The 144,179-nt window shown below is 36.7% G+C and overlaps 4 protein-coding genes and 2 pseudogenes across 12 annotated transcripts; all 6 read right to left on the reverse strand.

Annotated features, from left to right (window-relative positions):
- Window positions 1-5,835: 5,835 nt before the first annotated feature.
- LOC128108782 (UDP-glucuronosyltransferase 2B37-like) lies at window positions 5,836-9,118 on the reverse strand (annotated as a pseudogene).
- Window positions 9,119-13,753: 4,635 nt separating this feature from the next.
- On the reverse strand, window positions 13,754-28,298 carry LOC128108929 (UDP-glucuronosyltransferase 2B17-like). 3 transcript variants are annotated; one of them, XM_052735940.1, is made up of 6 exons: window positions 27,823-28,298; window positions 25,972-26,116; window positions 24,487-24,618; window positions 15,310-15,397; window positions 14,620-14,839; window positions 13,754-14,049 (listed from the first exon to the last, which is right to left on the reverse strand). In XM_052735940.1, the coding sequence occupies exons 1-6, from the start codon at window positions 28,296-28,298 to the stop codon at window positions 13,770-13,772; spliced, it is 1,341 nt and encodes a 446-aa protein (XP_052591900.1). In that variant the 3' UTR covers window positions 13,754-13,769. The 3 variants fall into 3 exon arrangements, with proteins under 3 accessions (XP_052591900.1, XP_052591897.1, XP_052591898.1); XM_052735937.1 differs by having other exon boundaries at window positions 25,972-26,120; window positions 27,575-28,298; XM_052735938.1 differs by having other exon boundaries at window positions 27,571-28,298.
- Window positions 28,299-44,756: 16,458 nt separating this feature from the next.
- LOC128108930 (UDP-glucuronosyltransferase 2B17-like) lies at window positions 44,757-56,021 on the reverse strand. 3 transcript variants are annotated; one of them, XM_052735943.1, is made up of 6 exons: window positions 55,546-56,021; window positions 53,702-53,846; window positions 52,190-52,321; window positions 46,302-46,389; window positions 45,609-45,828; window positions 44,757-45,036 (listed from the first exon to the last, which is right to left on the reverse strand). In XM_052735943.1, exons 1-6 carry the CDS (start codon window positions 56,019-56,021, stop codon window positions 44,757-44,759), a joined length of 1,341 nt encoding a protein of 446 aa, XP_052591903.1. The 3 variants fall into 3 exon arrangements, with proteins under 3 accessions (XP_052591903.1, XP_052591901.1, XP_052591902.1); XM_052735941.1 differs by having other exon boundaries at window positions 53,702-53,850; window positions 55,298-56,021; XM_052735942.1 differs by having other exon boundaries at window positions 55,294-56,021.
- Window positions 56,022-65,751: 9,730 nt separating this feature from the next.
- Window positions 65,752-70,285, reverse strand: LOC128108783 (UDP-glucuronosyltransferase 2B37-like; annotated as a pseudogene).
- A 9,121-nt stretch (window positions 70,286-79,406) lies between these two features.
- Window positions 79,407-96,913, reverse strand: LOC128108931 (UDP-glucuronosyltransferase 2B17-like). Of its 3 annotated transcripts, none has more exons than XM_052735946.1 (6): window positions 96,438-96,913; window positions 94,582-94,726; window positions 93,392-93,523; window positions 80,967-81,054; window positions 80,281-80,500; window positions 79,407-79,686 (listed from the first exon to the last, which is right to left on the reverse strand). In XM_052735946.1, exons 1-6 carry the CDS (start codon window positions 96,911-96,913, stop codon window positions 79,407-79,409), a joined length of 1,341 nt encoding a protein of 446 aa, XP_052591906.1. The 3 variants fall into 3 exon arrangements, with proteins under 3 accessions (XP_052591906.1, XP_052591904.1, XP_052591905.1); XM_052735944.1 differs by having other exon boundaries at window positions 94,582-94,730; window positions 96,190-96,913; XM_052735945.1 differs by having other exon boundaries at window positions 96,186-96,913.
- Window positions 96,914-108,441: 11,528 nt separating this feature from the next.
- Window positions 108,442-120,126, reverse strand: LOC128108932 (UDP-glucuronosyltransferase 2B17-like). Of its 3 annotated transcripts, none has more exons than XM_052735949.1 (6): window positions 119,400-120,126; window positions 117,984-118,132; window positions 114,537-114,668; window positions 113,684-113,771; window positions 112,517-112,736; window positions 108,442-108,718 (listed from the first exon to the last, which is right to left on the reverse strand). In XM_052735949.1, exons 1-6 carry the CDS (start codon window positions 120,121-120,123, stop codon window positions 108,442-108,444), a joined length of 1,590 nt encoding a protein of 529 aa, XP_052591909.1. In that variant the 5' UTR covers window positions 120,124-120,126. The 3 variants fall into 3 exon arrangements, with proteins under 3 accessions (XP_052591909.1, XP_052591908.1, XP_052591907.1); XM_052735948.1 differs by having other exon boundaries at window positions 119,652-120,123; XM_052735947.1 differs by having other exon boundaries at window positions 117,984-118,128; window positions 119,396-120,123.
- Window positions 120,127-144,179: the final 24,053 nt, after the last annotated feature.

The following is a 144,179-nucleotide window of genomic DNA, read 5'->3' on the forward strand; positions in this document are numbered from 1 at the left end:
CAGATAGTTACAGAAAATTTCAGTCAACAGGTACAGGATACACATTCCTCTCAACAGCACATGGCACACCGCCTTGGAAATATCATGAATAGGACCACAGAAACAATTCTCAATAAACTGATACAAATTAAAGCACAGTATATGACCATAGCATACTAAAACAATAATTCAACATTAGCAACATTGCAAGGTGTAAAAACAGAGAATTTGAAAACATTATTTTATATTTCCAGTAATCCAAGGAAGAAATTTAAAAGGAAGTAAAACAGTTTCTTGAAATCAATGAAGGATGGAAGTACAGTCCACCAAATCCTATGAGGTAGGGCAGAAGATGAAAGGGGAAATTTTATAGTGCACATGCCTACATAAAACCAGATAATATTTAAATGAACTCAAATTGTTTAATTCAGGTCCCTAGACAAGCGAAAGTAATTAAAACAGAAGAAATTAGAATAAGATTCATTCATGAAAGTCCCTGAGGAAATTGCACCCAAGGGCTGTATTAACACGTGTAGCTGACAGTAAAAGTGTTAGAATAAGCATAATGTAAATGCCCAGTGATGAATGAGTTGTTAATTGAAGATCAGCATATTACGAAGAGAGAAGGATGGATATAAAGCAAAGAACTAATAAATTCTGGAAATAATAAGAACATTCCTTTTTGTATAAGTAATATAATTAAAATGTAATATTTGTGAATGAGTAAATAATAAAATGGCTACAATCAGCATGGATCACATTGGTATGTTTTCTGATTTCTTGAATGAAACTGATTTGTAATGTTACCAATAGGTCATTCCTGACTCTTCTAGAAGTCATCAGTAAACCAAATAGTTGTAAATTTATCTTAATATTCTGCAGTGTTGCTTTCTCCCTAAATTGTGTGTTAACATTCTCTTCAGTTTAGCTGATTTATTAAACTTAACTAGTTTGTGAATTCATTCAATGTTGTTTCAATTTATCTCTTTCCTAACTTACACAATAGTTTTACTCATTACAATAGATAATTTTTTTTAAATGTCTCTAATCAAACTCATAAATCTTTATTAGTCATCTAGACTACTAGTCCTCTCACATTGGTCGACCTCATTTCTTCTTTAATAATGCTGAGTCACTTTCAACTCGACATATCAGTTTATCTTAAATAACTCAGCAAAATGAACATTACTCTCTGTACCTAAGAGGAGAAGTATATAAATGTAAAAATTTCAAAAGATATAGTTATTTACTATACATGCTCTTTATATATAAAATAAATATATTAAGAAATAAAACCCTGTCTCGAAAAAAAAAGAAAGAAAACTTGAATATAGCATATCTTTGGAAAAATGTTCAGTTATATTATAAGACATATGCTATTTCCATTAATATTTTTTCTTACACATTGATTTAATAAGGACAAATATCTATCTACCATAATTATAGAGGCAAAACAACCACTTCTTCTGTTTCCTGCTTGACAGTTGTGCATAAGGAATGATGATATTTAAGGGAAACCAGTGGGCCCAAGAATATTAAGTCTTGTATCTACCTAACTCCACTGATCTAACTACTGTAAAAGAAAATTCAATTTACTTTCATTCTCATTTTACACTTGATGTCAGGTGAATGACCACTGTTGTGGCCACAGAACAACATCAAGCTCCAAATTCACCTTTATCAGAATTCCTGGATGTTCTCTTGCTCAAATATTTCATTTCCAATAGAACTCCAAACTGCTTACTTATGGTTATCTCAACATGAGGCAATACATAGCTAGCAATATGCTACTAGATTGTTAATATTTGCAATGCAAACAAATAAAAATTTTTAAATCATATTAATTGCTAAATCAATTTCTAATTTTCTCTCACTTTCTAAATTTTCTTTGCTAAATATCAAATGAAAATCTTGACATATTATTCTTTTCCCAAATAGCTTAACATGGATCTTTATGAACCTGAGTCCTTGTGTGTATAATTTAAAATATTATACATTTTACATAAATAATGTATGAAGAAACATAATAGTATGTCTGCAAGACTTATCCTTTAATACCTAAAGATTTCTGCATGTTTCAGTTCAGAATACTATTAGTCATACAATGTGTTCCTGAAGTAGTTGACTCAATTTCATGTGTTTTCAAAATTAAACTCATGCTTCTCTAAGTTTTTCTCCAATCTCCATGGTGGTTGGTATTTTTACCTTTAAGAATTATATTCAAATTAAACACATATGCCTGGTTTATTAAAGATGTATAATTTTATAAATGAAACAAATCATAAGTAAATTCAATGTTTATTTGTCATGTGATTAAATATTTTAAATACTATGGAAGTGGATGAGTTTTTAAAAAATAATAAATACAAACAGCATGGGAAAGAATTAGTGAACTTCCTGTTTTCTTAGTGGATCTTGACTGATTGTCCTTGAAATGGGTGTTTCCTAAGTATTCTAGAAGGTACCCACGAATTGCATAACAGTTAGGAGTTTTCTTAATACTTTACACAAGGGGCCTCTTCATTTTTAAACTGATCTCAATTTCTCTTTCTTTCGTAATTCACATCATATCTACTCATTGAGATGGGTTGGTTGTTTCTAAATGTCATCGTATTAAACAAACAGCTATTGGTTAATTTATACCAGGATACCACACAATAACTGACCTCATTTCTTCTCCAGTGATGTTGATTCACTGAAATCATGACTCATGATTTAGTTTACATGTTTGAGTAATATAAAAATTACCCTATTTGTACCTACAAGAAAAGTATGCAAATAGAAAACTTCTGAATGAAGACAAATGCAATTTAAAACAATTTTATATTTTCTTATATCTTGAATTAGTAGAGATAAGTATCCACCACACCTAATTCTTTAAAGGACTTCCTATTTTGGTTCCTGTTTGACAGAATCGTGATATTAGATGGAAACAAATAGCCCTCCAACATTGACTCCTCTATCCAACATTGACATAATTATTTCAATAATTAACAACTATGCTTATATGTCAATTGAAAATATAGTTCTGGATAGCTCATAAATAACTATCAGTGTTGTTTTAATATGATGTCCAACTCTATATTTATCTTTCTGTGAATGTCTGCATATTATATTCCTTTTTAAGCACTTCATTTCTAAAAGAACTCCATGCTCCCTTTTTTATGGTATATTGCCATGATCTGTACCTAAGTAGTAATGGTGCTAGAGAACTAGGGTAAATGTATAATATATTTTTACAAAAATGTCTATTGACTTCAAATAGAATGACTCATAATGATACCCTGCTATATCCCTAGATCAGTGTCTCATTCAGCCATCATTAGAGAAGCTTCCTCTTGCAGTACAGGGGAGCTAATACACAGATGCACAACTGGACAATGTATACAGAATGACAGATTTTGAAAACTCAGCCCTAAATGGGATGTCTTCATCAAACCACTACTCTCAGGGCTCAGGGAACATGTTGGAAGAGGATGCAGAAGTAGGAGTCAGAAGGGATGAATGGCATCAAGCAGTTTCTTCAAGACACAATGGGACCAACACATGCATGAATTCACAGAGACTGTGGTCGCATGTACAGGACTTGAACATGTTCAAGCCAATGGGGTCAAGGTACTAAGAGGGGAACACCATTTCTCATATCTAAACAAGAAAGTATGTCCTATTAACAACTGCTGCAAAGGAAAATTTTATTTTTTTATTCCAAATGGAATTTTATGGGATATATGAACCACATTTAAGTATAAGCCTCATGTCTAGCTGTAGACTGTTGACACAATACAAACCCAATGGTATTTTTGTAGATTTATGTCTCATATTGCTTTGTTTGGGCACTTTTTGTCTTATTGGTCTTTTGCTTATACGTTAGGGTTTCTGATTTTGTGTTTTTAAGGATTCTAGGTGTATATTTCTTATACTATTTGTTGATAACTTTTGTAAATTAGGACGGCATGGAATTGGTTGTGTGGGGAAATAGGGATGATCTTGCAATAGATGAGAGACGGAAATGATGGTCAGAATATATTGCATGAACTATCAATAAAAAAAGAAAAAAAGTACCTTGAGATTATTTAGAACTATGTACTCAATCTGCTGTCCTACTGTGTGCTTAGCCTGCCTAAGTTTAATCTGCGATTAAGAAAGCAATGACACCAACCTCATCATACCTTCCAGTCACAACCTTTCACACCTAAGATAAGTGTGTAGCTTTAAGCTATGTGTTACGCCATGCTTGTGACCCAGAGTATTATATGTGTGCATATGTATGTGGTGGTAATAATTTTCTGCAAACAGAATCCATACTGATATGACCTTTAAGAGACAAAAATATAAATTTCGAAGGCAGCACTTGTACATAAGTTATTAACCCTGTGTGTGGCTTTGGGTGTTGTTTTAAGTCATTTGGTGTCAGTAAAGTAACTTCTTCCTTTGTGAAACCCCAGTAAAGTTATATGGAGAAGTATCTCTGCTCCTTTCCCATACCATGTTTTCTATTTTGTTCAGTAAATATAGAGAACAACCTTTGTAAGAGACAAATAGGAAATAGGAAATATGGACAGGCAACAGAGGCAGATATAGATCAGACATACAATAAACAAGCTACAAAGCACAAACTATAGACACACTGAAAACATGGGAGAGATGTGGAAAATTCAAATTTGGGCTCACTCTTCTTCTCAACTAATAGAAGAGGAGTTATTTCTCTCTATATTTCTATTTCATGTGATATCACCACAGCTATTGTCTAGGGTACTAGACTTACAACATTTGGGATGCTAACAAATGCAGTTTTAAGTAATATTATATGGCTTACCAATTTCTATTTTCTTTCAGCTCCAAAATTTTGTTTTTCTAAATATTGTATCCTACAAATGCTTCTACTTTCTCAGATGGCTTAATGTTAATCTTCATTAACAAGAAGCAGTGGAGTACATATTTTAAAATATTAAATAATTTATTTAAAAATTTAGGACAATACCTTCTATTGGTATCTGAATATTTATTTTAAGGCCTTTTTATTGGTGGCCAGACCAAAAGCATGCTTTATCCACCAAAAATTATCCTCATCCCAACTTCAGAGATCCAGACTTTTAACAGGCAAATCCCACAAAGATACATCAACATTAGATGAGGGTCAGAGTAACCTTGAAATCTTTACTCCTGGCAGAGCATGGTAGTTATTTTAGACCTAATTTGTCAATTATTTTAGTTAATATCTGGACGATGGTCAAGGGCATGGAAATCTCAAACGTGTGGCCTGGGCTGCCGTGACAGTTGGGAGAGGAAGGGATAGGATGGAGAACTGTCTAACCAAATACAAAATGGAGTCAGAACAGCTGTCTTTTTCTTATAGAGTTGGGTAAGTGTATCCTGCATTCTCTTCCCTCTGCTTTGCTGGTTTAAAGAAAATCTGCTTTGTCACTTTTTAAACAGATCATGCTTTTCTTTTCTTTTACAGATACTGAGTGTCCATTTCCTTCCATTTTACTTAAAAAAAAATGATATATCTGAAAATTCTCAATAAAATGTCAGACCTTCTATCTTTTCCTCTGGTAACAGGTTGATGTTTCTGTGACTGTCATTATCCTCAGGACTATTATATCGATGAATTAGTGTGAAATATAATTATGTGATAATATAAAGATTTGGAATTGCTAATCTTTTAAGTTTTAAGCTGTAAATATATAGATAAATTAAGTCACCCAATATCTTCTAAATCAAGAAGGATAATCTTGCTGTACTGAATACACAGTGTTAGAACTGAATGGATATTCTTCCCCATCATGGCTGTAGATATTAGTCATGCTATTGAAGAGCCCTATTTTCTTTTTTCTTTCTCATCTTTACAAAGAGTCAGTAAACAGTCAAGCAGCACTTTACAGCAAGGAAAGCCACGGCTGCTACACAGGCGAGTAGGAATCCAACCACATCCGAGAGTGGTACTGGTACCAGGTGAGGTTAAACGTAAGTGGCTTCAGGTGCTGGGCTCCTTTGTGGTGCATGACAAACTCAATCCAGAAGACAGCTGTGTCCAGGGGATTCACAGGCTGGTCGTGGTGATTGGCTGACAACCACATAGCTTTCTCTTTATAGCTAAAGGAAAATACCATGCAAATAAACTTAGAGAACAAATTAAAAACGTACATGTTTGTTTTTCCACAGGTAGTAAAAATGATTACAATAAATGTAGAACAAAATAAATTATTTTTTCACTCATCATTAAAGAGATCTTAATATTCAGGCAAAAAATGCCCACAAAAAATTGAACACAGATGAAAAGAAGACAAGGAAAAATATTTGTAAGCAACAGACTGGACCTCTAAAGCCCTAAATACAAACAAAAATAAATAGAACTGAATTATCATTTGTGTTTATGAAACTTGAGTTATCTAGTAGGTAATCATTAGTTTCACAGGTGTACAAAGTTCATGCCAGTACCACAGCTTAGAGACAGGGACAAATCTCTGTCAAGTTATCGTTGTGGTGCCTATGTAGGCAAAGCTGAGAGGGAACTGGAATTGTTTTGGACTTTGTATTGACCATTTATCAGCAATTGATTATAACTATCATTGTGGGTCGTTTCTTTTACTTAATGACCCTGATTGTTCCTTTCTGCTCTTTATATACCTCTCTATGAATTTGAGCCTTTTGATAAATTATTAAAGTTCTGTAGAAAACTTTTTCCTTTTTCGGTTGAGGACATGGCTAATCCAGCCTGAATTCTGATGTGTGCTATACCATAACACAGTAGATTGGCAGCGAAGGTAACATCCTTCCCTGCTATTATAAATATCATAGTGAGAAGACTGTTTCTCATGAGGGAGTGCTTATCTTAATGAGTTTTGTAACATAACACATTATTTTTCAAATAAAAGGAAACAAACCATGTTCCAGAAAGTGTTGGTTTAAATAACCTATATCTCCTAAAATCCTAGAAATGCTGTGTATAAATGTGTGGGGTTTTTTTTATCACCTCTGTACAAACAAAAGTGTTTTCTTGTTATTTAAAGTCAGTAAAGAAAAGGAAAAATACAGAGAATATTTCTGATGAGAAGACAGATGATATAATACAATTAATATTGATATATATACTGAAGATTTGAAAGGTGAATTTTTGTACTTTGCAAAGCTTAGGTTTGAAATAAATATTTTCCAAGTTATAATTTTGAGAAGAAACTTTTATTATTATTATCCAAAATAAGACAAACACAGCCCTGACTCCTAAGGATCTGCACAGATGTAAAAAGCAGCCTCATCTCTCTCCACTGGTGTTAAATGGGTCAAATCTAAAGCCCTAGTTCTTTGCCATTTGTCAGCAATGGATCAACATATTTGCTCAAAACCCTGGAGGAGAATTAATTGCTATTCAAAGGAATAGCTTGACTATGTCCGGTTGGTTAACAACGTAAGTCATTATAGAAGAATTTTTAAAGAGCAAAGAATTATATGCAAAAAGAAGTATTCTTATCATTTATTTCACTAAATTTTTTTTTTTGGTTTTTCAACATAAAATTGTCCTAACGAAAAGGTTCTGTATTTAATATCCACAATTCATTTATTTTTTTAAGATTTATTTTATTTATGTTTCTGAATATTTTGCATGCATTAATATTTGTTCACTATGTGAATGCCTGTTGTGCCTGGAGACAGAAAGAGGGAATCCAATCTTCTGTAAGTGGGATTATGTAAGCCTGTGAAGAACCATGTGGGTGCTGGAGACTGAGGCAAGGTCTTCAGCCATAACAGCAAGGTTTTTAATCACTGAGCCATATCAAGTTGTGAATTTTTACATTAAACTCCCTTACTGAAGTCTAATGCTAAAAATCATAGTTCTGATAAGTGATTCAGATTTCCATTTGACATTAATGTTTCTCATCATCAGTTTTTTCCCCAATTCTTCCTTGTAAAATAACCTTTGCCAGTTTAAGTCATTATTTGCAAGACTTTTTAAAAATATTGTACTTACTGTTCTTCTAATTCTGGCAATGATTTTTCACTGAAAGAAGGAAAAGGGAAATTGTTCAGGGTGGTAGTACATGCCTATAGTCCTAGTACTCTGAAGATGAAACAAGAAACATTGAAATTTTAAGAACATATCTCATCTCTATATGTAGTCAGACCCACCTTGTCAAAAACCCAGAAAACAGCAAAAGTAATTCCACTGTGACAATCATACTGATTTATCTTTGCCGTATTTATTTTTGTCTTTAATCTTATAACTGCACCTTTGTTATTCAACAAATAGCTATGAAACAAATACTATATAATGAATGTATGAATTAATAGATAACTAAATAAAAACAGATGAAGACAGAGCTCACTGTTAAAGCACATGTCCATCTTGTGCAAAATCATGTTCAAAGGCAGGACAAATAAAGCAATAGATACATAAGTAAATATGGAAGAGGTTATACTCACACAGGATTGTTAATGACTGCCTTCAGTGAATTGCACAAATCTGAACTGGACATCGTGCTGAATTCCAACCCAACAGCGGCTCCTTTGGCTTTCATATGAGCAATGTTATCATGTTGTTCCCCTAATAAAGGGATGCGGATATCTCCAGAACAACATAGTGTCTCACGTCTAAACTACTTAATGTAATTTAGAGTATAATGTTTTTTGTCTCTCACATACTAAATTCTTGATTTGTCTTCCATATGTATTTGGTACCTCAACCTCAAGAGAAAACAGCAAGTGACTGGGCAGAATTGGTTGTCTTTCTGTACTCGTGTAAACAATACCATCAGAATCCCAGAATTCCTCACTGTGTCCATTAACCACTCTTCTCTGTATTCATGTTATCTTTTTTTACCAATGCCACCGTCAATCAAAAACTCATTCTGTATTATTGGATCATTTACCTTGTAAAACTTATAGTTTGAAACAGGTTAACTTAGAGGTATCATCATTTTAATACATCACATACTAAATATCTGTAGTTAGACTTTCTCAGATTTTAACAGACTGGATATATAGTGGGTTCCATGGGAGCCCTTTACCTCCACCTTTTGGGGAATCTGTGCAAAGGCTGATACAATTTCCTTGGCCTTTTCTTCTGTCAAATTTCTGTCATTGACCCCAGAGAAAACACCTTCAAACCATACTCTCCAGAGCTCTGGATGAAGTTTTCCATTTCTTCTAAAGCATTTGTTTAATCAGAAAACAACAACAATAAATACAACAAATAATAACAGATTATTATGAAGATTTTGTATTAAAAATAAAAGGTTACAAATTATTAGAGGAGTATAACAGGTAGAAGGCCCAGAAGACAAAATATTCCATTTCATAAACTTCAAATTTTATAGATATCCATACTAAGTATATTCACATTGTTGTGAAACAAATATTCCTGATATTTTCATATGCAACAATATAGACTTTATAGTCAGTAAGAATTATTAAAGGTGTTCCTAAAATTATTATCCTCACTTAAATTTATTTTGTATCTTATAAAAGTATGATTTTATTTTAGTTTTCTTTGTTGATCTGTTCCCTGGTAAACTTCTTATAAGAGTTGCTTGGTAAAACAAGTCTAATGTTGTGTCATATACATGTATATGATAGCTCATCTAAATTCTAGTGTTGTGTTATATACACACATAAGTTATTAATCTAAATGTCCTCTCATGGCTCATTCAGATTTATCAAATGTATTTGATACTATAACTCTAAAGGGTAATGTGCACCCATTTTAGTCTTATAATCATTCTTCAATAATGTGTAGAAGTAAGGTACTTCCAATGTTGACTGTATATACAACTGATGCATAAAGAGACTGTGAACACGCTAACTGCTTCTCTTTGTTTTTCAAACAGATATCCTGTACAGTGGTAGGGTAGATGAATTCATGACACACATTAAGAAAATTTCTTTTTTTCTTTATTATTATTATTATTAAAGAAATTTTCTAGTCACTTTACATACCAACCACAGATGCCCCTCCCCTCCCTTCTCCTGTTCCTCAGCATTCCCCCCCAACCCACCCTCTCATTCCCACCTCCTTCAAGACCAGGCCTTTTTGCTTTTACTCTTTCTCTTAAATCTTCCAACTTCAAATAAAGGTAGAGCTATCCTTCCCTATGTGGGTTGATTTTATTTTTGGTGCCTCTTAAAGACATTTGGCTGCCTAGGTACCTGACTCAGAGTTGGTGTATCTCATCCACATTTCTCTCTGATAGCTCTTTAAGAAGCATATGGATATGACTATTCCAGTATACAAGCAATAAAAATATTGTCAGATTATGTATCAAATACATACTGCATCATACATATCAGAGTTTCATGTATTTTGTCATACTCATCCACTTAAACACCCTGACATCCTCTGACAGCATCTGTAGTGTGTGACACACTGCCTTTAGGTATTTTGCTAGCAAAAGAGCAAGCTAGAAGGATATGCCTATCTGCAATATGGAGCTAGAGTTTTCCTGCCTGGCGCACAGTCAGGACAAATCTTTGTCACCCGAAAGTCCCACAGCTGCTCAGACCCAACCAAGTAAACACAGAGCCTTATATTGCTTACAAACTGTATAGCTGTGGCAGGCTTCTTGCTAACTGTTCTTATATCTTAAATTAATCCATTTCCATAAATCTATACCTTCTCACGTGGCTTGTGGCTTACCGGCATCTTCATATGTTCCTTGTCCTGGTGGTGGCTGGCAGTGTCTCTCTGACTCAGCCTTCTACTTCCCAGCTTTATTCTCCTCCTTGTCCCGCCTATACTTCCTGCCTGGCCACTGGCCAATCAGTGATTTATTTATTGACCAATCAGCAACACACTTGACATACAGACCAGCCATTTGTAGCTAGAGTTTTCCTGCCTGGCCCACAGTCAGGACAAATCTCTGATACCCGTCAGTCCCACAGCGGCAATACTATTGTAATGTTTAAATTTACATTGTATTTGTTAATATGTTCCTTTTTAATAATGTTAATATCAGGCTGAAAAAATGGCTCAGCAGGTAAGATTACTGGCTTCTCTTCCAAAAGACCCAGATCAATTTCCAGGAACCACATGGTGTCTCACAACCATCTGTAATTCCAGTCCCAGGAGAGATGCCATTAAGCAGCCCAGATAGAACCAAGCTAAAAATAGGCCTTAATGTGCTAATGAACTAACCACAAGGTAGCACTGATATGTGAGTGAATCAGATGTAAGCTGTGACCCTTAATAGCACAAAGCTAAGGCAAAATGAAAAGACAAGCCTTGGAACTTTGGAAGTGTCCCCTTGGATCACATGCTGTGCTCCTTCTGAGAAACAGTTTACTGAGCCTTTGTGTTGATACTCATCTGCAAGAGGACTTTGAAACTGGCCTCTGTGTGTGACCCTAGCTTTGGTTACCATTGCACTTCCATCATTGATGATAAGCACACACATGTCCATCTGTGTTTGCAGGGACCTTCTGGACCCTCACATGTGCTGGCCTGACACAGATGAAGGACTTCACCATGGCATGGGTCAAGACTATAGCTTCCTAAGCATCCTCATGGGAGGAGATTTCCCAATGGAAACCTGCAGCAGCATTTTCTGCTGGCTACTGATCTCTGCTTGGTGAGGTTTCTGTTTGAGTTTTATTAACATGAAATTATAAGAAATGTTTGTTGTGAATAAACTGATTATATTCAAAAGACAAATCTTGTGTGGGCATGCCTGTTGCTGAGGTCCCCACTGCCCACTGGCCATGCCCTCTGCATCCTCACTCTTACTTGGTTGCCTAATTCAAACAGTACAGCTGATGAGCAAAGTGCAATTTTGAGAGCAACATTTAACCTTAACCATGAACTTTCATCTTTGAAAAAATGTTAACTGTGGAAGGATGTTTGTCAGATAGTGTATTTCTGAATTTATTAAATATAGAACTTTATTTCTCTCATTCAGCATTCTGATACAAGAGAGTACATTTTATTTGCATTTCCACCTCTTTTCCAATACAATTTCATTCTTTTCTTTAACTCCACTTAACATTGTCTGCCTTTTCTGTTCTGAGACAATCATCAGTAGGATATCATGATAAGATACATGAATTTTTCAGTTATTGTTTTTAAATTAATCTTTGAACCAACTACCTCATATACATGTAATTACCCAACATCCAGCTGTAATCATGACTCCTATGAATATGAGCAGAGAGGTCAGGATGAGATCATTACTCATTTCAGTTTCTTTCACACTATTACTTTTAGAATAAGGGTTATTTCTTTTTTTTTTTTTGAAATTTTCTGATAATTTTTTTTGCTGATTCTTTAGAAATTTCACATCATGCACTCCAATCCCAATCATTTCCTAGTCCTTCCATATCTGCCTTCCACCAGATAAACTCCTCCACAGAAGAAAATAGAAAATAAAAAACCACAAAAATTCTCATGGGAGAAGCTGCAGTGTGCCATGGTGTCTCACACCTTATACTCTTTTGTACAAACAGCTTTTCCTGAAAATGTTCATTGCAATGTGTCAATGGTCTGATTCGAGGCCTCTGGCTTCTGCTACACTATTGGAGCTGGATCCTACTGAGATTCCTGTAAGATATCTTGCTGTTGTCCTGTGTCATGGAGCTCCTGCTACTTTGGTTCTGCAAGACCAGCCCCTTCATTAATTCCAGCAGCTCCTAGATGGGGTAGGTGTTGGGGTGAGTCAGCTCAAAGCTACAGATCTTGGCCGGGGTGGTGGCTGAGTTGGTCAGCCCAGCAGCTCTCCCTTGCTCAGGTCACCAGGGCCAGCTCTCCCATAATGTACAGGCAAGGGGTGAGGCTGCCTCTCCTGTGCCCACATCATCAGACCACATCTTCTACATCCATGCCAACAGAGCCAGTTCTCCTGCACTGCCAAGATGAAGGACAGAATAGCTATCCCCCACTAAATCCTGAGGTCAGCTCTTCTACATCGGCATAGGGAGGCAGCTTTCCCATACTAAGTCATGAGGTCAGCTCTTCTACACCGGCATAGGAGGCCAGCTCTCCCCCACTAAGTCATGAGGTCAGCTCTTCTACACCGGCATAGGGGGCCAGCTCTCCCACAGTGCAAAGGCAAGTGTTCATGTCACCTCTGATGCTACAGTGTGGTGGCTGGTGAGTGGTTGGACCAGCTCAGCACAGTACTCAGATATTAACATGGCCTCAAATGGCAGCCCAGACCAAGTAGGTCCACGTCACCATGGACATGGACACAGATCCCTGAGACAGAATGGCCACGGACTCAGATATGGCCCTCTGTGGCATCACAGGTATCACCGTGGCCTCAGATGGCAGTGCAGGCCTCTGACATCGGGTTGTTCCCTGCTGCCTTCACGTCTGCAGTTCTGCCTCTCTTCGAAGAGCACAAACTGCTTCCACTTCTCTTTCTCTCCTGTCTCTCCACCATGTATTTATTCATCACAGTGGTGGCTGCCCCTGCCCAGGCCCAGGCCTCTCCTTTGTTTGAAATTTTTTTAAATATTCGTTTTTATTTGAGAAAGGGGAAGGCTTATTTCATCTCATAGCTCCCTGTCCATTACTGAGGAAAAGTAGGTCAGAGGTTAAAGACACGAATCAGAAGGCAGAACTGAAGCAGATGTAATGGAGGGACTCTGCTTACTAGATTGTACCTTATAGCTTGCTCAGCATTTTCATTTTTATTATGTCTTTTATTTTTTAAGAATATAATGTAATTACATTATTTTCCCATTCCCTTTCATCTGTCAAAAGAAGATATGACTTGATAAATTAATCAGTGAATATTTGGAAAGCAGTTCATAAATTACAGTGATGCTGAAATTTAGTTCATGTAGTACATTCTCAGTGAGATCTACTCATTCTTAATTTTCTTTCCCATCTTTGCAAACTTTTGATAAATGAATAAGCAGAATTTTATGGGAAGAAAAGCTATGGCTGCCACACAAGCAAGTAGGAATCCAATCACATCCAGAGAGTGGTACTGGTACCAGGTGAGGTTATAGGCAAGTGGCCTCAGATGCTTGGCCCCTTTGTTGCGCATGACAAACTCAATCCAGAAGATGGCTCTGTCCAGGGGCTTTATGGGCTGTTCATGGTGAATGGTTGATAACCACATAGCATTCTCTTTATACCTGAAAGAAGTAAAATTCACATCAACTTACATAATGAATAAAAAATGCACGTGTGTAATTTTTGTGTAAATAGTAACGATAATTACACAAAAGTAGAAGAAAAATGAATTATGTTTTCTGTCCATGACGAGGAAGATCTTCAGGGGCATGTCTGAGCTCCTTGAGCATGTAAGATTAATCATAGCAAAGGAAAAATGGGAAAAGATCAAATATTCCTAAAGTAGAGTTTGGGGACAGCTATGTCTTAAATACCAAATATATCAAAATGAGATTTTATTTGATTATATAAACTTCAGTTATCAATAAGCAATTATTAATAACTTGGTGTAAAAGTGCATACTAGTGTCAAGAAGTATCAGTAGAAGACAAATCCCTTTCAAATCTGCATGGTGGTGAGAATTTGTGTAAAGCAAAAAGAGAAACACCAATGCACTGACTCATGCCCTAATTTGTCACTGTACCTACCACTATTTTTGCCTTCAGGAAAATTCTTGCTCCTTTGGTCTTCAGTTTGAAGCACAATGAAAAATAAACAAATAACAAATACACATATTAAAATGTTATACTCACGAAGGGTTGTCTATGACTGCCTTCAGTGCGTTGAGCAAATCTGACCCTGACATGGTTCTAATATTTAATTCAACAGCTGCTCCTTTGGCCACCATGTAGGCAATATTATCATATTGTTCTCCAAACAAAGGAATGCCAATCATAGGGATTCCAAAATGGATCGCCTCATAGAGGCCATTAGCTCCACCATGAGTTACAAAGGCTTTGGTTTTTGGATGACCTAGAATAAGATGAATTCTGGTTAGCATTAATTAGCAGACTTAGACATGAAATAAGAAATATATATTATGAGGAACTAAAAGGAGATTTTTCTATAAGAATATTCTTTTTTATTAATTAAATTTGTTCATTTAGTTTATATCATTTATTTAGTTTACTCTATCCTATCACAAGAAAACCTACATGAAGATTCTTATACTCATAACCTGAGTGAAATGTTTTCCTGTTTAGAGCAAGAAGATACTAAATTTACAGAGAGATGTTTGCAGATTGGTTTATGACTTGAGACTTGAACTATGAAATACTGATTTCCAGTTGAACACATGGAGCACATGGTATATAAGAGGACATGAGTGTTAAAAAAGACCATGTGCACACCAGAACTTGTTATCTTAAATAATCAATACATTCACTAAGTGTAGTATAAGAGATTTTGAAGTCAACTAGGATAGGTTTGTTTTCCAGGCTTACCTAGAAGGTCATTCTGGGGGAGCCATTTGTAAACTCTGGTGTTGGGTCCTAAGGTGTCTGGTGTTTTACCATGAAATCTCCAAAGAACCTGTTAAGAGTTAGATAATCTTTATTGCTGGAGAAAAATTTAAAATTATACAGACTGAGCATGTTATATTTAGGAATATAAGTGGGTATATATATATATATATATATATATATATATATATATATAACCAAAATGATGAAAAAATATTTATGAATCTGAAAGAGAGCAAGGAACATGGATATGAGAGGGTTTGGAGGGAGGAGTGGAAAGGGAAAATGATGTAATTATATTATAATTCAAAAATAAAATAATCTAAATAGAACCCTTTAAGTTTAGATATAACATTGCTGAATACCCCCCATAGGAGGGATGGAGAAATCAGAGGAGGTGAGAAATGAGAACTATTGGGACACTGAGACGAAGAATGTGTCAGCAGTCTCTGTGATTATTTTTCCATTCAGACAGATTGAATATCATCATCATTTTCCAAGCAGAGATATTTAGACAAATGAGATGGTTGATGATGCATGAAAATATTTAATACACTGTCATGCTGATATAATTCAATTTCAGAAAAGAATAGCACATTACTAATAATTTATATTTTATATAAATATATTTTGATACTTTGAATAATCTGGTTTTAATATAATTATATTGTCAATGATTTAGAATTTACTTTTATTCACTTTTTCCATGTTTTTTAAATGAATTTCAAGTCTTTGTCCTTGATTATTTATTCATGACAAATATTTGTGTTCTACAATACTCTATGGTCTAGAGTTTTTTGAAACAATGCCATCATGTTGGCCAATAGGAATATGGAGTCATCTGACCCATCCTGAAGTAACCTTGCATAGTGTAGAATTGGAATATTGTCCAGGAATGGAGTCACATGAGGAGAATTCTGAGTGCTTGAGAGAACACTCTAAGAAAACAGAACAAGAGTCTTGTGACCTCAATTTCTTCAAAACACATGATTGTTCTTGGCATGTGTTCTTACCCTCCTCCCAGGTGTAGCAGATAGGAGTGGGTCTACTTCAGGTTAACCACTGCTGCTTGCTACTGTTATCCAGAGAATGTTTAAACTGTCCTTTTTGTGACTCTGTGGTGGTTTGCAAGAAAACGGCCACCTAAGCAGGTGGCACTATTAGGAGGTGTGGCTGTGTTGGAGGAAGTGTGTCACTGAGGGGGTGGGCTTTGAAATCTCTTTTGCTCAAGCTTCCCTCAGTGTGACTTTCAGGGGAGTTCCTGTTGCCTGCAAGATGTAACACTTTGAGCTCCAGTGCCATGTCTGCCTGCATGCTGCCATGCTCCCCTTTATGATGATAATGGTCTGATTCTCTGAAACTGTCATTGAGCCCTCACAATTAAATGTTTTCTTTATAAGTGTTGCCATGGTCATGATGTCTCTTCACAGCAATAAAAACCCATCTAAGATAGCCTCTATGGAAAAACATGTTGTTTGTTTGTGTAACACATGGCTTGTCCTTTTGATTATATACAGCTTCAACTCATGTGATCTTTGCTCAAGTGACCTTTCTTAACCCTCAGTGTATGCATTATCTGATTCTCTGAATAAAATTGGCTATGACATGAGACTTTAGTCTGCCTCATTTATCAGCTCCATTCTCCCAAGACCCACTGTCTCTGGAGCTGTGACAAGGGGCTTCTGAACAGGGAGCTGAAATTGGCTATGTGATAGGAGATGGGGGGTCCTCATAGAAGGAGGTGAATGAGAAAAATGGGTCAGAAACCGGGGAAGACTTTGCCTCATGTTGAGGCTTGTGCATCTCCATTTTTTAAAGAAAGGAGGAGCACAGGTATCAAAATCACAGCTATTAGTCTGTACAAATTTCTTATGACTATAATCCCTAGATTCCAGAAGAAGGCTCTTCAGTTGAAGAAGTGTGGGACAGAGTCTGGATGAATATAAAAGGCATATAAATAAGGAGAAAAGATTCCCATTCAATTTTGGGTCACTTGGGCATTGATTTGGACTATTATTAAAATACTTAAGGAAGATGGCTTTATTAACATGAGGAAGAGATGGCTAGTTCCTGGCATGAATATAAACTGGATGATCACACCTTAAAACTGGTAATGGAGGTAAGGGAAAAAACAAGAGAATATTTTCCCAGTGTAGATAAATCAAAAGTAAAAACAGCACCACTGATAACTGTGCAGGTGATGGCTCCCTCAGCTCCCTTACTGGAGTCTCCTCTAAAGATGTTTCCTGTTTTGCCTAAAGAATATCCTGCATCATCGGGTGAGTAATCTGATAATAAATCTAATCTTGAGTTCTCTCCATTGTTTTGATGAGGATTTGGGAGAGCCTATGAGAAAGCTAACTTTACAATACAGACAAACTAGGGTATGGCATCGAAAAGGAATTTATTTAGCAATTCTTCTCTGGCATCACAAGCTGAGCTTGGTACTTCCAGTGAAATTTCAATAAATCAAAATATTTATCAGCGACTAGAATGGATACAATGAAAGATTCTAAGAAGGCTTGTGCTTCCTATATACCTACTGCTCCATGTACTTATGAATATCTTTTTGGTTGGAACAATAATGCACAATGGTTGCCATATGATTTTCATATAATTGTTAAAATGGTGCTTGGCCTTTTCAAGCTTCTTCAGTGGCAAGTGTGGCCTGCAGATAAAGCCCATAAAAAGTTCTCCAGCTAGGACTGAGGGGTAATCCTAGAAATGTCGCATGTGAAATAATGACAGGGACTGGTAGGTGGGTTTCAACAGATTATCAGGTACGTAATATGACTCCTGCAGCTCTCCCACAATTTATGGTCATAGCCATGGCTGCCTGGAGACTGATATGGAATCTGACATTGGGTCTAGTTATAAAAAAAATATATATACATCGTCCCTATGAACCTTATGCTAACTTCATAGGGAGACTCAAAGTTGCTATTCAAAAATCAGTAAAGACAGAACAAATTCAAGAGTTATTAAAACAATTTGCTTCTGATAAGTGCCAATGAGGATTGCCAAGGATTAATCAAGCCTCAAGGAGAGATAGAAAATATTACGGACTTTCTAAATTTATGCAGAAATGTATGGATCTATAAACATAGAGCAAAATTAGCAGCTATAGTAATCTATGCTATACAAAAACAGATGTTAGCAGAGTGTCCACTTAAAGAAGCAATGTAAATTGCCCCTACAGAAATTGAATGTTCAGAATCAATGAGATCCTGGCATTCCTTAATGCAAGAAAAGAAAACATTGGGTTAAGAAATGCTGATCTGAATATGATAAGGATGGCAATACATTGCCTGATAACAATAACAGTACCAGTCAACAATAGAGAAGCATGTTGAGCGTCCTATCCTGCTTCAAACAGTTAGACTTTTACCGAGTTGTAATAGTTTATCCATGAAAGGAATCATAGTTCATACAAGAGTCATTGATGAAGATTATACAGGTGAAATTGCCATCCTGATCACAGTGCCTACTAATTGGTCATTTAAAGCAGGAGAAAAATTGCAGTTATTTTTGTTGTCTATATAGTCCCTACATTAAAAAAAAACTATATGTGTGAATGAGGATTCAGTAGTACAGATAGGACTGTAGCATTAAGCACCTTTTTAAAAGAAAACGATAGACCATTATTGAATTTAAAAATAAGAGGAAAAGTGTTTACAGGAATAATTGGTCATGGAAATGATGTTTCTATTATAACCATGAAATAATGGCATCATGAATGGCCTGTTATAGGGGAGTAAATTCAATCCTGATAAGGTTGAGAAATATGAACTCTAGCAAGATTAAACAAAGTGCTACAAAATTACAATGTATGGCCCCAGAAGGCATAATGGAAGTTTTCTAGGCTTATGTTCCTCAAATTCTGATTGAGAGACTTTCTATAACAAACTCATGCAGAAATCTATATGCCCAACTTTAATGCTGCCCATTCTTCACAATTGCAATTGCTAATGAAAAGATTGGGTTATCAAAAATGAAAAGGACTATGAAAAGAATTACAAGGGATTAGTGAACCTATGTTCCCACATGGATAAGATCATAAGCATGGCTTGGGTTTTTCTTTTTTTTTTTATGCTCAGAGTCTTTTTATTTTTTCATTAACTAGGTTTTATAGATCTATTTTCTTTTCTTTTTTTATTTTATAGTTTAATTTAATTTTATATATCAGCCACGGATTCTCCTGTCCTCTCCCCCCTTTCCCCCAGCCCACCCCCCATTCTCGTCTCCTCCAGGGCAAAGACTCCCCTGGGGATTCAGTTCAACCTGGTAGATTCAGTCCAGGAAGGTCCAATCCCCTCCTCCCAGGCTGAGCAAAGCGTCCCTGAATAAGCCTCATGTTCCAAACCGCCAGCTCATGCACTAAGGACAGGTCCCGGTCCCACTACCTGGGTGCCTCCCAAACAGTTCAAGCTAATCAACTGTCTCACTTATCCAGAGGACCTGATCCAGTTGGGGGCTCCTTAGGTATTGGTTCATAGTTCATGTGTTTCCATTAGTTTGGCTCTTGTTCTTGTGCTTTTTCCAATCTTGGTCTCAACAATTCTTATTCATACAATCCCTCCTCTTTCTTGCCAATTGAACTCCTGGAGCTCCACCTGGGGCCTGGCCATAGATCTTTGCATCTGCTTCCCTCAGTCATTGGATGAGACTTCTAGCATGACAGTTAGGGTGTTTGGCCATCCTTTCACCAGAGAAGGCCAGTTCGGGCTTTCTCTCAACCATTGCCAGTAGTCTATTGTGGAGGTTTCTTTGTGGATTTCTGGGGTTTTTCATAGGAGCCGAAAATTACATAAAAATCTAGTGACTCTGTCTTGACACGTAATAGCCTGTTTCTAAGAGAAAAGTTATGGGGTCTTCACAAGTCAGACAGAGAACAGTGGAGAATGGACAGAGAGAGCCCTCTTTTTCTCCCTGGAATCCTCCTGTTTTTGTAAGACATAATCTGGTAAATGGAATTGGTTTATTGACTTCTGAAATGTTAATGCCACCATGTGGCCAATGGAAGCTTTACGCCTAATTTACCTACAGACAACTATTGTTAAAGATTGGCCTTTAAGAGTTTTGCTTTTAAAAAGATTGCTTTTATATTATACATATTCATTCTGATAATAAGTACATTTGGCATTTTCTGTTCCTCATTCAATCATAAAGAACCTCAGCTCTGATATCAATGGAGTGTATTACCTCAAGGCATGACAAATCCTCTATTATGTGTCAATACTATGTAGGAAAGCTTTTAGAGCCTGTGAGGGAGGCCCTCCCTCAGCCCTATATTTGTTAGGTTTCACACCTGGAACAAATGGCTGAGGTGCCTATTTCACATTTCAGGCTGACCTGGCCTCCTGGTTTTCCCCCACAGTCCCTCAGTCCCTACCTGTCACAGGGCCCTCCTGCTGGTATACTCTGCCCCCTTTCCTGAATTCTCCAGCTGAGAGGTCTATGCTATTCTTCCCTATATAATCCAACCATTATTGTTACCTGCTCTGTTTTGTACCTTTGGCTATCAGGTCCCCTCTCTACCCTTTCCCTTCACCTCCTCCCTCTCCTCACATGGCACAGCTCAGTCTGTTCATGTCCACTCTGGTCTCTCCCAGGTGTCCCTGTCCCTGCTTCTGGCTATGCTTTCTCATATATCTATAATAAACCTTCTCCACCACCATACCTAGGGACAGTCATGTACTTCCCCTTCCTTTTTATTTTTTTCATTCCATATTATTCATTACATGGATGATATCCTGTTAGTCACCAAAAAAAGAAAGAGTTGTAATCCATATATGACTTGATTCAACATGTGCTACATAAAAATGGGCTTATTATTACATCTCAAAAAGTACAACGATCATTGACTGTGTAATACTCAGGGTAACTAGTTACTAGAACAAGTGCTAAGAACCACCACCCCTGCCCCCTACAAATGTCCATTAGACTCGACAATTTAATAATACTCAAGAATGATATTCAACTATTATTAGGAAATATTAATTGTCTACATACTAGTTTAGGAATACTTTATTATGTGCTAACCAATCTATTAAATCTCTGAAAGGAGAGATGGCACTGGACAGTCCTTATTTTATCTAGAGAGGCAAAGGAAGAATTACAGCTTTTGAACTGAAACTGAAGGAGGCATTTGTGTATCATGTGGATCCTTTGCTGCCTTAAAGCTACTTATTTTCACCACTAAATTGTCTCCTACAGGTAATATAGCTCAAGAGAATGAGCCATTGGGATGGGTTTATTTACACCATAAGGGCCATAAAATACTGTTTGCGTTACTCTTCTCACTCAACTAGTAAACGAGGGGAGGACCCAATGTCAACACTTATATGGATTTGAGTCTTGCTGTAATATATTACCCCTAAATAACAATAAGTTTTAAAGAGTTTCTGAGCTCTATGCATTTTCAAATTTCATTTATTCATTACTATGGAAGGATAGGAAACTGTTTTAATTTCATCTTCTATCCTATTATTTCCTGGAATGTGTTTTTGCTGTCCTCCCAGGCGTAGCAGACAGGAGTGGGTGTACTTCAGGTTAGCCACGACTGCTTGCCATTGTCATCCAGAGAATGTTTAAAGTGTCCTTTAGGTGCCTCTGTGGAAAACATGTTTTTGCCACACATGTGATCTTAATGCTCAGAGTACATGTTGTGGGATTCTCTGAATAAAGTTGGCTATTGCATGAGACTTTAGTCTGCTTCATTTATAGAGTCCATTCTCCTAAGTGCAACTAACTCTGGATGGTGATAGTATAGGTTTTAAAACAAGACATTAAACCTTCTGTATCATTTTCACCCAAAACGACATATGTTCTTTGTAGAGCAATTTCTGTGGACAAACAGGCTCACAACATGCCTGCATTGTCTGCACTTTGGAACTCCATCTGCTGTCCAAATGATGACTGTGACCACACTAAGTGAGACTGACATTTCATTTCATTCATGTAATGTGCTTTTATCATATTCACTTCCCCACCCCAATCTCCTAAACCACACCCATCCCTATCCTCTCCACTTAGTATCCTTAAAAAAAGAATCTTTCAACACAATTGGTCAATTGTGCACTTTAAATTTTCTTGGATGTGTGGTCTTCCAGGAGAGATGGACTTATCAGGAGTTGCTCTCTTCCTCTCTCACATGCTAATCATTGTCAATAGTTCCATGGCTTTGGGTGGGATTGTATACCCACTCCCCTCTCCATAATCAGATTTGGTCTGTTTTTAGTTGCACAAGTTATGTTCACATTTTTGATTCACATCAATTCAAATCTAAGTAATCATTGTTTTTTCATGAGAAATCAACTTTGCTTTAGGATTCTAGGAATCTTAATGTCAATATACAAATGTCTAGTCACTAATGGCAGGAAAAATTGCATATAGAATTTTGAAGGTGAATCCACATTATTGGATTGTCACTGAGATTGGAAATATCTCCCCCCATCTCTACCCCATTCTCTCTTTCCCTCCCTGCGTGTTCTGTGTGTTTTGGAGTATATGCAAGCCAATTTGTGTGTATGAATGCTGTTTAAGAGTTCCAAGGCGACTGTGTGGAATGGAGAAGACTACTTTCTTCAGGTATTCATTCTGAAGTCTCTCCTGTTGGAGACAGAATCTCTTATTAGTTTGTGTGATTTTTTTTTCTGCTGCTGGCCCACAGGAATTCTCCTATTTCTGCCTTCTGTTTCTGATAGGAATGTTGGTATTACAGAAACATTCAGTATCATTCCTGACTTGATACGGGTTTTGGGATTTAAACTGAGCTGATCACACTGTACTGAAAACATTTAACACACTGAGCCATTTCTCTAGCTCAGAAGTTCGTTACATGCAGCAAGTAGATGTTAAACATGTAGTAAATGCTCCATTTTATGAGATTCATCAGGGAGTTCTTAAATTATTACCTTATTTGGGGCCTGGATTGGAACTGATTTGGGTATTGAGGAGCATATTAATCTCTGCAAGGATTCTTTGCAGTCTACTGTAAATAATTTGCTATTCACATGTGATGTTATTGAAAAATATCCCCAAAACTAATGACACTACTTTATGTCCCACTGATTGTTATGTAGGCCTTATGATGAACTGCAGATTTTCCTACAGAGTTCAAAATGTTCTGTGACAGGAAAACCAGTTCCAAACTAAAGCCTATGATAGCAGCTAATGTTAGAATTCTCAGACAATCTCATAAAATGGACATAATCTACATGGCTAACATGAATTTGCTATGTGACTAAATTATGTAAAGGATCGAAAAATTAATGTAAGTGATGAAAGAGAGGCTGTTCCACTACAAAAGGCAAAAATGTTCATAAATATATAAATTTAATTCATAGGAAATTGCTTTGTGGCATCCTTTATGAAGTGAGTCTTCTGAGACTTATTTTAACTCTAGGTTCCTCTGGACTCTTTCTTATTTTCATATTTCTTTCTTGAATAGTAAGAGCTTCACTCTGTCTGGTGACAAGCAGGGTCCTGTCTTCCATCTTTTATGATGAACAGAGATCACTGTGAGGGAAGCTCCCATCTCAACCTTTCCTTTATCTGCTTCTCCTACACATATTGGCAGGCCAGTCCAGACTAGAATGAAAGATTTTTTTTTAATTCTCTTTCTCTCAATTACCCAAAAATGTACTCTGATTGAGAGTTGGTGAGCCTGGGACTCCCTTCTTTTAAATGGCCCTCTCAACCTGCACACTGAAGAGGCCTACTCCAAAGATAGAATGTATAGTCGTGCTACATTCCCAACTTTTCAATACCTGCTTACTGTTATTCTGGTAGAAATAATAAATAAAAAATCCCCTCCTGCAAGATCTAATGTATGCAGTGACTTTAAATATTCAACAATAGAGCAAGCGACTCTGAAGAATTTGGCTGTCTAAGTACTCTGGATAGCAAGTCATCATCAAGTCAGCCTTTCAGAATGTGCCCACAGTGGTCACAGTGTTTTATCCAAGTCACTCTCAGTCAAAAACACCTTCTGTAGCATTGTACATCTGTTGTGAATATCTGTTTCTAAATGTGGCTAAGGTAGATTAGAGCTTTCTCAAAACTTTACCTTTCATACAGTCATTTCTATAATCAGACCTTCAAGGACTTTTCACAGACTTAGTATACAGTTGCCTCCCATGGAGCACTTTGCCTCACCTTTTGTGGAATCTGGGCAAGGGCCCACGCAATTGCATTGGCCTTTTCTTCTGTCATGTTTCTGACCATTGACCCCAGAGAAAACACCACAACACCATGCTCTCCAGAGCTCTGGACAAAGTCTTCCATTTCCTGTGATGAGAATTTGCTTCATGACAAAATAACAATTGTAGAAAAGTTACTTATGAAACCTCTATGAAAAACTAGGAGAATAAAAATTGAAATGTTCCTAAGAATTTTTAGAATAGTGGTGTCAAAAAATACAGAAGATAAAAATGGCAATGCAAAAGACTTTGGACTTCACAGGAATCAGTAGAGTGTACTCACATATTATTCTGCAGAAATTCTAGATATTTTCCTCTGGCAAAGTTAAAACTCAGGAGCGCAAGCATCATATATGAAGTAATCATAAAACTATATCTTCATTTACATGTTTTCGTCCTACAAAAGGGTGACATTTTCCCCTTGCTATTTTATTTTTCTCCTCTAATAGCTTATTTAATATTAATAACTAGTATTTGATCAAATAATATCTACATTGTAATATGTACATATGTGGCAGCTAACACAAACTCCCTATTATGATTAATAAAATGTTTTGGTTCTTTGTGAAATAATCATACATTCATGGTAAACACATACTACATAATTTCCTGATATTGTGCATAAATAAGGTATTCTCAGAGATGACTTCCACAATTTACTGGTTGGATAAAAACTATGTCCATTTTGTTTCTCTAGATATCAAACAATTACCTCGGACTTATGTTCATCATAGCTTTTGATGATTGACAGTGATGTGATGCGTTTAACTAATTTAATTTCTGTATCTTTTGTGAATGGGTTTATATGTGCATTTGTGGATTTTGCACGTTTGTGTTTGTGTATGTATATGTGCTTATGTGTTAAACACATCTGCGCATGTGTGTGTGTGTGTGTGTGTGTGTGTGTGTGTGTGTGTGTGTGTGTGTGTGTGTTAATGCTGGATTACTTCCCTGTCTTTGTTTTAGCACATAGATGCCAAATGTTAAAATCTGATGTTTTCTTCTATCAATATTTAACATAGTTTTTGAGACTGTCTCACATTGAACACAAATCTCACCATTTTTAACAGAATAGTGGACAGTAAGCTCCCAGTATCAACCTGTTTCTGCAACCTCAGTACTAATTCATAGTAATGTGTGGGGACACCCAGCTTTTTACATGGGAGTTGGGATTGAAACTTACATCCTCATAGTTGCTTGCTAAGGATTACCCAATGGCTAACCACCAAGCACCCTATCTGACTTAATTTAACTTACTGATATAAATATTTTCCAGGTCTATCACATTCTTTCCTGAGTTTGTTGAACTCCTAGTAAGCAGGATGTTTAATTCCACTTCCTATATCTCTCTATCACTGGGAGAAAAATATAAGGAGAAGTGTTGAATCACTTTCACCAGAAATTAAATCAAATGAAAAAGAGATAACATAAGCTTATTTACCTTAGGCAAGGGTTTTGCAGGTTTGCAGTGGAGTCCTCCAACATAGTCAACATTCGGTAAGGTTGGGTGAGGAAACTCCAGATCCCAATAGGATCTAATGAGCCACATTTCTGCTTTGCCTACTGTCTCAGCGAAGGTAGTGGGCCTTCCTAGATGGAGAAAATTAGCAGATGAGGAAGGGAATATTTGAAAGGATTGTCATCTGAATGTAAAATACATTTTCTTAAAAATGAAAAGAAGTTATGTTTGATGTAGAACATGTGCATTTAAGAACCAGTGTTTATTGATATGTAACATAATTTGCATGTGTAATTCATTTGTGACGTACATAATATACATAAATGTCACTGTGGGTTTATTTTTAAAGCAAACTCTAAGAATTACCTCATGTTTCCCCAGTAATTTGAAATAATAAATAGTCATTGAAATAACCCACTAAGCCACTATATGAACGAGCACACACTTTACTCCTCTCTAAATCTTCAAAAGGAACAGTGCAAATATAAGGTCCAAAAGTCACACCACATTGTGTACCCTGGCCAGACTTCCCCAGGGTCACTGTGGTTTGTAGTTAGTCCTTCTTCCTTGTTTTACAAAAGAAGTTGTAAAGTTGATGAATGTCTGAATTTCTGGTTAGTGTCTCTACTTCTGTTTCATTTTAAGAAATTTAACAGTACTTATCCTATAAAAACAGTATCAATATTTTCAGAAATTATGAGAATAGAAATTTTTGGCCAGTCTTAACTATGGCATATTTTTTTAAGAGAAAAAAAAAAACATGACTTCAAAAAGTAAAGACCGAGTGCATGTGTGTCCCTGCTTCTGTAGTGTTTAAACAGTGGATGTTAGGAAAGTACACAATAAAGGATGTGGCATTGGCACGAACCTCAGTTCCATTTTTAAGCCTGTGAGCTGACATAGTATCTTTCAAAACTAAGGGAATTCTCTAGAAAATACAGAGAAAATATTTTATGATTTATATTTTTATTTATGTGTCTGTGTGAATAGGTGCTAAGTTTATTCAGGTGCCTGCAGATGCCATAAAAGTGCAGCAGCTCCCTGAAGCCGAAGTTACAGGCAATTTTGAGCCACTGGATCTGTGTGGGTGCTAGTAACAGAAACTAGGTACTCAAAACGAGCAGAAAACACTCAACTTTTGTCATGATTTCAGATCCCACATTTTCATTTTAAATAAAGACTTTGGCCTATGTAAAAGACAGTGATTTCTTGAATGTCATATACATATTGAAACTGTAAAATATGTCATCCTCTAATCTACAGAAATCAAGATTTGGTTAACTAGCTAGTGACTTATTAAACAGATGAAAAATAACAGTCAAGTGAGTAAAAACTCACTTAGGGAAGTCTGCTTTCATCTTTCTGCAACTGTCTAGCTCACCAGAATGTCCTGTGTCAGGACTGCTGACTGCTTCTATTTGATCAATATCGTGAGCTTTTACAGGGTTTGTGAGTTTGGTAGCTAATTTCGTATTAAATTGGATCACCTATAAAAGACAGCTTCACTTTGTATTTCAGTGACATAATACATTTAAATGCTTGTGAAATTTAGGCTAATAAGCTACTGATAAGAAACATAACTTACCCAAAGTTTCACTATAAAACTGATCCCATTTCTTCTCATTAAATATCTGAAACCAAAAGTCAAAATAAAGCATACATATCATGTTTTTTACCCTCTCCATGAATGTCATTTGACCACCTAATCCAGACAGAATCATAGGTACATAAGACGGCGGGAGTATTAATCCTCCACTGTACTTTTCCATTGTATAACCAGGAGAGAATCGAAGACTGTACAGAAAAGGGATCTGGAGAAGTTCAGCTATCAGCTCCCCACAGGGGCCAATGGCATCCGAGAAAACGACATCAAACTTGGAATTCTGTAGTTTTGTCATAAGTTGTTTGTTTGTAACTGTGTCTTTACAAATACTTAGAAATTTATCAGAATATTCATCCATCATGTTTTGTAGCAAAGGAGAGTATGATAAACATGAATCTCTTGGTACTTCGTAAGTCGATACATCCACAAACTTGTTGAAATACTTTTCCAGATCATCTTTACTGACAGATGTGTGATAAGATTCAAACTTCAGGCTAGGTGATTTTTGGGGATCAACAAAGATAGAAGATGCAGGTCTCAGAACTGTCACTTCATGACCCCTCTGTGCAAGTTCATCCAGTATTATCTTCAGATTCAGCCAATGACTGAATTCCATAGGCCATACCAACACCTTCCCACAATTTCCAGATCTGAAGTAGCAACTCATCTGCAGGAGCAGCAGAACAGACATCCACTTCACAAACATCCTGGGAAATCAAATCTTCTGTTCACAGTGTGTTCCCTTTTGTCATTGCTCATCCTTGTATCTAAGAAGAAAAAGCCATGAGTTAAAATATAACCCAAGTTGGTTAAAGCAAATATAGTAAATGACCGCATTGAACTTGGGAACTGACTGGAGATAGTAAAAGCAAATATTATTTCATATTTGCATATGAGTGTTTAATGTCATGTTTTACAATAAAGCAAATTTAGGAGTCAGTTAACTGTTTGCATAACTTTTCTGTTTGTAAGAGATTTGAGTAGTAGCAAGAACACTGGTTTAGTGCAAGGTTAGTCTGAACATTCTTCTCAACACAGAACCCAAGTTGTAGTAATTACATAGTTTGTAAGTATTTTCTTGGTATTATTTTTCAAGAGTTTTTGTAAGAATGTCGATTAATGTATTCACTTATATATAATTTCTAAAATAGCTTGACAGTGCACCTAACTAACTTGACTGACCGAAGCCCTGGGAAGCAGATAGGCAAGAGCCTCCTACTACACATGTCCCTAGGGAAACAATTGAACAGACTTGCCTGAGTGGTATTCTCTCATAAGACATCCAGTTGCTTCGACTTATATGTCCTGTGGCTTTTTACAAGCCCAAGAAGAAGCTGAATAGCTTCTTATCAGAATCTTAGTCCACAAAGGCCTTGAAAAATAGATGGAGACATGTATATATATTATTAATATTATATTATTATAATATATTATTAATAAATATTAATTTATACGTATTATATTCCCTGCTCTCAAGGAAACACCATGACCACCCTTCTTGAGATCAGCAATCTCTGTAAGGTTGCCCACGCAGGTCTTGGATCCTGACATGTGAGCTGCCTGTGTCTTCTTGTGTGCCTTAGTATTCTGCTGAAGCTCGAAATTTTCAAATAACTCTAGAAGGCATCATCTAGAGAACTTCTTTCATTATAAAAGTTACCTGTAGTAGTCAATGTCTCACCACATTGATGGAGTCTTTCACCACATCCAAATTTTGATATTATAGATGTATTTTGTCCCGTGATTTGAAGGGGTCATATCCATCCGTGCAAGCAAGGTCTATCGGAGTGAATGTGAGGGGAACATGTGAGAGGGACACCCCACATCATGGAAAACTGATAAGTTAATTCTTTCTGGAAATTCCCTCACAGATATACCCAAATATTTCTTTCAATAATGCTTTCACCAGTCAACTTGGCAATGAGAAAACCCTGAACTCACAAAAATAAACAGTAAGAGTGAAGGCAGGCCTGATAGATATGCAAACAAGAAATATAATTAATGTTAACATGTCAAATTCCTTAATTAAATCAAACAGACTATCTAATTCAAACAAGCGTCTAGTCATGAGACTATATAAGAAAATTACTTCATAGGTAAGAAATACTTGCACTGAATATTGGAAAAATAAATATACAAAAGCATACTACAAGTACTGGATACACTTATAAGTATCAAAAATAGAATTAACTTATAGCATGTAAAATATGACCTCTAAGATCACTACATATTTATAAAAATGTCAGTTTGACAAATGGAAATCACTATAATACATACACATCCAAATATATTTCACAAACCTTGAATATGAATAAGAGACTCTACCACAGTAAGAATTGGATTTCTGAACACCTCACTTCAAATCAATGGGGAGATCACTCAGGCAAAAATTCAGCATAAGAATTTAATATATAGGTCCTTCACTTGCTTAGTTAGAGTTACATCATGGACTTTAATATCATTTGTGGCTATTGTAAAGGGTGATATATCTCTGATTTCCTTCTCAGCCTATTTGTCAATTGTGTATAGGAGGGCTACTGATTTTTTTTGAGTTGATCTTGTATCCTGCTGTGTTGCTGAAGGTGTTTATAAGCTGCATCAGTTCCTTGGTTGAATTTTTGGGGTCACTCATGGATACTATCATGTCATCTGCAAATAGGGAAAGCTTGGCTTCTTCCTTTTCAATTTGTATCCCCTTGATCTCCTTATGTTGTCTTATTGCTCTGGCTAGAACTTCAAGTATTATATTGAATAAGTATGGGGAGAGCGGACAGCCTTGCCTCATTCCTGATTTTAGTGGAATTGCTTTGAGTTTCTCTCCATTTAATTTGATTGTGGCTGTTGGCTTACTGTAAATTGCCTTTATTATGTTTAGGTATGTTCCCTGTATTCCTGATCGCTCCAAGACCTTTATCATGAAGGGGTGTTGGATTTTGTCAAAGGCCTTTTCAGCATCTAGTGAGATGATCATGTGGTTTTTTTTCTTTGAGTTTGTTTATATGGTATATTACATTGACAGAATTTCATATGTTGAACCACCCTTGCATCCCTGGGATGAAACCTACTTAATCATGGTGAATAATTGTTTTGGTGTGTTCTTGGAGTCTGTGCAGAGATTCACGGCCAGGCCCCAGGTGGAACTCCAGGAATCCAATCGGCGAGAAAGAGGAGGGATTGTATGAGCGAGAATTGTTGAGACCAAGATTGGAAAAAGCACAGGGACACATAGCCAAACTAGTGGAAACACATGAACTATAACCAATAGCTGAGGAGCCTCCAACTGGATCAGGCCCTCTGGATAAGTGAGACAGTTGATTAACTTGAACTGTTTGGGAGGCACCCAGGCAGTGGGACTGGGACCTGTCCTTAGTGCATGAGCTGGCTGTTTGGAAACTCGGTCTTATGCAGGGACACTTTGCTCAGCCTGGGAGGAGGGGATTGGACCTGCCTGGACTGAATCTACCAGGTTGAGCTGAATTTCCAGGGGAGTCCTTGCCCTGGATGACAGGGGAATCCATCGCTAATATGTAAAATTAAATCAAATTATAAAATTAAAAAAAGAATTTAATATAAACTCAACTGGCTAAACAGATAGTTACAGAAAATTTCATTCAACAGGTATAGGATACACATTCCCCTCAACAGCACATGGCACACTGCCTTGGAAATACCGTAAATAGGACCATAGAAACAATTCCCAATAAACTGATACAAATTAAAAGCACAGTTTATGATCACAGTATAATAAAACAGTAATTCAACATTAGAAACATTGTAAGTTGTAAAAACACAGAATTTGAAAACTTTATTTTATATTTCCAGTAATCCAAGGAAGAAATTAAAAAGGAAGTAAAACACTTTCTTGAAGTCAATGAAGAATGGAAGTACAGTCCACCAAATTCTATGAGGTAGGGCAGAAGATGAAAGGGGACATTTTATAGCACACATGCCTACATAAAACCAGACAATGTTTAAATAAACTCAAATTGTTTAATTCAGGTCCCCAGACAAGTGAAAGTAATTAAAAGAGAAGAAATTAGAATAAGATTCATTCATGAAAGTCCCTGAGGATATTGCACCCAAGGGCTGTATTAACACGTGGAGCTGACAATGAAAGTGTTAGAATAAGCATAATGCAAATGCCCAGAGATGAATGAGTTGTTAACTGAAGACCAGCATATTATGAAGAGAGAAGGATGGATATAAAGCCAAGAACTAATAAATTCTGGAAATAATAACATTCTTTTTGTATAAGTAATATAATTAAAATGTAATATTTGTGAATGAGTAAATAATAAAATGTCTACAATAGGCATGGATCAGAATTGGTAGGTTTTCTGATTTCTTGAATGAAATTGACTTGTAATGTTACCAATAGGTCATTCCTGACTGTTCCAAAAGTCTTCAGTAAAGCAAATAGATGTACTTTTATCTTAATACTCTACAGTGTTTCTTTGTCTCTAAATTGTACATTTACATTCTCTTCAGTTTAGCTGATTTATTAAACTTAACTATTTTGTGAATTCATTCAATGTTGTCTCAATTTATCTCTTTCCTAACTTGCACCTTAGCTTTACTCATTACAATAGATCAACTTTTTAAAAAATGTTATCTAATCAGACCAGTAATTCTTTATTATTACTAGTTCATCTCACATTGTTTTACCTCATTTCTTCTACAATAATGCTGAGTCACTTTCAACATCACTCATCAGTTTAGCTTAAATCACTCAGCAAAATGAACATTACACTTTCCTGACCTAAGAGGAGAAATATATAAAAATAAAAAATTCAAAAGATATAGATATATATTATACATGTTCTTTATATATAATATAAATATATTAAGAAATAAAACTTGAATATAGCATATCTTTGGAAAAGTGTTCACTTCTATTATTAGACGTATATTGGTGAAATTATTAAGGCCACTCCACATAGTTAAAAGGGAGGTTTATTTAGTGGCGTAACTTACAGATGAAGGGATAGGTAGGTTGCAGGGTCTGGGAAAGACATAGAGCAGTCCGGTGGTGTTCTCTGGAGAACTCTGCTCGGTCCACCTCCAGCGTCCAGGGTCCAGGAACCAAGAGAGTGGGCGCATCGGATCTCGGGTCTTTGGGGTCCTCTCTTGGCCCCGCCTTGTAGGTGTGACAGTTACCAAAGCCTCAATGGGGGTTGGAACTTCCAGATCAAGGTTGGATATGTTATTTGAATGAATATTCTTTCTTACACACTGATTTAATAAGGACAAATATCTATCTATCATAATTATAGCACAAAATAACCACTTTTTCTGTTTCCTGCTTGACAGTTGGGCATAAGGAATGATGATATTTAAGGGAAACTAGTGGGCCCAAGAATATTAAGTCCTCTATCTACCTGACTCCACTGATCTAACTACTGTAGAAAGAGAATTCAACTTACTTTCATTCTCATTTCACATTTGGATGTCAGGTGAATGACCACTGTTGTGACCACAGAATAACACCCAGCTCTAAACTCACCTTTGTTAGAATTCCTAGATTTTCTCTTGCTCAAATATTTCATTTCCAATAGAACTCAAAACTGCTTACTTATGGTTATCTCAACATGATGCAATACATAGCTAGCAATATGCTACTAGACTGCTAAAATTTGAAATGCAAAAAATGAAAAATTTGAAATCATATAAATTGCTGTATCAATTTCTAACTTTTGCTCAGTCTCTAAATTTTATTTGCTAAATATCAAATGAAAACCTTGACACATTATTTATTTCCCAAATAGGTGATTATTGATCTTTATGAACCTGGGACCTTATGTGTATAATTTAAAATATTATACATTTTACATAAATAATGTAAGAAGAAACCTAATAGTATGTCTGCAAGACTTATCCCTTAATACCTAAAGATTTCGGCATGTTTCAGTTCAGAAAACTATTAGTCATACAATGTGTTCCTGAAGTAGTTGACTCAATTTCATGTGTTTTCAAAATTAAATTCATGGTTCTCTAAGTTTTTCTCCGATCTCAATGGTGGTTGGTATTTCTACCTTTAAGAATTATATTTAAATTAAACACATATGCCTGGGTTATTAAATATGTAGAATTTTATAAATGAAGCAAATCATAAGTAAATTCATTGTTTATTTGTGATGTGATTAAATATTTCAAATACTATAGAAGTGGATGAGTTTTTAAAAAATAATAGATACAAACAGCATGGGAAAGAATTGGTGAACTTGCTGTTTTCTTATTGGATCTTGACTGATTGCCCTTAAAATGGGTGTTTCCTAAGTATTCAAGAAGGTACCCACAAATTGCATAACAGTTATGAGTTTTTTAATACTTTACACAAGGGGCCTCTTCATTTTTAAACTGATCTCAATTTCTCTTTCTTTCATAATTCACATCGTATCAATTCATTGAGATGGGTTGGTTGTTTCTAAAGGTCATCATATTAAACAAACAGCTATTGGTTAATTTATGCCAGGACACCACACAATGACTGACCTCATTTCTTCTCCAGTAATGTTGCTTCACTGTCACCATGACTCATGATTTAGTTTACATGTTTGAGTAATATAAAAATTACCCTATTTGTACCTACAAGAAAAGTATGCAAATAGAAAACTTCTGAATGAAGACAAATGCAATTTAAAACAATTTTATATTTTCTTACATCTTGAATTAGTAGAGATAAGTTTCCACCACACCTGATTCTTTAAAGGACTTCCTATTTTGGTTCCTGTTTGACAGAATTGTGATATTAGATGGAAACCAATGGCCCTCCAACATTGACTCCTCTATCCAACATTGACATAATTATTTCAGTAATTAAACAATAGCTATACTTATATGTTAATTGTAAATATATATCTAGATAGCTCATAAATATCAGTGTTGTTTCAATATGATGTCCAACTCTATATTTATCTTTCTCAGAATGTCTGCGTATTATATTCCTTTTTAAGCACTTCATTTCTAAAAGAATTCCATGCCTCTTTCTTATGGCATATTGCCATGAATTGTACCTAAGCAGTAATGGTGCTAGAGAAGTAGGGTAAATTTATAATATATTTTCCCAAAAATGTCTCTTGACTTCAAATAGAATGACTCATAATGATACCCTGTTATATCCCTAGATCAGTGTCTCATTCAGCCATCATTAGAGAAGCTTCCTCTTGCAGTACAGGGGAGCTAATACACAGATGCACAACTGGACAATGTATACAGAATGACAGATTTTGAAAACTCAGTCCTAAATGGGATGTCTTCATCAAACCACTACCCTCAGGGCTCAGGGAACATGTTGGAAGAGGATGCAGAAATATTGTAGGAGTCAGAAGGGATGAATGGCATCAAACAGTTTCTTCAAGACACAATGGGACCAACACATGCATAAATTCACAGAGACTGTAGTCGCATGTACAGGACTTGAACATGTTCAAGCCAATGGGGTCAAAGTACGAAGAGGGGGCACCAGTTCTCATATCTAAACAAGAAGGTATGTCCTATTAAAAACTGCTGCAAAGGAAAATTTTATTTTTTTATTCTGAATGGAGTCTTGTGGGATATATAAACCACATTTAAGTATAAGCTTCATGTCTAGCTCTAGACTGTTGACACAATACAAACCCAATGGTATTTTTGTAGATTTATGTCTCATATTGCTTTGTTTGGGCACTTTTTGTCTTACTGGTCTTTTGCTTGTACATTAGGGTTTCTGATTTTGTGTTTTTAAGGATTCTAGGTGTATATTTCTTATACTATTTGTTGATAACTTTTGTAAATTAGGACGGCATGGAATTGGTTGTGTGGGGAAATAGGGATGATCTTGGAATAGATGAGAGAGGGAAATGATGGTCAGAATATATTGTATAAACTATCAATAAAAAAAATAAAAAATGTACCTTGAGATTATTTAGAACTATGTACTCAATCTGCTGTCCTACTGTGTGCTTAGCCTGCTTAAGTTTAATCTGCGATTAAGAAAGCAATGACACCAACCTCATCATGCCTTCCAATCACAACCTTTCACAACCTAAGATAAGTGTGTAGCTTTAAGCTATGTGTTATGCCATGCTTGTAACCTGGTGTATTATATGTGTGCATATGTATGTGGTGGTAATAATTTTCTGCAAACAGAATCCATACTGATATGACCTTTAAGAGACAAAAATATAAATTTCAAAGGCAGCAGTTGGACATAAGTTGATAACCCTGGTGTGTGGCTTTGGGTGTTGTTTCAGGCCATTTGGTGTCAGTAAAGTTACTTCTTCCCTTGTGAAACCCCAGTAAAGATATATGTAAAAGTATCTCTGCTCCTTTCCTACAACATGTTTTCTATTTTGTTCAGTAAATATAGAACAAAGACCTTTGCAAGAGACAAACAGGTAATATGGACAGGCAACAGAGGCGTATAGATTAGACATACAATAACAGGCTACAAAGCACAAATTATCTACACTGAAAACATGGGAGAGATGTGGAAAATTCAAATTAGGGCTCAGTCTTCTCAACTACTAAAAGAGGAATTATTTCTCTCTATATTTCTATTTCATGTGATATCACCACAGCTATTGTCTAGGGTACTAGACTTCCAACATTTGGGATGCTAACAAATGCAGTTTTAAGTAATATTATATGGCTTACCAATTTCAGTTTTCTTTCAGCTCCAAAATTTTGTTTTTCTAAATATTGTATCCTACAAATGCTTCTACTTTCACAGATGCCTTAATGTTAATCTTCATTAACAAGGAGCAGTGCAGTACATATTTTAAAATATTAAATAATTTATTTAAAAATTTAGGACAATACTTCCTATTGGTGTCTGAATTATTTATTTAAGTCCCTTTTATTGATGGCCAGATCAAAAGCATGCTTTATCCACCAAAAATTATCTTCATGACCAGCTTCAGAGATCCAGACTTTTAACAGGCAAATCCCACAAAGATACATCAACATTAGATGAGGGTCAGAGTGATCTTGAAATCTTTACTCCTGGCAGAGCATGGTAGTTATTTTAGACTTAATTTGTCAATTATTTTAATTAATACATCTAGACGATGGTCAAGGCCATGAAAACCTCAAACATGTGGCCTGGGCTGCCATTGCTGTTGGGAGAGGAAGGGATAGGATGGAGAACTGTCTAACCAAATACAAAATGGAGTCAGAACAGCTGTCTTTTTCTTATAGAGTTGGCTTCAGTGTATCCTGAATTCTCTTCCCTCTACTTTGCTGGTTTATAAAAACCTGTTTTGTCACTTTTTAAACAGATCATGCTTTTTGTTTTCTTTGACACACACTGAATGTCCATTTCCTTCCATTTTACTTAAAAAAGATTATGTATCTGCAAATTCACAGTTATACGTCAGGCCCTCTTTTTTTCTCCAGTAAACAGGTTGATGTTTCTGTGACTGTCATTATTCTCAGGATTATTACATCAATAAATTAGTGTGAAATATAATTATGTGATAAAATATAGATTTGGAATTGTTAATCTTTTAAGTTTTAAACTGTAAAATACATAGATAAACTATGTAGCCAAATATCTTCTAAATTAAGGAGGATAATCTTGTTGCACTGAATACACAGTGTTAGAACTGAATGGTATAGTCTTCCCCATTATGGCTGTAGATATTATCCATGTGATTGAAGAGCCCTATTTTCTTTTTTATTTCCCATCTTTACAAATAGTCAGTAAACAGTCAAGCAGCATTTTATAGCAAGGAAAGCCACGGCTGCCACACAGGCGAGTAGGAATCCAACCACATCCTAGAGTGGTTCTGGTACCAGGTGAGGTTAAACGTAAGTGGCTTCAGGTGCTTGCCCCATTTGTGGCACATGACAAACTCAATCCAGAAGACAGCTGTGTCCAGGGACTTCATAGTCAAGTCATGGTGATTGGCTGACAACCACATAGCTTTCTCTTTATAGCTAAAGGAAAATACCATGCAAATAAACTTAGAGAACAAATTGAAAACATATGTATTTGTTTTTCCACAGGTAGTAAAAATGATTACAATAAATGTAGAAGAAAAATAAATTATTTTTTTCCCTCATCATTGAAGAGATCTTAGTATTCAGATAAAAAAAAATGACCACAAAATATTGAACACATATGAAAAAGAAGACAAGGACAATATTTGTAAGCAACAGACTCTACTTCTAACACCCTAAATACAAACAGAAAAATAAATAGAACTGAATTATCATTTGTGTGTATGAGACTTGAGTTATCTAGTAAGTAATTATTAGTTTTGCAGGTGTGTAAAGTTCATGCCAGTACCACAGTTTAGAGACAGGGACAAATCTCTATCAAGTTATTGTTTTGGTGCCTATGTAGGCAAAGCTGAGAGGGAACTGGAGTTGTCTTGGACTTTGTATTGACCATTTATCAGCAATTGATTATAACTATCATTGTGGGGAGTTTCTTTTACTTAATGACCCTGATTGTTCCTTTCTGCTCTTTATATACCTCTCTGTGAATTTAAACCTTTTGATAAATTATTAATGTCCCGTAGAAAATTTTTCCCTTTTGCAGTTGAGGACATGGCTAATCCAGCCTGAATTCTGATGTGTGCTATACCATAACACAGTAGAATGGCAGCAGAGGTAACATCCTTTCCTGCTATTATAAATATCCTAGAGAGAGGACTATTTCTCATGTGGGAGTGCTTATCTTAATGAGTTTTATAACATAATACATTATTTTTCAAATAAAAGTAAACAAACCATGTTCCAGAAAGTGTTGGTTTAAATAACCTATATCTCCTAAAATCCTCGAAATGTTGTGTATAAATGTGTGTTTTATCATCTCTGTACAAATAAAAGTGTTCTATTTTTATTAAAGTCAGTAAAGAAAAGGAAAAATACAGAGAATATTTCTGATGAGAAGACAGATGATATAATACAATTAATATTGATAAATATATTGAAGATTTGAAAGATGAATTTTTTGTACTTTGCATAGCTTAGGTTTTAAACAAATGTTTTCCAAGTTATAATTTTGAAAAGAAACTTTTATCATTATTATTATTATCCAAAATAAGACAAACACAGCCCTGACTTCTAAGGATATGCACAGATTTAAAAAGCAGCCTCATCTCTCTCCACTGGTGTTAAATGGATCAAATCTAAAGCCCCAGTTCTTTGCCATTTGTCAGCAATGGATCAACATATTTGCTCAAAACCCTGGAGGATAATTAATTACTATTCAAAGGAATAGCTTGACTATGTCCGGTTGGTTAACAATGTAAGTCATTATAGAAGAATTTTAAAAAGCAAAGAATTATATACAAAAAGTATTCTTATCAATTGTTTCACTAAATAATGTTTTTAAAACATAAAATTGTCCTAAAGAAAAGGTTCTGTAGTTTAATATCCACAATTCATTTATTTATTTTTAAGGTTTATTTTATTAATGTTTCTGAATATTTTGCATGCATTAATATTTGTTCACTATGTGAATGCCTGTTGTGCCTGGAGATAGGAAGAGGGAATCCAATCTTCTGTAAATGGGATTATGTAAGCCTGTGAAGAACCATGTGGGTGCTGGAGACTGAGGCAAGGTCTTCAGTCCCAACAGCAGGTTTTTTAACCTCTGAGTCATATATCAAGTTGTGAATTTTTACATTAACCCCCCTACTGAAGTCTAATGCTAAAAATCATAGTTCTGATAAGTGATTCAGATTTCCATTTGACATTAATGTTTCTCATCATCAGTTTTTCCCCCAATTCTTCCTTGTAAAATAACCCTTGCCAGTTTAAGTAGTTATTTGCAAGACTTTTTAAAAATATTGTACTTACTGTTCTTCCAATTCTGGCAATGATTTTTCACTGAAAGAAGGAAAAGGGAAATTGTTCAGGGTGGTAGTACATGCCTATAGTCTTATCACTCTGAAGATGAAACAAGAAATAATGAATTTAAGAATATATCTCATCTCTATATGTAGTCAGACCCACTTTGTCCAAAAAGTAATTGCACTTTGACAATCATACTGATTTATCTTTGCCATATTTATTTTTGTCTTTACCCTTATAACTGCACCTTTGTTATTCAACAAATAGCTATGAAATAAATACTATATAATGAATGTATAAATGAATAGGTAACTAAATAAGAAACAGATGAAGACAGAGCTCACTGTTAAAGCACATGCCCATCTTGTGTAAAATCCTGTTCAAAGGCAGGACAAATAAATCAGTAGATACATAAGTAAATATGGAAGAGGTTACACTCACACAGGATTGTTAATGACTGCCTTCAGTGCATTACGCAAATCTGAACTGGACATCTCACATACTAAATACTTGATTTGTCTTCCATATATATTTGGTACCTCAACCTCAAGAGAAGACAGCAAGTTACTGGGCAGAATTGGTTGTTTTTCTGTATTTTGCTAGCAATAACATCAGAATCCCAGAATTCCTCACTGTGTCCATTAAACACTGTTCTCTGTATTTATGTTATTTTTTTTATCATTGCCACAGTCAATCAAAAACATCTTCTGTATTATTGGATCATTTACCATGTAAAACTTTTACTTTGAAACAGGTTAACTTAGAGCTATCATAATTTTAATACATTACATACTAAATATCTGTAGTTAGACTTTCTGAGATTTTAACAGACTGGATATATAGTGGGTTCCATGGGAGCCCTTTACCTCCACCTTTTGGGGAATCTGTGCAAAGGCTGATACAATTTCCTTGGCCTTTTCTTCTGTCAAATTTCTATCATTGACCCCAGAGAAAACACCTTCAAACCATACTCTCCAGAGCTCTGGATGAAGTTTTCCATTTCTTCTAAGGAATTTTTTTTCATCAGAAAATAACAACAATAAATACAACTGAACAGATTATTATGAAGTATTTGTATTAAAAATAAAAGGTTACAAATTATTAGAGGAGTATAACAGGTAGAAACCACAGAAGACAAAATATTCCATTTTACAAACTTCAAATTTTATAGATATCCGTGCTAAGTATATTCTCATTGTTGTGAAACAAATATTCCTGATATTTTCATTTACAACAATGTAGACTTTATAGTCAGTAAGAATTATTAAAGATGTTCTTAAAATTATTATCCTCACTAAATTTATTTTTTATCTCATAAAAGTATGATTTTATTCTAGTTTTCTTTTTTGATCTGTTCCCTGGTAAACTTCTTATAATAGTTGTTTGGTAAAACAAGTCTCATACACATACATAAGTTAGTTCATCTAAATTCTAGTGTTGTGCTATATACACACATAACTTATTAATCTAAATGTCCTCTCATGGCTCATTCAGATTTATCAAATGTATTTGATACTATAACTCTAAAGGGTAATGTGCACCCATTTTAGTCTTATAATCATTCTTCAATAATGTGTAGAAATAAGGTACTTCCAATGTTGACTGTATATACAACTGATGCATAAAGAGACTGTGAACACTCTAACTGCTTCTCTTTGTTTTTCAAACAGATATCCTGTACAGTGGTAGGGTAGATGAATTCATGACACACACTAAGAATTTTTTTCATTATTATTATTATTATTAAGAAATTTTCTATTCACTTTACATACCACCCACAGATGGCCCTCCCCTCCCTTCTCTTCTTCCTCAGCATTCCCCGCCAACCCACCCTCCCATTCCCACTTCCTTCAAGGCCAGGCGTTTTTTTTTTTTTTTTTTACTCTATCTCTTAAATCCTCCTACTTCAAATAAAGATAGAGCTATCCTTCCCTATGTGGGTTGATTTTTGGTGCCTCTTAAAGACATTTGGCTGGGTAGGTTCCTGACTCAGAGTTGGTGTATATCATTCACATTTCTCTCTGATAGCTCTTTAAGAAGCATATGGACATGACTATTCCAATATATAAACAATACAAATATTGTCAGATTATGTATCAAATATATATTGCATCATACATATCAGAGTTTCATATATATTTTGTATCATACTCATCCACTAAACCAACCTGACATCCTCTGACAGCATCTGTAGTGTGTGACACACTGCCTTTAGGTATTTTGCTAGCAAAAGAGCAAGCTAGAAGGATATAACTATCTGTAATACTATTGTAATGTTTCAATTTACATTATTCTTGTTAATATGTTCCTTTTTAATAATGTTAATATCAGGCTGAAAAGATGGCTCAGCAGTTAAGATTACTGGCTTCTCTTCCAAAAGACCCAGATCAATTTCCAGCAACCACGTGGTAGCTCATAACCATCTGTAATTCCAGTCCCAGGAGAGATGCCCTTAAGCAGCCCAGATAGAGCCAAGCTAAAGCTAGGCCTTGATGTGCTAATGAACTAACTACAAGGTAGCACTGATATGTGAGTGAATCAGATGTAAGCTGTGACCCATAACAGCACAAAGATAAGGCAAAATGAAAAGAGACAAGAATTGGAACTTTGGAAGTGGCTCCTTGGATCATATGCTGTGCTCCTTCCGAGAAACAGTTTACTGAGCCTTTGTGTTGATACTCATATGCAGGAGGACATTAAAACTGGCCTCTGTGTGTGACCCTAGTTTTGGTTACCATTGCACTTCCAGCATTGTTGATAAGCTCACACATGTCCACCTGTGCTCTCAGGGACCTTCTGGACCCTCACATGTGCTGGCCTGACACAGATGAAGGACTTCTCCATGCATGGGTCAAGACTATAGCTTCCTAAGCATCCTCATGGGAGGAGATTTCCCAATGGAAACCTGCAGCAGCATTTTCTGCTGGCAACTGATCTCTGATTGGTGAGGTTTCTGTTTGACTTTTATTAACATGAAATTATAAAAAATGTTTTTTGTGAATAAACTGAGTATATTCAAAAAACAAATCTTGTGTGGGCGTGTTAATTGCTGAGGTCCTCTCTACCCACTGGCCATGTCCTGTGCATCCTCACTCTTACTTGGTTGCCTAATTGAAAATGGTACAGCTGATGAGCAAAGTGCAATTTTGAGAGTAATATTTAACCTTAACCATAAACTTTGACTTTGTGAAAATGTTAACTGTGGAAGGATTTTTGACAGATAGTGTATTTCTGAATTTATTAAATATAGGACTTTATTTCTCTCATTCAGCATTCTGAAAAAAAAGACAGTACATTTTATTTGCATTTTCCACCTCTTTTACAATACAATTTCATCCTTTTCTTTAACTCCACTTAACATTGTCTGCCTTTCCTGTTCTGAGACAATCATCAGTAGGATAATATGATAAGATATAAGAATTCTTCAGTTATTGTTTTTAAATTAATCATTGAACCAACTACCTCATATACATGTAATTACCCAATACCCAGCTGTAATCATGACTCCTATGAATGTGAGAAGGGAGGTCAGGATGAGAACATTACTCATTTCATTTTTTTCCCACTATAACTTACTTTTAGAATAAGGGTTATTTCTTTGTTTGAATTTTTCCCATAAATTTTTTTACTGATTCTTTGGAAGCTTCACATCATTCACTCCAATCCCACTCATTTCCCAGTCCTTCCATATCTGTCTTCCACCCCTGTAACTTCCCCCACAAAAGAAAATAGAAAATAAAAATTATTTTCTCATGGGAGAAGCTGCAGTGTGCCATGGTGTCTCATACTCTTTTGTACAAACAGCTTTACTTGAAAATGTTCATTGCAATGTGTCAATGGTCTGGTTGGAGGCCTCTGGCTTCTGCTACACTATTGGGGCTGGATCCTACTGAGATTCCTGTAAGATATCCTGTTGTTGCCCTGTGTCATGGAGCTCCTGCTATTTTGGTTCTGCAGGACCAGCCACTTCATTAACTCCAGCAGCTCCTAGGGGTGAGGTCAGCTGGGGTAGGTGTTGTGGTGAGCCAGCTCAAAGCCCCAGATCTTGGCCTGGGTGGTAGCTCAGTTGGTCAGCCCACCAGCTCTACCTTGCTAATGTCACCAGGGCCAGCTCTCCCATAATGTACATGCAAGGGGTGAGGCTGCCTCTCTTATGCCCACATCATCAGGACCAGCTCTTCTACATCCATGCCAACAGGGCCAGCTCTGCTGCACTGCCAAGATGAGAGACCGACCAGCTCCCCCCGACTAGGTCATGAGGTCAGCTCTTCTACACCGCATAAGGGGGCAGCTATCCCCCACTAAGTCATGAAGTTAGCTCTTTTATACTGTCATAGGGGGCCAGCTTTCCCACACAAAGTCATGAGGTCAGCTCTTCTATACTGTCATAGGGGCCAACTCTCCCACACTAAGTCATGAGGTCAGCTCTTCTACACTGTCATAGAGGGCCAGCTCTCTCCACTAAGTCATGAGGTCAGCTCTTCTACACTGTCATAGAGGGCCAGCTCTCTCCACTAAGTCATGAGGTCAGCTCTTCTACACTGTCTAAGGAGGCCAGCTCTCTCCACTAAGTCATGAGGTCAGCTCTTCTACACTGGCATAGGGGGCCAGCTCTTCCACGAAAATGCAAGTACTCATGTCACTGTTGGTGCTACAGTGTGGTGGCTGGTGAGTGGTTGGACCAGCTCAGCACATGACTCAGACATTAACAGGCCTCAAAAGGCAGCCAGACCAAGGAGGTCCATGTCACCATGGACATTGACACAGACCCCTGATACAGAATGGCCACGGACCCAGATATGGCCCTCTGTGGCATCACAGGTATCACCGTGGCCTCAGATGGCAGTGCAGGCCTCTGACATCTGGTTGTTCCCTGCTGCCTTCACCTCTGCAGTTTTGCCTCTCTTCGAAGAGCACAAAATGCTTCTACTTCTCTTTCTCTCCCGTCTCTCCACCACGTATTTACTCATCATAGTGGTGCCTGCCTCTGCCCAGGCCCAGGCCTCTCCTTTGTTTGAATTTTTTAAAATATTCGTTTTTATTTGAGAAAGGGGAGGGCTTATTTCATCTCATAGCTCCCTGTCCATTACTGAGGAAAAGTAGGTCAGAGGTTAAAGACACAAATCAGAAAGTAGAACTGAAGCAGATGTAATGGAGGGACTCTGCTTACTAGATTGTTCCTTATAGCTTGCTCAGTGTTTTCATTTTTATTATGTCTTTTATTTTTTGAGAATATAATGTAATTACATTATTTTTCCCTTCCTTTTCATCTGTCAAAATAAGATATGACTTGATAAATTAATCAGTGAATATTTGGAAGACAGTTCATAAATTAGAATGATGCTGAAATTTAGTTCATGTAGTACATTCTCAATGAGATCTACTCATTCTTCATCTTCTTTCCCATCTTTGCAAACTTTTGATAAATGAATAAGCTGGATTTTATGGTAAAGAAAGCCATGGCTGCCACACAAGCAAGTAGGAATCCAATCACATCCAGAGAGTGGTACTGGTACCAGGTGAGGTTATAGGCAAGTGGTCTCAGGTGCTTGGCTCCTTTGTGGCGCATGACAAACTCAATCCAGAAGACGGCTCTGTCCAGGGGCTTTATGGGCTGGTCATGGTGAATGGCTGATAACCACATAGCTTTCTCTTTATAGCTGAAAGAAGTAAAATTCACATCAACTTACATAATGAATGAAAAACGCACGTGTATAATTTTTTGTGTAGATAGTAAAGATAATTACAAAAAAGTAGAAGGAAAAGGAATTATGTTTTCTGTCCATGACTAGGAAGATCTTCAGAGGCATGTGTGAGTTCCTTGAGCATGCATGATTAAGCATAGAAAAAGAAAAATGGAAAAAGATAAAATATTCCTAAAGTAGAGTTGTGGGACAGCTAAGCCTTAAATACAAAATATATCAAAATGAGATATTATTTGATTATAAAACTTCAGTTACCCATAAGCAATTATTAATAACTTGGTGTGCAAAGTGCATACTAGTGTCAGGAGGTATCAGTAGAAGACAAATCCCTTTCAAATCTGCATGGTGGTGCATATTTTTGTAAAGCAGAAAGAGAAACACCAATGCACTGACTCATGCCCTAACTTGTCTCTGTAACTACCATTATTTTTGCCTTCAGGAAAATTGTTGCTGCTTTAGTCTTCAGTAAGGACAATGAATAATAAATAAATAAATAACAAATACACATATTAAAATGTTATACTCACGAAGGATTGTCTATGACTGCTTTCAGTGCGTTGAGCAAATCTGACCCTGACATGGTTCTAATATTTAATGCAACAGCTGCTCCTTTGGCCACCATGTAGGCAATATTATCACATTGTTCTCCAAACAAAGGAATGCCAATCATAGGGATTCCAAAATGGATCGCCTCATAGAGGCCATTAGCTCCACCATGAGTTACAAAGGCTTTGGTTTTTGGATGACCTAGAATAAGATGAATTCTGTTTAGCATTAATTAGCAGACTTAGACATGAAATGAGAAATATATACTATCAGGAACTAAAAGGAGATTTTCTATAAGAATATTCTTTTTTATTAATTAAATTTGTTTATTTAGTTTACATCATTTATTTAGTTTGCTCTCTCCTTATCACAAGAAAACCTACATGAAGATTCTTATACTCATAACCTGAGTGAAATGTTTTCCTGTTTAGAGCAAGAAGATACTAAATTTACAGAGAGATGTTTGCAGATTGGTTTATGACTTGAGATTTGAACTATGAAATACTGATTTCTACTTAAACACTTGGAGCACATGGTAGATAAGAGGAAATGGGTGTTAAAAAAGACCAAGTACACACCAGAACTTGTTATCTTAAATAATCAATACATTCACTAAGTGTAGTATAAGGGATTTTGAAGTCAACTAGGATAGGTTTGTTTTGCCAGAGTCTTACCTAGAAGGTCATTCTGGGGGAGCCAATTGTAGACTCTGGTATTGGGTCCTAAGGTGTCCGGTGTTTTACCATCAAATCTCCAAAGAACCTGTTAAGTGTTAGATAATCTTTATTGCTGGAGAAAAATTTAATATTATACAGGCTGAGCAGGTTATATTTAGGAATATGTGAGTATACATATGCATATATGTATGTAACCAAAACAATGAAAAAATATTTACGAATCTGAAAGAGAGCAAGGAACATGGATATGAGAGGGTTTGGAGAGAGGAATGAAAAGGGAAAAATGATGTAATTGTATTATAATTTCAAAAACAGAAATAATCAAAATAGAACCTTTTAAGTTTAGATATAACATAGCTGAATACCTCCCATAGGAGGGATGGAGAAATCAGAGGAGGTGAGAAATGAGAACTATTGAGAGACTGAGACGAAGAATGTGTCAGCAGTCTCTGTGATTATTTTTCCATTCAGACAGGATGAACATCATCATCATTTTCCAAGCAGAGATATTTAGACAAATGAGATGGTTGATGATGCATGAAAATATTTAATACACTGCCATGTTGATATAATTCAATTTCAGAAAAGAGTAGCACATTACTAATAATTTATATTTTAATAAATAGATTTTGATAGTTTGATAGTCTAGTTTAAATATCATTATATTGTAAATGCTTTAGAGTTTACTTTAATTCACTTTTTCCATGTTATTTTTAATGAATTTCAAGTTTTTGTCCTTGATTATTCATTCATGACAAATATTTCTGTTCCACAATTCTCTCTGGTCTGTAGTTCTTGAAACAATGCCATCATGTTGGCCAATAAATATGGAGTCATCTGACCCATCCTGAAGTAACCTTGCATAGTGTAGAGATGGAACATTGTCCTGGAATGGAGTCACATGAGAATTCTGAGTGCTTTAGAGAACACTCTAAGAAAACAGAACAAGAGTCTTGTGACCTCAATTTCTTCAAAACACATGATTGTTCTTGGCATGTGTTTTTACCCTCCTCCCAGGTGTAGCAGAGTGGAGTGGGTCTACTTCAGGTTAACCACTGCTGCTTGCTGTTGTTATCCAGAGAATGTTTAAACTGTCCTTTTTGTGACTCTGTGGTGGTTTGCAAGAAAATGGCCACCTAAGCAGGTGGCACTATTAGGAGGTGTGGCTGTGTTAGAGGAAGTGTGTCACTTGAGGGGATGGGCTTTAAGGTCTCTTTTGTTCAAGCTTTCCTCAGTTTGACTGTCAGTGAAGTTCCTGTTGCTTGTAATTAAAACATAATCTGGTAAATGGAGATGGCTGATTGACTTCTGAAATGTTAATGCCACCATGTGACCAATGGGAGCTTTACAGCCTGTTTTACCTGCAGACAGCTATTGTTAAATATTGGGCTTTAATAGTTTGACATTTAAAAGATTGCTTTTAATTTATACATATTCATCCTGATAATAAGGTATATTTGACCTTTTGTGTTCCTCATTCAATCATAAAGAACCTCAGCTCTGATAGCAATGGACTGTATAACATCAAGGCATGACAAATCCTCTATTACGTGTCAATATTATGTAGGAAAGCTTTTAGAGCTTGTGAGTAAGGCCCTCCTTCAGGCTTGTATTTGTTAGGTTTCAAACCTGGGACAAATGGCTGAGGTGCCTATCTCACATTTCAAGGCTGACCTGGCTGTCTGTTTTCCCTTCAATCCCTCAGACCCTACCTGTCACAGGGACCTTCTGGCTGGCATACACTGCCCCCTTTCCTGAACTCTCCAGCCCAGAGGGCTGTGCTGGTCTTCCCTAGATAATCCAACAATTTTGTATGCCCGCTCTTTTTTGTACCTTTGGCCATCTGGTCCCCTCTCTCCGCTCTACCTTTCCCTCTCCCTTCTCCTCACATGGCACAGCTCAGTCTGTTCACGACCACTCTGGTCTCTCCCTGTCCCTGTCCCTGCCTCTGGCTATGCTATCATATATCTATACTAAACCTTCTCCTCCACCATAATTAGGAACAGCCATGTTATTCCCTTTGTTTTTATTTCTTTTTTTTGTTCATTCAATATTATTCATTATAGTTAGTCACCATCAAAGAGAAAGAGCTGTGGTCCATATATGACATCACTCAGGATGTGCTACATAAAAATGGGCTTATTATTACACCTCAAAAAGTACAAAGATCATGCATTGTGTAATATTTGGGGGAACTAGTTACTAGAACAAGTGCTAAGAACCACCACCCCTGCCCCCGCAAATGTCCATTAGACTCGACAATTTAATAATACTCAACAATGACTTTCAACCATTATTAGGGAATATTAATTGCCTACTATTAAATTACCAATCTATTAAATCTCTGAAAGGAGACACAGCACTGGACAGTCCTTAATGTTATCTTGGGAGGCAAAGGAAGAATTACAGCTTTTGAACTGAAACTGAAGGAGACATTTGTGTATCGTGTGGATCCTTTGCTGCCTTAAAGCTACTTATTTTCACCACTAAATTGTCTCCTACAGGTAATATAGCATAAGAGAATGAGCCATTGGGATGGGTTTATTTACAGTATAAGGGTCATAAAATACTAACTGTTTATGTTACTCTTCTCATTCAATTAGTAAATGAGGGGAGGACCCAATGTCAACACTTACATGGATTTGAGTCTTGCTGTATTGTATTACCTCTAAATAACAATAGGTTTAAAAGAGAGTTTCTGAACCCTATGGATTTTCAAATTTCATTTATGCATTACTATGGAAGGATAGGACACTGTTTTAATTTCATCTTCTATCCTATTATTTCCTGGAATGTGTTTTTGCTCTCCTCCCAGGCGTAGCAGACAGGAGTGGGTGTACTTCAGATTAGCCATGACTGCTTGCCATTATCATCCAGAGAATGTTTAAACTGTCCTTTAGGTGCCTCTGTGGAAAACATGTTTTTGCCACACATGGCTTGCTGTAATGATTGTATACAGCTTCAACTTATGTGATCTTAATGCTCAGAGTACAAGTTGTGGGATTCTCTGAATAAAGCTGGCTATTGCATGAGACTTTAGTCTGCTTCATTTATAGAGTCCATTCTCCTAAGTGCAACTAACTCTGGATGGTGATAGTATAGGTTTTAAAACAAGACATTAAACCTTCTGTATCATTTTCACCCAAAACGACATATGTTCTTTGTAGAGCAATTTCTGTGGACAAACAGGGTCAGAACATGCCTGTATTGTATGCACATTGGAACTCCATCTGCTGTCCAAATGATGACTGTGACCACACCAAGTGAGACTGACATTTCATTTTTTTTCATTTCTCTGGGAATTTCATGTAATGTGTTTTTATCATATTCACTCCCCCACCCCAATCTTCCCTAAACCACCCATCCCTATCCTCTCCACTTAGTGTCATTAAAAAAAGAATCTTTCAACACAATTGGTCAACTGTGCACTCTAAATATTCTCAGATGTGTGGTCTTCCAGGAGAGAATGATGGACTTATCAGGAGCTACTCTCTTCCTCTCTCACATGCTAATCATTGTCAATAGTTCCATGGCTTTGGGTGGGATTGTATACCCACCTCCCCTCTCCATAATCAGATTTGCTCTGATTTTAGTTGCATAAGTTTTGTTCACATCAATTCAAATCTAAGTAATCATTGTTTTTTCATGAGAAATCAATTTTGCATTAGGATTTTAAGAATCTAATTATAGATATACAGATCTCTAGTCACTAATAGCAGAAAAAATGCATATAGAATTTTGAAGGAGAATCCACATTATTGGATTGTCACTGAGGTTAGAAATATCTTTGCCCATCTCTACTTCATTCTCTCTTTCTCTCCCTGAATGTTCTGTGTTATGTTGTAGTTTATATGAGCCAATTCATGTGTGTTAATGCTGTTTAAGCATTCCAAGGCAACTTTGTGGAATGGATAAGACTACTATCTTCAGATATTCATTCTGATGCCTCTCCTGTTAGAGACAGAAATCTCTTATTTGTTTGATTTTTTTCTGCTGCTGGCCCACAGGAATTCTCCTATTTCTGCCTTCTGTTTCTGATAGGAATGTTGGTATTAAAGGCACATTCAGTATCATTCCTGACTTGATAGGGTTTTTTTTGGGATTTAAACTGAGCTGATCATACTGCACTAAAAACATTTATCACACTGAGCCATTTCTCTAGCTGAGAAGTTCATTACTTTTGGCAAATAGATGTTAAACATGTAGTAAATGCTCTGTTTTATGAGGTTTGTCAGGGCATTCTAAAATTATTAACTTATCTGGGGCCTGGATTGGAACTGATTTGGGTATTGAGGAGCATATTAATCTCTGCAAGGATACTTTGCAGTCTACTGTAAATAATTTACTATTCACAAGTGATGTTATTGAAAAATATCCCAAAAACTAATGACACTACTTTATGTCCCACTGATTGTTATGTAGGCCTTATGACGAACTGCAGATTTTCCTGCAGAGTTCAAAATGTTCTGTGACAGGAAAACCAGTCCCAAACTAAAGCCTATGATAGCAGCTAATGTTAGAATTCTCAGACAATCTCATAAAAGGGAGCATTATCCACATGACTAACACGAATTTGCTATGTTACTAATAAAATTATGTAAAGGATTAAAAAATTAATATAAGTGATTAAAGAGAGGCTGTTACTCTACAAAGGGTAAAAATATTCATGAACACTCAAATTTAATCCGTAGAAAATTACTTTGTGGCATGCTTTATGAAATGAGTCATCTGAAACTTTTTTTTTAAACTTTAGGTTCCTCTGGACTCTTTCTTATTTTCATATTTCTTCCTTGAATGGTAGGAGCTTCACTCTGACTGGTGACAAGCAGGGTCCTGTCTTCCATCTTTTATGATGCACAGAGATCAGTGTGAGGGACGCTCCCATCTCAACCTTTGCTTTATTTATTTCTCTTACAAATATTGGCAGTCAAATCCAGACTAGAATGAAAATTTTTTTAATTCTCTTTCTTTCAATTAGCCAAAAATATACTCTGATGGAGAGTTGGTGAGACTTGAACTCCCTTCCTTTAAATGGCCCTCAACCTGCACACTGAAGAGGCATACTCCAAAGTTAGGATGTAGAGTCATGCTACACTCCCAACTTTTTCAATACCTGCTTATTTCTGGGGATGTCTTTCTGTATGGTGTGAATGTGTTGCTCTAATTTATTGATAAATAAAACAGTGATTGGCCAGTAGCCAGACAGGAATTATAGTATAGGCGGCATAAACAGAGAGGATAATTCTGGGAGTAGAAGGTTGAGCCAGGAGATGTTGCCAGCTACCGCTACCATGAAAAACAAGATATAAGGATACTGGTAAGCCAGGAACCATGTGGCAAGGTATAGATTTATAGAAATGGGTTAATTTAAGATATAAGAACTAGATAACAAGAAGCCTGCTAAGGCCATACAGTTTATAAGTAATATAAGTCTCTGTGTTCACTTGGGTCTGAGCAGCTGCAGGAGCCGGGTGGGCACAGGAAAACTCCACCTACAGCTTACTGTTATTCTGGTAGAAATAATAAATAAAAAACATCCTCTCCTGCAAAATCTAATGTACGCAGTGACTTTAAATATTCAACAATAGAGGAAGCGACTATGAAGAATTTGGCTGTCTACATACTCTGGATAGCAAGGTCATTATCATGCCAGCCTTTCAGAATGTGCCCACAGTGGCCACAGTGTTTTATCCAAGTCACTCTCAGTCAAAAACACCTTCTGTAGCATTGTACATCTGTTGTGAATATCTGTTTCTAAATGTGGCTAAGGTAGATTAGAGCTTTCTCAAAACTTTACCTTTCACATTGTCATTTCTATAATCAGACCTTCAAGGACTTTCACAGACTTAGTATACAATTGACTCCCATGGAGCACTTTACCTCACCTTTTGTGGAATCTGAGCTAGGGCCCACGCAATTGCATTGGCCTTTTCTTCTGTCATGTTTCCAACCATTGACCCCAGAGAAAACACCACAACACCATGCTCTCCAGAGCTCTGGACAAAGTCTTCCATCTCCTGTGAAGAGAATTTGCTTCATGACTAAATAACAATTATAGAAAAGTTACTTATGAAACCTCTATGGAAGACTAGGAGAAGAAAAATTAAAGTGTTCCTAGGAATTTTTAGAATAGTAGTTTTAAAACATACAGAAGACAAAAACGGCAGTATCAAAGACTTTGAACTTCATAGGCATCAATACAGAGTGTACTCACACATTGTGCCTCAAACATTCTAAATATTTTCCTCTGGCAAAATCAAAACTCAGGAGTGCAAGCATCATATATGAAGTAATCATAAAACTATATCTTCATTGACATGTTTTCATCCTACAGAAAGGGTGATATTTTTCCCTTGCTATTTCATTTTTCTCCTCTAATGGCTTATTTAATATTGCTAACTAGTATTTGATGAAATAATATCTATGTTGTAGAATGTACATATGTGGTAGTTAACACAAACTTCATAGTATGATTAATAAAATGTTTTGGTTATTTGTGAAATAATCAAATGTGAAACATTCAAGTTGTGCATAAATAGGATATTTTCAGAGATGACTTCCGCAGTTTACTGGTTGGATAAAAACTGTGTCTATGCTGTTTCTCTAGATATCAAACAATTACCTAGGATAGCTTTTGATTAATTAATCATAGCTTTTGATGATTGACAGTTTCTAATGTGATGAGTTTAACTAACTTAATTTCAGTATCTTTAGTGAATGGGTTTATACGTGTGTGTGCAATTTGTACATGTGTGTGTTTGTGTATGTGTATGAGCTTATGTGTATGAGCACATCTCTCTCTCTCTCTCTCTCTCTCTCTCTCTCTCTCTCTCTCTGTGTGTGTGTGTGTGTGTGTGTGTGTGTGTGTGTGTGTGTGTGTGCATGTGTCAGAGTGCTGAATTATTTCCCTGCCTTTGTTTTAGCACATGGATGCCAAATGTTAAAAACTAATGTCTTCTTTATCAATATTTAAAATAGTTTTTGAGACTGTCTCATATTGAACACATATCTCACCATTTTTATCAGAATAGTGGACAGCAAGCTCCCTGTATCAACCTGTTTCTGCAACCTCAGTACTAATTCATAGTAATGTGTGGAGACACCCAGCTTTTTACATGGGAGTTGGGATTGAAACTTACATCCTCATAGTTGCTTGCTAAGGATTACCCAATGGCTAACTGCTAAGTACCCTATCTGACTTAATTTAACTTACTGATATAAATATTTTCATGGTCTATCACATTCTTTCCTGAGTTTGTTGAACTCCTAGTTAGCAGGATGTTTAATTCCACTTCCTATATCTTTCTGTCACTGGGAGAAAAATATAAGGAGAAGTGTTGAATCACTTTCACCAGAAATTAAATCAAATGAAAAAGAGATAACATAAGCTTATTTACCTTAGGCAAGGGTTTTGCAGGTTTGCAGTGGAGTCCTCCAACATAGTCAACATTCGGTAAAGTTGGGTGAGGAAACTCCAGATCCCAATAGGATCTAATGAGCCACATTTCTGCTTTGCCTACTGTCTCAGCGAAGGTAGTGGGCCTTCCTAAATGAAGAAAATGAGTACGCGAGGAAGAGAAAATTTGACAGGATTGTCATCTGAATATAAAATACATTTTCTTAAAAATGAAAAAAGTTATGTTTGATGTAGAACATGTGCATTTAAGAACCAGTGTTTATTGACATGTAACATAATTTGCATGTGTAATTCATTTGTGACTTACATAATATACATAAATGTCACTGTGGGTTTATTTTTAAAGCAAACTGTACGAATTACCTCATGTTTCTCCAGTAATTTGAAATAATAAATAGTCATTGAAATAACCCACTAAGCCACTATATGAACGAGCACACACTTTACTCCTCTCTAAATCTTCAAAAGGAACAGTGCAAATCTAAGGTCCAAAAGTCACACCACATTGTATACCCTGGCCAGACTTCCCCAGGATCACTGTGGTTTGTAGATAGTCCTTCTTCCTTGTTTTACAAAAGAAGTTGTAAAGTTGATGAATGTCTGAATTTCTGGTTAGTGTCTCTACTTCTGTTTCATTTTAAGAAATTTAACAGTACTTATCCTATAAAAACAATATCAATATTTTCAGAAATTATAAGAGTAGAAATTTTTGGCCAGTCTTAACTATAGCATATTTTAAGAGAAAAAAACATGACTTCAAAAAGTAAAGACCGAGTGCATGTGTGTCCCTGCTTCTGTAGTGTTTAAACAGTGGATGTTAGGAAAGTACACAATAAAGGATGTGGCATTGGCACGAACCTCAGTTCCATTTTTAAGCCTGTGAGCTGACATAGTATCTTTCAAAACTAAGGGAATTCTCTAGAAAATGCAGAGAAAATATTTTATGATTTATATTTTTATTTATGTGTCTGTGTGCGTAGGTGCTAAGTTTATTCAGGTGCCTGCAAATACCATAAAGCAGTAGCTTCCTGAAGCCAAAGTTACAGGCAATTTTGAGCCACTGGATCTGTGTGGGTGCTAGTAACAGAAACTAGGTACTCAAAACGAGCAGAAAACACTCAACTTTTGTCATGATTTCAGATCCCACGTTCTCATTTTAAATAATGACTGTGGCCTATGTAAAAGACAATGATTTCTTGAATGTCATATATATATTGAAACTGTAAAATATGTCATCCTGTAATCTACAGAAATCAAGATTTGGTTAACTAGCTAGTGACTTATTAAAACAGATGAAAAAATTACAGTAAATGAGTAAAAGTTCACTTAGGGAAGTCTGCTTGCATCTCTTTGCAACTGTCTAGCTCACCAGAATGTCCCATGTCAGGACTGCTGCCTGCTTCTATTTGATCAATATCGTGAGCTTTTACAGGGTTTGTGAGTTGGGTAGTTAATATCGTATTACATAGGATCACCTATAAAAGACAGCTTCACTTTGTATTTCATGGACATAAGAATGCATTTAAATACTCATGAAATTTAGGTCAATGAGTTACTGATAAGAAACATAACTTACCCAAAGTTTCACTGTAAAACTGATCCCATTTCTTCTCATTAAATGTCTGGAACCAAAAGTCAAAATAAAGCATACATATCATATTTTTCACCCTCTCCATGAATGTCATTTGACCACCTAATCCAGACAGAATCATAGGTACATAGGAGGGCGGGAGTATTAATCCTCCACTGTACTTTTCCATTCTATAACCAGGAGTGAAGCGAAGACTGTACAGAAAAGGGATCTGGAGAAGTTCAGCTATCAGCTCCCCACAGGGGCCAATGGCATCTGAGAAAAGGACATCAAACTTGGAATTCTGTAGTTTTGTCATAAGTTGTTTGTTTGTAACTGTGTCTTTACAAAGACTTTGATAGGTATCAGAATATTCATCAAACACATTTTGGAGCAAAGGAAAATATGATAAACATGTATCTCTTGGTATCTCGTAAATCCATACATCCACAAACCTTGTGAAAAACTCTTCCAGATCGTCTTTACTGAGAGATGTGGGAAAAGTCTCAAACTTCAGGGTAGGTGATTTTTGGGGATCAACAAAGATAGAAGATGCAGGTCTCAGAACTGTCACTTCATGACCCCTCTGTGCAAGTTCATCCAGTATTATCTTCAGATTCAGCCAATGACTGAATTCCATCGGCCATACCAATACCTTCCCACAATTCCCAGGTCTGAAGTAGCAACTCATCTGCAGGAGCAGCAGAACAGACATCCACTTCACAGGCATCCTGGGAAATCCAATCCTCTGTTCACAGTGTGTTCCTTTTTGTCATTGTTCATCCTTATATCTAAGAAGAAAAAGTCATGAGTTAAAATATAACCCAAGTTGATTAAAGGAAATATACTAAATGACCATGTTGAACTTGGGAACTGACTGGAGATAGTAAAAGCAAATATTAATTATTTCATATTGCATACGGGTGTTTAATATCACGTTTTGTATTAAAACAAATTTAGGAGTCAATGACCTGTTTGCATAACTTTTCTGTTTGTAAGAGTTTTGAATAATAGCAAGAACACTGTTTTAATGCAAGTTTAGTCAGAACTTTCTTCTCAACACAGAACCTAAGATGCAGTAATTACATGTTTATAAGTATTTTCTGGGTATCATTTTTCAAGAGTTTTTGTAAGAATGACGATTAATGTTTTCACTTATATATAATTTCTAAAATAGCTTGACAGTGCACCTAACTAACTTGAATGACAGAAGCCATGAGAAGTATCAAAAATAGAATTAACTTATAGCATGTAAAATATGACCTCTAAGATTACTACATATTTACAAAAAGTCAGTTTGACAAATGGAAATCACTATAATACATACACATTCAATTATATTCCACAAATGTCAGATGAGAATAAAAGACTCTACCACAGTAAGAATTGTTGTTCTGAACACCTCACTTCAAATCAATGGGGAGATCACTCAGGGAAAAATTCAGCATAAGAATTTAATATGAACTCAACTAGCTAAACAGAGAGTTACAGAAAATTTCATTCAACAGATACAGAATACACATGCCCCTCAACAGCACATGGCACACTGCCTTGGAAATACCATGAATAGGACCACAGAAACAATTCTCAATTAACAGATACAAAGTAAAAGCACAGTTTATGATCATTGCATAATAAAACAGTAATTCAACATTAGAAATATTGTAAGTTGTAAAAACACAGATATTGATAACATTATTTTGTATGACCAGTGATCCAAGGAAGAAATTAAAAAGGAAGTAAAACAGTTTCTTGAAATCAATGAAGAATCGGAGTACAGTCCACCAAATTCTGAGGCAAGCAGAAGATGAAAGGGGACATTTTATAGCACACATGCCTACATAAAACCAGACAATGTTCAAATAAACTCAAATTGTTTAATTCAGGTCCCCAGACAAGCGAAAGTAGTTAAAACAGAAGAAATTGGAATAAGATTCATTCATGAAAGTCCCTGAGGGAATTGCACCCAAGGGCTGTATTAACACGTGTAGCTGACAGTAAAAGTGTTAAAATAAGCATAATGCAAATGCCCAGTGATGAATGAGTTGTTAATTGAAGACCAGCATATTACGAAGAGAGAAGGATGGACATAAAGCGAAGAACTAATAAATTCTGGAAATAATAAGAATACTCTTTTTGTATAAGTAATATAATTAAAATGTAATATTTGTGAATGAGTAAATAATAAAATGTCTACAATCAGCATGGATCAGAATTGGTATGTTTTCTGATTTCTTGAATGAAATTGACTTGTAATGTTACCAATAGGTCATTCCTGACTGTTCCAAAAGTCTTCAGTAAAGCAAATAGATGTACTTTTATCTTAATACTCTACAGTGTTTCTTTGTCTCTAAATTGTATATTTACATTCTCTTCAGTTTAGCTGATTTATTAAACTTAACTATTTTGTGAATTCATTCAATGTTGTCTCAATTGATCTCTTTCCTAACTTACACCTTAACTTTACTCACTACAAGAGATAATTTTTTTAAATGTCATCTAATCAGACCCATAATTCTTTATTATTACTAGTTCATCTCACATTGTTTTACCTCATTTCTTCTACAATAATGCTGAGTCACTTTCAACATCACTCATCAGTTTAGCTTAAATAACTCAGCAAAATGAACATTACACTTTCTGGACCTAAGAGGAGAAGTACATAAAAATAAAAAATTCAAAAGATATAGATATATATCATACATGCACTTTATATATAATATAAACATATTAAGAAATAAAACTTGAATATAGCATATCTTTGGAAAAGTGTTCATTTATATTATTAGACATATGCTATTTCAATTAATATTTTTTCTTACACATTGATTTAATGAGCACAAATATCTATCTGCCATAATTACAGCACAAAACAACCACTTTTTCTGTTTCTTGCTTGACAGTTGGGCATAAAGAATAATGATATTTAAGGGAAACTAGTGGGCCCAAGAATATTAAGTCCTCTATCTACCTGACTCCACTGATCTAACTACTGTAGAAAAAAGAATTCAACTTACTTTCATTCTCATTTCTCATTTGGATGTCAGGTGAATGACCACTGTTGTGGCCACAGAACAACACCCAGCTCCAAACTCGCCTTTGTTAGAATTCCTGGATTTTCGCTTGCTAAAATATTTCATTTCCAATAGGACTCCAAACCTCTTACTTATGATTATCTCAACATGAGCCAATACATAGCTAGCAATATGCTACTAGACTGCTAATATTTGAAATGCAAAAAAATGAAAATTTTGAAATCATATAAATTGCTGTATCAATTTCTAACTTTTGCTCAGTCTCTAAATTTTCTTTGCTAAATATCAAATGAAAACCTTGACACATTATTCATTTCCCAAATAGGTGATTATTGATCTTTATGAACCTGGGACCTTATGTGTATAATTTAAAATATTATACATTTTACATAAATAATGTAAGAAGAAACCTAATAGTATGTCTGCAAGACTTATCCCTTAATACCTAAAGATTTCGGCATGTTTCAGTTCAGAAAACTATTGGTCATACAATGTGTTCCTGAAGTAGTTGACTCAATTTCATGTGTTTTCAAAATTAAACTCATGCTTCTCTAAGTTTCTCTCCGATCTCAATGGTGGTTGGTAGTTCTACCTTTAAGAATTATATTTAAATTAAACACATATGCCTGGGTTATTAAATATGTAGAATTTTATAAATGAAGCAAATCATAAGTAAATTCATTGTTTATTTGTGATGTGATTAAATATTTCAAATACTGTAGAAGTGGATGAGATTTAAAAAAATAATAGATACAAACAGCATGGGAAAGAATTGGTGAACTTTCTGTTTTCTTATTGGATCTTGACTGATTGCCCTTGAAATGGGTGTTTCCTAACTATTCTAGAAGGTGCCCACAAATTGCATAACACTTATGAGTTTTCTTAATACTTTACACAATGGACCTCTTCATTTTTTTATGTTTTATTTTATTTTATTTTATAATTTAATTTAATTTTACATATCAGCCATGGATTCCCTTGATCTCCCCCCCTTCCCCCTAATCCCCCTCCATTCCCATCTTCTCCAGGGCAAAGACTCCCTTGAGGATTGAGTTCAACCTGGTAGATTCAGTCCAGGCAGGTCCAGTCCCCTCCTCCCAGGCTGAGCAAAGTGTCCCTGTATAATCCCCAGGTTTCAAACAGCCAACTCATGCACTGAGTACAGGACCCAGTTTCACTGCCTGGATGCCTCCCAAACAGATCAAGCCAATCAACTGTCTCACCTATTCAGAGGGCCTGATCCAGTTGGTGACCCCTCAGCCATTGGTTCATAGTTCATGTGTTTCCATTTGTTTGGCTATTTGTCCATGTGCTTTATCCAACCTTGGCCTCAACAATTCTCCCTCATATAAACCCTCCTCTTTCTTGCAAATTGGACTCCTGGAGCTCCACCCGGGGCCTAGTCGTGGATATATGCACAATGGAATACTACTCAGCAGAGAAAAACAATGACATCATGAGGTTTGGAGGCAAATAGTTTTTTTGCCTCAGCAATTGGATGGGGTTTCTAGCACGACAATTAGGGTGTTTGGCCATCCCATCACCAGAGTAGGTCAGTTCGGGCTGTCTCTCGACCTTTGCCAACAGTCTATTGTGGGGGTATCTTTGTGGATTTCTGTGGGCCTCTCTAGCACTTTGCTTCTTCCTATTCTCATGTGGTCTTCATTTACCATGGTCTCCTATTCCTTGTTCTCCCTCTCTGTTGTTGATCCAGCTGGGATCTCCCGCTCCCCCAAGCTCTCTTTCCCTCGACCCTCGCCTTTCATTACCCCCACTCATGTCCAGGCTGTTCATGTAGATCTCATTCCATTTCTCTGTCATTGGGCGATCCCTGTTTCTTCCTTGGGGTCCTGTTTTCTAGGTAGCCTCCCTGGAGTTGTGAGTAGCAGTCTAGTCATCTTTGTTTTACATCTAGTATCCTCCTATGAGTGAGTACATACCATGTTTGTCTTTCTGGTCTGGGTTACCTCACTCAGGATGATTTTTTTCTAGATCTATCCATTTGCCTCCAAACCTCATGATGTCATTGTTTTTCTCTGCTGAGTAGTATTCCATTGTGTATATGTACCATATTTTATTTATGCATTCTTCAGTTGAAGGGCATCTAAGTTGTTTCCAGGTTCTGGCTATTACAAACAATGCTGATATGAACATAGCTAAGCAAGTGCCCTTGTGATATGACTGAGCATTCCTTGGGAATATGTCCAAGAGTGGTATAGCTGGATCTTGGGGGAGATGGATTCCCAATTTTCTAAGAAAGCGCCATATTGATTTCCAAAGTGGTTGTACAAGCTTGCATTCCCAGCAGCAGCAGAGGAGAGTTCTCCCAGCTCCACATCCTCTCCAGCATAAGGTGTCTTCAGTGTTTTTGATCTTAGCCATTCTGACAGGCATAAGGTGGTATCTCAGAGTTGTTTTGATTTGCATTTCCCTGATAATTAGGGATGTTGAGCAATTTCTTAAATGTCTTTCAGCCATTTGACTTTCCTCTGTTGAGAATTCTCTGTTTAGTTCTATAGCCCATTTCTTAATTGGACTATTGGGGATTTTGATGTCTAATTTCTTGAGTTCTTTATATATTCTGGATATCAGTCCTCTGTCAAATGTAGGGTTGGTGAAGACCTTTTCCCATTCTGTAGGCTGTTGCTTTGCCTCATTGACCGTATCCTTTACTCTACAAAAGCTTCTCAGTTTCAAGAGGTCCCATTGATTGATTGTTTCTCTCGGTGTCTGTGCTACTGGTGTTATATTTAGGAAGTGATCTCCTATGCCAATGCGTTCAAGACTACTTCCTACTTTCTCTTCTAGCAGGTTCAGAGTAGCTGGATTTATGTTGAGGTCTTTGATCCACTTGGACCTAAGTTTTGTGCATGGTGACATATAAGGATCTATTTGCAGCCTTCTACATGTTGATATCCAGTTATGCCAGCACCATTTGTTGAAGATGCTTTTTTTTACATTGTACACTTTTAGCTTCTTTGTCAAAAATTATATGTTCATAGGTGTGCGGATTAATGTCAGGGTCTTCAATTCGATTCCATTGGTCCATATGTCGGTTTTTATGCCAGTACCAAGCTGTTTTTATTACTGTAGCTCTATAGTAGAGCTTGAAGTCAGGGATCATGATGCCTTCAGAGGTTGTTTTATTGTACAGGATTCTTTTGGCTATCCTGGGTTTTTTGTTTTTCCATTTGAAGTTGAGTATTATTCTTTCCAGGTCTGTGAAGAATTGTGTTGGTATTTTGATGGGGATTGCATTGAATATGTAGATTGCTTTTGGCAAGATTGCCGTTTTTACTATGTTAATCCTGCCTATCCATGAGCATGGGAGATCTTTCCATTTTCTGAGATCTTCTTGGATATCAGGATGGCTATACCGCTTGTTTCTTAAGACTATTTGATTGGAAAATCTTTTCCCAGCCTTTTATTCTTAGGTAGTGTCTATCTTTGAATTTGAGGTGTGTTTCTTGTATGCAGCAGAAAGATGGGTCCTGCTTTCGTATCCATTCTGTAAGCCTGTGTCTTTTTATAGATGAATTAAGTCCATTGATATTAAGGGATATTAATGACCAGTGATTGTTCATTCCTGTTATTTTTTGTTGGTAGTGTGTATGTACTTCTCTTCTTTGGGGTTTACTGCTGTGGCTTTATCTATTGCCTGTGTTTTCGAGGGTGTATCTGAGTTCCTTAGGTTGGAATTTTCCTTCTAGTGCTTTCTGTAGGTCTGGATTTGTGGATAAGTATTGTTTAAATCTGGCTTTGTCTTGGAATGTCTTGTTCACTCTGTCCATGATGATTGAAACTTTTGCTGGGTATATTAGTCTAGGCTGGCATCCATGGTCTCTTAGTGTCTGCATTACATCTGTCCATGTCCTACTGACTTTCAAAGTCTCCATTTGTCTTTATAAGTCACTTGGCCTTTTTTCTTTGTTGCTCTTAATATTCTTTCTTTATTCTGTACATTTAGTTGTTTAATTATTATGTGGCAAGGGGACTTTTTTGGGGGGTCTAGTCTGTTTGGTGTTCTGTAGGCTTCTTATATCTTCATAGGCATTTCATTCTTTAAGTTGGGAAAGTTTTCTTCTATGATCTTGTTGAATATATTTTCTGTGCCTTTGAGTTGGTATTCTTCTCCTTCCTCTATCCCTATTATTCGTAGGTTTGGTCTCTTCATGATGTCCCAAATTTCTTGGACACTTTTTGCCATGACTTTGTTGGCTTTAGTGTTTTCTTTGACTGATGAATCTATTTCTTCTACCGTATCTTCAGCACCAGAGATCATCTCTTCCATCTCTTGCATTCTGTTGGTTATACTTACATTTGAACTTCCTGCTTGTTTACTCAGATTTTCTATTTCCAACATTCCCTCTGTTTGTGTCTTCTTCATTTTTTCTATTTCCCTTTTCAGGTCTTGGACTGTTTCCTTCATCTGTTTCATTGCTTTTTCATGATTTTTTTCAGGGCTTTGTTGTTTTCTTCCAGGGCTTTATTGTTTTCTTCTGCTTTATTTGTCCTTTCCTCTAGTTTTTTATAGCGTTCTTCCCATTTTTTGTTTGTATTTTCCTTTGTGATTCCTTCTATATAAGCCTCTACCTTCTTCATAATGTTATTCATAAGGCTATTTTCTTCTGCTTCTTCCATTTTTTGATGTTCAGGTCTAGATGTTGGAGGAGGGCTAGGTTCTGGTGATGCTGTATTGCTCTTCATTTTGTTATATGTACTTCTGCTTTGACGTCTGCCCATCTCCTTGTAGTTTCGTTCTTGGTCTTATCAGTGCACTTGGTCCAGACAGAGCTGACAGATTCAGGAAGTCTCTCTCTCTTGTCCAGATGGAGCTCAGGGAAGGATGGGAGCTCCAGGGTGGGATGAGAGCTCTTGTCCAGATGGGAGGTCCAGGGCAGGATGGGAGCTGGGGGCCAGTCTCTAAGTCTCAGAAAGTGGCTGGGGTCTCAGGCGGATGGGCATGGGGGCAGGGCGTGGAGATTGCAGTGTCTGCTGGGGATCTTGGAGAAGGGGAGCCTGGCCAGTGCGGGTGGAAGGGATCCTGCCCGATGGCCAGAACCTGGGGCCAAGTTGGGCAGGTCTTCCCCGGAATGGCTGGTGCCCTGGGATGGGATCTAGGCTGAGCCCAGGAACTCATCTCTTGTTCAGATGTGAAGTCCGGGGCAGGATGGGAGCTGGGGGCCGGTCTCTAAGTCTCAGGAAGTGGCTGGGGTCTCGGGCGGTTGGGCATGGGGGCAGGGCTTGGAAATTGCAGGGTCTGCCAGGCGGGGGTGGGGCTTGGAGAAGGGGAGCCTTCCCGGTAGGGGTGGAAGGGATCCTACCCCATGACCAGAACCTCTTGTCCAGATGGGAATTGTGGAGCAGGATGGGAGCTGGGGACTGCTATCTGAGTCTCATGAAGTGGCTGGGGGACCTCTTCATTTTTAAACTGATCTCAGTTTCTCTTTCTTTCATAATTCACATCGTATCAACTCATTGAGATGGGTTGGTTGTTTCTAAATGTCATCATATTAAACAAAACGCTATTGGTTAATTTATACCAGGACACCACACAATGACTGACCTCATTTCTTCTCCAATGATGCTGCTTCACTGTCATCATGACTCATGATTTAGTTTACATGTTTGAATAATATAAAAATCACCCTATTTGTACCTACAAGAAAAGTATGCAAATAGAAAACTTCTGAATGAAGAAAGATGCCATTTAAACCAATATTATATTTTCTTACATCTTGAATTAGTAGAGATAAGTATCCACCACACCTAATTCTTTACATGACTTCCTGTTTTGGTTCCTGTTTGACAGAATCGTGATATTAAATGGAAACTAATAGCACTCCAACATTGACTCCTCTATTCAACATTGACATAATTATTTCAGTAATTAAACAACAGCTATGCTTACAAGTCAATTGTAAATATATTTCTGGATAGCTCATAAATAACTATCAGTGTTGTTTCAATATGATGTCCAACTCTATATTTATCTTTATCAGAATGTCTGCATATTATATTCCTTTTTAAGCAATTCATTTCTAAAAGAAATCCATGCCTCTTTCTTATGGCGTATTGCCATGAACCATAACTAAGTAGTAATGGTGCTAAGAGTACTAGGGTAGGTGTGTAGTACTTTTTTCCAAAAATATCTGTTGAATTCAAATAAAATGACTCATAATGATATCCTGCTATATCCCTAGATCAGTGTCTCATTCAGCCATCATTAGAGAAGCTTCCTCTTGCAGTACAGGGGAGCTAATACACAGATGCACAACTGGACAATGTATACAGAATGACAGATTTTGCTAAACTCAGTCCTAAATGAGATGTCTTCATCAAACCACTACCCTCAGGGCTCAGAGAACATGTTGGAAGAGGATGCAGAAGTAGGAGTCAGGAGGGATGAATGGCATCAAGCAAACAGTTTCTTCAAGATACAATGGGATTAAGAAAGCAATGACACCAACCTCATCATACCTTCCAGTCACAACCTTTCACACCTAAGATAAGTGTGTAGCTTTAAGCTATGTGTTACGCCATGCTTGTGACCCAGAGTATTATATGTGTGCATATGCAATCATTCTTTTCATGAGAAATCAGTTTTGCTTTAGGATTCTAAGAATCTTAATGTAGATATACAGATCTCTAGTCACTAATGACAGGGAAAGTTGCATATAGACTTTCGAAGGTGAATCCACATTATTGGATTGTCACTGAGGTTGGAAATATCTTCCCCCATCTCTACCTCATTTAGATCTAATTTGTTGATTATTTCAGTTAATACATGTGGATGATGGTCAAGGGCATTAAAACCTCAAACATGTGGCCTGGGCTGCCATTACTGTTGGGAGAGGAAGGGATAGGATGGAGAACTGTCTAACCAAATACAAAACGGAGTCAGAACAGCTGTCTTTTTCTTGTAGAGTTGACTTCATTGTATCCTGAATTATCTTCTCTCTACTTTGCTGGTTTAAAGAAAATCTGCTTTGTCACTTTTTAAACAGATCATGCTTTTGTTTTCTTTGACAGATACTGAATGTCCATTTCCTTCCATATTACTTAAAAAAAATGATATATCTGAAAATTCACAATGAAATGTCAGACCTTCTATTTTTTCCTCTGGTAACAGGTTGATGTTTCTGTGACTGTCATTATTCTCAGGATTATTATATCGATGAATTAGTGTGAAATATAATTATGTGATAAAATACAGATTTGGAATTGTTAATCTTTTAAGTTTTAAGCTGTAATATATAGATAAATTAAGTAGCCCAATATCTTCTAAATTAAGAAGGATAATCTTGCTGTACTGAATACACAGTGTTAGAACTGAATGGATATTCTTCCCCATCATGGCTGTAGATATTATCCATGTGATTGAAGAGCCCTATTTTCTTTTTTCTTTCTCATCTTTACAAAGAGTCAGTAAACTATCAAGTAGCATTTTACAGCAAGGAAAGCCATGGCTGCCACACAGTCGAGTAGGAATCCAACCACATCCGAGAGTGGTACTGGTACCAGGTGAGGTTAAACACAAGTGGCTTCAGATGCTTGGCTCCTTTGTGGTCATGACAAACTCAATCCAGAAGACAGCTGTGTCCAGGGGCCCAGGCTGGTCGTGGTGATTGGCTGACAACCACATAGCTTTCTCTTTATAGCTAAAGGAAAATACCATGCAAATAAACTTAGAGAACAAATTAAAAACGTACATGTTTGTTTTTCCACAGGTAGTAAAAATGATTACAATAAATGTAGAACAAAATAAATTATTTTTTCACTCATCATTAAAGAGATCCTAATATTCAGGCAAAAAATGACCACAAAATATTGAACACAGATGAAAAAGATAGACAAGGACAAATATTTGTAAGCAACAGACTGGACCTCTAAAGCCCTAAATACAAACAGAAAAATAAATAGAACTGAATTGTCATTTGTGTTTATGAAACTTGAGTTATCTAGTAGGTAATTGTTAGTTTCACAGGTGTACAAAGTTCATGCCAGTACCAGAGTTTCGAGACAACTTAACTCTGTCAAGTTATCATTGTGGTTCCTATGTAGGCAAAGCTGAGCAGGAACTGCAATTGTTTTGGACTTTGTATTGAGCATTTATAATCACAATTGATTATAACTATCATTGTGGGTAGTTTCTTATACTTAATGGCCCTGATTGTTCCTTTCAGCTCTTTATATACCTCTCTGTGAATTTGAGGCTTTTGAAAAATTATTAATGTCTTGTAGAAATTTTTTTCCCTTTTGCATTTGAGGACATGGCTAATCCAGCCTGAATTCTGATGTGTGCTATACCATAACACAGTGGAATGGCAGCGGAGGTAACATCCTTCCCTGCTATTATAAATATATAGAGAGGACTGGTTCTCATGTGGGAGTGCTTATCTTAATGAGTTTTATAACATAATACATTATTTTTCAAATAAAAGAAAACAAACCATATTCCAGAAAGTGCTGGTTTAAATAACCTATATCTCCTAAAATCCTAGAAATGTTGTGTATAAATGTGTTTTTTATCACTTCTGTACAAACAAAAGTGTTCTATTTTTATTAAAGTCAGTAAAGAAAAGGAAAAATACAGAGAATATTTCTGATGAGAAGACAGATGATATAATACAACTAATATTGATGTATATACTGAAGATTTGAAAGGTGAATTTTTCACTTTGCATAGCTTAGGTTTTAAATAAATGTTTTCTAAGTTATAATTTTGAGAAGAAACTTTTATTATTATTATTATTATTATTATTATCCAAAATAAGACAAACACAGCCCTGACTCCTAAGGATCTGCACAGATTTAAAAAGCAGCCTCATCTCTCCCCACCGGTGTTAAATGGATCAAATCTAAAACCCCAGTTCTTTGCCATTTGTCAGCAATGGAGTCAAAATATTTGTTCAAAACCCTTGGGGAGAATTAATTACTATTCAAAGGAGAGCTTGATTATGTCCGGTTGGTTAACAACGTAAGTCATTATAGAAGAATTTTAAAAAACAAAGAATTATATGCAAAAGAAGTATTTCACTAAAATAATGTTTTTAAAACATAAAATTATCCTCAATAAAAGGTTCTATACTTTAAATATCTACAATTCATTTATTTATGTTTAAGGTTTATTTAATTAATGTTTCTGAATATTTTGCATGCATTAATGTTTGTTCACTATGTGAATGCCTGTTGTGCCTGGAGACAAGAAGAGGGAATCCAATCTTCTGTAAATGGGATTATGTAAGCCTGTGAAGAACCATGTGGGTGCTGGAGACTAAGGCCAGGTCTTCAGCCACAACAGCAGGTTTTTAACCACTGAGCCATATATCAAGCTCTGAATTTTTACATTAACCCCCCTGGTGAAGTCTAATGCTAAAAATAATAGTTCTAATAAGTGATTCAGATTTCCATTTGACATTAGTGCTTCTCATCATCAGTTTTTTTCCCAATTCTTCCTTGTAAAATACTTCTTGCCAGTTTGATTATTTGCATTACACTAATGACTTTTTCCAAAATGGTGTACTGTCCTTCAAATTCTGGCAATGGTTTTCCACTGAAAGAAGGAAAAGGGAAAATGTTCAGGGTCATAGTACATGCCTATAGTCTCAGCACTCTAAAGATGAAACAAGAAAATTGATATTTTTTTTATTTTTTTGAGACAGGGTCTCTCTGTGTAGCTTTGCGCCTTTCCTGAACCTCACTTGGTAGCCCAGGCTGGCCTCAAACTCACAGAGATCCGCCTGGCTCTGCCTCCCAAGTGCTGGGATTAAAGGCGTGCGCCACCACTACCTGGCAAACATATCTCATCTCTATATGTAGTCAGATCCACCTTGTCAAAAAAGTAATTCCACTGTGACAATCATACTGATTTATGTTTGCCATATTTATTTTTGTCTTTACTCTTATAACTGCACCTTTGTCACTCAACAAATAGCTATGAAATAAATACTATATAATGAATGTATAAATTAATACATAACTAAATAAAAACAGATATGAAGACAGAGCTCACTGTTAAAGCACATGCCAATCTTGTGTAAAATCCTGTTCAAAGGCAGGACAAATAAATCAGTAGATACATAAGTAAATATGGAAGAAGTTACACTCACACAGGATTGTTAATGACTGCCTTCAGTGCATTACACAAATCTGAACTGGACGTCGTGCTGAATTCCAACCCAACAGCGGCTCCTTTGACTGTCTTGTGAGCAATGTTATCACGTTGTTCCCCAAATAAAGGGATGCCGACCATGGGGATCCCATGATGGATTGCCTCATAGACCCCATTGGCTCCACCATGAATTTCAAAAGCTTTGTAATTTGGGGATGACCTAACATCAGATGACAGACAGTAAATACCCTGAGAAAGCATAAAACAGAACATAGAAAGTGGAAGGACTTTCTGTAGGCATTATGTCTTGTAATTGCATTTAAGTTGCTTTTGTATATCAGAGCAACAAGCACCTATGTTTACATATAACACAATGGAAGATCACATAGCACCTGTTGCATGTGATCTGAGACCTGAAAAAGAAAACCTGATTATTGTTGAAATTATTAAGGCAACTCCACTTAGTTAAAAGGGAGGTTTATTTTGTGGGATAACTCACAAGTGAAGGGATAGGTAACAAGGGTCTGGGAAAGGTGTAGCGCAGTCAGGCGCTGTTCTCTGGAGAAATCTGCTCAGTCTTCCTCCAGTGTTCAGGATCCAGGAACCAAGAGAGCTGGTGCATCCTGATCTCAGGTCTTCAGGGTCCTCTCTGGGCCCCGCCTTGTAGGCGTGACAGTTATTGAAGCCTCAATGGAAGTTGGAACTTCCAGATCAAAGCTGGAATGGCTACCCACTACACCTGATTGTCAGCTGAACACACTGAAATCATTTAATAGGTAACGTGAAGCACTGTGAGAAGAGTCCAAAAACGTGTCAGAACTGGTTTTCCTACAGAAACAATGGATTCACTCAATTGGGCATAAGAGTGTTTAAGAGAATCAGGAGAGCACATGTGAATCACAGGAAGTACGTGATCACTTCATGATAAAGACTGTGAATCTTTAAGCACTTACAATAGAATAACTAATAATAAAACAGAATGAAGAATGTTTCTTAATGGTATTTGGGAAAACTTAGCTTCATTCAGAAAAAAATGTGATAACTGGACTAGAGAAAGAAAGTTAAAGTTAAGTAAATAGTTGTAAGACAATGCTTTATTACAGGAGTCAGGGTTTTCAATGTAGCATTTAAAATTCAGAGATTGTATAACTAAATACCTTTCATAGGACAGATGAGGAAGTGGAAGAAGAGAAATTGAGTATTTAAAATTATAAAAAGAATGCAAGAGAGAGTATATGCTTATTTTCATATTCATTCAGGTTGAATATAGTCACAATTTCCCAAACATGTTAGACAAATGAGATAAATAATGTTTCATGGCTATATTTAAGATACTGTTTTGTCTCAAAAACTCTATAATAATGAAGTGTAACAAATTACCAATATTCATATTTTGCATATATTTGCTATAATAGCTAAAATGAAGAAATTATGTTTACATGAGGTGTCTAAAGTTCATGCTACATTAAAATCTTTCAATACACATTAATATTATTGTGCTAGTGCAGTTATTAAGTAAAATTTACCTCTTCCCTGAATTATCTTTAGTGTATACACAATCCTCAGATAATCTTCAAGAAAAAGGAGCAAGTGAGTTGGCAAAATGCTTTTGTTCTCTGTACTCCTGCTAGTGTTATCTCCAGAACAGCATAGTGTCCCACGTCTAAACTACTTAATGTAATTTAGAGTATAATGTTTTTTATCTCTCACTTACTAAATTCTTGAATTGTCTTTCATATATATTTGGTATCTCAACCTCAAGAGAAAGCAGCAAGTTACTGGGCAGAATTGGTTGTTTTTCTGTACTCTTGTTAGCAATACCTTCAGAATCCCAGAATTCCTCATTGTGTCCATTAACCACTCTTCTCTGTATTCATATTATTTTTTTATCAATGCCACTGTCAACCAAAAACTCATTCTGTATTATTGGATCATTTACCATGTATAACTTTTACTTTGAAACAGGTTAACTTAGAGCTATCATCATTTTAATATATTACATACTAAATATCTGTAGTTAGGCTTTTCAGATTTAAACAGACTGGATATATAGTACATTCCATGGGAGCCCTTTACCTCCGCCTTTTGGGGAATCTGTGCAAAGGATGATGCAATTTCCTTGGCCTTTTCTTCTGTTAAATTTCTGTCATTGACCCCAGAGAAAACACCTTCACACCATACTCTCCAGAGCTCTGGATAAGTTTTCCATTTCTCCTAAGGAATTTGTTTCATCAGAAAATAACAATAATAAATACAACTGAACAGGTTATTATGAAAATGTTTGTATTAAATATAAAAGGTTACACATTATTAGAGGATTATACCAAGTAAAAGGCACAGAAGACAAAATATTCCATCTTGTAAACTTCAAATTTTATAGATATCCATACTAAGTATATTCGCATTGTTGTGAAACTAATATTCCTGATACTTTCATTTGGAACAATATAGACTTCATAGTCAGTAAAAATTATTAAAAGTGTTCCTAAAATTATTATCCTCATTTAAATTTATTTTTTTATCTTATAAAAATATGATTTTATTCTAGTTTTCTTTGTTGATCTGTTCCCTGGTAAACTTCTTATAAGAGTTGTTTGGTAAAACAAGTCTAATGATGTGTCATATACATGTATAAGTTAGCTCATCTGAATTCTAGTTTGTGTTATATACACATGTAAGTTATTAATCTAAATGTCCTCTCATGGCTCATTCAGAGTTATTAAATATATTTGGTACTATACTTTAAAAGGTGTAATATACACACATTTAAGTCTTATAATCATTCTTTAATATTGTGTAGAAGTAGGGTACTTCCAATGTTGACTGTATATACAACTGATGCATACAGCGAGTATGCACACTCTAACTGTTTCTCTTTATTATTCAAATAGATATCCTATACAGTGATAGGGTAGAGGAATTCATAAGACACACATTAAGAAATTTCTTTTTTTCTTTATTATCATCATCATGATGGTCATCATTATTATTAAGAAATTTTCTATTCACTTTACATACCAACCACAGATTCCCCCTCCGCTCCCTCCTGTCCCCCAGCCTTCCCCCATTCCCACATCCTCCAAGGCCAGGCCTCAAATGGGGAGTCAGCAGAGCCTGATACATTCAGGTGAGGCAAGTCCAAGGCCCTCCCCCAGAACCAAGGCTGCGTAAGGTATCCCACCATAGGCAGTGGGCTCCAAAAAGGCTGCTCATGCACCAGAGAGGATCCTGATCCTGCTGTCAGGTGACCCCTTAAGCAGATCAAGCTACAGAACTGTCTTGCCTATGAAAAGGGCCTAGTTCAGTCCAATGGAGGCTCCACAGATATTGGTCCACAGTTCATGAGTTCCCACTCGTTTGGTTTGGCTGTCTCTGTTTCCCCATTATGATCTTGATGCCCTTTGCACATAGAAACCCCACTTCAGTCTCTTTGACGGACTCCTGGAGCTCGTCCTGGTGCTTGGCTGGGATCTCTGCATCTGCTTCCATCAGTTACTGGATGAAGTCTCTATGATGACAGTTAGGGTATTCACCAATCTGATTTTTAAATTTTTCTTCTTGTATTTGTTCTTCGATAATTGTGTGCAATGTGTTCCAGCTCCATCCATTGACTTACGGATTCATAATTTTGTTTTTAATAGGTGAATAATTTTTTATTGTATAAATATACCACCTTCTCATTATCCATTAGTCAGCTGACCCGTGTATAGATGAGTGTATAGGTTGTTCCCATTTCCTTGCTGTTGTGAAATTAACATATTAAACATTGATGTCTAAATATGATTACAATATGATACAGACTCCTTTGGGTATATGACTAAGAGTGCTATAATCTATTTTTAGGTTTTTGAGGATTCTGCACACTGATTTCCATACACAAATAGAAAAATCATCTCAAGTTTCATTTGCAAACATAAGTGACCCAGCACAGTCAAAACAATCCTGAAAAAGCAAAACTGCTAGAGGTATCACCATCCCAGATTTCAAGTTGTACGGTAGAACTGTTAGAGTAAAGCCAGCACTGTACTGACATAAAAACATACCGACTGATCAGTAGAATAGAGAAGACAAGCACAAACCCACATTCTTACAGCCACCTGATATATGACAAAGAGGCCACTGATATTGACACAGAGGCCACCAATATACATTGATAAAAGACAGTATCTTTAAGTAATGGTGCTGGTCAAGCTGAACAGCTACATGTAGAAGAGTCAAACTGGATCCTTATCTCTCACCCTTCATAAAACTCAACTCCAAATGGATCAAGGACCTCAGTGTAAGACATGATCATCTAAATTTGACAGAGGAGAAAGTAATGAATAAACTTGAAAACATGGTCACAGGAAAGGACTTTATGAGCAGGACTCCAGTACCATGTGCATTAAGGTCAACAATTAATAAAAAGGACCTCATGAAACTAAGAAAAAAATCTGGACAATAAAGGACACCATCATTTGAGTGAAAGAGAAAAGTTACAGAAAGGAGAAAATTGTGACTAGCTATACAGCTGTCCTGTTTTGGTTTGTTTTTGTAAACTTGACACAAGCTGGAGTGATCTGGGAAGAGGAACACCAACTGGTAAAATGCCTCGATCCAGATTGCCTGTAAGTCTGTCGCACATTTCCTTAAATTAATTGATGATTGATTGATTGATATGGCCAGGCCCAGCACACAGCGGTTTGGCCCACCTCTGGGAAGATGGTAATAACTTGTGTTAAAAAAAAACTGATGTAGGGAGAAAAAGTCATAAGGGATAGTAATAACTACCCACTTTAAGAAACCCTGTAATACACACACACACACACACACACACACACACACACACACACACACATATACATAGACACACATAGGCACACACATTATATATATATATATATATGCACATACATATACAAACATGCACATACACACATACCCTCCCACTCAAACACACACATGCATTCATACATACACACACAAACACAAACACAAACACATATACAATAAAAATTTACCAACTGGGTTCACAATGTTTTCTGCAAGAATGCAAGAATGAAAAGCCATCTAACAAAAACTTGACATCAGGCATAAAAAGCCCTAGTGAGTCATTAGCCAGAGTTGTATAAGATACTCTCCAAACATTGCAGGCTATTGTTACTGCCCTTGGTTGCCTCCTGTAGGTGGAAGGTAAGTCCCTGGTGCTGAATAAATCATGCACTTCAGACACAGGGCCCAGAGACCCCTGAGCTGGAATTGATCTGAAAGTCTCCTCTATGAGCATTAGCTTTCCGTACCAGAAGGCACCATGCAGTCTTCCAAAGGAGGGGGGCAACCAATAGTCCTACCCAGATATGATGCCTATGAATCCTAACAGTAGCCAGCATGGCAGGAAAACCCTAAGAGTGTAGTAGTGGCATGCATATCTTGGCAATGACCAACAGCTCTCTAGACACAAGGCCCATTCAATAAGAGGGATATCATGCCAGGTACTAGAAACCCAGCCTAGTACCCAGGGCTTGTGAAGTCATGGATCTTGGAGAAGAACCTTCAAATGCCAATTTACAAAACCAGTATAATCTTGAACTGCATTCTCAGTATTTGTCCTTATAAAATTAGGTAAGTTAAGTGCAGTCTTCATTCCTCACTAAGGAAACTTCTTTTCATCAGACAGAAACCATTACAGAAAATCACAACCAATTGAAATGAAGAGTTGGGGAGCCTAATCCCAATGTATTCATCTACAATGTAACTCCCTCACCTAAGGATCATGGGTCACTGCTGAGGAGACTGTGAAATATATTGGAAAAGCCAAAGTAACAATGACTTTGCTGTGAGATTGTGTCTCCTAAGAATGTTAGCAACTCTACCCATGAGGTCTCATGAACATGACTGTCTATACATGTGATGAACAAGGACAAGAACAGATATACTAACTTGGAAGGAGGAATGCTCATAAGGCCTCAATCCTATACAAAGAACTACAAGCTGAGAAACATTTTTAAAACTTTTCAACATTCTTAGCCATCATGAAAACATGAATTAGAACTACTGTGAGTTTTTATGTTATCCCAATAAGAAGAGCTAAGATTAAAAAAAAAATAATGAGCCGGGCGGTGGTGGCGCACGCCTTTAATCCTAGCACTCGGGAGGCAGAGACAGGCGGATCTCTGTGAGTTCGAGGCCAGCCTGGGCTACTAAGTGAGTTCCAGGAAAGGCGCAAAGCTACACAGAGAAACCCTGTCTCGAAAAACCAAAAAAAAAAAAAAAAAAAAAAAAATGGCAAACCCTAACATAGATTTGAGGGAATAGGAAAACATCATTGACCATTCATTTACACTATTAATAGAGATGACATGATATAAACTCACAAAAATCACAAAACTTACATAATCTTATGTCAAAAGAGGAAACCAGTCCTGGTATAGGTCAAAAAGTTGGAAACTGAATCCTAAAACATCAAACAAATAAGAGAATGAGTATATCTTATACCAGAATGGGAGCACAATCAGCCCTTCCATGTAGCTAGCTTAAACTTAGCTTTCAGGGAATACTTTTCAGGAATCAAGATCTTGTTATTATTCTCCTGGTATTTATATTGGCAATATTTGTTGCTTGATGACCCTTAAGAGGTCAGAAGTCACTACGTGGATTGCTGTAAGATAATTCTCTTGTGTACTGTAAAGATTTGTTACTCAAATTGGTTTAATAAAATGCTGATTGGCCAATAGCCTGGCAGGAAGTGTAGGTGGGGCAACCAAACCAAGGATTTTGGGAAGAGGAAAGGCAGAGTCAGGAGTCACCAGCCAGATGCAGAGGAAGCAAGATGAGAATGCCAGACTCAGAAAATGTACCAAGCCATATGGCTAAACATAGATAAGAATTATGGGTTAATTTAAACATAAGAGCTAGTTAGTGATCAGCCTGAGCTACCAGCTGAGCATTTATAAGTAATATTAAGCTTCCAAATCAATTATTTGTGAAGCAGTTGCTGGGTATTTGAGAGTTGCTGGCCAGACAGAAACTTCTACCTACAGTGGAGGGAGGATCTTCATGAGTACTGAATAGTCAATACTGCACCAAAAAAGGACCCACTGAGATTCTATTTTGTGATTTATGAGTTTCTGCCTAATATATATATATATATATATATATATATATATATATATATATAATATATATATATATTATATATTATATATATGGAAGGGAAGGAAGGAAGGAAGGAAGGAAGGAAGGAAGGAAGGAAGGAAGGAAGGAAGGAAGGAAGGGTGAGAGGAAGAAGTATGTCTGAAAGTATTGCTAACTAGTCTGCCAAATCTTCAGCTCATTTGAGTGAATTACCAGACAGGGAATTTGTATATACATAAGAGCATAAAATAGAAGCAATGGAGTTAACATATCCTAAGGCCAACTTCTCATAATCATGCAGTGGGACGTTAATTCCACTTGACTTCTCAGAACTTAAATTCTAATCAGAAACACAAAACGCTGAGTCACAGAGTTATGCTGCAAGTATTAAATTTTATCACATCACTAGAACTATAATCTAAATGTTAGTATCTCTTAACACGACTCAACAAAATTTTGTCAGTTATCTTTAGACACACCAACTCAAAAGCTTGTTTACTTTCAAAGTCTATGTTAAAATGCAATGTCCAATATTAAATCAGATTAAAACACTTTTATCATTTTAAAACATGCTTACTTCATTATACCTGCCACAGATTGAGGTTTTATGACATACTATCTTGCAGTTTCCTAAAGCATGATCTGTACTTTAGCACTGTAATACACTTTATGACTTGCTTTGATTTTACTTTTTGCTTTTACTCTTTCTCTTACATCTTCCTACTTCAGACAAAGATAGAGCTACCCTTCTCTATTCCGGCTGATTTTTTGGTGTCTCTTAAAGACATTTGGCTGGGAAGGTACCTGGACTCAGAGTTGGTGTATCCCGTCCACCTTTCTCTCTGAATAACTCTTTAAGAAGCATAGGGACATGACTTTTTCAATATGCAAGCAATACAAATATGATCAGATTGTATATCAAGCATATGCTACATAATACAAATCAGAATTTCATAATATTTTTTATACTGTATCATACTAACCCACTAAACTAACTTGAACTTCTCTGATAGCATCTTTAGTGGGTGCCACACTGCCTTTAGGAATTTTGCTAGCGAAAGCAAGCTAGAGGACATCGCTTAATTATTCTATATGCTTGTCTGCAGTACTATTGTAACGTTTAAATTTACATTGTACTTGTTAATACATTCCTTTTTAAAAATGATAATATTAGGCTGAAAAGATGGCTCAGCAGTTAAGATTACTGGTTTCTCTTCCAAAGGACCTAGATCAATTTCCAGCAACCACATGGTAGCTCACAACCATTTGTAATTCCAGTCCCAGGAGAGATGACACCAGGCAGCCCAGAGAGAGCCAAGCTAAATATAGGCCTTGATGTGCTAATGAACTAACCACAAGGTAGCACTGATACATGAGTATACCAGATGTAAGCTGTGACCCCTAATAGAAGGAAGCTAAGACAAAATGAAAAGAGACTAGCATTGGAACTTTGGAAGTGGCTCCTTGGATCACATGCTGTGCTCCTTCTGAGAACAGTTTACTGATCCTTTGTGTTGATACTCATCTGCAAGAGGACTTTGAAACTGGTCTCTGTGTGTGACCCTTGATTTGGCCACACTTCAGCACTGTTGCTAAGATCACACATGCCCGTTGTGCTCTCAGAGACCTCCTGGACCCTCACATGTGCTGGCCTGACACAACTGATCCGGACCATGGCTTCGTAAGCATCCTCATGGGAGATTTCCCAATGGAAACCTGTAGTAACATTTTCTACCTGACAACTGTTTCCTGCTTGGTGAGGTTTCTGTTTGTCTTTTATTAACATGACATTGTAAGAAATGTTTGTTGTGAATAAATCGAGTATATTCAAAAAACAAATCTTTTTTGAGCACGCTAATTGCTGAGGTCCTCACAACCCACTGGCCTTGCCCTCTGCACCCTCACTCTTACTTGGTTGCCTAATTCAAACAGTACAACTGATGAGCAAAGTGCAATTTTGAGAGCAACATTTATCCTTAACCATAAACTTTGATCTTTGAAAAAAATGCTAACTGGGCAAGGATGTTTGCCAGAGAGTGTATTTCCAAATTTATTAAATATAGAACTTTCTTTCATTCAGCATTTTCACAAAAAATACAGTACATTTTATTTACATTTCCCCCCTCTTTTACAATACAATTTCACTCTTCAATTCCACTTCACATTGTCTGCTTTTCCTATTCTGAGGCAATTATCAATACAATATTATGATAAAATGGATGAATTTTTTCAGTTACTGTTTTTCAAATTAATCATTGAACTAACTCCCTCATATACATGTAATTACCCAACATCCAGCTGTAATCATGACACCTATGAATATGAGAAGGGAGGACAGGATGAGATCATTACTCTTTTCAATTTTTTTCACACTATTATTTCATAATAGAATATGGTTGATTTCTTTGTTTAAATTTCTTCCAATATTTTTTTATTGATTCTTTGTGAATTTCACACCATGAACCCCAATCCCACTCATTTCCCAGTCCTTCCATATCTGCCTTCCACCCCTATAACTCAACCATACACACAAAAAAATTAAAATTACAAAAAAATCTCATGGTAGAAGCTGCAGTGTGCCGAGGTGTCTCATACAGTATACTCTTTTGTACAAACAGCTTACTATACTTAAATGCTGATTGCAATGAGTCATTGGTCTGGATCAAGGCCTCTGGCTTCTGCTACACTATTGGTACTGGATCCTCACTACGACTCCTTTAGGATATCCTGTTGTTGCCCTGTGTCATGGAGATCCTTCAACTTTGGTTCTGCACGTCCAGGTCCTTCATGAACTTCAGAAGTTCATAAATGCTGGTGTGGGCCAGCTCAAAGCCCTACATCTGGGCCTGGGTGGTAACTGAGTTGGTCAGCCCTCCAGCTCTCCCTTGCCCATGACATCAGAGCCAGCTCTCCCATAATGCCCAGGCAAGGAGTGGGGCTGTCTCTCCTGTGCCCATGCTATCTGGGCCAGCTCTTCTACACTGCCCAGATGAGGGGCAGGGCTAGCTCTCCCATACCAAGTTATGAGGCTAGCTCTTCCACACCTCATCCAGAGCCAGCTCTCCCACACTGCCCAGGCAAATGGGGCAGGGCCTTCTCTTCTGTGCTCATGTCACTGCTGGTGCTACTGTGTGGTGGCTGATGAGTGGCTGGACCAGCTCATCACAGTACTCAGACATTAACATGGCCTCAAATGGCAGCCCAGACCAAGTAGGTCCACGTCACCATGGACATGGACACAGACCCCTGATACAGAAAGTCCAAGGACCCAGATATGGCCCTCTGTGGCATCACAGGTATCACCGTGGCCTCAGATGGCAGTGCAGGCCTCTGACATCCGGTTGTTCCCTGCTGCCTTCACGGCTGCAGTTCTGCCTCTCTTCATGGAGCACAAACTGCTTCCACTTCTCTTTCTCTCCTGTCGATCCACCATGTATTTATTCATCACAGTGGTGGCTGCCCCTGCCCAGGCCCAGGCCTCTCTTTTGTTTGAATTTTTTAATATTCATTTTTATTTGAGAAAGGGGAGGGTTTATTTCATCTCATAGCTCCCTGTCCATTACTGAGGAAAAGTAGATGAGAGGTTAAAGACACGAATCATAAGGCAGAACTGAAGCAGATATAATGGAGGAACTTGCTTACTATATTGTTTCTTATAGCTTGTCCAGCTTTTTCCTTTTAATTATGGTTTTTATTTTTTGAGATTATAATATAATTACATTATTTTTCCCCTTCCCTTTCCTCTCTCCAAAGAAGATATGACTTGATAAATTAATCAGTGAATATTTAGAAGGCAGTTCAGAAATTAGAATGATGCTGAAATTTAGTTCATGTAGTACATTCCCAATGAGCTCTACTCATTCTTCATTTTCTTTCCCATCTTTGCAAACTTTTGATAAATGAATAAGCAGGATTTTATGGTAAAGAAAGCCATGGCTGCCACACAGGCTAGTAGGAATCCAATCACATCCAGAGAGTGGTACTGGTACCAGGTGAGGTTATAGGCAAGTGGCCTCAGGTGCTTGGCCCCTTTGTGGCGCATGACAAACTCAATCCAGAAGATGGCTCTGTCCAGGGGCTTTATGGGCTGGTCATGGTGAATGGTTGATAACCACATAGCATTCTCTTTATACCTGAAATTAATAAAATGGACATCAACTTATCTAATGAATGGAAAATGCACATGTATAATTTTTGGGGAGATAGTACAGATAATTACACAAAAGTGGAAGGAAAATGAATTATGTTTTATGTTCATAACTAGAAAGAGCTTTAGAAGCATGTTTGAGCTCCTTGAGTATGCAAGATTCAGCATGTAAAAAAAATGGAAAAGATCAAATATTCCTGAGGTAGAGTTTGGGGACAGCTAAGCCTTAAATACAAAATATATCAAAATGAGATACTATTTGACTATATAAAACTTTAGTTATCCATAAGCAATTAATTATTACTTTGTGTGCAAAGTGCATACTAGTGTTGGGAGATATAAGTAGAAGGAAAACTCCTCTCAAGTCTCCATGGTGATTCATATATCTCTGTAAAGCAGAGAGAGAAAAACCTATGACACTGAATCATGCTCTAATTTGTCTCTGTACCTACCATTATTTTTGCCTTCAAGATAATTCTTGCTCCTTTGGCCATCAGTAAGAAGGACAATAAATAATAAATAAATAAATAAAGTAAATTAAATAAATAATGAATACACATTTTTAAAAGGTTATACTCACGAAGGATTATCTATGACTGCCTCCAGTGCATTGAGCAAATCTGACCTTGACATGGTTCTAATATTTAATGCAACAGCTGCTCCTTTGGCCACTATGTAGGCAATATTATCATGTTGTTCTCCAAACAAAGGAATGCCAATAATAGGGATTCCAAAATGGATCGCCTCATAGAGGCCATTGGCTCCACCATGAGTTACAAAGGCTTTGGTTTTTGGATGACCTAGAATAAGATGAATTTTGGTTAGCATTAATTAGCTGACTTAGACATGAAATGAGAAATGTATACTATCAGGAACTGAAAGGAGATTTTCTACATGAAGAATCTTTTTTTAATTAATTAAATTTATTTATTTAGTTTAAATCAGTACTGCAGTTTCCCCTCCCTCCTCCTCATACGAAAACCTGCGTGAAGATTCTTATGCCCTCAACCTGAGTGAAATGTTTTCCTGTCTTAGAGCAAGATACTAAATTTACAGAGAGATGTTTGCAGATTGGCTTGTGACTTGAGACTTGAATACTGATTTCCAGTTGAACACACGGAGCACATGGTAGATAAGAGGAAATGAGTGTTAAAAAAGACCAAGTGCACACCAGAACTTGTTATCATAAATAAATAACACATTCACTAAATGTAGTATAAGGGATTTTGAAGTCAACTAGGATAGGTTTGCTTTCTAGAGTCTTACCTAGAAGGTCATTCTGAGGGAGCCATTTGTAGACTCTGGTATTGGGTCCTAAGGTGTCCGGTGTTTTACCATCAAATCTCCAAAGAACCTGTTAAATGTTAGATAATCTTTAGAGCCTGAGCCAAATTTAATAATTATACTGACTGAGCAGGTTGTGTTTAGGAATATAAGTGTATATACATTGCATGTATGTGCATAACTACATTAATGAATAAAGATCTATGAATTGAAAGAGCACAAGGAACATGGATATGAGAGGGTTTGGAGGGAGGAATGAAAAGGAAAAAAATGATACAATTATATTGTAATTTCAAGACCAAAATAGAGCCTTTTTTTCCTTTCATTTGTCTTTATTATGAAATTTTCTACTCACTCCACATACTATCCACAGATCCTCCCTCCTCCCCCCTCCCACCCCCTAGCCCTCTTTCCCAAGTCACCCCGCATCCCCACATCCCCCAAATCGAGGTCTCCCATGGGGAGTCAGCAGAGCCCAGCACACTGAGCCTAGGCAGGTCCAAGCCCCTTCCCATTGCACCAAGGCTGTGCAAGGTGTCACACCACAGGCACCGGGTTCCAGAAGCCTGCCCATAGACCAGGGACAGATCCTGATCCCCCTGCCTGGGTGCTGAAAATAGAGACTTTTAAGTTTACCTATAACATAGCTAAATACCTGCCTGAGGAGGGAGGAAGAAATCAGAAGAGGTGAGCAGTGAGAACTATTGAGAGACTGAAATGAAGAATGTGCCAGCAGTTTCTGTGTTAATTTTTACATTCATACTGGTTGAACATAATCATCATTTTCCAAGTGGAGATCTTTAGACAAATGAGATAGTTAATGATGCATGAAAATATTGAATACACTGCCATGGTGATGTAATTCAGTTTCAGAGAAGAGTGGCACATTACTAATAATTTATATTTTACATAAATATATTTTGATAATTCTAATAGTCTAGTTTTAATATCATTATATTGTAAATGCTTTACAGTTTACTTTTATTCACTTGTTCTATGTTATTTTTAATGAATTTCAAGGTTTTGTCTTTGATTATTTATTCCTGATCTACAATTCTCTGTGGTCTGGAGTTCTTTGATACATTGCCATCGTGTTCGCCAATAGGAATAAGGAGTCATCTGATTCATCTCAGAGTAAACTTGCATAGTGTAGAGTTGGAACACGGTCCAGGAATGGAGTCACATGAGTGTTGTCGCCCACTAGGCTTCCTCACGGCTGTACCCAGCAAAATTGCGTAGAGAGGATGACTGGACCACGGGCCTGAATGCAGGTATTTTGTAAAAAGCAAGGGGGAGGTCTTTTGCTCCACCCCTTGACATTGTTATAAATAGAACTTTGGAATAAAGTTCTGGGCCCGTTTGGATAATGATCCTGGCCCACCCAAGTAAATCCTATGTTTTCTCTCTGTTTCTCACTACCTCTATTTCTAAATAAGTCACTTATCCCTCATTCTTCAAGAGTTCCTGGGGTAAATAAGTGTGGGGGGGTTGGGGAAACCCCCACATATGAGGAGAATTCTGAGTGCTTGAGAGAACACTCTAAGAAAACAGGACAAGAATCTTGTGACCTCAATTTCCTCAAAACACAGGGTTGTTCCTGGCATGTGTTTTCACCCTCCTCCCAGGTGTAGCAGACGGGGAGTGGGTCTACTTCAGGTTAACCACTGCTGCTTGCTATTGTTATCCAGAGAATGTTTAAACTGCCCTTTCTGTGCCTCTGTGGTGGTTTGCATAAAATGGCCCCTTAAGATTGCCATTTTTACTATGTTAGTCCTGCCTATCCATGAGCATGGGAGATCTTTCCATTTTCTGAGATCTTCTTCAATTTCTTTTTTCAGGGACTTAAAGTTCTTGTCATATAGGTCCTTCACTTGCTTGGTTAGTGTTACCCCAAGGTATTTTATGTCATTTGTGGCTATTGTAAAGGGTGATGTATCTCTGATTTCCTTCTCCGCTTCTTTGTCCATTGTATATAGGAGGGCTACTGATTTTTTTGAGTTGATCTTGTATCCTGCTATGTTGCTGAAGGTGTTTATAAGCTGTATCAGTTCCTTGGTGGAATCTTTGGGGTCGCTCAAGTATACTATCATGTCATCTGCAAATAGGGAAAGCTTGATTTCTTCCTTTCCAATTTGTATCCCCTTAATCTCCTTATGTCTTATTGCTCTGGCTAGAACTTCAAGTACTATATTGAATAAGTATGGGGAGAGTGGACAGCCTTGCCTCATTCCTGATTTTAGTGGAATTGCTTGCAGAGATCCATGACTAGGCCCTGGGTGGATCTCTGGGAGTCCAATTAGCGAGAATGAGGAGGGTTTATATGAGCGAGAATTGTTGAGACCAAGGTTGGATAAAGCTCAGGGACAAATAGCCAAACGAATGGAAACACATGAACTATGAACCAATGGCTGAGGGGTCACCAACTGGATCAGGCCCTCTGAATGGGTGAGACAGTTGATTGGCTTGATCTGTTTGGGAGGCATCTAGGCAGTGGGACCGGGTCCTGTGCTCATTGCATGAGTTGGCTGTTTGAAACCTGGGGCCTATGCAGGATCGCTTGGCTCGGCCTGGGAGGAGGGGACTGGACCTACCTGGACTGAGTCTACCAGATTGATCTCAGTCTGCAGGGAAGGCTTTGCCCTGGAGGAGATGGGAATGGGGGGCGGGCTGGGGGAAGGTGAGGGGGGCGGGAGGGAGGAGAACAAGGAAATCCGTGGCTGATATGTAGAACTGAATTGTATTGCAAAATAAAAATTTAAAAAAAAAAGTAAAAAAAAAAAATGGCCCCTTAAGGGAGTGGCACTATTAGGAGGTGTGGCCTTGTTGGGGGAAGTGTGTCACTGAGGGGGCAGGCTTTGAGGTCTCTTTTCCTCAAGCTTCCCTCAGTGTGACTTTCAGTGGAATTCCTGTTGCCTGCAAGATGTAGCACTTTCAGCTCCAATGCCATGTCTGCCTGCATGCTGCCATGCTCCCCTTCTTGATGATAGTGAACTGATTCTCTGAAACTATAAGTGAGCCACCACAATTAAATGCTTTCTTTATAAGAGTTGCCTTGGTCATGATGTCTCCTCACAGCAATAAAAACCTAGCTAAGACAGCCTCTATGGAAAAACACATTTTTTTTGGGCACACATGACTTGTCTTTATGACTGTATACAGCTTCAACTCATGTGATCTTTGCTCATGTGACCTTTCTTAACCCTCAGAGTATGCATTGTCTGATTCTCTGAATAAAGTTGGCTACTGCATGAGACTTTAGACTGCCTCATTTATTTTCTCCTTTCTCCCAAGATCCACTGTCTCTGGAACTGTGACAAGGGACTTCTGAACAGGGAGATGAAATTAGCTATGTGAAAGGAGAGGGGGAACCCTCACAGAAGGAGGTAAATGAGAATAATGGGGCAGAAGCCAGGGAAGGGTTTTTGCCTTATGTTGAGGCTTGTGCATCCTTTTTTTTTTTTTAAAGAAAGGAAGAGCACAAGTTACCAACAGCACAGCTATTAGACCGCATACAAATTGCTTGTGATTATAATCCCTAGTTTCCAGAAGAAAGGCTTTAGATGAATGTATGGGAGAGTGCTTGAATGAATACTGAAAAAGCGTATAATAAGGAGAAAAGATCCTCATTCAATTTTGTGTCACTTGGGCATTGATTTGGACTATTATTAAAATACTTAAGGAAGATAAGGGGATTATTAACCATGAGGAAGAGATGGCTAATTCCTGGCATGAATATAAACTGAATGATCACATCTTAAAATTGGTAAAGGAGGCAAAGGAAAAACAAGAGAAGATTTTCCCAGTGTAGATAAATCAAAAGTAAAAACAGCACCAGTGATAACTGTGCAGGAGATGGCTCCCTCAGTTCCCTTACTGGAGTCTCCTTTAAAGGTGTTTCCTTTATTGCCTAAAGAATATCCTGAATCATGGGGTGAGGAGTGTGATAATTAATCTAATATTGAATTCTCTCCAATTTTTTTTTATGAGGATTTAGGAGAGCCTGTGAAAAAGCTAATTTACAACCTAGACAAGCTAGGGTATGGCATAGACAAGGAATTACTTTGCCAATTCTCTCCCTGGCCTCACAAGCTGAGCTTGGTATTTGCAGTGAAATTTCAATAAAATTAAAATGATTATCAGGGACTAGATATGGATATAATGAAAGATTTTAAGAACTCTTGTGCTTCTTGTGGACCTACTGCTCCATGTACTTATGAATATCTTTTTGGTTGGAACAATAATGCACAATGGTTGCCATATGATTTTCATATAATTGTTAAAATGGGGGTTGGGGATTTAGCTCAGTGGTAGAGCGCTTGCCTAGCAAGCACAAGGCCCTGGGTTCGGTCCTCAGCTCTGGAAAAAAAAAAAAAAAAAAAAAAAAAAACGGTGCTTGGCCTTTTCAAGCTTCTTCAGTGGCAAGTGTGGCCTACAGATGAAGCCCATAAAAAGTTCTACAGTTAGGACTGAGGGGTAATCCTAGAAATGTCGCATGTGAAATAATGACAGGGACTGGTAGGTGGGTATCATCTGATTATCAGCTGCATAATATGCCTCCTGCAGCTCACCCACACATTAGGGATGTAGCTATGGCTGTCTGGATGAAAACTGATATGGAGTCTGACTTCAGATCTAGTTATATGAAAAATGTACACCATCCCTCTGAACCTTATGCTGATTTCATAGACTCAAAGATGCTATTGAAAATCAAGTAAAAGGGGAACAAATTCAAGAGTTATCATTAAAACAGTTAGCTTTTGACAATGTCCATGAAGATTTCCAAGGATTAATCAAGCCTCAAAGAGAGATAGAAAATATTATGGACTTTCTGAAGTAATGTAGAAATGTAGGGACCTCCAAACAAAAGCAAAATTAGCTGCTATAGAAAGCTATGCTGTACAAAAACAGATATTAGCACAGTGGCCACTTAAAGAAGCAATATAAATTGACCCTACAGAAACTGAATGTTCAGAATCAATGAGCTCCTGGCTAATGCCCTTTCTGAAAGAAAGGAAAACATCGGCTTAAGAAATGTTGATTTAAATGTGATAACAATAACAGTACCAGTCAACAATAGGGAAGCATGTTGAGGGGGTTCCTTAAAGACTCCACAAAATTAGAGGGTTTAAATCCAAAAACAATAACATTTATGGCAACTTCTGATTGTAATCAATCTATTCTTTTGTTACAAGATGCTCCTCAAGGAAGTACTTTTGGTAGTCCTTTCCTCTCTTCAATGTCCCTTTAAGCTACACACTGGATGTGGGGGACCTATACTGCCTCAAACATTTGGACTTTTATTTAGTTGCAGTAGTTTATCCATGAAAGGAATCATAGTTCATACAGGAGTCATTGATGAAGATTATACAGGAGAAATTGCAGTCACAATCACAGTGCCTTCTAATTGGCCAGGCGAAATGATTGCAGTTATTATTATTGATTATATAGTCCCTTCATGAAAAAAATTGCTTTGTGAGTGAGGATGTATCAGTACAGATAAGACTGTAGCATTAAGTACCTTATTTAAAGAAAATGATAAACCATCATTGGATTTTAAAAAATGTTTACAGGATTAATTGGTCATGGAACTGATGTTTCTCTTATAACCATGGAATAACGACCACCTAAATGACCTGTTATGGGAGGTAAATTCAACACAGATAGGGTTGGGATCTGTGAGTTCTAACAAGATTAAACAAAATGCTACAAAATTTAAATGTGTGGGCCCAGAATTTATGGAAGTTCTCCGGTTTTACATTATTCAGGTTCTAATTAGTCTTTGGGGAAGAGACTTTCTACAAGGTCATGCAGAAATCTATATTCCCACCTCTAACGCTGCCCATTCTTCACAATCGCAATTGCTGATGAAAAGAGTGGGTTATCAAAATCGAAAAGGATTAAGAAACGAGTTACAAGTGATTAGGGAACCTATATTCCCACATGGACAAGATCATAAGCATGGTTTGGGTTTTGCATAGGAGTCGAAAACTGTACAAATATCTGGATACTTCAGTGACCTCTTTCTAATCACAAGTTAGTCAGAGAATAGTGGAGAATGGGCACACAGAGCTCTCTTTTTCTCCCTGGAAGTCTCCTCTTTTTGTAATTAAAAAATATTCTGGTAAATGGAGATGGTTGATTGACTTATGAAATGTTAATGCCACCTTTTGGCCAATGGGAACTTTACAGCCTGGTTTACCTACAAACAGCTATTTTTTTAAATTAGTATTTAATTTTTTTGTTGTTGTTGCTTTACATAGGAACCACAGTTTGCCCTCCATTCCCTTCTCCAACTCCCCTTTTGCCTCCCCCACCCCCATAAACACTCCTCAGAGAGGATAAGGCCTCCCTTGGGACTCAACAAAGTCTGGCATACAAAGTTGAGGCAGGACCAAGCCCCTCTCTCCCTGCATCAAGGCTGAGCTAGCTATCCCAACATAGGGATGGACTCCAGAAAGCCAGTTCATGCACCAGGAGTAAATCCTGGTCCCACTCTGGGGGCCCCACCAATAGATCAAGCCACACAAGCATCACCCACATTCAGAGGGCCTAGTTCAGTTTCATACAGGTTCCCCAGCTGTCAGTTCAGAGTCCGTGAACTCCCACTAACTCGGGTCCACAGTCCCTGTGGTTTTTCCCATGATTATCTTGAACTCCCTTGTCATATAATCCATCATCCCTTTCTTCACCTGAACTCCAGGAGCTCGGCCCAGTGCTTAGCTGTGGATCTCTGCATCTGCTTCCATCAGTTACTGAATGAAGGTTCTATGATGACAATTAGGGTACAAAAAAGGAACTTCTGGAGGCATCACCATCCCTGACTTAAAGCTCTACTCTAGAGTTATAGTAATAAAACAGCTTGGTATTGGCATAAAAACAGACACATGGATCAATGGAATTGAATTAAAGACCCTGACATTAATCCACACACCTATGAACACCTGATTTTTGACAAAGAAGCCAAAATTGTACAATGGATAAAAGAAAGCATCTTCAACAAATGGTACTGGCATAACTGGATGTTGACATGTAGAAGAATGCAAATATATCCATATCCATCATAATGTACAAAACTCAAGTCCAAATGGATCAAAGACCTCAACATAAATCCCGTTACACTGAACTTGATAGAAGAGAAAGTGGGAAGTATCCTTGAATGCACTGGCACAGGAGACCACTAAATATAACACCTAAATATAACACCAGTAGCACAGACACTGAGAGCAACAATTAATAACTGGGACCTCCTGAAACTCAGATGATTCTGTAAGGTAAAGGACACAGTAAATAAGACAAAATGGCAGTACACAGAATGGGCAAAGATCTTCACCAACCCCACACTTGACAAGGGGCTGACCTCCAAAATATATAAAGAACTTAGTAAACTAGCCATCAAAATACCAGACAAGTATTGCTAAAGATTGGCCTTTAATAGTTTGACATTTAAAAGGTTGATTTTCTAGTATACATATTCATCCTTCATTCAATCTAAAGAACCTCAGCTCTGATATCAATGGACTGTATAACCTCAAGGCATGACAAATCCTCTGTTACGTGTCAATATTATGTAGGAAAGCTTTTAGAGCTTGTGAGTGAGGCCCTCCTTCAGGCTTGTATTTGTTAGGTTTCAAACCTGGGACAAATGGCTGAGGTGCCTATTTCACATTTCAAGGCTGACCTGGCCTCCCGGTTTTCCCTGCAATCCCTCAGACCCTACCTGTCACAGGGCCCTTCTGGATGGCATACCCTGCCCCCTTTCCTGAACTCTCCAGCCCAGGTGGCTGGTCTGGTCTTCCCTAGATAATCTAACCATTTTGTATGCCTGCTATTTTTTTTTTTTTGTACATTTGACCTCCTGGCTGCTTCACTTGGTTTCCCTCTCTCCCCTTTCCCTTCACCTCCCCTCTCTCCTCACATGGCACAGGTCAGTCTGGTCAGGACCGCTCTGGACTCTTCCTGCCCCTGTCCCTGTCTCTGGCTGTGCTCTCTCATATATTTATAATAAACCTTCTCCACCACCATACCTAGGGGCAGTCATGTCCTTCCCTTTCCTTTTTATTTTTTTCATTCCATATTATTCATTATATGGATGATATCCTGTTAATCACCCCCAAAGAGAAAGAGCTGTAATCCATATATGACATGATTCAACATGTGCAACATAAAAATGGGCTTATTATTACATCTCAAAAAGTACAATGATCATGCACTTTGTAATATTTGGGGTAACTAGTTACTAGAACAAGTGCTAAGAACCACCACCCCTGCCCCCCACAAATGTCCATTAGACTCGACAATTTAAAAATACTCAACAATGACTTTCAACCATTATTAGGGAGTATTAATTGCCTACATACTAGTTTAGGAATACTTTATTATGTGCTAACCAATCTATTAAATCTCTGAAAGGAGAGACGGCATTGGACAGTCCTTATTTTATCTTGAGAGGCAAAGAATTACAGCTTTTGAAATGAAACTGAAGGAGACATTTGTGTATTGTGTGGATCCTTTGCTGCCTTAAAGCTACTTATTTTCACCACTAAATTGTCTCCTACAGGTAATATAGCATTGGGATGGATTTATTTACACCATAAGGTCCATAAAATACTAACAGCTTACCTTACTCTTCTCTCTCAATTAATAAATAAGGGGAGGACCCAATGTCAATAATTATATGGTTTCGAGTCTTGCTGTATTATATTACCCCAACTAACAATAAGTTTTAAAGAGAGTTACTGAACCCTATGGATTTTCAAATTTCATTTATTCATTACTATGGAAGGATAGGACACTGTTTTAATTTCATCTTCTATCCTATTATTTCCTGGAATGTGTTTTTGCTCTCCTCCCAGGTGTAGCAGACAGGAGTGGGTGTACTTCAGATTAGCCACGACTGCTTGCCATTGTCATCCAGAGAATGTTTAAAGTGTCCTTTAGGTGCCTCCATGGAAAACATGTTTTTGTCACACATGGCTTGTTGTAATGATTGCATACAGTTTCAACTTATATGATAATAACTCAAATGACATTTCTTTTTTTTTTTTTTTTGGTTTTTCGAGACAGGGTTTCTCTGTGTAGCTTTGCGCCTTTCCTGGGACTCACTTGGTAGCCCAGGCTGGCCTCGAACTCACAGAGATCCGCCTGGCTCTGCCTCCCGAGTGCTGGGATTAAAGGCGTGCGCCACCACCGCCCGGCTCAAATGACATTTCTTAACCCTCACAATATACATTGTCTGATTCTCTGAATAATTCTGGCTATTGTGGCCAGGCCGTGGTGGCACACACCTTTAATCTCAGCACCTGGGAGGCAGAGCCAGGCGGATCTCTGTGAGTTTGAGGCCAGCCTGGTCTACAGAGCGAGAGCCAGGACAGGCACCAAAACTACACAGAGAAACCCTGTGTCAATGTGCGCCCCCTCCCCCCAAAAAAGCTGGCTATTGCATAAGATTTTAATCTGCTACATTTTATCAGTTCCATTCTTCCAAGTGCCACTACCTTTGGAATGGTGACAGTGTAGGTTTTAAAACAAGACATTAAACCTTCTGTATCATTTTCACCCAAAACAACATATGTTCTTTGTAGAGCAATTTCTGTGGACAAACAGGCTCAGAACATGCCTGCATTACCTGCACTTTAGAACTCCGTCTGCTGTCCAAATGATAACTAACACCACACCAAGTGAGACTGACATTTTTGTGGTGATATATTGTGTACTCAAATAAAGCTTGCCTGAGGATCAGAGAACAGAGCCAGCCACTAGATTAGACATAGAAGTCAGACAGTGGTGGCACACACCTTTAATCTTATCACTTGGGAGGCAAAGATCTGTCTGTACCTCTGTGAGTTCAAGACCACACTGGAAACAGAGCCAGATAGTGTAAGCATACATGCCTTTAATCCCAGGAAGTGACAGCAGGTTGGAGAAAGGTATACAAGGCATGAGGAAACAGGAACTAAAGCAGTTCAGCTGAGACCCTTTCAGGTGAGGACTCAGAGGCTTTTAGTCTGAGGATTCTTGGGAACAGGATCGGCTAAGGCATTGGCAAGGTGAGGTTGGCTGTGGCTTGCTCTGCTTCTCTGATCTTTAAGCTTTCACCCCAGTATCTGACTCTGGGTTTCTTATTAAAAGACCATTCTAAATTCGAACAATAGCGTTTCTCTTTCTTTTTCATTTCTTTGGGATTTTCATGTAATGTGCTTTCATCATATTCACCCCCCGACCCAATCTTCACTAAGCCACCCCCGTCCCTATCCACTCCACTTGGTGTCCTTAAAAAAAGAATCTTTCAGGACCAATTGTGCACTCTAAATATTCTTGGATGTGTGGTCTTCCAGTAGAGAATAGTTGACTTACCAGGGGCTACTCTCTTTCTCTCTCACAAGCTAATCATTGTCAATAGTTCCATGGCTTGGGTGGGATTGTATACCCACCTCCCCTTTCCATGCTCACATTTTCTCTGTTTTTGGTTGTACAAGTTATGTTCACTTTTTTATTCACATGAATTCAAATCAATGCAATCATTCTTTTCATGAGAAATCAGTTTTGCTTTAGGATTCTAAGAATCTTAATGTAGATATACAGATCTCTAGTCACTAATGACAGGAAAAGTTGCATATAGACTTTCGAAGGTGAATCCACATTATTGGATTGTCACTGAGGTTGGAAATATCTTCCCCCATCTCTACCTCATTCTCTCTTTCCCTCCCTGGGTGCTCTGGGTTGTGTTGGAGTATATACGAGCCAATTCGTGTGTGTGAATGCTGATTAAGCGTTCCAAGGTGACTGTGTGGAATGGAGAAGAGTACTTACTCTTCAGGTATTCATTCTGATGTCTCTCCTGTTGGAGACAGAGTTGGAGACAGAATATCTAATTTTCTGTTTGATTTTTTTCCTGCTGCTGGCCCACAGGAATTCTCCTATTTCTGCCTTTCATCTCTGATAGGAGTGTTGGCATTACAGACATACAGTATCGTTTCTGACTTGATATGGGTTTTGGGGATTTAAACTGAGCTGATCACACTGCACTGAAAATATTTAACACACTGAGCCATTTTTGTAGCTCAGAACTTCATTAAATGTAGCAAATAGACATTAAACATGTAGCAAATGCTCCATTTTATGAGGTTTGTCAGGGAGTTCTTAAATTATTACTTTATTTGGGGCCTGGATTGGAACTGATTTGAATATTGATGAGCATATTAATCTCTGCAAGGATTCTTTGCAGTCGATGGTAAATAATTTATTATTCACAAGTGATGTTATTGAAAAATATCCCCAAATTTAATTTCACTACTTTACGTCCTGCTGATGGGAATATAGTCTTTATGATGAACTGCAAAGATTTTCCTTCAGAGTTCAGAATGTTCAGTGACAGGAAATCCAGTCTCAAACCAAAGCCTATGATAGGTGCTAATGTTAGAATTCTCAGACCATCTCAGAAAATGGAACATTATCAATATAGCCAACATAGATTATAAAATTATGTAAACAAACAAAAAAATTAATGTAGATGATTAAAAACAAAAAAAACTTAAAACTTAAAAATATTCATGAACACTCAAATTTAATCCGTAGAAAATTACTTTGTGGCATGCTTAATGAAGTGAGTCTTCTGAGACTTATTTTAACTCTAGGTTCCTCTGGACTCTTTCTTATTTTCATATTTCTTCCTTGAATGGTAGGAGCTTCACTCTGACTGGTGACAAGCAGGGTCCTGTCTTCCATCTTTTATGATGACAGAGATCACTGTGAGGGAAGCTCCCATCTCAACCTTTCCTTTATCTGCTTCTCCTACACATATTGGCAGGCCAGTCCATAATTTTTTTTTATTTTTATCTCTTTCTCTCAATTAGCCAAAAATGTAATTTATCTCTTTCTCTCAATTAGCCAAAAATGTAATTTAAGTGTTGCTGACCCTTGGACTCGCTTCCTTTAAATGCCCCTTTCAACTGTGCATTGAACAGACCTACTCCAAAATGAAGATGCAGAGTCATGCTATGCTTCTAACTTTTTCAATATCTGCTTATTGTTATTCTGCTAGAAATAATAAATACAAATTAACCTCCCCCCAATTTTAATGTATGCAGTGACTTTAAATATTCAACAAATACAACAAGCGACTCTGAAGAATTTGGCTGTCTATGTACTCTGGATAGCAAGTCATCATCAAGTCAGCCTTTCAGAATGTGCCCACAGTGATCACAGTGTTTTATCCAAGTCACTCTCAGTCAAAAACACCTTCTGTAGCATTGTACATCTATTGTGAATATCTGTTTCTAAATGTGGCTAGGGGAGATTAGAGCTTTCTTGCAACTTTACCTTTCACACAGTCATTTCTATAATCAGACCTTCAAGGACTTTCACAGACTTTAGTATACAGTTGCCTCCCATGGAGCACTTTACCTCACCTTTTGTGGAATCTGGGCAAGGGCCCACGCAATTGCATTGGACTTTTCTTCTGTCATGTTTCCGACCATTGACCCCAGAGAAAATACCACAACACCATGCTCTCCAGAGCTCTGGACAAAGTCCTCCATTTCCTGTGAAGAGAATTTGCTTCATGACAAAATAACAATTGTGGAAAAGTTACTTATGAAATCTCTATGAAAAACTAGGAGAATAAAAATTGAACTGTTTCTAGGAATTTTTAGAATAGTGGTGTTAAAACATTCAGAAAACAAAAATGGCAATGTCAAAGACTTTGAACTTCATAGGCATCAATACAGATTGTACTCACACATTGTGCCGCAATCATTCCAAATATTTTCTTCTGGCAAAATTAAAACTCAGGAGTGCAAGCATCACATATGAAGTATTTATATATCTTCATTGACATGTTTTCATCCTACAGAAAGGGTGATATTTTTCCCTTGCTATTATTTCCCTCCTATTATGGCTGATTTAATATTATTATCTAGTGTTTGATGAAATAATATATATGTTGCAGTATATACATATGTGATAGTCTACACAAACTTCCTATTATGATTAATGTTTTGGTTCTTTATAAAATAATCATGACTGCATGATAAACACATATACTATATAATAGTTTTCTGATATTTTTGTGTATAAATAGGGTATTTTCAGAGATGACGCCTACAATTTACTGGTTGAATAAAAACTATGTTTATGCTATTTCTCTGGATATCAAACAATTACCTCAATAAATTTTCATCATAGCTTTTGATGATTTTCAGTTTCTGATGTGAAAAGTTTAACTGACTTAATGTCTCTGTTTATATGTGTGTGTGTGTGTGTGTGTGTGTGTGTGTGTGTGTGTGTGTGTGTGTATTGGGGGTGCTGCGGGGGCTCCCTGTCATTATTTAAGCGCATGGATGCAAAAATTAAAATATGATGTCTTCCTCCATCAATCTTTAACATAGTTTTGAGACTGTCTCATATTGAACACAAATACTGATATGATTATTTCCCAGGTCTATCACATTCTTTCCTGAGTTTATGGAACTCCTAGTTAGCAGGATGTTTAATTCTACTTCCTATCTCTATCACAGAGAGAACTATGTAAGGAGAAGTGTCGAATCACTTTCACCAGAAATTAAATCAAATGAAAAAGAGATTACAAAAACATATTTACCTTAGGCAAGGGTTTTGCAGGTTTGCAGTGGAGTCCTCCAACATAGTCAACATTCGGTAAAGTTGGGTGAGGAAACTCCAGATCCCAATAGGATCTAATGAGCCACATTTCCGCTTTGCCTCTTGTCTCAGCTAAGGTGGTGGGCCTTCCTAGATGGAGAAAATGAGCACATAAGGAAGAAAAAATTTGACAGGATTGTTATCTGAATATAAAATACATTTCTTAAAAATGAAAAGAAGTAATGTTCAATGTAGAACATACGCATTTAAGAACCAGTGTTTATTGATATGTAACATAATTTGCATGTGTAATGGATTTGTGGCTCACATAATATATATAAATGTCAGCTTTGCTTTATTTTTAAAGCAAACTCTAAGAATTACCTCATATTTCCTCAGTAATTTGAAATAATAAATAGTTATTGAAATAACCCACTAAGCCAGTATATCAACGAGCACACACTTTACTCCTCTCTAAATCTTCAAAAGGAACATTGCAAATATAAACACACATTCCAAAAGTCACACCACACTGTGTACCCTGGCCAGACTTCCAGGGTCACTGTAGTTTGTGGCTAGTCCTTCTTTCTCGTTTTGACTAACGAGCTGTAGAGTTGATGAACATCTGAATTTCTGGTTAGTGTCTCTACTGCTGTTTCATTTTAAAACATTAAATAGTGCTTATCCTATATATATACAATCACAGTATTTTCAGAAATTATGAGAATAGCAATTTTTTGTCTTTACTACATCTTATTTTTTAAGAGAAAAAAAACATGACTTCAAAAAACTCAGACTAAGTAGTACATGTGTGTCCCTGCTTTTGTAGTGTTTAAACAGTGGATGTTAGGAAAGTATAAAATAAAGGATGTGGCATTGGCAGGAACCTCAGTTCCTTTTTTAAGCCTGTGAACTTACATGGCATCTTTCAAGAATAAGGGAATTCTTTAGAAAATACGAAGAAAATATTTTACGATTTATATTTTTATTTATGTGCCTGTGTGAGTATATGCTAAGTTTATTCAGGTATCTGCAGATGCCATAAAGCAGTAGCTCCCTGAAGCCGAAGTTATAGGCAATTTTGAGCCACTGAACCTGGGTGGGTGCTAGGAACAGAACTCAGGTACTCAACACGAACAGAAAACACTCTTAATCATTTGGTAATGTTTTCAGACTCCACAGTTTAATTTTAAAGAAAGACAGTGGCCTGTACAAAAGAAAACAATTTCTTGAGTGTGTTATACATATTGAAACCGTAAAATATGTCATCCTGTAATCTACAGTAATCAAGATTTGGTTAACTAGCTAGTGACTTGTTAAAATAGATGAAAAATAACAGTCAAGTGAGTAAAGAATCACTTAGGGAAGTCTGCTTCCATCTCTTTGCAACTGTTTAGCTCACCAGAATGTCCCATGTCAGGACTGCTGCCTGCTTCTATTTGATCAATATCGTGAGCTTTTACAGGGTTTGTGAGTTTGGTAACTAATATCGTATTACATTTGATCACCTATAAAACACAGTTTCACTTTGTATTTCATGGACATAAGAATGTATTTAAATACTCATGAAATTTAGGTCAATGAGTTACTGATAAAAAACATAACTTACCCAAAGTTTCACTGTAAAACTGATTCCATTTCTTCTCATTAAATGGCTGGAACCAAAAGTCAAAATAAAGCATACATATCATGTTTTTTACCCTCTCCATGAATGTCATTTGACCACCTAATCCTGACAGAATCATAGGTACATAGGAAGGTGGGAGTATTAATCCTCCACTGTACTTTTCCATTGTATAACCAGGAGTGAAGCGAAGACTGTACAGAAAAGGGATCTGGAGAAGTTCAGCTATCAGCTCCCCACAGGGGGCAACGGCATCCGAGAAAAGGACATCAAACTTGGAATTTTGTAGTTTTGTCATAAGTTGTTTGTTTGTAACTGTGTCTTTACAAAGACTTTGATAGGTATCAGAATATTCATTATGCATGTTTTGTAGCAAAGGAGAGTATGATAAGCATGTATCTCTTGGTATCTCATAAATCCATACATCCACAAACCTTGTGAAAACCTTTTCCAGATCGTCTTTACTGAGAGATGTGGGAAAAGTCTCAAACTTCAGGGTAGGTGAATTTTGGGGATCAACAAAGATAGAAGATGCAGGTCTCAGAACTGTCACTTCATGACCCCTCTGTGCAAGTTCATCCAGTATTATCTTCAGATTCAGCCAATGACTGAATTCCATAGGCCATACCAACACCTTCCCACAATTCCCAGGTCTGAAGTAGCAACTCATCTGCAGGAGCAGCAGAACAGACATCAACTTCACAAACATCCTGGGAAATCAAATCTTCTGTTCACAGTGTGTTCCCTTTTGTCCTTGCTCATCCTTATATCTAAGATGAAAAAGCCATGAGTTAAAATATAACCCAAGTTGGTTAAAGCAAATATAGTAAATGACCGCGTTGAACTTGGGAACTGACTAGATATAGTAAAAGCAAATATTAATTATTTCAGATTTGCATGTGGTATTTAATGTCACATGTTTTATAATGAAGTAAATTTAGGAGTCAATGACCTGTTCGTAAAACCTTTGTTTGTAAGAGATTTGAGTAGTAGCAAGAACACTGGTTTAGTGCAAGGTTAGTCTGAACTTTCTTCTCAACACAGAACCTAAGATGCAGTAATTACATAGTTTATAAGTATTTTATGGATACCATTTTTCAAGAGTTTTTGAAAGAATGTTGATTAATGTATTCACTGATATACAGTTTCTAATATATCTTGACAGTGTACTTAACTAACTTGACTGACAGAATTCCTGGGAAGCAGATAGGCAAGAGCCTCCTCCTACACATGTCCCTAGGAAAAGAGTTACACAGACTTGCCTATATGATATTATATCATAAAGCATCCAGTTGATTTAATTTGTCTGCCCACTGTCCTTTTATAAACCCAAGAAGTAGTTGAATAGCTTATTATCAGAATCTTAGTCCACAAAGGCCTTGAGTAGTAGATAAGTACATGTATATATATATATTCCCTTCTCTCAAGGAAATGCTATGATCACACTTCCTGAGGTCAGCAATCTCTGTAAGATTGCCCATGCAGGTGTTGGATACTGACATTTGATCTGCCTGTGTTTTCCTGTGTGCCTTGTTTTTCCTATGAAGCTATACATTTTCAAATCACTCTAGGAGGCATCATCTGGAGAAACTCTTTGATTATAAAAGCTACTTGTACTGTGTAATAACTTATCACACTGACCAGTCCTTCACCAAAACCAAATTTTGATATTATAGATGAATTTTGTCCATGATTTGAAGGGGTAGTATGCATCGTTGCAAGCAAGGTCTATAGGAGTGTGTGTGAGGAGAACCTATGACAGGAAGACACCCACATCATGGAGAACTGAAAAATTAATTCTTTCTTGAAATCCCCTTACAGATATATACAAATATTTCTTTCTATAGTGCTTTTACCAGTCAACTGAGCAATGAGAATACTACCAACTCACAAAAATGAACAATAGGAGAGAAGAAAAGAACAATAGATACACAAATAAGGAACACAAGTAATTAAATGACAATAGGATTTATTGAAGTATAAATAACAAGCTTTGATATTAATATGCCAAATTCTTTTATTAAAATATATGAACTATATAATTCAAGCAAACATATAAACATGAGACTCTATATATAAGAAAATTACTTTATAGGTAAGAAAAACTTGCATTGAATATTGGAAAAATAAATATACAAAAAGCAAACTTCATTAGTAGATACACTTATAAGTGTCAAAAATATAATTAACTTATAGAGTATAAAATATGACCTCTAAGATCACTGTATATTTACAAAAATGACAGTTTGACAAAGGAAAATCACTGTAATACATACAGATCCAATTATATTCAACAAAACTTGGATGTTAAAAAGAGACTACCTCAGTAAGAGTTGGAGTTCTGAACAACTCACTTCAAATCAATGGGAAGATCACCTAGGCAAAAATTCAGCATTAGACTTTATTATAAATTAGGATTTACTATGAACTCAACTGGCTAAACAGATAGTTACAGAAAATTTCACTCATCAGGTATAGGATACACATTCCCCTCATCAGCACACTGCCCTGGATTTACCATGAATAGGACCACAGAAACAATTCCCAATAAACTGATACAAATTAAAAGCATAATTTGTGGTCACAGTATAATAAAACCACAATTCAACATTAGAAACATTGTAAGTTGTAAAAACACAGAATTTAAATACATTATTTTGTATAAGCAGTGAGCCAAAGAATAAACCAAAAATGAAATAAAACAGTTTCTTGAAAACAATGAAGAATGGAAGCACAGCCTACCATACCCTATGGGGTCAGACAGAAGATGAAAAAGCAAAGTTCATAGCACACACGTCTACATGAAACCAGACAATGTTCAAATAAACTCAAATGATTTAATTCAGGTCCCCAGACAAGCGAAAGTAATTAAAACAGAAGAAATTAGAATAAGATTCATTCATGAAAGTCCCTGAGGAAATTGCACCCAAGGACTGTATTAACAAGTGGAGCTGACAGTAAAAGTGTTAGAATAAGCATAATGTAAATCCCAGAGTTGAATGAGTTGTTAATTGAAGACCAGCATATTATGAAGAGAGAAGGATGGATATAAAGCAAAGAACTAATAAATTCTGAAAATAATAAGAACACTCTTTTTGTATAAGTAATATAATTAAAATGTAATATTTGTGAATGAGTAAATAAAAATGGATGCAATCAATATGGATCAGACTATTAGATTTCCTGATTTCCTTAATGAAACTGACATGTAATGTTACCAATAGCTCATTCCTGACTGTTCCAGAAGTCGTCAGTAAAGCAAATAGACGTACTTTTATCTAATACTCTACAAGAATGTCTCTTTGTCCCTAAATAATGTCTTAACATTCTCTTCAATTTAGGTGATTTATTAAACCTAACTATTTTGTGAATTCATTCAGTGTTGTCTCAATTTATCTCTTCCCAACTTACATCATAGCTTTACTCATTACAGTAGCTCAATTTTTTAAAATGTCATCTAATCAGACCCGTAATTCTTTATTATTACTAGTTCATCTTACATTGGTTGATTTCATTTCTTCTACAATAATGCTGACTCATTTTCAACACAACTCATCAGTTTAGCTTAAATAATTCAGCAAAATAACACTACTCTTTCTGTACCTAAGAGGAGTAGTATATAAGTGTAAAAGTTTCCAAAGATATAGATATGCTATTTATATATAATATAAATATATTAAAAAATAAAAATTGAATAGAGCATACTCTTGGAAAAGTATTCAGTTATATTATTTGACATATGCTACTTCATTTAATATTTTTTCTTATATATTGATTTAATAAGGACAAATATCATTATAATTATAGCACAAAACAACTACTTCTTATGTTTCCTGCTAGACACTTGTGCATATAGAATGATGATATTTAATGGAAACTAGTGGGACTAATAATATTAATTCCTTTATCTAGCACTGATCTAACTACTGTAGAAAGAGGATCCAACTTACTTTTATTCTCATTTCACATTTGGATATCAGGTGAATTACCACTGCTGTAGCCACATACAACATCCAGCTCTAAACTCACCTTTGTCAAAATTCCTGGATGTTCTCTTGTTCAAATATTTCATTTTCAGTAGAACTCCAAGCCTCTTATTTATGATTTTCTTAACATGAGGCAATACATAGCTAGCAATATGCTACTATAGTGCTAATATTTGCAATACAAACAAATAAGAATTTTGAAAACATATTAATTGCTATACCAATTTTTAGTTTTCTCTTGGTTTCAAATTTTCTTTGCTAAAAACAAGATGAAGACCTTGACATATTAGTCATTTCCCAAATAGCTGAACATTGTTCTTGGTGAACCTGGATCCTTGAGTGTTTAATTTAAAATATTATAAATTTTACATAAATAATGTAAGAGGAAACTTAACAATATGTCTCCAAGACTTATCCTTTAATACCTAATGGTTTCTACATGTGTCAATTCAGAATACTATTAGTTATATGATGTGGTCTTGAAGTAGTTGACTCAATTTCATGTGTTTTCAAAATTAAACTTATGGTTCTCTAAGTTTTGTCTCCAATCTCAATGGTGGTTGGTGTTTCTACCTTTAAGAATTATATTTAAATTAAACACATATGCCTGGATTATTAAAATATAGAATTTTATAAATGAAACAAATCATAAGTAATTTCATTGTTTATATGTGATATAATTAAATATTTTAAATAAAGTGGAAACAGATGAGTATTCAAAAAAGACTAGATACAAAGAGCACTGGAAAGAATTAGTGAATATTCTGTTTTCTTAGTGGATCTTGACTGTCTTTGAAATGGGTGTTTCCTAAGTATTCTAGAAGGTGCCCCCAAATTGCATAACAGTTACGAGTTTTCTTATTACTTTATACAAGGGGCCTCTTCATTTTTAAACTGATCTCAATTTCTCTTTCTTTCATAATTCACATTGTATGTACTCATTAAGATGGATTGGTTGTTTTTAAATGTCATCATGTGAAACAAATGATCATTGGTTAATTATTACCAGGATACCTCACAATGATTTACCTCATTTCTTCTCCACTGATGGTGCTTCACTGTCATCATGACTCATGATTTAACTTAATATAATATAAAATAATATAAAAATTACCCTATTTGTACCCATAAGGAAAGTATGCAAATAGAAAACTTCTCAGCAAAGACAGATGCAATTTAAATCAATTTTATATTTTCTTACATCTTTAATTAGTGTAGCTGGAAGTTTTACTGTGTCCTGCGTGGTTCTGCAGCTGCTCAGATCCAAGTAAACATACAGAGGCTTATATTAATTGAGAACTGGATGGCTTATGGCTCAAGCTTCTTGCTACCTAGCTCTTATAACTTAAATTAACCCATTTCTACTCATCTAGAAATTGCCATGTGGCCATAGCTTACCAGTATTTTCACATCTTGCTTCTCCTACCAGTGGCTCTTAATGTCTACTTCCTCTCCTTTTCCCCTCCCACCACCTCTCTTGGATTTTACTGTCTGGCTCCATCCTGCCCTGCCATAGGCCAATGCAGCTTTATTTATAAACCAATCAGAGCAACACATATTCACAGTGTATAGAAAGACATCCCACAGCACTTCCCCTTTTCTGTTTACTCAAAAAGAAAGGTTTTAACTTTAACTCAGTAAAATTATATATAACAAAACAGTTATCAAGCAAGAATTACAGTTACAATATCTAGTCTATTTATATTTGGCAAATTCAAAGAAAATATTCTATTTATCCTATATATGTGAGCCTAAAGTTTTATATCTAATTTATCTTTTATCATAACCAAGAAAAATTATAACTATCTAATCTATAACTACATCAAAGACCTCAGATGGATATAATATTAAGTAAGTAAACAGGAAATGCATTGTAAGCAATTTCCAAAATTCTGGAAATGACAGAGACAGCTGGCTGCCTAGACAGTCATCCAAAGTTCCTCTGCAACGTTGGGGCATCCATCTTCAGCCTATCGGCCCAGTGTCTTAGTGACTTTTTCCTGTGTCCTGTAGAAATTCTGGCAGTCATCTCTGTGAAGCAGGAATATGAAGAACCATTTAACTCCATTTTAGCAAATTCAGTGGTCATTTTCCTATGAGTCTTGCATGTCCAGTTTAAACAACATGTTATCAGCAGTCCAGGCAAGAGCAGTTTTTTGCTCAAATGGCTATTTTTACCAAAAAGAACACAAAGTCCAAACAGAGTGTCTTTGATGCCATCTTTCTTTTTGAAGTAAATCAGTGCTGCCAGAAGCAAACATGTCTCACTGCCCAGAAAGTCTATGTTTTTAAAACACTTTAAATGCCATATTCTGTAGGTCTTTGAAGTGTTTGAAGATTACCTACCTAACTGAAATACACCTTAATATATCTGAAAAACTTAACTAACATAACTATAAGTTTGATTATCCTAGATGACTATTAATCTGTATTTCTTAATTATATATTACAATTTTAAATGAGCCAGACAAACATAATACCTTAAAGAAGAGTAGAAATATGCATATAGTATAACAAAATTAACTTTAAATTTTTATTAATAAACTAAAATCCATAGCAATGTAAAACATTTTAAACAAATTGTGGGTCTTTAAAAGTAGATTCAATAATCTACCCTTTCATCATATCATATTTATATCCTATCCCCCTTTATTCTTTAGAAAGATACTGTCTATGACCAATAACAATTTGTAACCAATCTCTAAACAAAGACAAATATCCATAATCCAATTTTTGGGAATGTGGTTGTAGTGTTCTAGGCTACTTCCTGCTGATGGGGGCACTGGTAGTCATCCTGAGAAAATTTGAGATAATAATCAGGTCCTAGGAAGACCAGCTATAACCTTTGTTGATAGGTACCATCTGTAAAGGTTCAGGAGATCTGGCTTGATCAAATCTGATCCATCTTAATCTAGAACAAATCCATAGCCTCTTGCTTCCTATGGAAACAAAAGCAGAGCCTCCTTTTCAAAGCAATATATCTTAAGATCCAAATTTTGAAGTCAAGATACCTTTAAAATATACATATTGGTTTAACTCAGCAACCTTTATAATCAAACGTCTTTCTGCAGTTAAAAATACCAAAGGCAATATAATTCAGACTCTGTGTGTGATTTTCGTGTTTACCTGGCTTATTTTTTATATTACTTTTACTGTCTCTTTAAAGACTTATTTTAAATACTATTTCTTTATATAACTTTCTATCCTCCTTTTCCTCTCTCTTCCCAGCCTACATGCATTTTTTTCACATAATGTAAACATTTAAAGTCTTATTCCATCTGAATCTGCCTTATTGTGAATCTGTTGCTTTAAACTGCAGTGGAAGCCTTGGCTGCTGACTTTACCTATTTCAGCTTCCCAATATGGCGGTGGTACATTTACCACCAGCTCTGGGAGCCATGTGCACCACCAACACTTGGAAGCAGTGGGTCTATGCCTCTATCAAAGCAGCGTGTAGCCCAGAAATAATTTCTTTGTCTGTACTAGTGAAAGCTAAATCCACTATGCCGCATACTGTGCGGCTTGGAGACGCCTCTGTGTACCATGGCAGGAATCCACCATGCTGCTTAGCTCAAGCCCACACACTGCGAACCCACTATAGATTAGCTCACAGTTTGCCTGATCAATACACTTAGTTCTGCAATCCACAGGAAAACGCAATGTAATTCAGCTACTATCACAAAAAGCTACTACTTGGAAAAGTCAAGGACTTCTCCAAAGGTCAAGCCATGGCTTAAGAAGTCTTGGTGATATTTTAGCTTTTGTATATATTAGCTGGTTCCTACAGTGATTTTCTTGTAATGCCATGCATGCTTCTTAGAACTCCTAACAGTGTATTTATCTAAAATACCTATCAAGCATCCAAAGCCAAATGAAACAACACCTCTCTATTAGGTCAGGCAGATAGCTTTATTTCTTATGCTATTTAGGGTGAGACCCTCCTTTCTTATACCTTACTAATAGACCCCTAACTTCTTTCCTAACCACTTCTAGGAATGTAGATTGAGCACATAGATCTCCTTTTTGATATACTAACCGGTCATTAGCACTCAGTTGACCTCCTCTTTTACCACTCCCATTTTGGGTTGTAACAGAAAGCCTGATGGTGACTGCCTGAGGAAAATTCTTACCTACGTTTATGACCCCAGTAAGAATTCAAGCCTGGTGACCTTGCTCTAGCAGAGGATCTCTATGGCTTGGGTTTATAATTAAACACCTCAGAGACTTGAGGGGACTTAGAGTTATAAGGAGACAGAGAGGAAGAGAGGAGTGGAGAACTTGAGGAAGGAAAACTGAGAGGGATAAGGAGGATTTTGACCAGAGAGAACATGTAGACAAGATGGAAGATGAGGAAGAGCCATATGGGGAAGTACTAGCTGAGTAAGAACAAGATGAGAAGGGCCTAGATGAGGCAGAACTAAGATGAGAGAATTAAGATAGAATTTAGAGGAAACAGTAGCTAAAGGTAGAGAGAAATCAGGCAAGAAAGGAGCTAGGCATGAGAATAGACCTGAGCTGTGTAGATAGGATTTTATCTCAGAGGAATAAAGTAGACAGACAAAGACCTCGGTGTACTTAGAGTCACTTCCCTAAAATAATTCTCGCTGTTTGTTGTTTTCTCTTCTGAGCCCTTGGGAAGTATAATATTAAGGCTGGTACTTTTAATATTATACAAGAATTTAGGAAGCTGTTTTTCCTCCATTTTAGAATCTGTTTTTGTTGTTGTTGTTGTTGTTTTAAGCTTTCTCAGGTTTTTTTCATGGAAATTCTTGCTTCTACATCTGGACACCAAATTAGTAAGGGTAAGTATCCACCATATCTCATTCTCTAAATAATTTCCTATTCTGGTTCCTGTTTGACAGGATGGTGATGGAAACTAATGGCTTGCCACCATTGACTCCTTTATTCAACATTGACCTAATTATTTCAGAAATTAAACAACAGCTATGCTGATATATCAATTGTAATTGTGTATCTGGGTAGCTCATGAATAACTACTAGTGTTGTTTCAATATGATGTCCAACTCTATATTCATCTTTCTAAGAATGTTTGTATAGCTCTTATATTCTTTTTTTTCAAGCACTTCATTTCTAAAAATACTCCATGTCTCTTTCTTATGGTATATTACCATGCACCAGTACCTAAGTAGTAATGGTGCTAGAGCACTAGAGTAGTTGTGTAATATCTTTTCTGAAAAAGTCTCTTGACTTCAAATAGAATGACCTTTTGCTAGATCTTGCAAGCAAGTTAATAATATGAGTTAATCTAATTGAATTGTTGGCCAAAGTGGCCTCATGTTGGCAAAACAACTCAGATTGTGTCCAGGGCTATTTGTTTTTCTCCACAAACTGATGGTAATTCCTGTTGCTGGAGATAGTGCCTATATATCTCATGGAACACGAAAAAGGTGAGATGGCGCCTACCTAGAGCCTTCACCCCTACTGGCTAGTGTTCATGGTACTGGGAGACACTCTAAATGCTACCATAGGAGAAAGGTAACCAACAATATAGTTATAAACTTTGTGATTTACACTGTTGAGTTACCTACATAAAACACTGGTACAATCATGTTACAAACATTAAGTTAGCAACTAACTAGTCTCTGATGGGATTGAAGGCCTCCTCCATGAGATAGATTTTTTGCCTGACACTTCTTGGGTGTCAAAAACTTGAGACTCTGTAGGGCCTAGGGAAAACCAAAATACTATTGTGCAAAATTAACATAGCAATAAAATGACTCCAAATGATATTCTGCTATACCCCTAGATCAGTGTCTCATTCAGCCATCAGTAGAGATGCTTCATCTTGCAGTGTAGGGGAGCTAATACAGGGATACAAAACTGAGCAATGTACAGAGAATGAGAGACTTTACAAAACTCAGTCCAAAATGGGATGTCATCATCAAACCACTACCCTCGGGGCTCAGGGAACACGTTGGAAGAGGAGGCAGAAGAATGTAAGAGTTGGGAGAGATAGATGACATTAAGTAAACAGTTTCTTCAAGATCCAACAGGACCAACACATATATGAATTCACAAAGACTGATGTAGCATGTACAAGACTTGCACATGTTCAAGCCAATGGAGTCAAAGTATGAGAGGGGGTCACAAGCTCTCATGTCTAAACAAGAACCTATTAACCATTAACAACTGGTGAAAAGAAAATTGTTTTTTTCCAATGGAATCTCATAGGATATATAAACCACATTTAAGTATAAGCCTAATGTCTAGCTGTAGATGTCGGACACAAAACAAACCCAATAATATTTTTGTAAATTATGACTCATATTGCTGTGTTTGGGCATTTTTTTGTCTTACTAGTCTTTTGCTCATACATTAGGATTTCTGATTCTGTGTTTTTAAGGGCTTTATGTGTATGTTTCTCATGCTATTTGTTGATAACTTTTTAAATTTAATAATCCATGGAACTGGTTGGGTGAGTAGGGATGATCTTGGAGATGAGAGAAGAGAAATGGTGATACGAATATATTGCAAGAACTTTGAACAAAAAAGGAAAAAAGTGTACCTTGATATTATTTAGAACTTTGTACTCAATCTGCTGTCCTGCTGTGTGCTTAGCCTGTTTGTTTAACCTGCCACTAAGAAATCAATGACACCAACCTCATCATGCCTTCCAATCACAACCTTTCACAACCTAAGATAAATATGTAGCTTTAAAGTATGTGCTATGCCATGCCTATAATCCATAGTAATATGTGAGTGCATATATATGTGGTGGTAATAATTTTTGCAAACAGAAACCAGACTTATATGACCCTTAAGTGACAAAAGTATAAATTTTGAGAGCAGCACATGAACATAAGTTGATAATATCCATGTGTTGCTTTGGGTGCTGTTTTAGGTCAGTTGGTGTCAGTAAAGTAACTTCTTCCCTTGTGAAACTTCAAAAAAGATTTCTGTAAAAGTATCTCTACTCCTTTTACACACAATTTGTTCTCTATTTTGTTCAGTAAATATAGAAGAAAGTCCTTTGTTAGAGACAAGTAGGAAATATGGACAGGTAACAGGGGCAGACACAGATTATACATAAAACAACAAGCTATACAGCACAAAATATAGACACATTGAAAACATGGGGAGAGATGTGGAAAACTCAAATTTAGGTTTACTCTTCTAAACTGCTAGAAGAAGAAGTCTTTCTCTTTCTCTTTCTGTTTAATGTAATATCAACACAGCTATTGTCTATGGTACTCGACTTAAAACATTTTGGATGCTAACAAATGCAGTTTTAAATAATATAATATGCCTTATCAATTTCTATTTTCTCTTAATTTCAAATTTTTATTTTGCTAAATATTGAAACATACTAATGTTTCTACATTATCTATGGCTTAATGTTGATCGTTATCATAGGGAGCACTAGAATAATTTAAAGTATTAAATAACTATTTAAAAATTTAGGACAATACTTCCTATTAGCATCTGAATTATTTATTTTAAGTTCTTTTTATTGACAGTCAGACCAAGAGCATTCTTCAGCTCCAAAAATTATGTTCATCCCCAACATCAGGCAAATCCCACAAAGATATATCAACATTAGACGAGGTTCAGAGTAACCTTGAAGTGTTTATTCCTGGCAGAGCATGGTAGTTATTTTAGACCTAATTTGTTGATTATTTCACTTAATACATCTGGACGATGGTCAAGGGCATGGAAACCTCAAACACGTGGCCTGGGCTGCCATTACTGTTGGGAGAGGAAGGGATAGGATGGAGAACTGTCTAACCAAATACAAAATGGAGTCAGAACAACTGTCTTTTTCTTATAGAGCTGGATTCAGTGTATCCTAAATTCTCTTCCCTCTACTTTGCTGGTTTAAAAAAATCTGCTTTATCACATTTTAAACAGATCATATTCTTGTTTTCTTTGACAGACATTGAATGTCCATTTCCTTCCATTTTACTTAAAAAAATTATATATCTGCAAATTCACAGTTATACGTCAGGCCCTCTATTTTTCTCTAGTAAACAGGTTGATGTTTCTGTGGTTGTCATTATTCTCAGGATTATTACATCAATAAATAAGTATGAAATATAATTATGTGAGAAAATACAGATTTGGAATTGTTAATCTTTTAAGTTTTAAGCTGTAAAATATACAGATAAACTAAGTAGCCCAGTATCTTCTAAATCAAGAAGGATAATCTTGCTGAACCTGAAACAGTGTTGGAATTGAATGGAATAGTCTTCCCCATCATGGCTGTAGATATTATCCATGTTATTAAAGAGCTCTATTCTCTTTTTTTCTTTCCTGTCTTTACAAAGAATCGGTAAACAATCAAGCAACATTTTACAACAAGGAAAGCCATGGCTGCCACACAGGCGAGTAGGAATCCAACCACATCCAGAGAGTGGTACTGGTACCAGGTGAGGTTAAAGGCAAGTGGCTTCAGGTGCTTGGCTCCTTTGTTGCGTATGACAAACTCAATCCAGAAGACAGCTCTGTCCAGGGGCTTCACAGGCTGGTCATGGTGAATGGTTGATAACCACATAGCTTTCTCTTTATAGCTAAAGGAAAATAAAATGGAAATTAACTTAGAGAACAAATTAAAAACAAACATGTTTGTTTTTTCACAGGTAGTAAAGATTACATTAACTGTAGAACGAAAATAAATTATTTTTTTCACTCAGTATTAAAGAAGGTTTATCATTCAGACCAAAACATGTGCACAAAATATTAAACACTGATGAAAAAGAAAAGAACAAATATTTGTTAGCAACAGAGTGGACCACTAAAGTCCTAAGTACAAACAGAAAAATAAATAGAACTGAGCTATCTTTTGGGTGTATGAAACTTGAGTTATCTGGTAAGTAATTATTAGTTTCACAGGTGTGCAAAGTTCATGCTAGTATCACAGTTTAGAGACAGGAGACGAATCTCTGTCAATTTATTTATGGTGCCTATGTAGGCAAAGAAGAGAGAGAATTGGAATTGTTTTGGACTTTGTATTGACCATTTATCAGCAATTAATTATAACTATCAGTGTGGGTAGCTTGTTTTACTTAACGACCCTGATTGTTCGTTCCTGCCCTTCATATACCTTGCTGCGAATTTGATCCCATTGTTAAATTATTGTCCAGCAGAATTTTTTTCCTTTTGCAGATGAAGACATGGCTAATCCAGCCTGAATTCTGATGTGTGCTGTAGCATAATACAGTAGAATGGCAGTTCCCTGCTATTATAAATATCATAGTGAGAAGACTGCTTCTCATGTGAGAATGCTTATCTTAATGAGTTTTATAACATAATACATTATTTTTCAAATAAAAGAAAACAGACCATGTTTCAGAAAGTAGTGGCTTAAATTACCTGTATCTCCTAAAATCCTAGAAATGATGTTTATAAGTGTGTGTTTTTTATCACCTCTATACAAACAAATGTGTTCTCTTTTTATTTAAAGTCAGTGAAAAAAAGGAAAAAATATACAGAATATTTCTGTTGAGAAGACAGATGATATAATACAATTAATATTGGTGTATATACTGAGGATTTGAATGGTGAATTTTTGTACTTTAGATAGGTTAGGTTTTAAATAAATGTTTTCCAAGTTATAATTTTGAGAGGAAATTATTATTATTATTATTATTATTATTATTATTATTATTATCCAAAATAAGACAAACACAGCCCTGACTCCTAAGGATCTGCCCAGATTTAAAAAGCAGCCTCATCTCCCCTACTGGTGTTAAATGGGTCAAACCAAAAGCCCCAGTTCTTTGCCATTTGTCAGCAATGGAGTCAAAATATTTGCTCAAAATCCTTGGGGAGCATTAACTACTATTAAAATGAGAGCTTGATTATGTCCAGTTGGTTAGCAATGAAAGTCATTATATAAGAATTTTTTAAAAATCAAAAAATTATATGCAAAAGAAGTATTTTTTATCATTTTGATTCACTAAAATAAAGTTTTAAGAATATAAAATCATCCTAAAGAAAAGGTTCTATACTCTAAATTTCCACAATTTATTTATTTATTTTTAAGGTTTATTTTATTAATGTTTCTGAATATTTTGTACGCATTAATGTTATATTCACTATGTGAATGCCTGTTGTGCCTGGAGACAAGAAGAGGGAATCCAATCTTCTGTAAATGGGATTATGTAAGCCAGTGAAGAATCATGTGGGTGCTGGAGACTGAGGCCAGGTCTTCAGCCACAACAGCAATTTTTTTTTGGATTTTTTAAAAAATTTATTTTATAATTTAATTTAATTTTATGTATCAGCCACACGGATTCCCCTATCCTCCCCGCTCCAGCTCCCTCCCCCCACCCCTTCCCCCCAGCCCACCCCAGATTCCCATCTCCTCCAGGGCAAAGATTCCCCTGGGGATTCAGCTCAACCTGGTAGATTTAGTCCAGGCAGGTCCAGTCCCCTCCTCCCAGGCTAAGTGAAGTGTCCCTGCATAAGCCCCAGGTTCCAAACAGCCAGCTCATCCACTAAGGACAGATCCAGGTCCCACTGCCTGGGTGCCTCCCAAACAGTTCAAGCTAATCAACTGTCTCACTTATCCAGAGGGCCTGATCCAGTTGGGGACTCCCTAGCTATTGGTTCATAGTTCATGTGTTTCCACTAGTTTGACTATTTGTTGCTGTGCTTTTTCCAATCATGGTCTCAACAATTCTTGCTCATACAATCCCTCCTCTTTCTCGCTGATTGGACTCCTGGAGCTCCACCTGGGGCCTGGCCGTGGATCTCTGCATCCGCTTCCATCAGTCATTGGATGAGAGTTCTAGCATGACATTTAGGGTGTTTGGCCATCCGATCACCAGAGTAGATCAGTTCGGGCTTTCTCTCGACCATTGTGAGTAGTCTATTGTGGAGGTATCTTTGTGGATTTCTGGGGACCTCTCTAGCACTTTGCTTCTTCCTATTCCCATGGGGTCTTCATTTATCATGGTCTCTTTTTCCTTGTTCTCCTTCTCTGTTCTTGATCCAGCTGGGATCTCCTGCTCCCCTAAGCTCTCTTTCCCTTGACCCTTGCCCTTCATTACCCCCCCATCCAGTTTGCTCATATAGATCTCACCCATTTCACTGTCATTGGGCAATCCCTATGTCTTTCTTAGGGTACTGTTTTCGAGGTAGCCTCTCTGGAGTTGTGAGTAGCAGTCTAGTCATCCTGTGTTTTACATCTAGTATCTTCCTATGAGTGAGATATCACCTTACACCTGTCAGAATGGCTAAAATAAAAAACATTGAAGACAGCTTATGCTGGAGAGGATGTGAAAGAAGGGGAATTCTCCTCCACTGTTGGTGGGAATGCAAGCTTGTACAACCACTTTGGAAATCAATATGGCACTTTCTTAGAAAATTGGAATCAATCTCCCCCAAGATCCAGCTATACCACTCTTGGACATATTCCCAAGGAATGCTCAATCATACCACAAGGACACATGCTCAGCTATGTTCATAGCAACATTATTTGTAATAGCCAGAACCTGGAAACAACTTAGATGCCCTTCAACTGAAGAATGGATAAATAAAATGTGGTACATATACACAATGGAATACTACTCAGAAGAAAAAAAAAATGACATCATGAGTTTTGCAGGCAAATGGATGGATCTAGAAAAAATCATCCTGAGTGAGGTAACCCAGACTCAGAAAGACAAAGGTGGTTTGTACTCACAAGAGCAATTTTTTAAACACTGAGCCATATGTCAAGCTCTGAATGTTTACACTAATCTCTCTACTGAGGTCTAATGCTAAAAATTGTAGGTGAGGTAAAAGACTCAGATTTCCATTTTACATTAATGCTTCTCATCATCAATGTTTTCCCACTTTGTCCTTATACAATTTTCCTTGACACTTTTAGTGATTATTTGCATTACACCTATGAGTTATTTCCAATTTTGTACTATACTTGAAATTCTGGCAATAATTTTCCACTGAAAGAAGTAAAAGGCAAATTGTTCAGGGTGGTAGTACATGATTATAATCTTAGCACTTTGAAGATGAAACAAGAAAACTGAAATTTTAAGAACGTATCTCATCTCTGTATGTAGTCAGGCTCACCTAGTGAACAACCCAGAAAACAGCAAAAGTGATTCCATTGTGACAATCGTACTGGTTTACCTTTGCCATATTCATTTTTTCTTTACTCTTATAACTGCACCTTTGTCACTCAACAAATAGCCAAGAAATAAATACTAAATAATGAATGTATAAATGAATAGGTAACTAAGTCAAATGAGATAAAGACAGAGCTCACTGGTAAAACACACACCTCTTTTGTGCAAAATCCTGTTCAAGGGCAGGACAAATAAATCAGTAGATACATAAGTAAATATGGAAGAGGTTACACTCACACAGGATTGTTAATGACTGCCTTCAGTGCATTACGCAAATCTGAACTGGACATTGTGCTGAATTCCAAGCCAACAGCCGCTCCTTTGGCTTTCATGTGAGCAATGTTATCACGTTGTTCCCCAAATAAAGGGATGCCGACCATGGGGATCCCATGATGGATCGCCTCATAGACCCCATTGGCTCCACCATGAGTTACAAAAGCTTTGGTTTTGGGATGACCTAGAATCAAATGAAAGACAGTAAATACCCTGAGAAAGCATAAAACAGAACATAGAAAGTGGAGGGACTTTCTGTAGGTATTATGACTTGTAACTGCATTTAAATTGCTTTTTTTTTTTTTTTTTTTTTTGGTTTTTCGAGACAGGGTTTCTCTGTGTAGCTTTGCGCCTCTCCTGGGACTCACTTGGTAGCCCAGGCTGGCCTCGAACTCACGGAAATCCGCCTGACTCTGCCTCCCGAGTGCTGGGATTAAAGGCGTGCACCACCACCGCCCGGCTAAATTGCTTTTGTATATCAGAGCAACAAGCACCTAAGTGTACAAATAACACAATGGAAGATCACATAGCAACTGTTGCATGTGACCTAGGATTTAAAAAAAGAAAACCTGATTGTTAACTGAACACACTGAAATCATTTAATAAGTAAAATAAAGCACTGTGAGAAGAGTCCAAGGACGTGTCAGAACTGGTTCTTCTACAGAAACAGTGGATCCACTCAATCGAGCATAAGAGTGCTTAAGGGAATCAGGAGAGTGTATGTGATTCACAGGAAGTCTTCATGATAAAGACTGTGAATCTTTAACCACTTACAATAGAGTATCCAATAATAAAACAGAATGAAGAATGTTTCTTAATGGTATTTTGGAAAACTTTACTTCATTCAGAAAAAAAAAATGTGATAACTGAACTAGAGAAAAAGAGTTAAACTCAAGTAATTATAGAAAATTCTCTTTGCGGAGCAGTTACAATTAAAGTATATACCTTACTTCTGGTCAGAAATAGTATTATAATAAAAAAAAGTATGTTATATTCCCATTAAAACTCAAAAGACATTTAAACAGTGATATTCCTTTGAATTTTCCATGACTAAAATGTCAGTTGTTTTCTGTTGTGCTATCTATCTATGAGAGATTGCCTTTCACTCATCATTCAGTGTTCCAGCCTTACCCAGAAGGTCGTTCTGGGGGATCCACTTGTACACATGAGTATTTGGTCCTAAATTTTTTGGTTTCTTGCCCTCAAATCTCCATAGAACCTGTTAGTTGTAAGAAAATGCTTTATTACAGGAGTCAGGGTTTTAAATGTAGTATTTAAAATTTAGAGATTGTATAACTAAATACCTTTCATAGAACAGATGAGGAAACTGAAGAAGAAAAATTGAGTAGTGAGAATTATATATTTTATATATATATATATATATATATATATATATATATATATATATAAAAGCAACAAACAGTATGTGCTTATTTTCATAATTATTCAGGTTGAATGTAATCGTGATTTCCCAAATATGTTAGACAAATGAGATAATTAGTGTTTAGTGGTTATATTTAAGATATTGTTTTGTCTCCAAAATTCTATTGTAATGAAGTGTAACAAATTACCAATGATTCATATTTTGCATATATTTACTACAATAGCTAAGATGAAGAAACTGTGTTTACATGAGATGTCTAAAGTTTATGCTACATTAAAATCTTTCAATACATATTAATGTTATTGTGCTAGTGCAGTTATTAAGTAAAATTTACCTCCTCCGTGAATTATCTTTAGCATGTACAGAATCCTCAGATAATTTTCAAAAAAAAAGGAGCAAGTGACTTGGCAGAATACTTTGTTCTCTGTACTCCTGCTAGCGTTATTTCCAAAACACCACAGTATTTCACTTCTAAACAAGTTAATGTAATTTAGAGTATAATATTTTTTATCTGTCACATATTAAGTTTCTGCAATTAGATCACCTAAAACTTTACAGAATGAGTACATAGTGGGCTCCCATGTGGACACATGGCCTCACCTTTTGTGGAATTTGTGCAAGGGCTGATGCAATTGCCATGGCCTTTTCTTCTGTCATGTTACTGACCATTGACCCCAGAGAAAACACCACAATACCATGCTCTCCAGAACTCTGGACAAAGTCTTCTATTTCCTGTGAAGACAGAATTTGTTTCAGTATCAAATAACGATAGCAGGGAAAGGACTATGGAGAAAATGTTATGAAAATACTGGGATTAAAAGTCAAATGTTATTAGGAATTATTAGGTACATCAAAGGTAACACCAAATTTTCCATCTTGCATACTTTGTAGTTTTCACACAGCAGTGTTAAATATATTCATACATTTGTGCAAAAAGAAATGTACAAACTAAACCTTTAGGCACAAAATTTATCATAGGAGGTATTCGAAAAATTAAAACAGCAATTTATATGTATCTTTTACTCTATGAAATGTGTGATTTTAGAAGTGTGTTTCGATGATGTACTCTTAATCAAAGATGAGTCCTGCTCTCTTGGGGAAAGGCCTCCACACAGGAGTGTGTAGCGTTGGAAAGGATATGGAGCAGGGAGAAATTTGATCTTCACATAGTCATCTAGACCAACTAAGTCAATCCTGGATATTACTGATGTGTCACCATTAGATCACCTTCACTGACCCTCAAGGCTACCCATCCACCATGCTGCCAGGGGACTGTTTGGTGTTCTGAGACCACAGGCCCAGGAAGGGTACTAAAAATAAGTTTGCCTGTATACCTATCAACAACCCCAACAATCAAGGCATCCAGGAATTGCAACAGGTCCCGCACCCCCAGCCCCAGATAGAGACCAGCAGCCTACCCTACACCACAACCATCTCTGCCTGAAGAAAGTATCACATTCTGTACTCTGCCTCAAGGATTACCCACGCAGACGTGACCCCAACCCCTGATAAACAAGGGTCATCTTTAAACCCCAGTGAGCCCTTCACAGATACCTGAAAACCAGCAGTAAGAACCTTCTAACTCTATGGATATGTTGTTTCTGGACTTGGAAGTTGTACCAATGCCTGGCTGAGCTGGGACTACTTCAGATATACCATGAATATTTGGGCAGCTAAAGTTAGACCTGAGTACATGCTATTATGTGAATGGGAAGGTGAGGGTGGATTTTGTGAGTAGATGATGGAAACAGGTGAGTATGATCAAAATACACTGTATGATATTTCTAAAGAATAATAAAGATATTATTCTAAAACTATGATTTTATCCTTTATATTCATTTTATAATTAATTTCATATATACCTCCTATCATTCTTAAATCAATGTTACCAAGGACTGTTAGGAAGAATAATTCTAATGTTATGTGTATAAATACAAGTTATTGCATCTAAACTCTCACTTAGTTCATTTTGTGTTTTCTGAGATTCTTAGTACAATTATAAAGGTATTATATACACATATGTAAGTTATATGATAATTTATAAAGTTGTATATAATTAGGATAATTCCAGTGTTTACTTCACAATAACTGATGTACACAGTGACTGCAAATTCTGATTACTTTGTATGGATTTAAGTGAACATACTATATACTAATAGAGATACCCATTGTTAAGACCCATTACTTGACTTCCAAGTTTTGAATTATGATCTAGAAAGGGAGGGCAATAATCTGAGCATTTGAAAAGTACTGAGTAGCAAATACTTGTGGAAAAGGCAGAAATATTTCACACAGAATATGACTCCACAATAGCTGACAGGGAACCAAATCTTGTGTATGAAACATAATAACAGTATTGTTACTAATTATTGCTAAAGATTGTGACTCATTGTTTTGTCTTCTTTCCATACTTTTTTCTCAATGATGGTAACACTGTATGTTTCCCTTTATTGGAACTGAGAAATACTCCAGGTAACAGAATATTTCCTGCACCAACTAATATAATATTGAGTCAACCTTTGACTTTGAAAAGTTATTATGGATAATCTTAATAATTCAATTGAAGAGTAGTATTTGGTTTTGTTAAATAAAGGGATATAATTCTATTAGCAGGAAGAATTCTTTTATAAATTAAATTTAGTGATTGTCTTCACTGAAAATAAGAATTATTAGGTTTTCACATGCAATGCTTATTTTCTCTGTGTTTAATTTTCTAGTCAACTGTGATGTCAAGAGCCACGCTCCTCAAGAAATCTTTAGTGCAATGAATCTCAACCCATGAGTCATGAGATCATTTGAGATTGCCTAAGACTATCAGAAAACACACATTTCCAGTGGTCTTAGTAACTGAGATGCACTCTTCAATCCATCTCCAGGCAGGTCTGCCCACATGCAGATATGCCCACATATAAGTGCAACTATATTAAAGGGTCTTAGCCTTAGGAAGGCTGAGAACCACTGTCTCCTGTAGGCATTGCATAAGACCTTAAAAATATACACCCATGACATAATCTTCCAATTTGTATCCAAAACTGAGATCTCAAGTGATGAACACATTAAATGGTAGAGTGAAAGCCAGAAGTATTAATTTTGCCCAAAGTATTACTTAGACCATTCCTAGTATTGTGGAATGTATTTTTTGTTTGAGCTAAAATACTGCTGAACAACTTTCCATCTTCATCTTACTGTCTAGATGTGTACATTTACTTTTAAAAAAAATCTGTAATCTATTCGTTCTATGGTTATATTTGAAAATATAATCTTAATATTGTGGCATAATTTTTCCTACTCAGCAAGATACTTAAAGTGTCTTCACATACATTAGGTAATTACTAACATTAACAATCACTATAATTTGAAGATTAATTGCCCCCCACAGGCTCAGTGCTGAAGGATTTGGTCTCTAGATAATTGTACTGTTTCGGAGGTTTCTGAAAACTTTAAGAGGAAAGTCTAAATAGAGGAAATATATAATTATGGACGTGTCTTGGGGGCAGTATATTGCTCAACTGAACTCCACTTCCTGTCTTCTACGGAATGTGTAGCTTCTCTCATATTTCAGGTGTTATCTAACACAGTCTCAGAGTTAATAGACTCTGAGATGTTCTGTGATTCCAACTTCTCATAGCATTGTAATCCTTTCTTTATTAAGTTATAAACCTTTGTCTTTCCTAAGGAGCTCTATAATAGGGGTGGTGGCAGAGACCGTGTCTGTGCTGTCTATCCATACTTTGAATATTTATTTTGGAGTATTCTAACTACTTCACAGTTTTTTAATTGATAAGCTATACTCTCTGACATGATGAATTTAACTGATTTAATCTTGCAAACTGGTCCTGTATATTTCCAAGGTCTCTCATGTTGTTCCCTAATTGTGGAAATACAGAAACACATGACCCGGTTAAAAAAAAAATTATCCTTTTTATTGGCAAGACTGAATACCTCACTTCCTACATCTTTTTCACTGAGAGAGCTGAAGGAATGGTGTGGAACCATTTCCACTGAAAACATAACCATACAAATGTGAACAAAAAGGCATTTATTTACCTTGGGCAAGGGTTTGGCAGGTTTGCAGTGATGTCCACCAATAAAAACAACGTTTGGTAAGACAGGGCGAGGAAACTCCAAATCCCAGTAAGACCTAATAAGCCACATCTCTGTTTTCTTCATCATTTCAGCTAATGTAGTAGGTCTTCCTACATAAAGAAAAATGAAGTGGTCAGGGAAGGGAAGGGATGAGAAAAAATGGTAAGGTTGTCTTCACAATATACTAAGATTTCCCAAAAAGTGTTTGAATAATTTGTGCTCAATTATGTAGAAAATATGCATTTATAAACAAAGTATTTATTCAAGTACAATGTAATTTTGTGTGTAATTTATCTGTGGCTTACACAATAAGTTAATATGTGTGCTGTAGGCAAACGAAAGAAATTCTATGTCCATAGCTACCTCAGTAAAGAACCATCATAAAGACTCATTAAGACTCCATATAGTTAAGCCTGCACTTCCTAAAGATTTGAATGTATTCGGGGAAATATATAAACAAATACTCAAGCTCCAGAAAAAATAATCCCACCACAGCCATAGATACAACTTGAAACTTGACCCAGCAATTCTCACCCTGTTTGTGAAACATAAGCAGCTGCTCCTTGTTCTTGGTTTTCAAAGTGATTTCTGAATTTGATGCCTGGCTGAATTCATGATCCCCCACTTCTCCTTTATAGTAAGAACTTACTAGTTCTTAATATAATTCTACTTATATATCAAGAACTTAATAGTATTTATTTATTATATAAATATAGTCATGACATCTAGAAAATGTACATAAATTATGAGAATAGAAATTTATACTCACCATTAATGGGGGCTTATATTTATTAATGGAGAAACTTGACTTTAAACAAATGACAAGGAAATTCATATGTAGCCATGCTTTAGGATTTTTAATATACTGAATGGTTACACAGAAAGGAAACTTGTGAAGGAATACAGAGTCATTAGAAACTTCAAATTAAATGTTTTGAGTCTGTGGTTAAACAGACTGTCATGCAGTAGGGAGTAAATCCTTCAGGACATATACACAATTTTTAAATAAAGAAAAAATTATCCACCTAACACCATCAATAGACTATAAATTTATGCCTTTCCCTATTCTACACATGTTAAGCTTATTTTCTTTATAAATGAGAAAGAATTGAGGAAAAGGAATAGGCAATGGTTTATAGTAACCCTGGAAGCTTTGCTTGGTAATCACATGACCTCCTTGAATGTCCTGTGTCAATTGTGTACTAAATGATTCTCTCTGACCAATGACCTGACTGCCCACTGTTTGTGAAGATGCAGTTTTACAAATCATTTATCAATTGCACCTTTAAAAGACTAATGCATCTTATTTTAGATGCATATGATAACAGATAAATGCAATCAAACAGCCCCCACCTAGAGATAAAAAAGTTAACTTACCCAAAATTTCAGTGTAAAACAGACCCCATTTCTTCTCATTAAATGGCTGGAACCAAAAGTCAAAATAAAGCATGCACATCATATTTTCCACCCTCTCCATAAATGTCATTTGACCACTTAATCCTGACAAAATAATAGGTACATAAGAGGGAGGGAAAAGAAGTCCCCCACTAGTCTTTTCTATTGCATAGCCAGGAAAATAGCGAATGCTGTACACAAAGGGTATTTGGAGTATTTCAGCTATCAGCTCACCACAGGGACCATGTGGATCTGAAAGAAGGACATCAAACTTTGATTCATGCAGTTTTGTCAGAAGCTGTTTATTCAAAACAGCTTCTTTACACAGATTTAGCCACAGATCAGAATATTGCCTATACACTTCATCCAGCGATGGAAAATATCTCAAGCATGTATCTTGTGGTACTTCATTCATCCAGCCAATGACCCATTGTGTATAAAAAATTTCCAGATCATCTTTACTAATAGATGTAGGAAAAGTTTCAAACTTCAGGCTAGGTGATTTTTGGGGATCAAGAAAGATGGAAGATGAGGGTCTCAGAACTGTCACTTCATGACCCCTCTGTGCAAGTTCATCCAGTATTATCTTCAGATTCAGCCAATGACTGAATTCCATTGGCCATACCAACACCTTCCCACAATCCCCAGGTTTGAAGTAACAACTCATCTGCAGGAGCAGCAGAACTGACATCCATTTCACAGGCATCCTGGGAAGTCAGAAGGCTCCTGTTCATGTAATGTTCTCCTTAGTTATAACCGGGAGATATATATTTCTTTGTGTTTATATCTGAGTGAAAATTAAACTGTAAGTTAAAATATAACTTGGGTTGAGCAATGTTGACATAGTAAATGATTAGGCATATATTGACTGAAGTTACACATTAAGTTAGTTAATGTATACATTAGTGTGTTTAATGTATATTTTGCAATGAAGTGTGTTCAATTAGTGTTGTGTAGGAAACTTCTTTCTTTGAGAAGATACAGGACAGACAAACACATGTGTATCTGTTCACCCCAGAAAAGGAATCCACCAGAGATTATAGTCATGTTAGCACCAAAGTCCAACTTGCAGAACCAATGAGTTTCATGAAAGGTTTTCAGAGCTAGAAATCATTAAAAAGAAGCAAATATACTCTAGCAATATTGGTCCTCCAAATGAGATAAAAGTACAGTCCATGTCAAAGCAGTGAATTAGGAAGAAAAAGAGTTTCTGTGATAGAATATAAATAATTTGGAACAAGTAAGTGAATTTGAAAAAGTTAAAAGAACTTAGTACATGATGAACATTAAACATGAAAATATTGCCATTATGGATGGTACAGAAGAAAATTAAAAATTATCAAAAATAATTCTACACAATAACTTCTGGAAATATTCTCTTATAGAAAGATAGAGATATCCTGACAAAGAAATTAAGAAGATATCTTATATATTACATCTAAATCACTATTTTACAAGTTATCATGTTGTCAAAGTCCAAAACAAAGAGTTAATCCTGAGATAAGCATGAATCAATTATTAATCCACTATGTGGAGTTCTATGAGACTGAGAAAAGATTTCTCAGAAATACTTAAGGTTATGTAGCACAGAGTGGTTTTGATTTGCATTTCCCTGATGATTAGGGATGTTGAGCAATTCCTTAAATGTCTTTCAGCCATTTGAGTTTCCTCTGTTGAGAATTCTCTGTTTAGTTCTATAGCCCATTTCTTAATTGAACTGTTGGGCATTTATCTATTTATGTGTGTGAGTGTGTGAGCACCTCCATGCTACGGCATCCCCATGGAGGTCAGAGAACAACTTTTGCGAGTCAATACTCTCCTTCTCTACCATGTGAGTCCCAAGGATCAAATTCATGCCATCAGGCTTGACAGCAAGCACTTTTACCTGCTGAACCCCCTTGCTAGAGCAGAGAATGTACGTTTTGAACAAAGTGTGTTACTTCCAACCAAGAACAAGCTCTTAATCTCTACCACAGGGAAGGGTCTGCCAGAAACAGTCCTGAGCCATGCACCATGATGCACAGAGAAGACTGCTGTAAAAAAAAAAAAAAAAAAAAAAAAAAAAAAAAAGATTATGTAGCACAGGGGAAATATATTTAAAATTCTCAAAGGAAAAAAAAAGTTCAGACAGGATACCCAGACAAACTGCTTTAGAATTTAACGAGAGATGAACATTTCTGAAACAAGAAATACTGAAAGCAATTGTTACCATCAGGACAGGCTTATACCATATATCTGGGGAGTCCTATATTAGAAGCAAATTACAGCAAATACAGTCATAAAAACAATGTAAAACAGAATTTAATAGTAGAGCAAACAAAAAAAGAAATTGGAAAAGAACCACAAATTTTCCTGTACAGAAAATGAACAAATCATCAATATGGAAAATAATAAAAGGAGCAAACATATACAAGACAACAAAAAATGAGCAACAAGGCAGGTATATGTATTTATTTATATACAAATAACAAATAACACTGTGAATAACAGATAAATTTTTCAGTGATTTTCCATTGTTTATCTACCATATAATTAAAAGTGTAAAAATGGGAGTGAATGTGTAAGTAAAATAAAAATGGATATAAATAGTACAGGAGAAAATCTGTCAGTTTTCTGATTTCTGACTGATAGTGTGACCATTAGTGATTTACTAATTTTCTAGAGTCTGATGGTACACTGAATAATATTATTTCCAATACTTTACCTGAGGAGAGTCTGCATCCCTAAATTATATCTAAATATCTCTAATTATTTTACTGAATGCAACCACCCTTTTTTTTGTTTTTTGAAGTATTTATGAATCAATTCAATTTTATCATTTCAAATTGTATCTATTTTTCCTAATTTATGTCATACCTGTATTTACTATTTCAAAAGTCATCTTGTCACTCTAACAAATTTTAAATAATTTTAAAATTATTATTTGTTAATTTGACATTAATTATTCTCCTTTCTTTTCTAGTGATGACGTGCCACTATTATCATGGCTCACAATTTTAAATTAATAATATTAAGAAGACTATTTCCCATTTCTCTGTCTATAAGAAAAGATAATGAATTGGAAAATTTCAGAACACAATTTATATGTATATATATACATACATATAGATCTATAAATCTATCAGAGACTTGTCACTTCCATCCATTATATACTTTACGTTTTATTGATAAAAGTAAATATTCATGATAACTGAGACACAAAACTTTCCTCTTCAGTTCCCCTATGGTACATGTGTATATACAATGGCATTGTTTCAAGGAAACAATGACCCACCAGCCCTGACTATTTAATAAACATGTTTCTAACTATGTCAGAAACAAAATTCAAGCCTTGTTGATATCATTTCTAATTATTTATTGGGACATCTTATGAATGGCCACCAGCGTGGCTTAAGACCCAATATCCGAATGTGAGCTCATCCTTCTCAAAATTTTTGTCTGTTCCTTGTTCAAGTACTTCATTTTCAAAAAACTCAATGCTTCTTTCTTGTATTAGTCTTACTGTGATGGTTTCTACTTAATACTAGCTTAGTTTCTAGGGTACTAGGATACCAACAACATTTAGAATGCTAACAAATGAGACTTTTGAAATATTATTTTCCATATAATTTTTATTGTCCCTCAGTTTTAAGAGTGTTCCAGTTAAAACAAATAAATGAATTCATGGTTGCAGATGAGTGGTCTGAGTTCTGTGTCTCGCATGATGTACAAATGGAAAAGATCAACTTCAATTACAACATCAGTGAACTTCTATAAGGTGGTTTAGAAATTAGAAAGCTGGAGGAACACAGCTGGAAGTTTTCCTGTGTCCCAGCCAGGTGGCGGTCGCGACAAATCTCTCCCACTCGCATCCCTCAAGTAAGCATACAGAGGCTTATATTAATTATAACTGCTTGGCCATTAGCTCATGCTTAATACAGACTAGCTCTTATACTTAAATAACCCATATTTCTTATGATGAGCCATGTGGCTTGGTACCTTTTCTCTTTCTGCCTTTTCATCTTGCTTCCTCTGTGTCTGGTTATCAACTCCTGACTCAGCCCTTCCTCTTCCCAGAATTCTCCTTGTCTGCTTGCCTGCCTATAGTTCCTGCCTGGCTACTGGCCAATCAGTGTTTTATGTACCAACCAATCAGAGCAACACATATTCACAGCATACAGATTGACATCCCACAGCAGAGGAATTTGTCTTACAACACAAAATATATTTATAAAACCTTATGTTGTGGGATATTTGTACACTGTGTGAAGATATATTGCTGTAATTGGTGTAATAAAAGGCTGAATGGCCAAAAGCTAGGGTAGGCAGGATTTCCAGGCAGAGGAGGACTCTGGGAAGAAAAAAGGCAAATTCACCAGGAGATTCTGAAGAAACCGGATATACAGCACAGAGCAGAGGAAGCCAAGCCACATGACAGAATATAGCTTTTAGAGACAGGTTAATTTAAGTTATAAGAGCTAGTTAGGAAAGAATCTAACCACAGGCCAAGCTTTCATAATTAATAAGTTTCTGGGTCATTATTTGTGGTCTGGCGGTCCTGATAAGAAAGTAATACTATATATGGTGACCAATGTCTGGTAATGAATATGCATATAAGGCCTAAAATAGCTTTCTGACAATCATGGTTTCTCAGGTAGGCTAGTGACACACAGAGGCACCTCTCTTTTAAGAGGCCCTGCTACCAAAACACTTGAATGGGGTTTATGAACAGCAGATGGCATGCTGCTTAGTGGTGGGAGGCTAGGGAGAAATGCCTACCACAGCATGGACTCAGAAACTTCACTGAGTTGGGGAGATAAATGCAGCTTCTACTGGTACAGCCATTGTGAGACTAGACCCTCAGGGAACCCATGGGGGACTAAATCAGTCATCCAGAGCCATACAGCAGAGGGTCTAGCTGCAGCCTAACAGGTTAAGGTTCTGCTCACATGGTCAGAGAAAACTGCAGATGTGCAGAAAGCCAGATCCACACACACACACAAAAAAAACCTCTAAAAAGGTAGAAGGTGCTTAAGAAGGTTTTTTAGGGGGGCTGTAGAGATATCTCCGTGGTTAAGAGCACATGACTGCTCTTCCAGAGGTCCTGAGTTCAATTCCCAGCAACCACATGGTGTCTCACAACCATCTGCACTGCTATGGGATCTGATTCCTTCTTCTGGTATATATGTAAAATACATGAATAAACAATTGTCCCTGATTTTTTTTAAAGAAGGTGTGTAGGGGTAGTCATCTGTGCTTTACCCCTGAATGTGGTGATATTGTGTTCCCCAAAATATTGTGCACCCTAATAAACTTATCTGGGGTCAGAGAAGAGAACAGTCACTAGATACAGAAGCTAGAAAATGGTGGCACTCACACCTTTAATCCTAGCATTCCAGAGGCAGAAATCCATGTGTTCAAGGATACAGCCAAGCATGGTGGCTCACACTTTTAATCCCAGAAAGCGAGCCTTTAATCCCAGGAAGTGAGCCTTTAATCCCACGAAGTGATGTCAGAAAGCAGAAAGGTATATAAGGCTTAAAAACCGGGAACTAGAAGCATTTGGCTGGTTAAGCTTTTAGGCTTCTAGCAACAGTTCAGCTGAGATCCATTCGGATATGAGGACTCCGAAGTTTCCAGTCTGAGGAAACAGGATCAGCTGAGGAACTGGCAAGGTGAGGAAGCTGTGGCCTGTTCTGTCTCTCTGATCTTCCATCGTTCACCCCAATACCTGGCTCAGGTTTGATTTTATTAATAAGAACTCTTTAAGATTCATGCTATACCTGAAGCACCAGCCCTAGTAGGCAGCAGGTAACTGCTAAGTACTTGCCTCCCCAGGGCGTGGCTGAGGGAGGGCTCCTTAAGACCTGGGATGCATACATGCTGCTCTCTTGGCTACCTTGAGGTCTTAGATGCTGGATGCTGGTGCTGTGGATCAAGGCAGAGTTCTCCAGAGAACTGGATTGGACTGCGCCCCACCCATCCTGGATTCGGAGATCAAGTCCCTTATCCTTGTTGTGAATTAACCCAGAATAAATTCTTTTGATTATCAGATAGACTCTATGGAATTCCCTCATTAAAAGTGCTTAAGTGCTAAATAAAGAGAAGAAAATTAATATAGACAGTAATAGAAAAAACAGTTTAAAAATAATAAAGTCTTTAAAGAAAAAGTAAAGTAAAACAAATAAGCCACATAAGGGTGGAAAACATAACACAAGCAGTTTTGACCTTAGATGGTGCTTTGCTAATTTAAAATTTTTCCCATGCTAATGAACAGAGAACAGCGACTGCTGAGATACATTGGATTATGAAGGGACTACTAAATTAAACCAGCATATATATTTTAATGGTGTCTTAACTTTAAAATGGAAATATATATATATATATATATATATATATATATATATATATATATTACATTGAGTGAGAGGTTACGCTTTTGTATCCATAGGAAACACAAAGTTGTGGATTCCTTCAAAGTTAACAGAGATCAGATTTGACCAGGTGAGACCGGCTGAGGAACTTCGCTGAGGACATGAGAGAGGAAGCCACAAAACTGCAGGACAAGTGACATGTGTGCTGATTACTTTGCGTGGGAACAGCTCTGAGAATTGAGGAGCCATGATAAATCTTGTTGTCTATTGAGTCATCAAGACTTATGACATGTCATCTTTTCATATGGATGGATAGAGATTTATATTACAATTTGGTTGTGCAGTCCTAATGAACTTATAATGTTGACAGATGCCTTTTACCTGTTCAAACATAGAACAAAAATCAATTTAGCCTTCTTGTGCATACTGTACATTCCATACTTGTGTTAATGCAGACATATAGGTTACCTTTAGAAGTTTGTGTGTTTTCAGAAAAAAAAAAAGGATCAGACACCAATGTGTAGCCGAAGTTTTCTCCAGTCCTGCTTGGCCCATGGTCAGGGCAAATCTCTCTCACCTGCCAGTCCCACAGCCGCTCAGACCCAACTGAGTAAACACACAGAGACTAATATTGCTTACAAACTGTGTGGCCATGACAGGCTTCTTGTTTTCTAGTTCTATCTTAAATTAACCCATTTCTATTCATCTATACTTTGGCTCGTGGCTTACCTGTATTTTACATCCTGCTCCTCATCGTGGTGGCTAGCAGCATCTCCCTGCCTCAGCCTTCCTGTGCCCAGAATTCTCTTCTCTCCCTGTCCCACATATACTTCCTGCCTGGTTACTGGCCAATCAGCGTTTTATTTATTAAGCAATCAGAGCAACACATTTAACATACAGAACATCCCACAGCACCAATGAAAACAAGTAGCTCAGTTGTCCAGTCTCTCAGCATGTCTCTGTTGCAGTTTCCTCAAAATTCTGCATCCAGATCAACTTCAAAGCTGATAGCTAAGATAGCCCAACCTCATAGACTACTCCATCCAAGACTTCAGATAAATTCTACACTTTCCCATAACACAGAGATTAAACAAAAATAACACAGCTAGCTTCCCCCAAGATTTCACCATTGTCCCAATTTTCTCAGGCCCCCCTAAAGATTCCATCACCCCCAGACAACAGGAAGAAGTCTAGAGAACATGACACCCACATTGCCAGGAGATAGGGTGGGTGGTTTCTGGTCATTCGAATGTTTAGGGGGAGTTACTAACAAGTTGTCATTGATTATTGTCCGGAAAAAAAAAACAAAAACTAAGCAAAGGAGATTAGACAGGGATCTCATTCTGAAAAGAAAAGCAGGGATAAAGAAAAGATAAGATAAAAGTGTAAATTATTGAATATACTTTTAAATTAAGAAATTATTATTCTCAAATATTTTACATTGGTATGGATTTTTGTATATTGATACAAATTTAAGGTTATTTTTGTTTAATACGATGTATATATGTTTCAATTTTTATTTAAGGTATTCTACCTTTGTAGCTCATTTTAAAATGTAAAGTTATAGTTCTTAAAGGCTATTATTACAAACTGTTTAAGAAAACTAAAAAATGTAGGTTAGTAGTTAGTCATCTATAACAATCAAACTTGTAGTCATGTAGGTGTTTTCAAGGTTAAACAGATATATTTTAGGTAGATAGGTGATCATCAAACACTTCAGAGACCTACAGAATTTGGCATTTAAGATATTTTAGTAACATTAGGCTTTTCATGATAGTGAAACATGTCTGTTCCTGGCAGCACCAATTTACTTCAGAGAAAATGATGGATATCAAAGAACCTCCATATGAAGTTTACTTTCGTTGTGGCAATGTTAGCCACTTGGCAAGAAACTGCCCTTGCCTCGACCTCAGACAGTATGCTGTCTAAATTGGACAAGCAGGACAAAAGAAAGTGACTGTGGAACTTTTCTAAGACAAAGTAAATCAGTCCTTCAAAATGCCTGCTTCACAGAAAAGTCTGTCAGATATTCTAGTCCTGTAGACCAAAGATGGATGCCCCAATATTGCAGAGGAACCGTGGGTGACTGTCCATATAGTCATACTTCATTGTCATTTCTATAGTTTTGTAAGTTGCCTTCTCTGTACTTCCTTTTCACTCAGGTGATATTTTATCCTTTTTGAGTCTTTGATGGAGTTGGAGACTAGATAGTTATAATTACAGTTTTCCTTGTTATCATATTCAGAAAAGAAACTTACATAAGAGATGTAAAGTTTATAAAGGGTGAAAAACTTTAAAGCTTAAGTTGTTTATCTAAAAAATATTTAAAGGTCTATCTAAAAGGATATTTTTAGGATGGTAATACAAATTGTGATAGAAAATGGTTTACGTATAAAATGTTGAATTCATCAAGACAGAAGATAATAAAATAATTTCTACAAATACAAATGCACTGGACATTATAGATGTAATTCTTACTTGATAATTGTTCTTATTTTATATAGTTTTGCTGTATTGGAGTTAAAATTTTGCCTTTTTATCTAAACCAAAAGGGAGAGATGTTATTGCATATTTGAACACTGTATGAAGATGGATTTTTGTGATTAATAAAAAGCTGAAGTGCCAATAGCTAGGCTGGAGAGATAGGTAGGACTTGTGGGCAGGGGAGGATTCTGGGAAGAAGAAAGGTAGATTCACCAGGAGACTCTGAAAAAGTTGGATACATGGTACAGAACAGAATTAACCAATCCACATGATAGAATGCATATTAGTACAGACAGGTTAATTTAACTATATTATATTATATATCCATTTAACTAAATATAACTTATAACTAGTTATAGCTAGTTGGGAAAAAAGCTTAAGTTAAGGCCAATCTTTCATAATTAATAATAAGTCTCTGTGCCATTATTTGCAGGCTGGCAGTCCCAATGAGAAAGTATTACTCTAGGCTTCAAGTAAAATATGTGTACAACATTTTGTCTTTTAAAATATATTAATAAAGGTAAAGGACATTAGTGTATTCTTATTTGTGAACAAACTATAAATATATGAGTTTTACAATTTTTACTGGAAATGTATTTTTAAAAAATAGTGTCATATATAAAAACAGCTGTATCATGAATCTTAAAAGATTTTATTAATAAAAACAAACCCAGAGCTAGGTATTGGGGTGAACGCTGAAAGATCAGAGAAACAGAATAAGCCACATCCAACCACACCTCACCAACTTCTCAGCTGATCTTGTTTCCTCAGTCTGAAAGCCTCTGAGTACTCACCCAAATGGATCTCAGCTGTACTGCTGCTAAAAGCCTAAAAGCTTAAAAAGTCCTCACACCTTATATACCTTTCTGTTTCCTGCCATCACTTCCAGGGATTAAAGGCATGTGTCACCATGCCTGGCTGTTTCCGTTGTGGCTTTGAACTCACAGAGATCCAGACAGATCCCTGCCTCTTGAATGCTAGGACTAAAGGTGTGTGTGCCACCATTTTCTGACCTCTATGTCTATCTAGTGGCTGTTCTGCTCTCTGGCCCCAGATAAGTTTATTAGGGTGCACAATATATTGGGGGACACAATATTACCACAAATAGAGCTTTCTATTCCTGAAGAGAGTTATTGTATTTAGAAGTTTTCCTGTGTCTTGCCTGGCCTGCAGTCAAGACAAATCTCTTACCCACAGTCCCACAGCCTTTATAAAATAATCACACAGAGGCTTAATATTATTTATAACTGTTTGGCCATTAGCTCAGGCTTATTACTGACTAGCTCTTACATTTAAATTAACCCATAATTCTTATCTATGTTTAGCCAGGTGGCTTGGTACCCTTTGTCAGTTCTGCCTTGTCATCTTGCTTCCTCTGTGTCTGGCTGGTGACTCCTGACTCAGCCTTCCTCTTTCCAGAATTCTCCTAGTTGCTCACCCCGCCTATGCTTTGTGCCTGGCTACTGGCCAATCAGCATTTTTTTAAATCAGTTTACAAGAGCATTATCCCATAGCATTTCCCCTATTCTGTCTAATCACAAAGGAAGGTTCATTGGGCACCATTTATAGCCAGAAGTTTTCCTGTGCTCACCTGGCACCAAGGTTCCACAGGCACTTATAAAATTCCTGTGTCCGGTCTGCAACTGCTCAGACCCAAGTAAACACACAGAGGCTTACATTATTTACAATGATATGGCCTAATGGCTCAGGCTTCTCACTAGCTAGTTCCTATATCTTAAATTAACCCATTTCTATAAATCTATAATTTGCCACATGGCTCATGGCTTACCAGTACCTTTACATCTTGTTTCTCATGTGGTGGCTGGCAGTGCCTGCTCTGCTCTGTCTTTCTTCTTCCTCTCTCTCTCTAGTTAGAATCTCCTGCCTAACCTTATTCTGCTTCATCATTGGCCAGCTTTATTTATCAACCAATCAGAGCAACACATTTACAGCATACAGAATGATATCACCCATCAAGTTATCATTGTTATTAGTAAAAAATATTCTAAGAGTTTTATATCTATCCCTTTGGTCAGAACATATTCAGTAAATCTTCACTTCTTTTCCCAGCAATTTTCCATTTACCAGTAGCTGAGCATTCTGTCCTGATTTCTACTCATTTGATTCCCCTTACTTTCTATTTCTATTAAAACCCCAGACATTGTATCTTGCAGGGTTGGGTTTAGTTTATCTTAAAATCTCTCTCTCCTACTTCTATAGTTTGAATAAAACTACATTGCCAGTGTGCAAAGAGGTTATGCCTTTGTTTTCTTTGATTGACTTTGGTAGTCAATTTTAGTAAAAAGATAGTACTTCTGAAAAAGCTCTATAAAACTTCAGGCTTCATTCTCTTCTACTTTAAACAGGCTGATTATTCAGTGAATATCATTATTTTTAGGATTAAAACATCCTTAAGTCAGCACTAAATTGTTGAAGGAAAATGTATTAGAATTGCCTAGTTTTTAATGTTTATGTAGAAGGAAACTATGTAGGTATATCAAATATTTCGTCTTCCAAAACACAGAGGATTATCTTACCACAACTGATACACAGTGCTGTGTTAAATAAAATACTCTGTATTATCACAAACACCCTTAGATTGTATACTCAGTCTCAGTGAGCTCACAAGTAGATTATTCATATAAGTGGTTCACTCTGAGTCATCAATAATGTATCTCTTGGTATCACATTAAAGAAAGAAAGAAAAGCGCTTCCCCATTGAGTCATTTAACCAAAACTGAATCCAGATTTAAATACTTTTTTTCATGCTCCCCATGTCTTCAACCCTTTTTGCATGAGTCTGGATCTGTGCCTACCTGAAGACTGTGTCTGCCTCTGTGTGTCTTTATTGAACAGCATAGAAAACATCACACAGGGAAAGACTGGGATACTTCACAGAAATCTTTTACAGAGCTTTACAAAAGATCCAATCACCAGCTCCAACTAATCTCAACTGACTCAGACAACAAACAGTATTACAAACATCATTATCATCCAATCTCCACATATGGTTGCTTTCAATCTTTATGGTGGGTTTTAGGAAGTTGCTTTCAACTTGTATATTTGCTGCTTTTGGTAAATGACACACATACATTGTCTGGGTTAGGGGAATGGAAGAATATATGATTTAAGATTACAGTTATGCCTTAGCTAGGATTATAAAAGTTGATTACTTGTGAAATGTTAGGCAAATAATTGTTACATTGTCAAGTGACCTCAAGGTGTGTTATTAACTCTGGCTGTGAGGTCTATCTAGGAAAGTTCCAGTCTCTTAGAATGTAAGAGATATTTCCAGAATATTGCATTGCTGCAAGATCTACTCATTCTCTTTCTTTCTTTCCCGTCTTTCCCAAATTTTGATAAACAAGCAAACAGAAATTTTGTTAAGGTCAGGAAAGCTATGGTGGCCACTCAGGTGAGTAGGAATCCAGCCACATCCAGAGAGTGGTACTGGCACCAGGTGAGGCTGTGTGCAAGTGGCCCCACATGCTTGGCCCCTTTGTAGTTCATAATAAACTCAGTCCAGAAGATGGCTCTGTCTAGTAGCTTCATAGGCTGGATAAGGTGAATGGCTTATAGTCATATTGCATTCTCTTTCTAGATAAAGAAAATGAGATGCATGTCATTATGCAGTGTGAATTAGAAAATATGAGCATTTTCATAGATAATGAAGAGGACTTACATGAAAAGTGGAAAGTGTTTTATCTACTCTTAATTATGGAGGTCTTAGTATGTAGGCTTCAACTAGAACACAAAGCATAGAAACACAAGAAGAAAATACAGAAAAGCTTAATTGTTTCTAGGCTACAGTTTGAACCTGTAAACCCCGCCCCCAAACTAAACAACAAAGATGAAAATGAGCTGTCTGTCATTTGAGGCTTATAAAACTTGAGTTAGCTGGTAAACAATTATTAATTGGCTAATTGTACAAAGTCATAATTCAGAGATAGGAGCCAGATCTCTCTCAAGTTCCCAGTGTGGTGCTTATGTGGCCAAAGATAAGAAGGAATTGGAATTGACTAGGAATTTTTACTGACCTCTTACTATTGATTGATTACTGTAACTACCAATGTGCATGGCCCATATTATTTCCAATAAGAGTGAGAGATTGATTATGACTTACTGCTTAACATAGAAAGTCAGTCATAGACACCTTTTAAGAAGCAGAGAGAAATGAATTGAAATGTCAATACTAGTCTAGCTTTCCTACATAGCCAGACATGCTGTAAGAAATAAAACAAGCCAAAACAAAAACCCGGTAAACAAAACACCAAAGTCTTTTTGTGGTACTCCACCATATTTTCACTTAACCTGCCCCAATTTTTGCCTTCATTGTTACTTCTCTTTTCATTCAGGTAAGAACTCAACAATCAAGTCGATTACATAGTCATACATGCCATGGGCTCCATCATGAGTTACAAGACTAGAATCAGAAAGCGTTACTAGGAGTCAATTCTCTGACAGGTAGACAGGTACGGAATGGGGGGTCACAGATAGATAAGAAAGGCGCTGAACTTCTGGCTTCTTCTTCACCTCCTGACCAGAGGCAAAGGCTTTTTCTCCTACCAAACAGGCCCTGTCACCTATGAATTGGTCCAAGCTGGACAGTTAAATGCAAGTGACTTATCTTGATTTGTTTCCCCAAAGCTGTTAGCCTATCAGTTTCCCTATCTTTGATTGAACTGACCAATCCTAAACTAGGGAAGGAATCAAAATCCAGGCTTCCAAACAAATTTAAAAGTCCAAGCCCTCTAGGTAAGAACGGATTTTTATTTCTTGAGTTCTACAAAGGGCCTTTGTCTTTACCTCTTTCTTTCTGTCTATCTCTGTCTGTCTGTCTCTCTCTCTGCAATCCTTTTCTCAGTTAATACAATTATTTTTCAGCCCCTGATTCTGCTGATGAGTCTGGAGTTTTCTCTCACACTGCTTGTTATGCTTCAGGTTCTTTCCTGCCTTGTAATTGTTACCTGATAGAGAAAAGAAACCTGATCCAGACCCCTAGACAACAAGAATGTCAATAAATACATAAGAAAGTATTAAATGGTGGCACAGGAAGTAGCAGGTTGTTATATATATATATATATATATATATATATATATATATATATATATATGATTAGTATACTTTTTTACCTGCATTTAAACTGCCAACATATCTTATACTAACAAACAAACAGGCCTACACATAAAGCATTTGAAGGCTCCATAGCAGATATGGCATGAGAGTTTAGAGTTGAGAAATGAAAACCTAATTGCCAGTTGAACATGCAGACAGAACACATTATGAAGAAGAGGAAATTACTGTCAAAGAAAGGCCATTTGTATGTTAAACATTTCTTAAAGAAATAGTGGATGCATTTAGTCTGGCCTGAGGCTGCTTAATAGTGCAGGGGACACTTGTGAATCACAGAAGGTGTGTTATTATTTATTGATAAAATTGTGAATCTTTTTCCTTTAGCATACTGTAATTGATACTGAAACACAGAAATAATTACTTTACAGTATTTGGTCTATCCATACACAGAAGAGAAATGTGTAATTATTGAATTAGAGAGAATTAATCCATATAATTAAAGAAATTTCTATGTAAGTAGCAGCTAGAGATAGAAGTATATATTTACTTTCTATTCATAAATATAACTGTATAACAAAATGAAAAAATATGTGTTGTTTTCATTAGATGGCATCTGTGCATGTAGTAGTTCCCTTGCATGATAAAATGTGATGCCCAGGATGCTGCTCATGATCCCTCAGAGTGAAACTACTTCCATTCAGGACCAAGATGAAGTTAGACAGAATCCAAAAGGAACAAGCCCAATGTGAGAGGAACTTAATATGATCCATTTTATAACGCTATTCTTAAAAGAACTAATTTTCTACAGACAAAACCTTAGTCTTTGAGTGTTACCTATGGACAAGTCCCATCTTTAGTCTTTTACAAACTTCCTATTTCAGATATTGCCAGAATAGAGTTCTGAAGGAAGGATGCATTTTTATTTAATTCTCAATAATCATTGCTGAAATCCTTCCCTTGGGATTTGGAAAATTTTGCTCTCTCTCTCTCTCTCTCTCTCTCTCTCTCTCTCTCTCTCTCTCTCTCTCTGTGTGTGTGTGTGTGTGTGTGTGTGTGTGTGTGTGTGTGTGAATTGTCCTCCAACAGATACACAAACAAATTTGCTCCAAAATTTAGCATAATTAGGGAAGGCCTACAAGAATTCCTATATTGCTTCATTCATTTCAAACTTTTTTCAGGATATATGTAATATTATTGTGTATGTGCAATGATTACGTAAAATCTAACTCATCCCTGAATTGTCTTTAATATATGTTTAGTACCTCCACCTCAAAAAAAGCAGCAAGTGACTGGGCAGAATTGTTTATTTTTCTGTACTTTTGTTAGCAATACCATCAGAATGCCAGAATTCCACACTGTGTCCATTAACCACTCCTCTCCGTATTCATGATATTTTTTTTTTTTACCAATACTACTATCAATAAAAACACAATCTGTTATTGGATAATTTACCATGTATAACTCTTACTTTGAAACAGGTTAACTCAGAACTATCATAATTTTAATACATCACATACTAAATATCTGTAGTTAGAATTTCCCAGATTTTAACAGACTAGATATATAATGGAGCCCTTTATCTCTACCTTTTGTGGAATCTGTGCAAAGGCTTATACAATTTCCTCGACCTTTTCTTCTGTCAAGTTTCTCTTATGACCCCAAAGAAAATACCTTCATTCACATAATAGTCCTCAGAGCTCTGGATTAAATCTTCCATTTCTTCTGAAGAATGTGTTTCATCACAAAATAACAACAATAAATTCAACTGAAGAGATTTTTATATATACAAAGGATAAACAGACTAAGAAAGAAATCAGAGAAACATCACCCTTTACAATAACTACAAATAATGTAAAATACCTTGAGGTAACTCTAACCAAGTAAATTAAATACCTGTATGACAAGAAATTTAAGTCTATGAAAAAAGAAACTGAAAAAGATATCAGAAAATGGAAAGATCTCCCATGATCATGGATAGGTAGAATTAACATAGTAAAAGTGGCAATCTTATATTTTTGGTTGTGAGCCTAGCCTTTAACGGCTGAGCCATCTCTCCTTGCCAGGCCATCTCTCCTTGCCGGGCGGTGGTGGCGCACGCCTTTAATCCCAGCACTCGGGAGGCAGAGCCAGGCGGATCTCTGTGAGTTCGAGGCCAGCCTGGGCTACCAAGTGAGTTCCAGGAAAAGGCGCAAAGCTACACAGAGAAACCCTGTCTCGAAAAACCAAAAAAAAAAAAAAAAAAAAAGTGGCAATCTTACCAAAAGCAATCTACAGATTCAATGCAATCTCCATCAAAATACCAACACAATTTTTCACAGACCTGGGAAGAGCAATACTCAACTTCATATGGAAAAACATAAAACACAGGATAGCTAAAACAATCCTATACAATAAAGCAACCTCTGAAGGCATCACCATCCCTGACCTCAAGCACTACTACAGAGCTATAGTAATAAAAACAGCTTGGTACTGGCATAAAAACCAACATGTGGACTAATGGAATAAAATTGAAGACCCTGACATTAATCCACTCACCTATGAACACCTGATTTTTTACAAAGAAGCCAAAACTGTACAATGGAAAAAAGAAAGCATCTTCAACAAATGGTGCTGGCATAACTGGATGTCAAAATGTAGAAGATTGCAAATAGATCCATATCTATTGCCATGCAGAAAACTCAAGTCCAAATGGATCAAAGACCTTAACATAAATCCAGGTATATGAACTTGATAAAAGAGAAAGTAGGAAGTAGTCTTGAATGAATTGGCACAGGAGACCACTTCCTAAATATAACACCAGTAGCACAGACACTGAGAACAATTAATAAATGGGACCACTTGAAACTGAGAAGCTTTTGTAGGGCAAAGAATATGGATAATAAGACAAAAAGACAGCCTACAAAATGGGAAAAGATCTTCACCAACCCCATATCTGACAGAGGGCTGATCTCCAAAATATATAAAGAATTCAAGGAACTAGACATCAAAATACAAAACAATCCAATTAAAATATGGGCTACAGAGCTAAAAAGAGAATTCTCAACAGGAGAATCTCAAATGGCCAAAAGACATTTAAGAAATATTAGATGTAAAGCAAAGGATAGACAGACTACAACCCATATCTCCAAAGAAGTTAGCTAACAAGGAAGACCCTAAGAGGGACACATGCATTGCCTTGGGAAGGGGAAATAGATGAGATCTCCATGAGTGAACTGGGGCTGAGGGGGAGGCAATGAAGGGGAGGGGATGGGGAATGAGAACATGAAGGAATGGGATTGTTGAGCTGGGTGAGGGACATAGTGGAGAGAGCAATGAAAGAGATATGTTTGATAGAAGGATACATTATGGGGTTAGGGAGAAACCTGGTGCTAGGAAATTCCCAGGAACCCACAAGGAAGACCCCAGATTTGACAATAGTGGAGAGAGTGCCTGAACTAGCCTACCCTGGTAATCTGATTGGTGAATACCCTAACTATCATCATGGAGCCTTTGTCCAGTAACTGATGCAAGCAGATTCAGGGATCCACCGTCAAGTACCAGGCCGAGTTCCAGGAGTCCAGTCGAAGAGAAGGAAGAGGGGTCAAGATATGATGGGGAAATCTACAGAGACAACTGAACTAAGCTCATAGGAACTTTAGACCCACAGCTGTGGAACCTTCATGGGACCAGACTAGGCCCTCTGCATAAGGGAGACAGTTGTGTAGCTTGATCTGTTTGAGGGGCCCCTGGTAGTAGAATCAGGATCTATCCCTGGTGCATGAGTTGGCTTTTTAGAGCCTATTGTGGGATGCCTTGCTCAGCCTTGATGCAGCGAGGAAAGGCTTGGTCCTGCCTCAACTGAATGTACCAGGCTTTGCTGACTCCTCATGGGAGGCCTTACACATTTGGAGGAGGGGATGGACAGGTGGGTACAGGGGAATGTTTGAGGGGAGCAGGAGGAGGGATGAGAGTGGAATCTGTGGTTGGTATATAAAATGAATAAAAAATTTCTTAAATAAAAGAAAACAAAAACAAATAATAGTAAACCCTAACATAGATGTGGAGGACAGGGGCCATGTATTCTTTCTTGGTGAGAATGCCGATTGGTTTAGCCACTATGGAAATCACTGTGTAGTTTCATAAGAAAACAAAGCAAAAAACAAAAACCAATTGTGGCTGGTGTGAAGTTCCCTTGTGGGGAATGGGAGAGTAGGCACAGAGTCAAGGCCATAAACTGTGGGAAGATTGTTGAAAACAACAAGCTCAGTTTACTCAGGAAGAGGCAAGCCTCAAATACCCTCCACTCTGACGGGGGAAGGGCTGATGAATATGCATCTGCTGGTGTGACATGGCTGCCTTTCATTGGTTCAGGCCATCTCAAATCATGGCTCAGCTGCTTAGGCAGACCCATGTTGGCTCTTAGGAAATATCTTATGTCCATGCTCTCATTACTAGTTTGGGCCAGCTGTCCCTCAGGCCTCTTAGGGCTGAGTCATCCCAAAGTAGATCCACTTATTATGTAATTTCTGAACTTTCAGATTTTTTTTTGAATGGGAAAACAATAGTGTGAACATTTGGTAAGTGAAGTACAAGTAAACATCTTGGGGAAAGACAGACATTTTAAACATAGAATCTGACATGGAATCAAATCTTGTAAACATAATTAGATCGAGTATTATCTCTAATGCCAAAATTTTGTTTTCACAGACTGTTAGTAGGAATTATTACGTGGTGATATCAAATGTACAGCTTCTTTGCAGTCATTCTGTGAGTCAGCTGTAATGGCAAGACAAGTGTTACTCAAAAAAAATTTAATGTCTCCTATGTATTTAACATAAAATATTAAAAATATGGTCAAATTAGGTAAATAATTCCATTTGTATCCTAACTACAAAACTAGGTCTCCTACAAATTGGCCAGTTGGTCCACTTATCCATCTATAATCCCAACAAGTGTTCTAGTGGTTCACCTGACTCTTAACCCTCAAAGGCTCTGTAACAATCAAGAAAACCTGTCCAATGTGGTGTCATCATCCCACACAAACTATATGAACAGATCATTCCTCATACCCAAGTTATAGAATGACGTCCAGAAAGCTAACAGTTACCCCAACCTAATAAAAGAGCTGTACTTCAGCTGGCATTGGAATCACACCAGTCAAGGCCACTAAATCATCCATAAGTATCATCATTTATTATAACTGAAGGTGTTATAAATGCAGTGCAATAACACTCCTGTAATTACACCCACAGAGTTATCTAAACATCCTAGGATTAATCATTTAGAAGAAGCCTTGTATTATAAAATCAATCTGCTGATTACTTTTTTATCATTGTGACCAAGTGCCTAAGGAGAAACAAATTATAGGAAGAAGGAATTATATGCTGGTTCATGCTTTGAGAGCATACGGTCCAATATGACGAGTTCACTGTGATGAAACATTAAGCAAGTATTTCCTCCCTGTCTTGGGGGAATAGAAGTTAACCATCCCTGAAAATACCATCACAGCTGTATCCAAATATTTATATCAATAATGCTTTAGAGGTTTTTCTTAATCAAATCAAGTTAATCATTAAAATTAGCCACCAAACCATCCTATGTATAAGATTGTTATAAACAATTGACCAGCCTTACATACAAATCACAACACTGGAATATGACAAAGCATATCACCTAGTTCATTTCTCAATACCATCATTCTGGAAATAATAAGACAAATGTAAAGAAAAAGTCACATTTTGTTAATATATGACTTTAGTAATAGGAGATAAAAGCCCCACAAGATGTCATTTTTGATGATGCGTCTATTTTTTAGTTTTATTGAAAGCAGATGTTTTTCATACAATATATTTTAATTACACACTGTCCTCCCCTGACTCCTCCCAGCTCCTCCAAACCTTTCTTCCCAATTTGAATCCACAAAAAAAATTGTTTCTCATTAGGAATAAAAACCACAGGTATCTAAGGGATAAAAAATAAAACAAGATAAAGCAAAGCTGATTGGAGGACAAATGAATTTAAACAGAAAGAAAAGGACTGAAGAGAAAGCACAAGAAAAGCATATAGACTCAGAGACACACATGTTTTCACATGCAGGAGTCATATAAAAACACAAAACTGGAAGCCATAGTATATATACACAAAGGACCTGTAAGGTAAAAATGCTCTGACACAATATTATGTGACTACGAAACCTCAGTGATGCCATTGAGTTTGTTTTCTGTTGGCCATCTACTGCTGGGCATGCAGCCCACCCTTCAGAGAAGTTGTTTCCCCAGTGAGACTCCCCTGTAGAAAACTAAATTTTCATTTGCAAGTGGCTATCTATTGGCAGTAGCTTCTGGGTTAGGGATGGGGTCTTGTGTGCACCTCTCCTTTCAGCTCTAGGACCTCATCTGTGCAACCCAGGCAGGGAATGTGCATGCTGCCACAGTCTCTGTGAGGTCACATGCGCCTCAGTCCTGCTGTGTTTAGGAAGTCTTCTTTCCTTAGTGTCCTCCATTCCCACAGGCTCTTACACTCTTCCCATCACCTCTTCTACAAGGGTTCCTGAGTCCTGAGAAGAGGGATTGGATGGAGATATCCATTTAGGGTGGAGTGTTTCAAAGGCTTTCACTCTCTACATAATGTCTGACTGTGGGCCTCTGTATTTGTTCCCATCTTCTGCCAGAGGAGGCTTCTTATATGATGGTTGAATTTTACACATTGATCCATGAGTATAGTAAAATATTGTTGGAAGTCATTGCTATGTTTTCTTAGTAGAACGCCCATTATTTGGTGATTTCACTTAGATCACCTTCTTATATGTATATATTTTGTGAAATTTCTACTGTATTATATTTCCAAACAGCCCCTCAAATGGTCTTTAGTTTTGTCCCTTCCTGTATTTCTGCCCCACACCCTCTCCACTCCCATCCCCATCTGACCATTTGATTCTCCTGTTCCAGTCACTTATCCCCCTATACATCCGTACTATTTATTCTATTTCCTCCCTTTAGGGAGATCTATTCCTATCACCTAGTCTCTTACTTTATACCTAAACTCTGTGACTATATGACTGGATGGTATTTATTAACTTCATATTTTGCAATGCCTTTATTATATTTAGATATATTCTTTGTAGTTCTAGATTTTCTAGGAATTTTTATCCTGAAAAGATATTAAATCAATGTGTCTTTCTACATCTAATGATACGATCCCATGGTTTCTGTCCTTGTATGGTGTTGTGGTGTGGGGTTGTTTTCTTTTTTAAATTCATTTTGTAAGTATTTTATTGAAAATTTTTGCTCCCACATTCATCAGATAGATCAGCCTATAATTTCCTTTTTTTGATGGATTTTTGTCTTGTTTTGGTATCAGGATAATACTAACCTTTAAAAATTTAGAAAAGAATTTATAAATATTCCTTACTTTTCTGTCTCCTCCTCCTCCTCTTCTTCTTTTTGGTTTCTTAAGACAGGGTTTCTCTTAGTAGCACTGGCTGTCCTAGAACTCACTCTGTAGCCCAGGCTGGCCTCGAACTCACGGAGATCTGCCTGCCTCTGCCTCCTGAGTGCTGGGATTAAAGGCATGTACCACCACCTCCACACAAGGGTATAGCTTCTAACTTGACTAGGAAACACAGTCAAAGCAAACCCCCTTTTCCTCTGGTTCCACCCATTGTTCAGCAATGTTCTCTGAGTCTTAGGTAAGGAGTTAGTTGTTTTGTAGATATACCCATTGGAACTGGGCTCCATAACTCTGCATTTTGATTGGTTGTGGTTTTTCTAATGCCCTAGGCTTTTTAGACTAAAAGTACCCTTTTGAAAATTTTACTGATAAATGCTGTGTGTACATCATTTTCATTTAGCCTGCTTCCCATCCTGTTCCTCCTGTAACCTCCAACTTTTTCTAAAATTTATGACCTCTTATTCTTTAAATATTGTTAAATATGTATTTATTTATATATGTACACATATGTAAATATAAATACAACCTACTGAGTTCATTTCATTTTGCTCATGTGTGCTTGTATTTATGGATGACCACTTGGCTTCACAATGATATTGTAGTTAATTTTAATACTGTTTTCAGGTCCAGCCTTGCTAATTTTTATTTTTAAAAGTTTATTTACAATCACTGTTATTACACTACCTAAATTTTTAGGTCATTTGTGGAATTATATTAAACTCTTTAGATTTTTTTCATTATAATTATGTGTATAGTAATTTAAAATGCATAATAAATTTATATTTTCATATTATCACCAAAGTGAGGTATATGCCAAGGAGGCGAAGTTGGATAAATATATGCAGATCAATAAATTTAGTTTACTTCAGCAACAGAATGAAGAGTAAAGACCTATGGTCATATAAAAAATAATTCATTGACATTTTCATAAACTCCATGTAAAAATTTCAGGAAAGTAGATATAGAAGAAGTACACATTCATGTATTTGAGACTATATATGATAAATGTACATTCTACATCATACTGAATGAATAAAGCCAAACATGTTTCCTTGAAGAGCATGAATAAGGCAAGGATCTCCCTGTTCACTACTCTTATTCCATGTAAAATGGACAAAGTCATGTGCTGAACAATAAGGTACTGAAAGTAATAAAGGGCATCCAACTGGGAAGAGAGACATTTAAATTATTCTTATGTAGTAGTATATAGATTCTAGGTAATGAAACAAAGCTATAATCTTTAATTAGTAACATTACATCATTTTGACAGATTACATTACATAAACATTTTTTTTTACATAAATTTTTTAAAGTCAGATATTTTTAGCTCCATGTTTCAAACCATAATCCTCACCTGTGCTTAATTTGTGCCCCTGGGGAGGCAAAACACAATGGCTTCAGAATCATGCATTAGAGACAACACACCTCATGGTATACAAAAAAGAGTAGGATGTCAATATGGACGATATAATAAATAAACCCTAGAGACCAGCATCATTTACTCATTCCCTTCAGCTAGAATTTTCCCAGCCTAAAGTTTCCAGAATCCCTCCAAAGAGCATCGCCATCTGGAGACAAGTGATTCCACATGAACCTGGTGTAGACACACCATATTTAGCTTGTAATGATTAGCAATGCTATGATTTATCTATATTTCAGACAATACAGGTATTGTCTCAATAGGAACTTGTGTTTTAACAGATTCTACTCATATCCTCAAACAATGTAGTTGGTTAGTAAATAAAGTTTGGAAATTGGCTATCAATTGAAATTTAAAGGTCTGTATTTCTTCAAATAAAATACTCCAAATAAAACACTCCAAAGTGATGAAAAACTAAGTGTGACACCTCAACTTGTGTAACTACAAGAACTTAAGGGGGAAGTATTTCAAGGCATTGACCTGGTTTCTTAGGTTTTCTATTGCTGCTGTGAAACACCACGACCAAAAAGGAAGTTGGGGACAAAGGGGTTATTTGTCTTGCACTTCCATATCACTGTTCATCATCAATAGAAGTCAGGACATGAATTCAAATAGGGCAGGAACCTGGAGGTAGGAGCTCACTCAGAGGCCATGGACAGGTGCTGCTTACTGGCTTTCTCCCCATGGTTTGCTCAGAGACTGCTTTCCATTGAACCCAGGACCACCAGCACAGGGATTGCTCCACCTACAATGGACTGGGCCCTCTCCATCAATCACTAATTAAGAAAATGACCTACAGACTTGTCTACAGGTCAATTTTATGGAGGCCTTTTCTTAATTGAGGTTCCCTCCTCTCAGATGACTCTAGCTTGTGTCAATTTTACATAAAAATAGCCAGCACACCTGGAAGGTGTATTTATGAGTATGAATCTGACAAATAGCAGAGAGAGCAAGAGTGTATAATTTAAAGCTTCCTCCAAAAAAAAAAAAGGTTTTGTACAACGAAAAGAACAGGAGCACAGAGAAAAGCTGCAGAATGCAAGATCTGCAGCTGAGAGCCAGAAAGCAATTGATTTGCAGTCTGTAAGCATCTGTGCTTATTTAAGTGAGCCAAGGTCACCTGGTATGACCTCAAGGAATTAAATCAGGCTGGTTGGAAGGGCCACAGCACAACCGAGACTGTGATACTTTATTGAGAAAAATCAGACTTTTTACACTTTTAATAGGAACATAATATAGTGGTAATTGCCAGGATCAGTACAATTGTGGTTGCCAGGATACATTGAAGTTTGCAAGCCATAGAGGGTATGTAAGATTAATGTATAAGACCAATTGTCCTGTCAAGTCTTCATTTACTACTAAAGGAACATACAGAGAAACACAAAGTGGTCTGAACACTTCACTGCCTGAAGGAGTACATTGATCTCTCAGGAGCTGGAAAGCACATTGTGCCCCAGGGATCATGGAATCTTACCTGAACAACTTATGGAGCATGCCTCTCAAGGAGAAAAGTAGTCATTAGTTTCACCCAGTTACAAACCCTGTGATCTATAACAGAGACCTGTCTATAAGATAGATTGGTTCAATAGTGGCACAAATGTTATGGGACTAACCAACCACTCTTTAAATGGATATAAAGCCTACTCCATGAGATGGATCCAATACCTGGCACTAATAAAGTGACCAAGAATCTGAAAGTAGATAGGTCATGGGACCAGTAGAAAACTTACTACTTTTATTCTACTAAAGGAATGTAGCAACAAAATGACTCCTAATGACTTAGAGCTATACCTGTAGATTAATGCCTCGCTCAACTTATATCAGAAAAGCTTATTCTAGCAGTAGATGGTAAGTAACACAGAGGCTCACAACTGGACACTGTGCAAAGAGTTAGAGACTTTGGAGCACTCAGTCCAAAAAGGTGATATCTTTATCAAACCCCTCCCACAAGGTTCAGGGATCAATAAGGAAGAGGAGGAGGAAAGACTATAAGAGCCAAAGTG

Source organism: Peromyscus californicus, unplaced genomic scaffold (assembly GCF_007827085.1).
Source record: "Peromyscus californicus insignis strain IS unplaced genomic scaffold, ASM782708v3 Scaffold_13__1_contigs__length_99412109, whole genome shotgun sequence".
Taxonomy (NCBI): Eukaryota; Metazoa; Chordata; class Mammalia; order Rodentia; family Cricetidae; genus Peromyscus; species Peromyscus californicus.

Bases quoted from the DNA above. Each gene is read 5' to 3' on its own strand.
- LOC128108930 (XM_052735941.1), bottom strand. From the start codon at position 56,021: ATGCCTGTGAAGTGGATGTCTGTTCTGCTGCTCCTGCAGATGAGTTGC. The intron at 46,390-52,189 runs GTGAGGTAAAGT...AACACTTAACAG, and splicing joins TAGCTCAGATTCCACAAAAG to GTTCTTTGGAGATTTGATGG. The intron at 45,037-45,608 runs GTGAGTATAACA...TACTTCTTTCAG, and splicing joins GCAGTCATAGACAATCCTTC to CTATAAAGAGAAAGCTATGT.
- LOC128108932 (XM_052735949.1), bottom strand. From the start codon at position 120,123: ATGCCTGTGAAATGGATGTCAGTTCTGCTGCTCCTGCAGATGAGTTGT. The intron at 118,133-119,399 runs GTAAGTTAACTT...TTCTTTATGTAG, and splicing joins GTTTTACACTGAAATTTTGG to GAAGACCTACTACATTAGCT. The intron at 113,772-114,536 runs GTGAGGCCATGT...TACAACTAACAG, and splicing joins TTGCACAAATTCCACAAAAG to GTTCTATGGAGATTTGAGGG.
- LOC128108931 (XM_052735944.1), bottom strand. From the start codon at position 96,913: ATGTTTGTGAAGTTGATGTCTGTTCTGCTGCTCCTGCAGATGAGTTGC. The intron at 94,731-96,189 runs GTAAGTTATGTT...TTCTCCATCTAG, and splicing joins GTTTTACAGTGAAACTTTGG to GAAGGCCCACCACCTTAGCT. The intron at 80,501-80,966 runs GTAAGACTCTAG...ATCTTATTCTAG, and splicing joins CCCTCAGAATGACCTTCTAG to GTCATCCAAAAACCAAAGCC.
- LOC128108929 (XM_052735937.1), bottom strand. From the start codon at position 28,298: ATGTTTGTGAAGTGGATGTCTGTTCTGCTGCTCCTGCAGATGAGTTGC. The intron at 15,398-24,486 runs GTGAGGCAAAGT...AACTCTTAACAG, and splicing joins TTGCCCAGATTCCACAAAAG to GTTCTTTGGAGATTTCATGG. The intron at 14,840-15,309 runs GTAAGCCTGGAA...ATCTTATTCTAG, and splicing joins CCCCCAGAATGACCTTCTAG to GTCATCCAAAAACCAAAGCC.